The 144,179-nt window shown below is 40.6% G+C and overlaps 2 protein-coding genes across 2 annotated transcripts; both read left to right on the plus strand.

The window, feature by feature from the left end:
• The first annotated feature begins 1,189 nt into the window (after window positions 1-1,189).
• lztfl1 (leucine zipper transcription factor-like 1) lies at window positions 1,190-64,853 on the plus strand. The gene is made up of 10 exons (XM_053488226.1): window positions 1,190-1,395; window positions 4,615-4,739; window positions 4,932-5,126; window positions 21,849-21,906; window positions 24,103-24,174; window positions 29,283-29,348; window positions 33,466-33,543; window positions 33,872-34,048; window positions 41,231-41,334; window positions 64,681-64,853. Exons 1-10 carry the CDS (start codon window positions 1,393-1,395, stop codon window positions 64,697-64,699), a joined length of 897 nt encoding a protein of 298 aa, XP_053344201.1. The 5' UTR covers window positions 1,190-1,392; the 3' UTR covers window positions 64,700-64,853.
• Window positions 64,854-78,220: 13,367 nt separating this feature from the next.
• ccr9b (chemokine (C-C motif) receptor 9b) lies at window positions 78,221-97,680 on the plus strand. The gene is made up of 4 exons (XM_053487922.1): window positions 78,221-78,257; window positions 94,780-94,885; window positions 95,125-95,177; window positions 96,099-97,680. The coding sequence occupies exons 3-4, from the start codon at window positions 95,130-95,132 to the stop codon at window positions 97,149-97,151; spliced, it is 1,101 nt and encodes a 366-aa protein (XP_053343897.1). The 5' UTR covers window positions 78,221-78,257; window positions 94,780-94,885; window positions 95,125-95,129; the 3' UTR covers window positions 97,152-97,680.
• The last annotated feature ends 46,499 nt before the right edge of the window (window positions 97,681-144,179 follow it).

A 144,179-nucleotide genomic window follows, 5' to 3' on the forward strand; every position in this document is an offset into this window, starting at 1 on the left:
ATTTGGTCAGTTGTTGTTGTTGGTTGCATTTATATATGTACATAGTTGTTTATATTTTTGTTCTGAATATAGAGTATGTTGTTTGTATGAAATGTCTGTATATTTGGAGTAACAAAATAATTTCTCCCTAAGATTATTAAAGCATTTCTGATTCTAAATCTATAGCAAGTCTAGCAAGTGTGTTCTGAGTGTGTTTTTAGTATCACTCTAGTATCGCTATCACTCATTTAAATTGAAAGCTTTTTATATCTTATATGTTAATACCATTTGTACCCTACTGTCATTGTATTCATAATTTTTATTGTTAACCAACAAACCACCTTCATCCCCCACACTTTTGAAAAGCTTGCTACGCCCCTGTTCACGCAGTACAACAAATAAAACCCCCAGAGCTAGATAAATGACATGGCTGACTATCGGATTTCTAGGTAGACACACATAGGCCTACACACACGCAGCATGATGATAGCCCACAGAATTAACAATGAAAATGTTAAGTGCAGCCTACATCTTCACTAAATAGTAAGCTATCTGGAGGATGTGTAGGCTAACTGTGCAAATGCTCAAATTATTGCAGTCAGACTTAAAAACATTCAATAGTGGACTATGAGTTTTGTGAAAAATGTCATCCTTGCTAGGTTCGAGGTCACTCACGTGTGTGTGTAAGAGAGAGAGACAGAGGGAGAGAGAGAGAGAGAATTGCTAATAAAAGACTATAATAACAACAATAACAATAATTAAGAATTTTTTTTTTCACGGTTATTCGCTTCCATGCAGTTTACTGTGGTTTAATGTTTGAAACAAAACAGTGAGCTCATATATCCTTTGATGTGTCATATGCCTTAGCATATTGTTTAAATAATCATGGTGGGCCGCTATGGCCAAAAATGCCACGGCCGTTTTTTGGTCCCAGTCCAGCTCTGGTTACCTCGGATACCTGTCACTGCTGATGTGGAAATTTCACACTAAAAAACATAAAATATTGAATATTTATTAAAAAAAAAAAAAAAAACATACTATTGAAATTTGTAGAACTTGTAAATGTATTATTGATATTGGGTTCCCGGCCAGACTTGATTCCTGTCTCTGTGTGCATGGAGTTTGCATGTTCTCCTCGATTCCTATAGGTGGCAATAATACAACATACTGCCAACCGCCGTTAAACAACAAGGAAGAAGAAATTGTTGTACGTGAGGTGGTAGCGCGTGACGCTGTTTGGTTGTCAGGGCAACTTAAACACGCTAAGGGAAAACACAAGATAGTTGATTCGTAGTTAATTCGCTGTGACTTAAAGCGTAGAAGTTACCTTGTTGTCCTCGTCCATGTTTTCACTGTGGCTTACACTCTGACGTCTGTAGTTGTCTACATAAAGCCGCGTTGTATCTAGCTGCCATGGTAAGTAAAAGCTAACTTAGACCTGGTAGGCTAGTGAGCACGCCAATTTCCTTACTGAAGTAATTATCGAGGCTTGATACCTGGCTGGGAATGAACAAATAATGTAATTTCGAGTTATGTAACGTTAGCCTACAGCGGCAGTAAACACATGAATAGTGTTAATAAATGCGTGACAACAACGAGCAAGCTAGGCGAACAATTTTGCATGGTAATTAGACAAAAACACTGGCACGTCATTCTAGCTGCTCCAGCGAAGACTGTTCTCTAATAAATAAACATTACATTATTTGTGATGGCATTCGTTTAGTACTTGTACCTTGGACTGTTTTGGCTTTAAGAGTGTACTGTCTTAGTAAGTAGGCCGCTAATGATGTCTCGTCTACAGAATACTCCGTTAATTAATCACTTTAATCATATTATATACTGTCGTGTCCGTTTTATTTCATATTAATCTGACATTTAGAACATGGGCATAGATATGGGTCCAGGATGTTTCAACTACCTAAAAAAAAAAAAAAGGTTTTAGGCGGGAGGAAATCTTTAGGCTTTTTTATATTTTGCTACCGATTTATGTTTGGTTTGTATATATATATAAACATTAGTCTACACCTAATAACACATAATTAATTCTCACATTTTCTAAATTTTAGACTTTAAAAACTGGAGTAGCAACAAATTGGCAACAATCAATGGTCTATATGACATGGTGGTTAGCATTGGAGAACAGTTAATTAACACTTGATTTTTTTACAAATATACTTATAATTTCAGCATTAAAATTTAAAAAAGAATATTAGCTCTGGGTATGTCAGATATTTCAGCATGTTAGTAAAATAAACAAGAAAAAACACTTCAACAAAATCCTTTTTAAAAATTTCTCCCAGTTTATTTTATACACAACAACTAAATAAGAGAAGAGTGATCATTGTTTCCTGAAACAAGATTGCAACTAACATTTTTGAGTGTTACAACTGTCAGAAATTAGTAGGGAGTGTAGAGGTTCTTTTGTTGAATGACTTCTGCACACCTGCTGCTGCAAATCACTACTGTCTATGCTCTGATGTGATTTTGGTCCACTTTTCTTCCCGTCTCTTCCGAAGGTTTTTAACAGTAGTGGGTTTCTTAGCCATAACTTTGCCACCAAGGGTTTTCCAGAGATTTTCATTCTTCTTTAGATCAGGATGCCGGGTTTTCATTTCATTATTTCAGTGTTTTGAGCTTTACTGAACTGCTTTATCCATTTCCCAGTGTGATGGGAGAATTCTGTTGCATGAAAATTGCTCTCAGGGAAAGAAGAGCATGTTGCTTTATGAGATGGTTCTGATAAACATTTTCATTTACCCTGTCATGTAACTGTATAAAAGGCCCTTCTGCTGCAGAAAACATCCCCAAAAAACATGCCATTTGCTCCACTACTTTTTACTGAGTTTTTATTTACTTTGGGTTCAGTCTTTTCATAGTTTGGTAATGAACATAATGCTTTCTATCGGACCCAAATAACTTAAACTAGCTCTAATCACTAAATGGAGCCTTTAAACAGTTATCTTCTGTTCACACTTGATCTACAGCGAAGTTTTGCCTGGCTTTTTAATTCTTTCTGCTGATGAGAGGCTAAATCACTGCTAAATTGGTTTCCAGTCTGAATTCTCTTGAATGTTGAGACACTGTACACCAAGACAGATTCTTATCATGTTCAGCACTGTACGGGCAAACAATTCCAGCTACAGTTTTCTTACAAAGATTACTAGCCTTTTGGGGGGACTTGAATGAATTAGTGTCATTGTAAAGTGCAATATTCATTTACAGATTTGGAATGACTAGCTGCTCTTGCAATGGCTAAAAGGGTCATTTGGCCTTTATCTGGACTCTACACTCACAGAATTTTAGGCAACTTAGAGCAGCCTGGCATCTTGCAATCAGTGAAAATCTGGAAGTTATTCTAATCGGGATGTCAATTAAATGTCCCAAAAAGTGTCAGTTAAACAAGGTTTGTCAACATCAATAACTGAGATGTACCGTAAAGTGTTTTTTTTTTTTTCAAAATAAAAATACTGTGCTTTCGAATATATATTTAACTTGAACGAATTGTGCTTAAAAACTGCACTCCACTTCTGTTTTTGTGCATTAATTTGTCATATGATGTGATCTGATCTTTATCTAAGTCAAGGGTATTGACAAATCAATCACAATCCATCGCAGGGCACACACTCATACACACTACGGGCAATTTGGGAACGCCAATTAGCCTAACCTTCATATATTTGGACTGTGGGGGGAAACCGGAGTACCCAAAGGAAACTCACCAAGCACGGGGAGAACATGCAAACTCCATGCACACAGAGACGGGAATCGAACCTAGACCCTGGAGGTGCAAGGCAACACCACCGTGCCGCCTTGACAAATATAAAGTGCCTAAAATATTAACACAAAAAAAATTCTGATCTTTCAAGTCTTCATTAATCAAGCTGAAACAGTTTTGGCTAATTTACAGACATTCTACCATTTTTCTGAAGAGTTTTTTGTTCCCCTTGAAATATTATCTTATATATTATAAATTTTATAAATTTTAAATGTAAATGTGTATAAATAAAAATTATTAGATAGTCCCTGATGAGCAAGCCGTGGGCGATGGTGGCAGGGAAAAACTCCCTGAGATGGCAATAGGAAGAAAGCATGCTAGGAACCAGACTCAACAGGGAACTCATCCTAATTTGGAATTAATCTGCAGTCATACTGTGTGTTTGGCAGCTGGAAGTTTAATATAACAGTTAATGTCTGTTAATTTGTAGTCTAGTTTGTTATTGGAGGCTCAGGAAGACTGTAGGAAATTTTAGTCCAGAACTATTGAGTGACTACACTCACAAGTCCTCAGAGAACAGCTGTCTGCATCAACCGAGGCCAGGACCCTCTTCATGGTAAAGTAGAACCATCCCCAGTCACCAGACGCATCCCAAACAGAACACCAGGACGAGTCAGACAGGTCCAGAGGGCAGAGGGGGTCTGGATCACTGTCAGCTTAAGAGCTCATGTAGCTTGACATCTTCCCCTCTATGACTACAAGCTGGACAGGCCCTTTTGCAGTAATGCAGGCCTACACCATACCATACAGTGCCCTTTTTATGTCTGGATTCACATACTTTTTTGGATTCAAATACTTTTTTTAGTAGCACAGTACAATTTTTATGGTTTCTTACCACTGTATGTTGTCAAATATTGCAGGCTGATTTTGGATTCAGTGAACATCACCAGAATGAGGTCATAAACTACATGCGCTTTGCTCGCTCCAAAAGACTCCTAAGACTCAAGACCATTGACTCATGCTTTCAGGAACTGAAAGACAGCAGGTAAAAGTCTACATTGAATTTCAAAGACTACATATGCACCTTTTTCTTACATGGTATTATACTGTATCTTATTTTAATTTTAGTTTTTTACACATTGTAAAAAACATTTTTTGTCTCTTTCAGTGGATTTCAATAGAAAAATTAGCTCAAATAGCAATGATATCAGGAATAAACTGTCACTTCTCCTCCTAGACTGGTTGAAGAGACATTTACAGTGGATGAAGTGTCAGACATGCTGGATGGGCTGCAGGTGGTGGTTCATGGAGAGGTGGAGATGGAGCTCATCAACACTGCCCACACAAATGTGCTGCTTCTGCGCCAGCTTTTTTCCCAGGCTGAAAAGTTTTACCTAAAACTCCAGACTGATATCTCAGAGCTGGAGAACAGGTAAATAACAGTCCCATTTCCCCCAAATAAACATTGAATGTATCCTGAAAATATGTTCAATTATCATAATATTATTTTAATTACCAAAAAATGTATTAGAAGTGAAAGTAATACTGCTACTAATTATTAATACTGCTACTACTACTACTACTACTAATATTTTAGCACTGATAAGTGTGTGTGGACAACAGAATTGTAGCCAGAGTGCAGAAAAATTTTGCCTTGCCCTCATGTGTATACAGTATACAATGGCTAAAGAAAATAATCACTTCTCTTTAAAATCACATTTTGTAATAATTTTAAAGGGGGGTGGGTGATACTTTTCTATATTCACTGTACACTTTCTTGTTCTGAGTTAGACTGGTTAGTAAATGTCACTGCAATTTTTACTTTCATCCCCAGTTTTACAGGTGATGGTGGAATATGATTGTCCCATTCTTTAAAGAAACATCTAATAAAATGGTGCTCCCTATGCTGTATTTTTATTGTAAATGAAGTGGCTCACCACAGCACACGCGAGAAAACAACCCCGTTTTGTCAGTCTGCTCTCACAATGATGAGGCAGCAGTTTATGTACTGTACAGTAGTTACTCAATTGGAATGTTAATTACCGTTGCGCTCACCGCCGTTTAAAAACGTCAGCGGCCAAAAGTCATTCGTAAAATGGCCACCAGGTGGCGCAAAGTGACATTTTCGCTCGTTGCAGTAAATACAATAGTGACTGTAATATAGCGTATCTCTGTATCTGTTTATTGTTATTTAAGTTCTGGATTATTTCAGGTACTTTAAACACATAGTTGGGTTGCTCATGTTGGCTCATATGAGATGTAGTTTACAAATGAACACCTTGTTGGGTTATTTTGACCCAACAACTGGTTTATTCATTATTCTTTCGTTTCTCCAAATATCAGCCTGCAGAATGTTCGAAATATTACTTTTATTGTGTCACAGGTGTAGTTTTAAGAGTTGTTTAGGCAGGAATGCGTGTGTATACAGCTCAAAACCTCGGTGAGGTCGGCTGCCGTCACGACTGCTCCGACCACCTTTTCTTTGTTTTTGTTCTTTAAGTCTTTAAGTTAGTTTACAGCGTTTTAAAACCGGCAAAATTACCACCATGGACTACATTAGTTATGATAGAGACACTCTTGTTTCTATTGGTGTACAATGTACTCACAATTCGACGTTTTTAACTCCGGATCCAAGCTGGCTGAGTGAGATCCTAAGGGACAACAATGGACGCGTCGCGAAGCGGCGGCCCCGAGGGAAACGAGCCGGCGTCAGGAACAGGCTGAGAGCCCGTGCACACCGCACACCTCTGCCTAGCATCCTGCTCGCCAACGTCCTGTCACTGGAAAACAAGCTCGATGACCTCAGGGCCAGGATAAAGTTCCAGAGAGACATTCGGGACTGCAATCTCCTCTGCTTCACCGAGACATGGCTGAACCCAGCGGTGCCGGACCACGCCATCCAGCCGGCCGAGTTCTTCTCGGTTCATCGCATGGACAGGACACGGGACTCGGGGAAGTCAAGGGGAGGCGGCGTGTGTTTAATGGTGAACAGCAGCTGGTGCAACAGCGCGAGCGTTGTTCCTCTCACACGCTCCTGCACACCAAATCTGGAACTACTGTCCATCATGTGTCGTCCTTTTTATCTACCTCGGGAGTTTACATCGGTCATAATCAGCGCCGTTTATATTCCACCACAAGCGGACACGGACACTGCCTTATGCAAGGCACTCACACAGCACCAAACACAACACCGGGACGCTGAACTTTTATCAGCACATCACTTGCCCCACCAGGGGCGAAAGGACACTGGATCATTGTTATACAACTGTCAAGGACGGCTACAAGGCACAATCTTATCCACCGTTTGTTAAATCCGACCACGCCGCCATCTTCCTCATGCCAAAATACAAACAAAGGCTGAAACAGGAAGTTCCGGTTCAGAGGGAGGTCGTGCGCTAAACGGACCAATCGGTGGCCGCGTTACAGGACACACTCGATGACGCAGACTGGGACATGTTCAGAAACAGCTTCGATGATGACGTCAGCGTGTTTACAGAAGCGGTTGTGGGATTCATTGGGAAACTAGCGGATGATACCGTGGAAAAAAAGACTATTAGAACGTTTCCCAACCAGAAGCCGTGGGTGGATTAAACCATCCGCGATGCTCTGAAATCTCGCATTGCTGCCTACTGAACACTTTCTATGCTCGCTTCGAGGCTGCAGCTAAAGACGCTAGCGATGCTAATGCTAGCGGCGCTAATGCTAGCGGCGCTGACGGCTGCAGACAGGAAGTCACTGCCAGCACCGGAAGCGCGTTCATCATCACCGAGCATGACGTGAGGAGAGCCTTCAAGAGAGTAAACACCAGGAAAGCAGCAGGACCAGACGGCATCTCAGGTCGTATTCTCAGTGCCTGCGCAGACCAGCTAGCACCTGTGTTCACTGAGATATTCAACCTCTCTTTATCTCAGTCGGTGATCCCCACATGCTTCAAAGAGTCCATCATTGTTCCGTTCCCAAAGAAACCTCATCCTGTTTCCCTCAATGATTATCGCCCTGTAGCCCTCACCTCAGTAGTGATGAAGTGCTTTGAACGCCTGGTCAGAGACTTCATCATCTCTTCACTACCAGACACACTGGACCCACTACAGTTTGCTTATCGTCCAAACCGTTCCCTGGACGATGCAATCTCTCTTCTCCTCCATACATCTCTCACTCACCTGGACACTCGGAGGGGGAATTATGTGAAAATGCTCTTCATCGACTACAGCTCTGCATTTAATACCATAATTCCCTCCACACTTACCACCAAGCTGGAGCACCTGGGACTCAGCTCATCAATGTGTCAGTGGATCTCCAATTTTCTGACTGGCAGACCACAGGCAGTAAGGATGGGCGGACATGTCTCAGCCTCCCTCACTCTCAGCACTGGAGCCCCCCAGGGTTGTGTTTTAAGCCCCTGCTGTACTCTCTGTACAGCCACGACTGCGTGGCCACTACCAACTCCACCACCATCATCAAGTTTGCTGACGACACTGTTGTGGTGGGCCTGATCACAAACAACGATGAGACGGCCTACCTGGAGGAGGTTGGAAATCTGGAGAACTGGTGCCAGAGAAACAATCTCCCCCTGATGAACGTCAGTAAGACAAAGGAGCTGATAGTGGATTTCAGTACAAAGCAGGTGAGGAACTACCAGACCCCCGTCATCAACAGGAGCCCAGTGGAGAGAGTGGACAGCTTCAGATACCTCGGTGTTCACATCACGCAGGACCTGGCATGGTCCTGTCACATCAACACCGTGGTAAAAAAGGCACGGCAGCGTCTCTACCACCCCAGACGCTTGAGAGACTTTAGACTGCCCTCCAAGGTGCTCAGGAATTTCTACTCCTGCACCATAGAGAGCATCCTGACGGGAAATATCACGACCTGGTTTGGGAACAGCACCATGCAGGACAGACGAGCTCTACAGAGGGTGGTGCGATCAGCTGAGCGCATCATCCGCATCGAGCTCCCTGACCTGCACTCGATCTACAGCAAGCGGTGCTTGACCAAGGCCAGGAAGATCGTGAAGGACCTCAGCCACCCCAACAACGGACTGTTTACTCTGTTGCGGTCTGGGAAGCGATTCCGCTCCCTGAAGGCCAACACAGAGAGACTGAGGAGGAGCTTCTTCCCGCAGGCGATAAGGTCTCTCAACCATAACCACACCACTATGCAGAACTAACACAATCTTTTCAATCAATCTTTTGCATCCATGGACAATTACACGCACACCTTCCTTCATATCTACACTACATGTTGTACGTTTACATCCTGGACCATTGCACAAAGACACTTTAATAACTTTGCACACCTACCTTCACAACTACACTACATGTTTACGTTTACATCCTGGACCAGTGCACAAAGACACTTTAATAACCTTTGCACAAAGACACTTTGTTCTATGCATATTTGCACACCCAGTACAGTATATTTCAATTTGTACAGTATATTTCTCAGTACAGTATATTTCAATTTGTACAGTATATTTCTATTTTTATGTACATCATATTTCTATTTTTATTTTTAGTTCTATTTTTCCTAGCATATTTCTATTTTTATTTTTAGTTCTATTTTTCCTAGTTTAATTTAATTTTTCTATTTAATTTTTCTATCGTATTTCTTTTATTCATATTTATTTCTTATTGTAAACTTTAATTCTCTTTTAGGGTCAATGGCAGTCGTATAAGCATTTCACTACATTTCGTACTGTGTATGACTGTGTATGTGACAAATAAAATTTGAATTTGAATTTGATAAAGATAGCGTCTATTTAGAAAAAATGCCCCGCGAATTTAGAGCTTCAGGAAATCTCCCGGCGCTCTGCGCATAACACCAGAGCGCACCGGCAGAAGTAGACTAATGATTAGGAATACGTCGGGAAAACAGCAAGCAGGAGCGAGAGGTGGGAGGGGCCGGTCCGGCCATCCGCGGAGAGCAGAGTCAGCGCGAGCGAGATTTTACACTGCGTAGTAAAATCCAACTCATGTTGGAAAGAATTTATAAACGGTTTCTAAACGTGGGCTATTGTTTTTTTACTTATAATATTTGTTAATTTAATTTAAATGAGGTTTGGGCTCAGGACTTCAACTCGGCATCGTAATCCTACTCTTTAATTTACTCCGTGGTCCAAATCAGCACTCAGCCGCATGCATAAAGTTTTCCAGAGCGCACCGGCAGAAGTAGACTAATGATTAGGAATACGTCGGGAAAACAGCAAGCAGACTGACTCTGACCATTTAAAAAAACGGTTGCGTTCATTTTCTGACGCGCTCAAGTTCACCAAAAACAATACAGAACAGCGCACCTTATTTGCTTTCAAACATTTACAAAATCATTAAGTTTTTTCGTTATTGTGAGTGCGCTTAAATAAAAGTTGAGTCTTATAAAGGCCATGTAGTCTTATATAGTTTTATTATATAGTTTTTGCACATTAATCTCACAGTTTTTTCAGCCTGTCACAGCGTGTGCCCAAATCAATATCGCTTCTTGCTCACTAGTTAGGCGGGCTCCCCTTCAAATATGCGAAGCAGCGGGACCGCGGAATTACACACTACTGGTGAGCTATCGTTGCTAATGATCCCGGGCTTGTACCCCGCGCTATAAAATACTCGTGGTTTGTTGGGCTACAGTGGATTTTACTACGCGCTGTGTATGCAACGCACGTGCATCAACGCCGAAGTGCGGCATGCAAGCGGGGCAAATGGGACGCGCCCCAGGGACTTCAAAGGAGCGAGAGGTGGGAGGGGCCGGTCCGGCCGTCCACGGAGAGCAGAGTCAGCGCGAGCGAGATTTTACACTGCGTAGTAAAATCCACTGTAACCCAACAAACCCCAAGTATTTTATACTTGCGCGGGGTGCAAGCCTGGGATCATCACCAGCCGTGCCTTATTCCGTCATGTCATGTGGGCATTATAAGATTTGTATTGAAAACTTCTAACTAAAAAAAGATGCAGGTTAATTTTTTTATAGTCTAAATAAAAACCCTCCGCTTTAAATACCTAAAGTCTAATCAACGCACAACCGCACTCATAGTTTTCCCGAGCGCGCGGGAATTTTTTTGTGCTAAATAATATTTATGCAGTATAATCAGGGTCTCTTATTCCTATTAATCCTGGGTTGTTCTTTTAGTGTCACTATAGTGCTTTACAATGCCAGACAACATTCAAATACAAATTATTTACTCTCCCCAGGTGTGAATCAGCTGTTGTCACTCATACGTTCAGAGAAACTGAAATGCACTTCTCCCCACTTTAAAAACCTCTTGAATCTGAGGCTGACTTTTAGTGATTTAAATTTGTGTAATTTTAATCTTGTGGACTCTAGATTCTAAAGTTGACATTGTTACCTTTTTTAATCCTTGGAATGGAAGATTTTCCTTATAATAGCGTAAATTGCATTGTTTTTAATCGGTCTATACACAATAATATTCTTTGGTATTTTTATTTTTTAAAAATCGGGTATGGGGGCTATCTTGTTTTATTAATTCTCGTGCCTGGTTTTGGTTTGGTATTTAGTGCGCATCTGTTATATTACAACTATCATAACATTTAAATACCTTTTTTGGGGGGTTAAGTGACTGATGTGCCTAACATTTTTCAGCTGAGCCTTTTATTTCACTGAATAATCAACGACCGCGACACACACGCACACAGAGCCGACCAAATCATTAGCGAGTCCCTCCCCCAAACAGCACAGCCATTTACTTTCTATCCATTTACTTACATCTGAACTAAATCGTTTGGGTAACATGGGTCGAACCCGTTACAAATCATAACAGCATACTGCATTTCATTCTTATAATAATGCAAAAACACAAGCGGGGCTAAAAGACAGACATCTGCTGACGCAGTAGAACATCCTGACAATGTTTTAATTTTAATTGTCATTTATTTCAGTTAATAAATCTACTATAAATTTAAAGAACACAAAAAATAAGATGACACAAAACCCTACATACGTCTTTTCTAATTACAAGTGATAAAATCAAAAGGCTCACTGTGTTAACATTTATTGTGCTTAAATTTGATTCTAATAAGATTTGCTTTAATTTGAATTCGAGAACAGTGGCAGCTGGAACACCTATAACTGATGCAGGATTATTTTTTATAATCTAAATAAAAATGCTTTTTTAAACATGGGCTATTGTTATTTACTTGCAATATTTGTTAATTTATTTTAAATGGGGTTTGGTCTCCGGAATGTTGAGCTTCATGATCCTCTTCTTTACTTTCCTACGTAGAATCAGTGCTTAATCGCACGCATAAAGTTTAAATTCGTTTAATGTTTAATAGTAAATAATGACCCCTGTTGCACTGTACCACCGCTGGGAAAACCTTATGAATTACAAGTTAAAGACAATTATGATGATTTGTCACGGCGTGCGCCCAAATCTACTATCGCTTTTCGCTCACTATGTAGGCTCCCTGAATAGGCGGCAAAGGGACGGAGCCACCTATTCGTGCCGGCTGGCGATAATTAACGTTGATATGATCTCGGGCTTGCTCCGCATTATAAAAGCAAGTCGCGGAGTTTTGTCCGAGGTCTGGGAAGTACGTGATGTGGTGGAGAATATGAAAGAAGCATGTCAGTTGGGCGATGTGACGCTCCCCAGGGACTTTAAACAAGGACACTAAAATTCCGCCCTTTGATCTCCTGAGGACAGTGCGAGAAAGAGCTGTGTGAGCTCCCGTGGCATCTTCACTCCCGCACCGAGCCCGCCTTCGCAGCCCCGCTGCCGAAAAGGAAAAGGCTGCGAGGACGTTTGTGTTAAGTTTTTGCATCAGCGAGGACTCGCGCCGACCATCAACAGCGGGAGAAGCGCCGTCACGAGGGAGCGTGCAGCAGCACTGTATCCGCGTGCTCAGTTCTGCCACTCCGCGCACCAACACTTATCGTCAGCTGTGAGCCCGCATGCCAGTGTGGCACAGCCCCTGGAACTGCACATGCACAACCTTTATCCCATTCTTTCCATTCTCTCTCCTTCAACACTTTCCTTCCCCATTTTACCTAAATAAATTACCCTTTTCCGTAAGACCTCGCCTCGTGTCCGTGCTTTATGGTGCCGCCCGTGCGACATAGGTCAAACCCGTTACAGATCATAACAGTCTACTGCATTTCATTCTTATAATAACGCAAAAACACAAGCGGGGCTAAATGGCCAACATCAGCTGACGCAGTAGAACGTCCTGACAATGTTATAATTTTATGGTCATTTATTTCAGTTAATTAATCTACCACAAATTTCAAGAACACAAGATATAAGACGACACAAAACCCTACACGCGTCTTTTCTAATTGCACGTGATAAAATCTAAAGGCTCACTGTGTTAACATTTATTTTGTTTAAATTCGATCCTAATAAAATTTAATTTAATTTGAATTCTACATTTGTACTGTAATTTTAGTTCTGTGATTATACATTTGTTTAACTACAATGTTTTACTTGATTTTATCCGCTACTACGTGCAGTTCTAAAACTCCGTGTCTCATTAATCCAGCAGAGAATGAACTAAGGCATGAGGCATCAGTCTGTAGTTATATAGCGCCACTCAGCGGTAAAAGCCAGCAAACACACAAAGCCAAATGCTACCGCCGAGCGCCGCGACGGTAGAACCTACATTCCGATTAAGTAACCACTGTATGCATTAAGAGTAAGTGTAGTCAAGTCTAGTATGCATTAGAGTGAGTGTTGGTGGCTGTCATTGCTTGGGAGTTGATGTGCTCTTATTAGGTGTGTTTCATACAAGAACTCAGTTGATGTTGTAAACAGTTGTTTATGCGTGTAAAGACTTTTAAAACTTAACGTTGTAGAGTTAACATTATATCATTTCAATCATTCATGCAAGAGAAAGCTATGTAATTCAAATTTCCATATATATTTTTTATTCGCTACAATTGTATAAAAGAAAAGCCGTTTTCTAGGTTACTATCAACAAAGGAAGCTACTGTATAGTTTGCTAATTGATTCCACTTAAATGTCTATGATAATCTCTTTTGAGTATCCTATTTTACAGATATTGCCCATGTTGAAAGATTTGTTGCTTTAATAAGCAAGACTAAAACTGCAACACCTAAACACATCTCGAAGAATAACATAAAAGGTTGACTAAATTAAAATTAAATGCAACTGAAAACATAAATATAAGTCACAGGCCTACTTGCACACATAATTAGGCCATGTATTACTACATTGTGCTTAAAATGCAGTTGTCTTGTTCAGATTGTGTAATATATATAGATAGACAGATAGATAGATAGATAGATAGATAGATAGATAACATATAGAAAGTTAGTATCAATGACTAGGTGACTATTGTAGGGTTTTAACGTAATAATGACCATGAATAGCTGCCAGCATTCTTCATCATTAATATGTATGTAGGGTTTACATAATTAAGACAACGAATGACGGTTGCATTGTTCACTAATAAATGTAGACATTTTAATGTGGGCACAATGCCAACGCATCCTTTATCATTAAATAGTAATGTTTAGCTCTGGGTCAGAGTTGTATCGAATCGTTAACGATTCAGTTTAATTTAATTAATTGAATCAAAATTTATAACGTACACTACAGATCTGGCCTTTAAAAACGCACATTTTCGGAAAAGGGATCCCATGACTTGCCGCGGCTGCGCGCGGCAAGCTGTGAAAGTGCTCTTTATTACCTGTAGGGGCAGTCGTGTTTTATTCTAAAGTATTGTGTGTCTACTGAAGCCAAAAAATGTTATGTCTCTTAGGCGCCCATTGACAGCAAGCGACAGAGCTCATAAACGTGTCAAGCTCAAACTGATATGTATTTATTCTTCATTTTAATTCAGAATTATTATTAGTAGTAGTAGTAGTTCTCCGAATTTATTATTATTATTGTTGTAACGCACCCGCACGTGTGTGCAAAAGGACTAGAAAGATGTATAATATGTTAGCCTATAACAGTATTGTTCTATTGTTTTTATTCGCTTTAAACATAGAAGGGCGGTGTTGGCCATGATATTGCTATTACATTATCAAGTTATGCTTCAGTACTAAAAGCATGTTTGCAATTGAGATTTTTTTTCTTAAGCTATGAAACACATTAGCACTCACCTCACAGTTGCTATAATTTAATGATAATCATAAGCAAAAAGTGTAAAACAAAGGATTCACATTTATTACATTTTCTCCCAGAGCGGGATTCGATCCAGGGTCTGGACGATTTTATACTATTATTTAAGCAATGCCACACCACGTTGAAAGCCGAAAAAATGCTTCAATTTCATTGGCTGTCACTGAGTGTCAGCTATTCACGAATGGCCGCCGCCCGCGGAACGCAGAATCCCCGGGCTTTGACTGCGCTTTCTCCATTCGTTATTCAGGGGCGGCCTGGGACCAAAAAGCGGCCCTGGACTTCCTGGCCCACAGCAGCCCACACTATAATACATTGGCTCATTAATGTGGAGATAATTTTTTAACACCAGTTACTAGTATAAAAATATAACAATACAGAAATCAATGCAATTTAAACTTATTATTTGAAGTATCACTGAACATATATTGGGTCATATTAGCGAAACAAAGAAAAGAACATCAAGACAAACAACATATGCATCTATAAAGACAATATTTTAAAAGGAATGGCAATAAAACTGAACAGGTAAGCTGAAATAAAATCAGTAGCAGCAGTAGCTCACGCTAGTAAAGTAGTTACTTATTTTAATTATTATGGTAGTTAATATTAATACGAAATAATGCTGAAAACATTATTTTGAATTAAAAGTAACGACCATAATAATTACTAGCACGAGTTAATGCTGCTACTAATTTTATTCAGTTTGATTGGCATTCTTTTTACTTGGCTCTGGTACAGTAGATCAGGGGAGACGTGTTGGTCATCATCAGCAGGCACTGGTTCATCACCACTGATGAGTGGTATGTCTTACAATGCATCAAGATAATATCCCCGAATTGCAAAATGTTCATGATAACTCACAAAAAAAGGCCAATCTGTCTTTTTCTCATAAAGTGTTTAGGTGAAATTCCACCCATACACGGGTGACAAATATGCAAAGAAAAAAATTAGAAAGGGGCAAATACTTTTTTTTATGGCACTGCACATGTAGTCAGATTGTTCCACTGGGATTAAACTGTGCCAGATGGAGTTATAGCACTTTCAAAACTACACTGATATGAATAACTTTGAATGATATGAACAGCTTTTTACCGCCCTTGTGACTCAATAAGAGACAATGCAAAGAATATTTTCTAATAGCATGTAAATGATACATTTTGGCAGTATTGTCTTGCATCTTTTGAAATACATAAATAAATAAAAAAAATCACAATACTGACAAATTGTCTCATTTTGCTGTCAAACTGTTTATAAGGCTTTTGGGTCTCTGTGAGACTGGTGCTACTGGACACTGAAAATATTGTAGTTTTATATGTTGTTTGTCTTATTATTCTGTCCTTTGTTTTACAAATATGACCCAATATATGTTCAGTGAAACTTTGTTTTACGTTTTTGTATTGTGTTATATTTTTATAGTAAGTAGTTTTCAAAATGAATCTCCACTTTAATGAGTGTATTATGATGTGGGATGTGGTGTGCTGCTGGATCCAGCCTCACTGTCCCTGACCTGTTATAGGCAGAATCTGTGCATTTGAAGCATTTCACAGCATTTACCTCTAAAGCTTTTTCTTATTTTCGCGAAACCTTTTCTTTTTTCTCCTTTTTATTCATGGAAATTATTATTAATTTGCTCAGAAAATTCTCTGCATCAAGCAAGGATCAATATTTAAAAATTTTAAGATGCCCACGTGTGTGAACAAAGAATACAAAAGTGTATAATCTTTAATAAAGTTAGCCTAATACAATATTGTTTCCAATGCTGAAGCAAACATGATTTTGTTTTAGTCTATTCATTGAATACAACGCGACAGCGCGCTCCGAGGTGAAGCGCACCCACAGTTACTGTAATCCCCCATCTCACTTACAACAGGTGTGAAGTCATCAAACCGGTTTCGCTGCTGGGGGATTTCACAGAATTGGGGGTTTTAAAACAAATTAACAAGACATAGTAGACGTCTCTGCCTAAAATGTAATTCGCCAGCAAAACATAAACATAAATAGAAAAATAAACACGTAGATATAAAATGTTTAGTGCTAACAATTAAATCAGACTTCATAGGTGGATTTGATACTTTGAGTGTAATTCATAAATTTAGCATAGTAAAAGTACCCTAGCATGAGTTAATATATACCTATATCAAATAAGATTTCATATTATTCACACACACATTGATTTATACACATCACGCGGGGGGGGGGCGTTAGAAGTGGCGCTGACAGGGGCGGGAGAGGGAGGGCGGGAGGGCTAGTCTCGCCCGGGGAGCAATTCAGTGTAGAACCGCCACTGCCTATTCTCCACCACATCACGTACTTCCCGGACCTCAGACTAAACTTCGTGCCTTGCTTTTATAATGTGGAGCAAGCCCGCGATCATATTAACGTTAATTATCGCCAGCCGGCACGAATAAGCGGCTCCGTCCCTTTGCCGCCTATTCAAGGAGCCTACGGAGTGAGCGAGTAGCGATAGTAGATTTGGGCGCACGCCCATCACAGGCGCACGCCGTGACAGATCATCATAAGTTTCTTTAATAGTAAATAATGACCCCCGTTGCGCTGTACCACCGCTGGAAAAACCCTTCTGAAATAGAAGTTAAACGAATTTACAAAACTTTATGCGTGGTTAAGCGCTGATTCTACATACAGTAGGAAAGTAAAGAGGAGCAGTGGAGTTTTCCCGGTGGGCCGCTGGCCAATGTGGGCCAGCCCAGTCAGTTCGCAAATATATGTATATAAAAAAAATAAATAATGACGGAAACCATACCATGCATCTCTTTTCTACACATATGGATGCGCAAGTGCGCCGTCGACAAAGAGCGCGTGTTTATGTTACCGCGGATCCCAGTGGAACAATCTGACTACATGTGCAGTGCCATGAAAAAGTATTTGCCCCTTTCCTCATTTTTTCCTTTGCATATTTATTACACTTGTATTGTGGAATTTCACCTAAACACTTTATGAGGAAAAGACAAATTGGCCTTTTTGATTAAAAACAATGCAATTTATGCTTTCATAAGGAAAATATCACTTTCTTCCATTCCACGGATTAAAAAACGGTAACAATGTCAACTTTAGAATCCAGAAGATAAAATTTACACAAATTTAAAAAGAGGCCTTAATCACTGAAAGTCTTCAGAAGAGCCTCAGATTCAAGAGGTTTTTAAACTGTGGAGAGGTGAATTACAGTTCCTCTGAATGTATAGGTGAGAACAGCTGATTCACACTTAGGGAGAGTGAATAATTTGCATTTAAATGTTGTCTGGCATTGTAAAGCACACACACACTAAAGAACAACAACCCAGGATTAATAGGAATAGGAGGCACTAAAGAGGAGGATTTTTATTTAGACCATTAAAAAAATTAACCTGCGTCTATTTTTAGGCATGCCAGCTGTCACTTTTTAGTTAGAAGTTTTTCAGTACAAATCTTATAATGCCCACATGACATCATACATTTCCCTTGTTAATATTTTAACTATTACCATCCGTGCCTAATTCCGCGGCCCCGCTGCTTCGCATTTTTGAAGGAGAGGCCGTCTAACTAGTGAGCGAGGAGCGATATTGATTTGACAGGCTGAAAAATCTATTGTCTTCAAAAAAATGTAACAGATGAGGACTCAGATTAATGTGCAAAACTATATAAGACTACATAGCCTTTATAAAACTTTTATTTAAGCGCACTCACAACAACGAAAAAACGTAGTGATTTTGTAAATGTTTGAAATCAAATAAGGTGCACTGTTCTGTATTGTTTTTGGTGAACTTGAGCGCGTCAGAAAATAAACGCAAACGTTTTTTTAAATGGTCAGAGTCAGTCTGCTTGCTGTTTTCCCGAAGCGTTCATAATCATTAGTCCACTTCTGCCGGTGCGCTCTGGAAAACTTTATGTATGCAGCTGAGCGCTGATTTAAACTATGGAGTAAATTAAAGAGAAGAATCACGATGCCGAATCTAAGTCCTGAGCCCAAACCTCATTTAAATTAAATTAACAAATATTATAAGTAAAAAAACAATAGCCCACATTTAGAAAACGTTTATAACTTCTTTCCGACATGAGTTGGCCCGGTGTTATGCGCAGAGCAGCGGGAGATTTCCTGAAGGTCCGAAATCACTGGGGCATTTTTTCTAAATAAATGCTATCTTTAATAACTGATGGAGGTTTTAAGCTGTATACACACGCATTTTTGAGAGGTTTAAAACTAATTTATAAGTCCGAGCAGACCTACATGAAGGGTGAGAAGTGAGTAACTGAGCGCGCTGTCGCGTTGTATGTACTGTACAACACACGTTTATCAACCTTTTGATAAAAACGCTGCCTTTTGTAAAGTAAAAGTACTTTACAAAAGACAAACAGCTTTATTTCAGTCATGAATTCACAATCACATCGCATTCCAGCTATTATTTCCAGCCGTGGTTAAATAGTGGATGAAATAATTATTCAACGCTGGACACAGACAGCAAATATGATGATTATTATAAAAAGCCAGAAGAACTTTGTTTTCATAAAATAATATTTACTTACTATGAAAATATATATTGTTCATTCATGTCTTTTAATGATGTCGACACATTTTTACGTTTTAAATAAAATATGTTGGCATATTCACGAATCAGGACATTCGCATAGTTAACACTATCAGATACTACTATCAGGAAATTAAATTAACTACTATCAGGAAATTAAATTAATTTCAACACCATTTAAACGAAGGCATTGCCATGTCTTTCACTGTTTTGTCCCTGTTAAAATATTACAAAAACTATATAAGAAACTTTTAAAGCACGAATTTGGGCATCTCATTTCATCATTGTGAAAATATGATGCACATATACACACATTCATCATGACAGATCTGTTGTAAAACAAAATAAAATTCATGTTTGCTTCAGCATTGGAAACAATGTTGTTTTAGGCTAAGTAATTATACACAGTTCTTCGTTGTACAGTACTTGGTCTGGCTTTTAGATAAAGTCCTTCCATGCGCCATCTGGTGGATATTCAGTGAAGCACAACACATTTATTTAAATTCCTGAATGTTGCTTACGGCAAGTTGCGGCACGCCGCGCGCTAAATTGCGGCATCTCGCAAGAAAACATGCGCAGTCTTAATGGCCACATCTGTATGCATCATTATTGACTACCCGTCCAGCGTTTAGCACAATTTAGTGCATCTTACCAGTTCTGGTTATCACATGGCCAACGGCTATAACACAAAATCTTGTATTTAGCAATTTTGAGCAAGGTAACAAAATCTGGGCAAATGTTTAGACTTTAAAATACATGACCAAGACAACAGTTCTTTATAAAGAAACGAGAATTTATTGGACTAATCTACGATACCTGAAACTACGCTACTTAAACGCACGCACACACACATACAAATACATACAAACAGTTTGGCAAGTGAAAATGAATTAAGTTATTCTATACTGTTTACTAGATCAACGAAAGTCACAAGAGTAGAGTCTTGGGTTTAATCTTACGGTTTAGTTATGAAACGAGCACTAATTTCAGCAAGGTATGCAGCTTTGTTTGTTTACTTGCGTTATGTTTCGTTCTCATCCGTTGGTTCGCCTTCAATGAAGGGAATCAAGGCGTTGCTGATTGGTTGGTGCGCTGTTGTAGAGATGACGTCAGTCAGAAAAGCCCTTCGGTGAGGCGTTGGTTGTCTGGTTACCGATGGCTGCTCTCTGGAACTTCTCCTGAGGTTTCCTTTGTTGCGAGACTTTGGAGTTCTGGCACGAAGTCTCCTTGAGAGTTCTTGAAGAGTGGATGACGCCAGCAGCGGCGGTGCAGCGCCCGCAAGGGCGAAGCCCGAGCTGCTTGGAAGATGTTGTAGGTTGCAGTTGTGATGATAACTTCTCTTCTTCTCTACTCCTCTACTCCTACTGTAGACTTCCTTAGGGTTTTTGTCCCTTCAGGGTCAGTCCGTCCCACGGGTGATTGGTCCAATCGGATGTGGTTGCGGGGCTTAGCCATGCCTCACGTGGTTCCTCCTTTCGTGCATAAATTAGCCCGGTGTTTCGGCTGTCACGTGTGACCCATCCGGTTGGAGTTTTTAATACTTTAAAAAAAATAATTTTGCATAAGCTCTGTCCATGCGACCAATTTCCCATGTGCATCAATATTCTTGAAATAAAGCCAGCTTGAGATTGACACCAAACATTACATATCTTACCCACTCATTCCTTCCTTTATCTAATAAAAGAGTTTGTAGATGCTGATTACACCTTTAAAGTTATGCAGAATAATCAAACATACACAGGAATAAAAGGAACCGAGTAAATATATGTGAATACGTTTTGAACTACTGGCACACTTTAAAGATGTTTAAAATAATGTCCATGCCGTATGCCTTTGTTCATGGAAAGGCATGTCTTCCGGATGTCGAGAGTGTCCAGGTGTAATGAGTTCTCCCCCCAGCTCGGGGTGAAGCTGTAAAACTGTCTTCTTTGTTTACCGGATCGCCGATTTACACCCTCGGTTTTGGGGTTTACTTCAAAGCATCTGGCCTTGTGGAGTTTCTTAGTTTTACAGACGTCCCCCTTAAGATAGCAAACCAGATAAGGTTATCAGGATGGTGCCATGCATGCTGGGAGAGGGGGTTCAGGAATGTGATCCATTGACTGTTCTCTCTATGGGAGCCCTGTTACTCGCTACACTATCATTTATTTGTTATCGCATTGTTATTGTATATACATTAACTAATTGCATTTTATTTCATTTTGGTGATGCAATATGATGACCTATAGTCAACCCTTATCATTTAAGGCCTTGTTTTTATTCAGAGTGCCTTAATGCAGGCATTAAGTAGGTCTTAGCAACTCATGCATACGACTTCACCAAAACATTGGAATGAATTATAGCATTTTGATTTTGGTACAGCTCTTGATTTAATCAGACCTGGAATCAGTTTGTATTACATTCATACAAACAAATAGATCACTTAAAAGATACCTATGCAAGTAATAATGTATAAACTTAAATTTCCTTTTTTTTTTCTATTTTCTTCCTTTATTGACTCATCTTAACCTGTTATCTTCCCTCCCGTTTTACTTCCCAGAGAATTACTGGAACAAGTAGCAGCATTTGAAAAGACTGATTTTAAATCCAACAGCAAGGTTGGTGCTTATTTACTTAACAATTTCATATAGAGAGATCTAATTGTGCACAGTGAGTAGCAGTGCCATTTCAGGCCTTATACAATGCTTGACCAAAGAGCCTTTTTCAAAAGGGTAAAATTATTATAGGGAATAATAGGGACAAAATCAGCTAAGGAAATCTGAAGAATTTGGTTAAGAACTGTCAAGTGCATTATAAACAACTGTAAGGATAGTGTGTCCCAGAGGTGTGGACTCGAGTCATGTGACTTGGACTCGAGTCAGACTCGAGTCATGAATTTGATGACTTTAGACTCGACTTGACAAAATATAAAAAGACTTGCAACTCGACTTGGACTTTAACATAAATAACTCGGACTTTCACTTGGACTTGCGCCTATTGACTTGTAAAGACTTGCTACTTCCCATAAAAAGCCAAAAGATAAAAAAGTATGTTAACACGGACCGCTCTATCTCTGTTTATGTGTCTGTGCGCGTGTGTGTGACAGAGCGCATGCGCGCATTCGGCACGACATCCAATCAAAGTACCGTAGATTCTTTTGATTCGACAGTGTCCAACACGTGACAACAACGTAAATGCGCCAGTTTCGCGAAATGATAACGAAGGTAGTTTCATTTGGCTATAAAAAATTGGCTATATGCGCGGACCACTGAGCTTCTAGAGTAAAGGCCAAAAAGGAAATTGTTAGCGTTTTTTTTAATCCCCTGACGAACTCTAGCCATCAGGATGTGTTTCCCTTGTTATCTTGGACATATTTAGAATGATGAACCTCGGCTGAGTCACTTGTAGGCTGTAAACATGTCAGTACATGCGTTGTATTGTTTATATTTAATCACTGGTATACACTACCCATGATTTGTTTATGCTATTTTATCAAGGGATTTCTTTTAAATACAGTATATATTTAATACAAAGAAATGGATCACTACGAGTGCTGATTTCTTTCATATGCAGTTTGGGTTTATTCAAATAATGTGACCTAGTGAATTGACATCACGTGGATAAAATGCTAATTATCTCGCATAATAATATAAATAATAATAATAATTATTATTATAATTATATAATATTTAATAATAATAATAATAATTATTATTATTATTGTTAATATTATAATATATAAAAATTTAATTATAATATAATATAATAATAATAATTAATTAATATATAATAATAATTAATATTACTATTATTATTATTAATGTCTTGAGACTGTATCTGACGGGTCTCTATTTTGGCATTATGGTTTTGCTGAAAAGGCATATTTGATATGAAATATCAGACAAAATACTGACATGTTTACAGCCTACAAGTGACTCAGCCGAGGTTCATCATTCTAAATATGTCCAAGATAACAAGGTAAACACATCCTGTTGGCTAGAGTTCGTCAGGGATTAAAAAACACTAACTGTCCTTTTTATTCTTTACCGCGCTCTGTAGAATCTCAGTGGTCCGCGCATAACCCTTCGCAGGCGAGCCTTCTCCTAAGTGCGCGTTCCCTGTGCCCTTTTCATGGGGGTGGGGCAAAAAAAACGCATCCTGATGGGGGAACAAACTTCGACACAGCATGAGGTAGCCTACGTGAGTGTATCACACAAGGTAGGAAGCAAAGTTCTTTAATGTTATGTGAAGAAAACAACGTTATTGTTTGTATGTATGTAATGAAGTAGCCTACTTCATTGAGAATATGTGCTACCATTTTACATTGCTACTAGCATTTACTAACATTTGTATTTTTATGTATCTAAGCAATGTTCTTTCATAAAAAAAGGTTTGTTTAATAAATACAGATCTTACAACCATACATAATCTGTATACATTTTATTTTTCTGCTAAAAAGACTTGAAAAGACTCGAAAGTCAAACCGTAGGACTTTGGACTTGACTTGAGACTTGTTGCCTTTGACTTGGGACTTGACTCGGGACTTGCCTGTCTTGACTCGGGACTTGACTCGGGACTTGACTCGGGACTTGAGGGCAATGAATTGAGACTTACTTGTGACTTGCCAAACAATGACTTTGTCCCACCTCTGGTGTGTCCTGTGAAGTCTAGTCACTTCTGTTTGGAGATAATCTGATCCAATTGTCTATGCACAGTAGTTTGGCCGTTGTCAAAGTTGCTCAGGTCCTTATGTTTATCACCTTTTCCAGCTTCTAAGATATCATCTTAGACTTTCAAACTCTGCTATTTTAAAGGTAATTCAGGAATCCAGCAAACCCAAGTTAGCCCCACTGAATGAGGGAGGAGTGTCAGAACTACTCAACAAGGTAAAGTAATTTTTGTCCTTTTAAGACAAAGATAATCCCATAACTAAATTTAATAAATTGATTCATGTTGTTAATCTACATCTGAATTCCAGAAAACTTTTTAAAAAATGTTATAAAATAAAAAAACTAAAAGACTTTCAAATCACATAAGCCAATATTCTAGTCACACATAATGTTTAAACAGAAATTTTTCAATTTTATGCCCAAAATGAGCTTGTTTAAAATTTGATGCCTGCTACCGGTCTCTAAAAAGTTAGGATGGGGGCATGTTTACTATGGTGTATCATCTCCTCTTCTTCTCAAAACAGTTTGAAGATGTCTGGGCATCGAGGTTATGAGTTTCTGAAATTTTGGTGTTGGAATTTGGTCCCATTCTTGCCTGATATAGATTTCCAGCTGCTGAAGGGTTCATGGTCGTCTTTGTCGTATTTTTCATTTAATGAAGCACCAAGTGTATTGGTCTATAGGTGAAAGTTCTGCACTGCAGGCAGGCCAATTCAGCACCTGGATTCTTCTACCAATTAATCCATGTTGTTGTAATAGCTGCAGTATGTGGATTTGCATTGTCCTGCTAAAATACACAAGGCATTTGTGAAATAGAAATGATTTATAAAACCTTTATATATCGTTCAGCATTCCTAGTGCTTTCCAAAACATGCAAGCTGCTCAGCATCAGAGATGCTGGCTTTTGAACTGAACCCTGATAACACGCTGGAACGTCTCCCTCCTCTTAAGCCTGGAGGACACAGCATCCATGATTTTCAACAAAAATGGCAAATTTGGACTCATCTGACCATCTTTTCCACTTTAAAACAGTCCATTTTAAATGCGCCTTGGCCCCACAGGACATGACTGCGCTTCTGGACCATGTTCACATATGGCTTATTTTTTGTGTGATAGAGCATCTGCAGATGGCACAGTTAAATGTGTTTACAGACTATGGTTTCTGGAAATATTTCTGGGCCCATTTATTAATATCAATGGCACAATCATGCCAATGAGTGATACAGTGTCGTCTAAGGGCGCGAAGACCACGAGCATCCAACGAAGGTCTTCAGCCTTGTCTCTTACACACAGTTTCTCTGAATTTTTTGATGATGGTATGCACTGTAGATGATGCGATTTGCATAGCCTTTGCAATTTGACGTTAAGGAACGTTCTTTCACTGATTGGAGAGGCATCTTTGTTTCTGAGCGACTCTGCCTTTTTAAGAAATCCCTTTTATAGCTAATCATGTTACAGACCTAATGCTAGATGTTTTCCCTTGCTTGCCTTTTCAGCCTTTTGTTGCCCCTGTCCCAACTTTTTTGAGACCTGTAGCAGTCATCAAATTTGAAATGAGCTCATTTACTGAATAAAAGTATAAAATTTCTCAGTTTATACATTTATGTTCTCGGTTTTCTATTGTGAAGTAAATATTGGCTTATGTTCAAGTTTAAGTAGGCTTTATTGTCACTTCAACCATATACAGTTAGTACATAGTGAAACGAAACAACGTTCCTCCAGGACCAAGGTGCTACATGCAACATAAATTTACAACATAAATTAACAGAAGAGCTAAAACTATCTAACTAAGAGGCCTAGTTAGCTGGCTAGCGGAGACAAGACAGATTGACCTGACAACATACATTTTTAACAACATAAATTTAACAACATAAATTAAGAAAGATTAACTAGCTAACCCAGAGAGAAAGACTATACTTTTTTTATTTAAAAAAAACATTTTTTTAGAAACAGACAACATAAAGTGCACGTGCAAATGTGCAAACAAGAGCAACATAGTGACGGTGTGACAAACACAACATGACATAATACTTTGTGGTGTCGAGGTGGTGTGCTGAGGTAGTGCATAACCAGTAAACATTTCTTAAAGTAACAGCAAGAATTAGGAAGTAAGTGCAAAAATTAATCCAGTAATGAATATTGTGCAAAGAAGAGCATTTACAGGTTGGTGTGTACAACAGTTTGGTATTGAATTTAGTGTGTTTGCGCTTGTGTTGATTAGTCAGTCCAGTCTCAATGTTTTGAGGTAGTTGAGTTAAGCTGAGCGATAATGTTTGTGTGTGTATGTTGTGTGAGTGTGTGTTTATCAGTCTAGTCCCTTTTTGTTGAGAAGATGGATGGCTTGTGGAAAAAAGCTGTTGCTCAGTCTGGATGTGTGTGCCCGAATGCTTTGGTACCTTTTTTCAGGTGGCAGGAGTGTGAAGTGTGTGTAAGAGGGGTGTGTCCGATCAGCCACAATGCTGGGGGCTTTGTGAATACAGCGTGTGGTGTAGATGTCTTCAGTAGCGGGGAGAGAGACCCCGATGATCTTCTCTGCTGTCCTCACTAACCGCTGTAGGGTCTTGCGGTCCGATATGGCACAATTCCCAAATCAGACAGTGATGTAGCTGCTTAGGATGCTCTCGATAGTTCCTCTATAGAAGGTGGTCAGGATCGGTGGTGGAAGCTGGGCCTTCCCCAGTCTTCTTAGAAAGAAGAGACGCTGTTGGGCTTTCTTGTGCAGGGAGCTGGTGTTGAGGGATCAGCTGAGGTCCTTCTCCAGGTGGACGCCCAGGAATTTGGTGATTTCGACGATCTTCACAGCGGAGAATAATTGCCTCGTGTCCTCCTAAAACCATCTCCTTTGTCTTGTCAACATTCAGAGACAGGTTGTTGTCTTTACACCAGTTCGTTAGCCTCTGCACCTCCTCTCTGTACGCTGGCTCGTCGTTTTTTCTAAAGAGACCCACCACGGTCGTGTCATCAGCGAACTTGATGATGTGATTCGAACTGTGTGTTGCTACACAGTTGTGAGTCAGCAGTGTGAACAGCAGAGGACTGAGCACACAGCCCTGTGGGGCCCCAGTGCTCAGAGTGGTGGTGCTGGAGGGGCAGTTCCCGATCCGTACTGACTGAGGCCTTCCGGTCAGAAAGTCCAGGATCCAGTTGCAAAGTTGCATCCAGTTGTTCAGGCCCAACAGGTTCAGCTTCCCGATCAGTTGTTGGGGGATGATAGTGTTGAATGCTGAGCTGAAATCTATGTACAGCATTCGAACGTATGTGTCCTTATTGTCCAGGTGTGTGAGGGCAAAATGAAGTGTAGTGGAGATGGCGTTGTCCGTTGAGCGGTTAGTACAGTACGCAAATTGCAGTGGGTCCAGTGAGGGGGCAGCAGAGTCTTGATGTGTCTCATGACGAGTCGCTCGAAGCACTTCATGATGGTGGGTGTGAGTGCAACGGGACGGTAGTCATTCAGACAGGACACAGAAGACTTGTGGGCATGGGAACGATGGTGGTGGCCTTGAAGCACGTGGGAACAACGGCGCTGCTCAGAGAGATGTTGAAGATGTCAGTATTTGCCAGCTGTTCCGCACATTCTCTGAGCACTCTGTCTGGGATGTTGTCTGGACCAGCAGCTTTACGTTGGTTGACTCTGCGTAGAGTTTTCCTCACCTCAGCTGTAGTGAGACACAGCACCTGGTCGTTCGATGGAGGGGTGGTCTTCCTTGCCGCCACGTCGTTCTGCCTGTCGAATCGAGCGTAGAAGTTGTTCAGCGCATCTGGGAGGGAGCCGTCACCGTCAGGCCGACAGGCAGGTGATGTAGTCCTGTAGCGAGTTATGGCTTGTAAGCCCTGCCACATGGCCATGTGTCGGCGCTGTCCCTGAAGTGATTGTGGGTTCTCTGGGCGTGTGCGCGCTTCGCCTCTCTGATGGCACAAGAAAGTTTGGCACGCCACCTTGTCTCCCACTTTGAAGGCAGAGTCTCGGGTCCTCAGAAGATGATGTTCTTGGAGACAGTGATGTCATTGGGGCACTTGTTGATGTAGCTGGTCACTGCTGATATGTAGTCCTTCAAGGCCAGTAAAGTCGTCATAAGTTGCAGCCTCCCTAAACATGTTCCAGTCAGTGTTCTCGAAACAGTCCTGAAGAGCAGAGATGGCTTCTGCTGGCCAGGTTTTCACCTGCTTCAGAACCCGTTTTGAATGCCTGACGAGTGGTCTGTATGCTGGAATTAGCATAACAGAGATGTGGTCTGAGTAGCCGAGGTGGGGGCGGGGTTCTGCCCGATATGCGCCAGGAATGTTTGTGTAAACAAGATCCTGCGTGTTTTCCCCTCTCGTTGCAAAGTCCACATACTGTAGGAATATAGGAAGCACAGACTTGAGATTTGCATGGTTGAAATCTCCAGCAGGTGTGTATTTTGCAGTTTACTGATCTTTGTATACAGTTCCCATAGCGCTTCCTTAACATTAGCGCTAGGTGCAAGGTACACTCCGATAATGAAAACAGTGGTAAATTCCCGTGGTAAATAAAAGGTCTGCATTTAACAGTCACAAACTCCACCAGCGTTGAGCAATAATTAGAAACTAGCACAGAGTTCTTGCACCATTTCGTGTTGATGTAAACACACAAGCTGCCACCGCGAGTCTTACCGCACAAAGCTGCATTTCTGTCAGCGCGAAACGAGGCTAGTCCGTTTAGCTGAATAGCAGCGTCCGGTACTCTGTCGCTGAGCCATGTCTCCGTGAAAACAAAGACACAGCAGTCTCTAACCTCACGCTGTGTAGCCTGCTGGAGTCGGATGTAGTCCAGTTTATTGTCCAGGGAGCAGACGTTAGATAAGATGATGGACGGGAGAGCCAGCCGGCTAGGGTTTGTTTTTAGTACGAACTCCCGCCCGCTTTCTACGCTTCTGCTTCCTCGCGCACCGCTTCCGATATCCCCTTCTCCTGGCCGGCGTCATCAGGCAACACCCAGGCTTTGAGGCCTGGTTCACGCAGCAAGCCAAGGTCGCGTAGCTTTTCCCACAGCTCATCGTGGATGTCGGTAACCAGGTTATTTAGGTACAAAAGTGTCTGGTGGTTGTATGTATGGACACCAGTCGCGATGATATCCATACACAGAGTAAAATAAACGCGCTACACACAAACCGTAAACAACCATTTTGGCTCCGGGGCGGTCGCTGCGTGCTACTGCCGCACCGCCATCTTGGATCCATCCAAGTCTATGTGATTTGAAAGCCTTTTAGTTTTTATTTTATTTAAAAACCGACGATTAAGTATAAAAAAATTGGGTTATATTACATATGTTTTTATTGATTATGGCTTCTGTTTTTGTTTATCAGGAAATTTTTAGACTACAAGAAGAGAATGATAAACTGAGAGCTAGACTCCGAACATTGGAAAGTCAGGTAAATAATTAAAGCTTTCTTGGTGTTGGTAAGCCAGCAAGTTGGTAATTTCCAATGGGATGTTAACCTTACACACACAAAAAAAAGTTTCATGATTTTTTTTATAAACAAGAAGTTTTTTATATTCATATAAAAATAATTAATACAAAATGTTAAATAAAAATAAAGTGAATTAACCTGCACTTTACCTTTGAAAAAAATCATGGTTGAGCATGTAAACATGAACATGTAAATTAAAATAATTTAAAAAATTATAATTGTAAAAGTAAATGCATTTTTTATTTTACATAAAATTTAAATAAATGCAATCCTTTAAGCGAGCCTAAACATTCAGCTCATCAGGCTTAGAAGATAAATAATATATATATATATATATATATATATATATATATATATTTTTTTTTTTTTAAAACAACGAAAACTATTAGGCACTACTATTACTACTACGAATAATATCAAGCAATGTTATAATATTGATTCTGTTATTTAATTCTTTATGCACACATGCACATAAGGAGCAGTACTGGAGCACATACAAGGAGCAAGTGTACAGTATGCACGCTCATGTTACCATGTGACTAGGATCATCTACACTATTTTTCACTGCTTTTGATTTTTTTTTTAAGTTCCAAAAATCATGTTTTGTTTCCTCTTCATTTTATTAGTCAACATCAACTAGGATCACAGCTATATTCTCTGTACTGCTGAAAGGCTATCAACACAGGATTATGCAGATATTAAAGCTAATATAGGATAAGATAAGATATACTTTTATTTGTCCCACACTGGGGAAATTTCTACGTTACAGCAGCAAAGAACAATGTGCAAACAAAAAGTAGTGACGTTCTATGTATAAATACAAAAGAGAAAAATAAACATTATTAAAAACAAATACTTTCTCACAGTACAGTGTATAAATACAAAAGAGGGTAAAAACAATACAGTATTTACACTTTCAATCAAATTAAATTGCACTAGGTAATATAATATTGCACAGTTTAAAAAAAGATGTTATTGCACAAAAGAAATCAATACTGTGCATCTCAATAAATTAGAATGCCATGAAAAGGTAATTTATTTCAAGAATCCCCGCGCTCAATCGCCTCCCATGCTTAGTCACCATGTGCATGCGTCACTCGTATAGTCAACACTCGTGCACGGATATACTATCTACTATAACATTGTGACCATGTGTTTGCGTGTGCATAAAAATCTTGTTTAGTTTTTGTCCAAGTGTAGTAACTGTCCTTTGGTAACAGTGGCCTGCAAAAAAAGGTTAAACAGATTGTAACAGTGTGGGAGATGAATTTGTTTAATGACAATGCAATGTGACATTTTTGCGATATCCTCAAAAGTAGGAAAAAGCGAGTGGCATCAGAGAGTTTCCTTGTTATCGACGTTTTTCAACAGGGCAGTCTGTTAGTGTATGTTCTGTTAGTGTATGTGTTCCATTATTCCTTATGGAGAAATTTGCTTTGACATATACAAGTGCTTTGATAAACAAGCACGCTTCCGGGACGAATTATGTTTGCAATCCAAGGTTTAACTGTATCACCTTTGGCAGGTTTTACTTCCTTCGGCCATAATACAAAGCCGACCGACTGCTTGCACCGGTAGGGGATGGATGGCTTTGTGTTACTCTGTGCTGCATAATTCCTACTGTTTGTCTGTTTAAGAAGCCATAAAAACAGCCCATACCAGCGGGACGGTATAATGGAAATTTGAGTCTTCTGCAAGTGCTTAAAAAAAATGTTTGTCCTTTTTACCTATTTTTGTGGAATTAACTGTTTTTGTTTCAGATTTTTAGACAAAGGTAATGGAAGGTTAAAAGTGGAGTAAAAGCAAAATACAAAATTACATAAATTTGTATCAACTGTAAGAGCCCCCATAATCAGTTAATCATTTAAATAAATTTTATTGATCATTTGGTTTAGTTGGGCTAGACACCTCAAGGCTGTATTGACATCTGTTTTTTTTTTGTTTTTTTTCCACTTTGGAACAAAAAAATGTGCAAGATTGTAAAATGCTTTGCTAAGAAGCACATTACAGTTGAGATCAGAAGCTTACAAATACTTATCATGAACACTATGCGCCCCGAACCCTCCCCCTTTTGTTCTTAGTGAATCAATATTTCTTTTAAATATTTGGGCTTATGTGATTGGATCATTCTCAACGAGTCTTATTAACGGTCAGCAAATTGTTAGTGAATGTATTGAATAGAGATTAACGTGGAAACCAGCTAAATATAAGAGTTCTTTGCTAAATTTCTTTGCTAAAATAACCCTTCGCAAGGCGATCGGACGAAGGGGAAAAAATGTTTAAGAGCTTGGACCAGATCGACCCGATCTTCTAATAAAGCAGCAGTCAAGTAATTGTAGCCGAGCTTACACTCTGTGTTTTTTCCAGCACTTCTTATGGCTATTTACAGGCGATTATTAAAAGTTTCATTTTTATTTTATTTGCGCCACTGGTGTGCACGCAGCCACCCAACCCATGCGCTCACTTTCGGGTTTTGAGACTTTGGAGGAATTAAAAGAGGTAAAATGTTGCAGTTTCTTCATAATCCTCAACTAAACTATTTACATTCTAAGTTAAACTATAGAAGTGTAGAAGTGAATTACTTGCTAAGTTTGTTTAGAAATCACAATTATCGGATGACAGATATACATGCTGCTGCTCAGTGAAATGTTAAACTCTCATATTTGAAGTTTGTTTGTATTGTTTAAATGCTCTGCTTGGTTTTTAGGTGAAAAAATTAATGTTTATAGGGAACGCATGCTACATTTATTTAGTCGTTAAACTTTTTTTGAAGGTTTAAATTTGTAATAAAATTTGGTAAAAATGTAATATCGAATCGGGATAATGATAAAATTGCCATACTCAAAGAATCGCAATTTTAATCAAATCAGCACCTAAGAATCGTTTTAATATTGTATCATTGGGTCAGTGGAAAACTTTGAGCCTACTGGACGTTGAAGCAAATTCAGGCCTTATACAGGTCCTTCTCAAAAAAATTAGCATATTGTGATAAAGTTCATTATTTTCTGTAATGTACTGATAAACATTAGACTTTTATATATTTTAGATTCATTACACACAACTAAAGTAGTTCAAGCCTTTTATTGTTTTAATATTGATGATTTTGGTATTCCTATTTCAAAAAATTAGCATACCATGAAAAGGTTCTCCAAATGAGCTATTAACCTAATCATCTAAATCAACTAATTACACCGTGTACAGGCGTGTGCAGGAAATGGGCTACAGGTGCCTCATTCCCCAGGTCAAGCCACTTTTGAACCAGAAACAGCGGCAGAAGCGCCTGACCTGAGCTACAGAGAAGCAGCACTGGACTGTTGCTCAGTGGTCCAAAGTACTTTTTTCGGATGAAAGCAACTTGTCATTCGGAAATCAAGGTGCCAGAGTCTGGAGGAAGACTGGGGAGAGGGAAATGCCAAAATGCCTGAAGTCCAGTGTCAAGTACCCACAGTCAGTGATGGTCTGGGGTGCCATGTCAGCTGCTGGTGTTGGTCCACTGTGTTTTATCAAGGGCAGGGTCAATGCAGCTAGCTATCAGGAGATTTTGAAGCACTTCATGCTTCCATCTGCTAAAAAGCTTTATGGAGATGAAGATTTAATTTTTCAGCACGACCTGGCACCTGCTCACAGTGCCAAAACCACTGGTAAATGGTTTACTGACCATGGTATTACTGTGCTCAATTGGCCTGCCAACTCTCCTGACCTGAACCCCATAGAGAATCTGTGGGATCTGCAAAAGGATTCCCGACCAAGTATTGAGTGCATAACTGAACATAATTATTTGAAGGTTGACTTTTTTTGTATTAAAAACACTTTTCTTTTATTGGTCGGATGAAATATGCAAATTTTTTGAGATAGGAATTTTGGGTTTTCATGAGTTGTATGCCAAAATCATCAATATTAAAACAATTAAAAGGCTTGAACTACTTCAGTTGTGTGTAATGAATCTGAAATATATAAAAGTCTAATGTTTATCAGTACATTACAGAAAATAATTAACTTTATCACAATATGCTAATTTTTGTTTTAGAAGGACCTGTATACTGTAAGGTTGTATTTAACTTTTGCTGCTGTGTTGTAGGCCATGAGTGCCCTTGATGAGAAGTGTGAGGCCGAGAAGGCCTTGAATGATCTTCAGAAAGTGCAAGGAGATCATCAGGTATGTCTATACCACAATCTGTTTCCCCACCGTCTATTGGCACACTGGCCCAAACAGATTTATTTTGCTGCTTTGATTATATGATCATAATTAGGAGAAGTGATCAAGGTTTTATTCCAGTTGGTGGATTTATTTTTGCAGACAGGGTCAACTTTTCAATTACTGCATACAACTTTTTTTGGTGGCTTTCTTTTATTTATATCTTTTGTTCGTATTTTGTCATGTACTGCAGGAGGTGTATACATATAAAATACAGGACTTAGAGTTAAGCAAACTGTTTAGTTAATTAATAAAATACAAGTTTTTTGACAATTTGATTATACTTTAGCATGCCATACATACTCAGGAGATCTCTAAACTGGAGGACACTGTGGCAGCCATGCAGATCGATTTTGATAAGACACTCAGTGCCAGAACTGCATCACAGATGGAGCTACAGGACAGCCTGGTGTCAGCCAAACATGAATTGCTTCGTGTTCAAGATCAGCTCACCCTTGCTGAGAAGGTATTGATTTTCAGTGTTCTTCAGGTTCAGTGCACATGAAATACCATGTTTAACTTATCAATATTTTAAAACATTCTTAGCATTTCTATACTGCCTGACCTTATAAAAGTTGCACAATGTAATTTTTCCATTGGACCACCATTATTTTTTTTATTACAGTATGCATTTACCATGGCATTGTTTTGACTAGCTTTTACAGTTGAAATCAGAAGTTTATATACTACTTAGCCACTCTACCTCAACTTTATTGTCTTAAGCCATTTTGCCACAAACTTGGAGGTATATTTGGGGTCATTGTCCATTTGGATGAACTATTTGAGACCAAGCTTTAGGTTCCTCGCTGATATCCAAAGATACTAATTCCCCTTGCACTTGGTGCCATGTATTTTGTAAACTGCACCAGTCTGTTCTGGAGCACACCCTCAACATGACGCTGCTTCATGGTTGGGATACTTTTCAGATGAACTTGGCACCTTCAGGCATGACATAATTTGATTTAATTTCTGTAAAACACAGATAAGTGTTTCTGTTAGTGATTGTGCACACGCGCTGTGTGTATGTGTATGCGCACAAGCGCTGTGTGTGTCTGCTTGTGCGCATATGCACTGTGTATGTGTGCACGCTGTGCGTGTGTCTTACACAATAACCCTTCCTCCTCTGTTATTTGAGAGGGGGGAGGAACTATTGTGCGGGATGACTCTCACTTACTCTCACACACACGCGCACACACACACACACACACTAATGGAAACACTGGCTCATCTAGTAAATTAACAGAAAACATGTCTGACACTCAAATGCACACACACTAATGGACTCACTGCTGTAAAGTAAAAATAAAACAAATTAACCTGCACTTTACTCCGTTACTCTGTGTGTGTGTGTGTGTGTGTGTGTGTGTGTGTGTGTGTGTGTAAAGGCGAAAGGAGGAAGGGTGTGTGTGAAGGGGCACGGTGTCCAATGATGCGCATGCACACATACTAGAATCAGTGCAGGCTAAGACTGAGAGAGAAGATGGATCTTTAATGTCTGTCTGTGCTTGCACACATGTGTAACGTGTATACAGTAAACGTGCGCGCACACACACACACACACACACACACACACACACACACACACACACACACACACACACACACACAGTTGGCTCAGTTGTGATCACGTGACGCTCGGCATCAAAACAAGAAGCGCATGCATAATACATGATAATCTGTATTCGTAAACCAAGACTTGATCGTTTTTCAAGTCAAAATTTATTAAAAATGTTTTACCCGTCTTGTAAAACACTCGCAAACCGTGTTACTCGCAACCTGAGGTTTCACTTTGTGTGTGTATGTGTGTATGTTTATGTATAAAGTATAAATGCACAGTACTGTGCAAAAGTCTTAGGCACCATATTATATGCTGTACCAAGTTCGTTATATATGTTAATTATTTCTGCGTAATTATGTACACAATCATTTAGTATTTCCATATACAGGTCCCTCAAAAAATTTGCATATTGTAATAAAGTTCAATATTTTCTGTAATGTACTGATAAACATTAGACTTTCATATTTTTCAGATTCATTACACACAACTGAAGTAGTTCAAGCCTTTTAATTGTTTTAATATTGATGATTTTGGCATACAGCTCATGAAAACCCAAAATTCCTATCTCAAAAAATTAGCATATTTCATCTGACCAATAAAAGAAAAGTGTTTTTAATACAAAAAAAAGTCAACCTTTAAATAATTATGTTCAGTTATGCACTCAATACTTGGTCGGAAATCCTTTTGCAGAAATGACTGCTTCAATGCGGCGTGGCATGGAGGCAATCAGCCTGTGGCACTGTTGAGATGTTATGGAGGCCCAGGATGCTTCGATAGCGGCCTTAAGCTCATCCAGAGTGTTGGGTCTTGCGTCTCTCAACTTTCTCTTCGCAATATCCCACAGATTCTCTATGGGTTCAGGTCAGGAGAGTTGGCAGGCCAATTGAGCACAGTAATACCATGGTCAGTAAACCATTTACCAGTGGTTTTGGCACTGTGAGCAGGTGCCAGGTCGTGCTGAAAAATTAAATCTTCATCTCCATAAAGCTTTTTAGCAGATGGAAGCATGAAGTGCTTCAAAATCTCCTGATAGCTAGCTGCATTGACCCTGCTCTTGATAAAACACAGTGGACCAACACCAGCAGCTGACATGGCACCCCAGACCATCACTGACTGTGGGTACTTGACACTGGACTTCAGGCATTTTGGCATTTCCCTCTCCCCAGTCTTCCTCCAGACTCTGGCACCTTGATTTCCGAATGACATGCAAAATTTGCTTTCATCCGAAAAAGTACTTTGGACCACTGAGCAACAGTCCAGTGCTGCTTCTCTGTAGTCCAGGTCAGGCGCTTCTGCCACTGTTTCTGGTTCAAAAGTGGCTTGACCTGGGGAATGAGGCACCTGTAGCCCATTTCCTGCACACGCCTGTACACGGTGGCTCTGGATGTTTCTACTCCAGACTCAGTCTACTGCTGCCGCAGGTCCCGTAAGGTCTGGAATCGGGCCTTCTCCACAATCTTCCTTAGGGTCTGGTCAACCTCTTCTCGTTGTGCAGCATTTTCTGCCACACCTTTTTCTTCCCACAGACTTCCCACTGAGGTGCCTTGATACAGCACTCTGGGAACAGCCTATTCGTTTAGAAATTTCTTTGTGATTTCTAAACGAAATTTCTTACCCTCTTGCTTGAGGGTGTCAATGATGGCCTTCTGGACAGTAGTCAGGTCGGCAGTCTTACCCATGATTGCGGTTTTGAGTAATGAACCAGGCTGGGAGTTTTTAAAAGCCTCAGGAATCTTTTGCAGGTGTTTAAAGTTAATTAGTTGATTCAGATGATTAGGTTAATAGCTCGTTTAGAGAACCTTTTCATGATATGCTAATTTTTTGAGATAGGAATTTTGGGTTTTCATGAGCTGTATGCCAAAATCATCAATATTAAAATAATTAAAAGGCTTGATCTACTTCAGTTGTGTGTAATAAATCTAAAATATATGAAAGTCTAATGTTTATCAGTACATTACAGAAAATAATGAACTTTATCAAAATATGCTAATTTTTTGAGAAGGACCTGTATAACTTTAAAATTAATAAATAAATTACATTACAGGAGATTATATGCATGGCTGTAAAGAAAGAAATATAGTACAAGACAGACTAGTTTTTAAATGGAAACTAAAAACCTAATGTACGCTCCTGGGATTTGCATAAAAATAGAAAGGAGCAAGTGTGACAAAGTTACCAGAAGAACTCATATTCTTCAGCAAGCTCAGTAAAACCTTTAGCTGTTTTTTTATAAAACTGCACAAATCTGTGTTTAAAAATCATGCTTTTAAGCAATGAGTTTTCACTTTCAAAAGCATCTTTTGCTTATGCCATATTTTTGTATGTCCCCAAGACTTTTGTCTTTATTACACTTTTATCTCTATAAGTAAAATAGTTGTTAGGTTTTACTGAGCTTGCTGGAGAATATGAGTTTTTCTTGTAACGTTGTTACACTCGCTCCTTTTTATTTTTATGTACATCCCAGGAGTGTACATTAGTTTTTTTTCATCTAAAAACTGGTCTGTCTGGTTCTTTGCAGTCATCCATATATTCTCCTGTAATGTTATTTATTTATTAATCTTTAAGTTATATATGGAAAAACTAAATTATTTTGTACATAATTATGCAGACATGATACAGATCTGGCCATTAAGAACACATGTTTCAAGAAAAGGGATCCCGCGACTTGCCGCGGCAATGCGCAGCAGGCTGTAAAAATGCCCTTCATTAGGGGGCAGTCATGTTTCAGTCTGAAGTATTGTGTCTGCTGAAGCCTAAAATGTGTCATCTCTCATAGGCGTCCATTGAAAGCAAACGACAGAGCTCATAAATGTGTGGAGCTCAAACTGTAAATACTGATCTGCTTTTATTCTTCATTTTCTTCTCTCCTTCAACAATGATATTTATTTGACTGCGCTTACTCCATTCAGTATTATTATTATTATTATTATTAGTTGTAGTGCTCCAAATTTATTATAATAATTTTATACTTATTATTATTCAGATTTAAGAATTAAACGCATTTATAGAGGTGGCATTTTTATTCAAATCTATCATTTTAATGGCTAGTGATTGGTGCATGGGCGTCAACTTGCACGTTCTGTAATATTCCATTGTCATTCTTATTGCCGTTGTTTTAGAGCCCTTTACTAAAGCATTAGCTGGTTAGTAAGTAAGTAAGCAAATAAAAGATAAATGAATAAATAGCTTTAAATGGTACTTCAGCGTATATATATATATATATATATATATATATATATATATATATATATATATATATATACACACACACACACACGTACTATAAACACATACGTATATAATATATTCACATACAAACACATATACACATACAAACATAATATATTCAGAAAAGTTTTAATTACGCTCAAAGTAATTATGAAGTCTGATTTGATTGGTACCATTAAACATTTTATTTCTATTTATTCTATGTTTTTCTTGCGAACCAAAGCATTTAAACCGAAGCATTGCCATATCTTTCATTGTTTTGTTCCTGTTAAGACATTTCTAAGCACGAATTTGGGCATTTCATTTTATCATTATGAAAATAATATGAAGCACATATACACACATTCATTATGAAAGATCTATTGTACAACAAAATAAAATTCATGCATTGGAAACAATATTGTTTTAGGCTAACTAATTATACAAAATTCTTCGTTGTACTTGGTCTGGCTTTTAGATAAAGTCCTTCCATGCGCCATCTAGCGGATATTTAGTGAAGCACAACACATTTATTTAAAATTCCCGAATGTTGCTTGTGGCAAGTCGCGGCATGGCGCGCGCCAAATTGCGGCATTTTGCGGGAAAACATTCGCATTCTTAATGGCCACATCTGTAAACATATATAACAAAATTGGTACAGCATTTAATGTCGAACCTGGAAAATTTTGAAAAAAATCACTTTAAAATCACTTTTAATGACTTCAACCTAAGTGCATGAAAAGTGTATGTAAACTTTCAACTTTATTTCTGTGCAGACAAGACCTTATATTGAGGGGAGAATCAGGGGAGAAATCACAAAAATTTTCTCCAGTGCATACTAAAGACTTTCAGTGGAGTTTCCGACTTTCAGTATAGGAGCCAAATCAAGTGTAAAAAATATTGATTCTATATACAATTAATAAATACAATTGATTCTAAATACAATTTTACCCTGACAAATCTTGACATTGATGTGCCAACACTAAAAAAAAAAATCTTGCCTTCAAGCACTAACCATGATGAGTGCTTTGCTTCATGTCCTTTCCATTCTACCTTGACATGCTCATTGACCTGGAATATGGTAAATCTGAGGTCTTCTGTAAAGTCCAATTGATATGCTCCCTAGCCAACTGATTTTTGTTTAGCCTTACTTACAAGTGGCCACACAGCTGTTTAGTCCCAATCCAGTAACTTGCATTGTGCATTTGGAAATGTTTTTACTTCCACTTATAAACATACCTGTGATTTCTACTGTTGATTATTTTTTTTTATAATAGATTACAGATTCAATAAGTGTTTAAATGTTCTTTAAGATATTTTATTACCACAATTCTTACACAGTTCATAGACAACTTCTATTCTTCCAGGTTTTATTAATGCATTGGGTTAGTTCTTATTTTCTTTCTTTGCTTCATACAAGCCAATAATTTCACCCTCCTCAAACAGTCGCTTCTTTTTCTCAACCAACGTTTTTTTAACATGGTTGTTAAAGACAATAAGAAGCAACACACTGCATCACTTAGGGTTGAAAGAATTATTGCCACCTGAAACACATTAATCACTGTAGTCATTTTTAATCAAAGGCTCTTATTTTTTTGTTAGTTTTTTTAATTGAAACTGCAACTTTTAAATTAATGCAATGCCTGCACACTATAATTGTGATGCTATGCTGCGTCTCACATCACATGCTTATATACTATTTTACATTACATTTTTATCCATTGTTAAGCACTGACACTTTTTCTACTAAAGGATGTGTTTAAATGTAAAAACATCTTAAACCTAGCAAAGTGGTTTGAATACTAATGGCCTTAATGTGTTGTTGTTTTTTTGTAGATTTTGAAGATATAGCCTAGTAAAATTAATTACTGTGAAAGTTTTAAAAGATAATGCACATCACTGTATTTATTTTTGCAGTGCAAACATTACAGCTTGAATTGCAAAGCAGATAAATAGCTGACATCTAATCTAGAAAACAAAGTACATTTGTACCCTTATGTGAACTTTACACTCAGGAGTAGAAACAAGATTTATAGGTTTTTTTTGCATTTCCAGTGTAAACACTTGTGTAGATGATTTATGAATAAACTAATTTATACACAGCTTCATAAAGGAGGCCCATTCTGAGTATTTTTGGAACTATTGTTAGCATTATTGGTATTACCATAGGTGAAATATTTACACAATATCTTAGAATTTAAAGTGTAGCACAATTTTGCCCACTGTTTAAAATTTTCCACCAAATGCTTGGGTTCCTCAATATCATGTGCAATATTAGTTAACAATATCATGGGCAATATCAAGTGCAATATTAATTAATAATATCATATGTAATAATTTAGTGTATAATATGTCATGTGCAATATTATTCGACATCATCTGGTTCTGCTATTATTTGCTACCGGGTGCTGCATCCTACTTTTGTTGGTTGTTGCATTCTACTTTTGTCTTGTTATCTTATGTCTAGTTTGTGGATATTTTTTTTTATTTTACTTTATTTATTACTTTAAGTTTAATTCACTCACTCGCTTATTATCTTTACTGCTTTATCCTGTATACACGGTTACAGGGTTACAGAGGGCCTGGAGCCTATGCCAGAAGTCTTGAGGCACAAGCCAGGGTACACCCTGGACGGGGTGCCAATCCATTGCTGGGCACACGCACACATTCACACACTATGGGCAATTTGGGAGCGCCAGTTAGCTTAAACTTCATGTATTTGAACTGTGGGAGAAAACCGGAGTTGCTCTATTTCATTGTGTGTATTTCTTTTTTTTTTTTTTACTCCCTTATCTTATCTTAAAAATATTATAAAATGTACTACTTATGCTTTTGCACATATGGTATGGTTATGTCACAAAATATTTGTTTGTTTTTATTTAGGACCTAGATAAGAAGTTTCAACAGACTGCTGCATATCGGAACATGAAAGAGATTCTGAGTAAGAAGAATGACCAGATTAAGGAGCTCAGGAAAAGATTACAAAGGTCAGGCGTACTTTCATAGTAAATATTTACAATGCCCCTCAGAAAATTTGAATACTGTGGACAGGGCTCGAAATTAACTTTTTTAAAAAGGCAAAAATTTAGGAGCACCCACCAAAAATTAATGAGCACCACAACTATTGTATATTAACAGATTTTTTAAATTTAAAAACAACACCAATCAACACTAACAACAAACAGCTACAACAAATCACTGAAGCTTTACATATCCTGTGACCAGGATTTGAAATTCGGTCTTCTGCCTCCTCTTGGAGTTTGACTGATACACCTCCCTTCTTCCCAAGATTCACAGCTGCTCCATCAGCTCCCATAGCCACTGTCTTCTGCATCCAGTTGTGGCATGACTCCCCAAGACCAGCAAATGCTGACTTAGTGGCTGCATAGATTCCTAAAATATTTCCCACCAGTTTAATACATGTTTAAATGGGTCTAACATCATTAACACTTTAACAAACAAATCCATTTATAATATAAAAACCAACAAACACATTCAGCAAGACACTCAATACAATTTTTAAAAGTTAAATTAATATATTAGTCTACTAATTAAATTAATTAGTAGACTAATATATATGCTCAGACAGGTCAGTGTCTCCATCGATCATGAATGAGATGTACTGGGCTGATGATACTTTAACTGCAGTGTTCTCACGGAGGGTATCTGCTATTACGCCAATGATATTGGCACATGACTTGTCATTTGCAATAACGTTCTTTTCATTACCTGCAACATGGGTTTAAATTTAGTAAAGGCGAGCTCTTCTTTGGCGATAGTGTATGCCGTGTTAAATTTCACGTTCAGTACTGCGCGGAACGGCTGGCAGTATCATGACGATTAAAAGCCTCAACGATCGAACCTGTTGAAACTGAACTTTTTGCTACACACTTGTCCCTACATTTCTTGTGTTTGACACTCTCACCGTGTTTGACCAAGCTCTCGCGCTTAAAGTGCGTAGATTCAGTAGTGAACGCTGTGTTACCTTTAAACTCCGTCCCACAGGTTTTACAGTGAATGCAGTGCATAGAGCCATTTTCATAGCGGAGCCACTCGAAGTCTTTCAGCCATTCCCTCCGAAAACTGTACGCCATTTTTTCAGCTGGTAAATCAACATTCACTACATCACTATCACCAGCGCCATTATTTGTATTGTTATGTGGTTTGCAAAAGAAATCAGTCAGTGTTCTTTTCATTTTCCTTCTTCTTCACCTCTTTAAATTAAAATTTCCCCGCTGTAGTTAGCACCGTTACCTGACTGAGTGATTGACAGCTACTGTATTATTAACCAATCTAAAATCTCAACGGCAGAACGTCATCGTATCAGCATTCAGCGCACAGAACACATACATACTGTTAACGTATTAATCTGTTTAATTTGTAGAGAAATTAAAACAGGTCGCACGGCAAAAATTACATGCACTCGCACCAATGCTCCCAAATATATTTTGAGGTCGCATAGATGAAATTTCGGGAGCATATGGTCGCAATTTCGAGCCCTGGTGAATTTATTTATTTGAAACATTCATTACTCATAATTGGAAATATTTTAAGGCTATTTTTATTCGATGATTATGGCCTACAGCTGATGAAAATTAAATCTTATTTAATATATTATAATATTTAAATATTAAATATTTAAATATAAAATTTTAAGATTGAGAAAACGATACAGTACAAATATGTATCATCTCTCAGTCTAGTTTAGCACATGCAACCACAATTATGGAGAAGAATGCTGACTTGACAGTTGTCTAGAAGATGATCAACACCCTCCACAAGGAGAGTGAGCCACAGAAGTTCTTCAGTGAAAGGGTTGGCTTTTCGCAGAGTGCGGTATCAATGCATATTTATGAAAGGTTGACTAAGGGGAAAAAAGAGTAGTAGGAAAAGGTGCACAATCAACAGGGATTCTACATGCTTTTTTTCTGAATTTTCCCAGATTTTCTCCCTAATTTAGTCGTGTCCAATTCCTCCCTATTAAGGGGCTCCCACATTAAGGCTACTATTACCACTTAGTCGGGAGGGCTGAAGACTATCACATGTTACCTCCAAACCACGTAATGCCAGCCGACCGCATCTTTTCGAAGGCGTAACACACTCGGAGGACAGCGCTAGCCATTCCTTTCGCTTGCATGAGCTCACAGACGCCCCTGATTGGCTGTAGGCCGTAATTAATGTGGGAGCACCAGGTACCTCTTTTCACTGCCCTGTGAGAGAGCTTGGCCAATCAGCTCTCTCTAGACCTCCGCCTGCAAGAGGTTACAGCATCACCCAGGAATCAAACTTGCGATCGCCTGATGATAGGGCGAGCCACTCTAAGGCCTAGGGATGCTATAGCCTTAAGAAGATTGTAAGGCAAAGCCAATTCAAGAACTTGTGAGAGCTTCAAAAGGAGTGAAGTAAAGACGAAAAAAAAAAACAGCTAAAGTAAGACTCGAGATGAAATTCATTCCCCACTTAAATACGAAATGTTGGATCAAAATTTCAGTTTTTATTTTATGATATTTGCATCCAGGCATGTTAAACAGCTTAGAAAATGCCTTATGTTTGAAAATATGCATTTTTAAATCATGAAAAATAATTGAATATGTGTCTGATGGATGTCTTGTTGCATGTTTGTCCAATGAAAAATACACCCCTCCTACCAAAAGTTTTTGTTTTGCTGTTTGTATACACTGTTAAAATGTCCTGAAGTCAAGTGTTGTGCATATTTTTTTCTTCTTCCCCCAAAACCTTAGCTATAAGATATTGTATTGATGCAAGTGAAAAAGGAAAAAGTTAAATTTTTATTGGATACATTTTTCAGTATTTTTTCCTACACAATAAATGCAATATACAGTGGTGTGAAAAACTATTTGCCCCTTCCTGATTTCTTATTCTTTTGCATGTTTGTCACACAAAATGTTTCTGATCATCAAAAACATTTAACTATTAGTCAAGGATAACATAATTGAACACAAAATGCAGTTTTTAAATGATGTTTTTTATTATTTAGGGAGAAAAAAATCCAAACCTACATGGCCCTGTGAGAAAAAGTGATTGCCCACCTTGTTAAAAAAGAACTTAACTGTGGTTTATCACACCTGAGTTCAATTTCTGTAGTCACGCCCAGGCCTGATTACTGCCACACCTGTTTCAATCAAGAAATCACTTAAATAGGAGCTACCTGACACAGAGAAGTGGACCAAAAGCACCTCAAAAGTTAGACATCATGCCAAGATCCAAAGAAATTCAGGAACAAATGAGAACAAAAGTAATTAAGATCTATCAGTATGGTAAAGGTTATAAAGCCATTTCTAAAGCTTTGGGACTCCAGCGAACCACAGTGAGAGCCATTATCCACAAATGGCAAAAACATGGAACAGTGGTGAACCTTCCCAGGAGTGGCCGGCCGACCAAAATTACCCCAAGAGCGCAGAGACAACTCATCCGAGAGGCCACGTGTTCACGACTCCACCATAAGAAAGAAACTGGGCAAAAACGGCCTGCATGGCAGATTTCCAAGGCGCAAACCACTTTTAAGCAAAAAGAACATTAAGGCTCGTCGCAATTTTGCTAAAAAACATCTCAATGATTGCCAAGACTTTTGGGAAAATTCCCTAGCGGACCGACGAGACAAAAGTTGAACTTTTTGGAAGGTGCGTGTCCCGTTACATCTGGCGTAAAAGTAACACAGCATTTCAGAAAAAGAACATCATACCAACAGTAAAATATGGTGGTGGTAGTGTGATGGTCTGCGGTTATTTTGCTGCTTCAGGACCTGGAAGGCTTGCTGTGATAAATGGAACCATGAATTCTACTGTCTACCAAAAAAATCCTGAAGGAGAATGTCCGGCCATCTGTTCATCAACTCAAGCTGAAGCGATCTTGGGTGCTGCAGCAGGACAATGACCCAAAACACACCAGCAAATCCACCTCTGAATGGCTGAAGAAAAACAAAATGAAGACTTTGGAGTGGCCTAGTCAAAGTCCTGACCTGAATCCTATTGAGATGTTGTGGCATGACCTTAAAAAGGCGGTTCATGCTAGAAAACCCTCAAATAAAGCTGAATTACAACAATTCTGCAAAGATGAGTGGGCCAAAATTCCTCCAGAGCGCTGTAAAAGACTTGTTGCAAGTTATCGCAAACGCTTGATTTCAGTTATTGCTGCTAAGGGTGGCCCAACCAGTTCTTAGGTTCAGGGGGCAATTACTTTTTCACAGAGGGCCATGTAGGTTTGGATTTTTTTTCTCCCTAAATAATAAAAACCATCATTTAAAAACTGCATTTTGTGTTTACTTGTGTTATCTTTGACTAATAGTTAAACGTGTTTGATGATCAGAAACGTTTTGTGTGACAAACATGCAAAAGAATAAGAAATCAGGAAGGGGGAAAATAGATTTTCACACCACTGTATAAACTTCAGAACTGAAAAACAGAACTCTATTGAACTAATTACAGATAAATTAGATCAATGTGACCAGCCATTTTTCTTTTCAGTCAGGTCAGGCATCCATGAAACTTTAAAAATAAGAAGCGAGATAACAGAAACTTAAAAAATGAGAAGCAAGAAACTTAGATTAATTACTTAGAAGTAAAATGGACCAGGCATGTTAATCATTTTCAGTCTGGTCTGTCCTCCAATGTTGGTGTCCTTTTGTCTGTGCCATTTTTTCAAAGCAGTTCAAAAGCATGTTAACAGTGATGCCACATCACAGGCCTTGTATCTCTATGGTGACCACATTTTAAACACAGGTTTAAACACTAGCTTTGCCTGTGAAAAATATATACTAACTTTTTAAAATGTAAAATTACAAAAGAATTGCTTGAAGTGTCCCTGTGCCTCGATATGCGTAAAATATCTTGATTTTTTTTTAGCTCGATCACTTGATCAATACCAACTTAACAGTTGCATAAACAAGTTTTGGCACAAGTAATAAAAAAAAAATTAAACGTGAAAAATCTTAATCTAACCCTAGAAGGCTTTACACAGTGCTCTGACCCTTCCATCATCAATATGATCACACAGCACCAAACACAACACCGGGACGCTGCGCTTATTGTGGCGAGGGACTTTAACAGTGCCAACCTCAAACGCGCAGCGCCGAACTTTTATCAGCATATCACTTGCCCCACCAGGGGCGAAAGGACACTGGACCACTGCTATACAACGGTCAAGGACGGCTACAAGGCACAATCTCGCCCTCCGTTTGGTAAATCCGACCAAGCCGCCATCTTCCTCATGCCAAAATACAAACAAAGGCTGAAACAGGAAGTTCCGGTTCAGAGGGAGGTCGCGCGCTGGACGGACCAATCGGTGGCCGCGTTACAGGACGCACTCGATGATGCAGACTGGGACATGTTCAGAAACAGCTCCGATGATGACGTCAGCGTGTTTACGGAAGCGGTTGTGGGATTCATCGGGAAACTAGCGGATGATACCGTAGAAAAAAAGACTATTAAAACGTTTCCCAACCAGAAGCCGTGGGTGGATAAAACCATCCGCGACGCTCTGAAATCTCGCACCGCTGCCTACAACACGGGACTCGCGTAGGGGGACATGGAACCGTACAAGGCAGCGTCCGGAAGGCGGTAAAAGAGGCGAAGCAGCGCTAGAGTGACTCTAGGAGCCTGTGGCAGGGATTAAGGACAATAACGGATTATAAAGCACCAACTGCCAGCACCGGAAGCGCGTTCATCATCACAGAGCATGACGTGAGGAGAGCCTTCAAGAGAGTGAACACCAGGAAAGCAGCAGGACCAGACGGCATCTCAGGCCGTATTCTCAGAGCCTGCGCAGACCAGCTAGCACCTGTGTTCACTGAGATATTCAACATCTCTTTATCTCAGTCGGTGATCCCCACATGCTTCAAAGAGTCCATCATTGTTCCTGTCCCAAAGAAACCTCATCCGGCTTCACTCAATGACTATCGCCCTGTAGCTCTCACCTCAGTAGTGATGAAATGCTTTGAACGCCTGGTCAGAGACTTCATCATTTCTTCACTACCCGACACACTGGACTCACTACAGTTCGCATACCGTCCAAATCGTTCCACAGACGATGCCATCTCTCATCAAACATCACTCACTCACCTGGACACTCGGAGGGGGAATTATGTTAAAATGCTCATCGACTACAGCTCTGCATTCAATACCATAATTTCCTACACACTCACCACCAAGCTGGAGCACCTGGGACTCAGCTCATCTATGTGTCAGTGGATCTCCAACTTCCTTACTGGCAGACCACAGGCAGTAAGGATGGGCGGACATGTCTCAGCCTCCATTACTCTCAGCACTGGAGCCCCCCAGGGGTGTGTTCTGAGCCCCCTGCTGTAATCTTTGTACACATATGACTGTGTGGCCACTACCAGCTCCACCCCCATCATTAAGTTTGCTGACGACACCGTCGTGGTGGGCCTGATCTTTGATAACAACGAGACGGCCTACCTGAAGGAGATTAGGAATCTGGAGAACTGGTGCCAGAGGAACAACCTCCTTCTAAACGTCAGTAAGACAAAGGAGCTAATGGTGGACTTCAGCACTAAGCAGGAGAGGAACTACCAGACCCCCGTCATCAACGAGAGCCCAGTGGAGAGAGTGGACAGCTTCAAATACCTCGGTGTTCACATTACGCAGGACCTGTCATGGTCCTGTCACATCAACACCGTGGTGAAAAAGGCCCGGCAGCGTCTCTACCACCTCAGACGCTTGAGAGACTTCCGACTCCCCTTCAAGGTGCTCAGGAACTTTTACTCCTGCACCATAGAGAGCATCCTGACGGGAAACATCTCAACCTGGTTCGGGAACAGCACCATGCAGGACAGACGAGCTCTACAGAGGGTGTCAGAGAGGCTGAGGAGGAGCTTCTTCCCACAGGCGATACGGTCTCTCAATCACACCACCACACAGTACTGACACACATATGGTCTTTACACACATACACTGGACATTCTGGACATTCGTTTACACTAGTGGCCACTGCACAACTACACCTGGTGGTCACAAGTCACTTTAAATAAATCACTTTTTAAGCATTTTTTGCACGGCACCAGACACTTTAAATATGTGAATTGCACAAACAGTGGACATTACATTACCATTACAACTACCATTCCATACAAAAATTACATAAATATACCTACCCGTTCAGCTGCCCTTATTGTTTTATATTTCGTTATACATTTTTCAAATATTTTCTATATTGGGTATTTTTGTCGTACAGTTATTTGTTTATTTTTTTAACTTTAGTTTTATATTTTATTTTATTTTATTTTTTTCTAGTTTTATTTACCCTGTATTTTAATTCTCATATTAGCCTTCTATTTTAGGTCATGAGCAGTTGCCTAAGCATTTCACTACATATCGTACTGTGTATGACTGTGTATGTGACAAATAGAATTTGAATTTGAATTTGATATGAGATCTTGGAAAGAAATTAATGTGACTCTAGATCCAAATAAATTTTGTGACATTGCATAAGCTTATTAAAATGTTGCTACAGCTATAAACAAGGCCAAAGGTGATCTAATGAAATATTAGTGTGTGAGACTTTTATTGGTTAAGCAGTGTATTTTTCATAAATATAAAACTAATAGCTTATGTTTTTTTTGTTTTTTTAAAAAAAAGGGATTAATCAAAAGATTACCCAAGCTGCCAAATCCTGATTGTACAACCAGCCCTTATAAGGGTATCTGATAGTGTAATGAGACATGTTATCATTAACAGTGAAAATGTATGCGCAGGGATAGTATAAAAAAAAAAACAATAATTTAAAATATTACTTCCAAATATTCTTACATGTTGAGAAATGAAATGTTTTGTTACACTACAATGTTAAGTTTCATGTATTTTATCAAACTAGCAATACAGTTTATAATACTGTTTGGTCACTATGCTTAGGCAGATTATTCTGCATAATGGCAATAGGGGAAAATAAAGGATCTGACATCCTGATGAGGATGGATGCCTCAGTGTGGAGCTCTCCATTTGTCACTGTTTTTTGTTAGTTTGTTTAGTTTCGGACAACGCCCTGCACCTGCCGCTTAGATCACAGACGCTGAGCAACAACACCCACACTCGGTTATAATTATACTTTTATATATATATATATATATATATGGATCACTGCTACACCACAATAAAGGATGCATATCGCTCCATCCCCAGAGCAGCTTTAGGACTTTCTGACCACTGCCTGGTTCATCTTCTCCCGACCTTTGGGCTAAAACTTAAATCTGCTAAGCCTGTAGTAAGGACAGTAAAGAGATGGGCCAGAAGCAGAACAGGAATTACAGGCCTGTTTTGCCTGCACTGATTAGAGTCTTTTTCAAGCTGCTGCCACCAATCTGGATAAACTTTCAGATTCTGTAACATCCTACATCAGTTTCTGTAAGGACATGTGCATCCCTACCAGGAAATTTTTAACATATAACAATAACAACCATGGTTTGCAGCAAAACTCAAGACAGCTTTGTCAGGCCAAAGAGGATGCCTACAGGAGTGGGGACAGGATCTTGTATAACCAGGCCAGGAACACACTAACAAGGACGATCAGAGCGGCTAGGAGAAGCTACTCTGAAAAACTGGAAAATCAGTTTTCTGCAAACGACCCTGCTTCAGTGTGGAAAGGCCTGAAAACCATCACTAACTACAAGACGCCATCCCCCAACTCTGTAGGGAATCAACAACTGGTTGATGACCTGAATGAATTTGTAGATTTGAAACTCCCAGTCTCACACTGCACTCCTGTTCTGACCCTCCTTCTACACCACCATCACCTCTGACAACCACCCCCTCTTCCCCCCCTGCATTTCAGGTATGTGAAAAGGATGTTCGCTAGATCTTTTTGAAACAAAAGAGAAGGAAAGCTTTAGGCCCAGACGGCGTGACACCAGCCTGTCTGAAATTCTGTGCTGACCAGCTGGCTCAAATTTTCACAAAGATCTTCAACAGATCACTGGAACAATGTAAAGTCCCTTCGTGCTTTAAACGTTCCACAATCATCCCCATTCCAAAATAAACCTAAAATTACAGTACTTAATGACTACAGACCAGTCGCCCTAACATCTGTGGTCATGAAGTCATTTGAAAGACTCATGTTGGCCTATCTGAGGAACATCACAGGACCCTTACTGGACCTCCTACAGTTTGCTTATAGAGCAAACAGGTCTGCTGATGATGCAGTCAACATGGGACTGCATTTCATCCTTCAGCATCTGGACAAACCAGGGGCTTATGCAAGGGTCTTGTTTATAGACTTTTTATCAGCTTTTAATACGATCATCCTAGCACTGCTGTAGACCAAACTAAACCAGCTCTTTGTTCCTAGCTCTATCTGTCACTGGATCACCAGCTTTCTGACAGACAGGCAGCAGCTAATGAGACTGGAGAAATTCATGTCCAACAGCCACACCACCAATACTGGAGCCCCTCAGGCATGCATTCTCTTCCCACTGCTCTTTTCCCTCTACACCAACGACTGCACCTCTACAGACCCCACTGTCCAGCTTCTGAAATTTACAGATGACACTATAATCATCAGCCTCATCCAGGACGGTGATAAGTCTGCGTACCAGAAGTAAGGTCGAGCAGCTGGCTGTCTGGTGCAGTCACAACAACCTGGAGCTGAACACGCTCAAAACAGTGGAGTTGGGGGATGGCGTCTTGTAGTTAGTGAAGGTTTTCAGGCCTTTCCACACTGAAGCAGGGTCGTTTGTAGAAAACAGATTTTCCAGTTTTTCAGAGTAGCTTCTCCAAGTCGCTCTGATGGTCCTTGTTAGTGTGTTCCTGGCCTGGTTATACAAGATCCTGTCCCCACTCCTGTAGGCATCCTCTTTGGCCTGACAAAGCTGTCTTGAGTTTTGCTGCAAACCATGGTTGTTATTGTTATATGTTAAAAATGTCCTGGTAGGGATGCACATGTCCTCACAGAAACTGATGTAGGATGTTACAGAATCTGAAAGTTTATCCAGATTGGTGGCAGCAGCTTGAAAAAGACTCTAATCAGTGCAGGCAAAACAGGCCTGTAATTCCTGTTCTGCTTCTGGCCCATCTCTTTACTGTCCTTACTACAGGCTTAGCAGATTTAGGTTTTTGCCTAAAGGTCGGGAGAAGATGAACCAGGCAGTGGTCAGAAAGTCCTAAAGCTGCTCTGGGGATGGAGCGATATGCATCCTTTATTGTGGTGTAGCAGTGATCCATATATACAGTGGTGTGAAAAACTATTTTCCCCCTTCCTGATTTCTTATTCTTTTGCATGTTGGTCACACAAAATGTTTCTGATCACCAAACACATTTAACTATTAGTCAAAGATAACACAAGTAAACACAAAATGCAGTTTTTAAATGATAGTTTTTATTATTTAGGGAGAAAAAAAATCCAAACCCACATGGCCCTGTGTGAAAAAGTAATTGCCCCCTGAACCTAATAACTGGTTGGGCCACCCTTAGCAGCAATAACTGCAATCAAGCGTTTGCGATAACTTGCAACGAGTCTTTTACAGTGCTCTGGAGGAATTTTGGCCCACTCATCTTTGCAGAATTGTTGTAATTCAGCTTTATTTGAGGGTTTTCTCGCATGAACCACCTTTTTAAGGTCATGCCACAACATCTCAATAGGATTCAGGTCAGGACTTTGACTAGGCCACTCCAAAGTCTTCATTTTGTTTTTCTTCAGCCAATCAGAGGTGGATTTGCTGGTGTGTTTTGGGTCATTGTCCTGCTGCAGCACCCAAGATAGCTTCAGCTTGAGTTGACGAACAAATGGCCGGACATTCTCCTTCAGGATTTTTCGGTAGACAGTAGAATTCATGGTTCCATCTATCACAGCAAGCCTTCCAGGTCCTGAAGCAGCAAAACAACCCTAGACCATCACACTACCACCACCATATTTTACTGTTGGTATGATGTTCTTTTTCTGAAATGCTGTGTTACTTTTACCCCAGATGTAACGGGACACGCACCTTCCAAAAAGTTTAACTTTTGTCTCGTCGGTCCACAAGGTATTTCCCCAAAAGTCTTGGCAATCATTGAGATGTTTTTTAGCAAAATTGAGACGAGCCTTAATGTTCTTTTTGCTTAAAAGTGGTTTGCGCCTTGGAAATCTGCCATGCAGGCCGTTTTTGCCCAGTCTCTTTCTTATGGTGGAGTCGTGAACACTGACCTTAATTGAGGCAAGTGAGGCCTGCAGTTCTTTAAATGTTGCCCTGGGGTCTTTTGAGTTGTCTCTGCGCTCTTGGGGTAATTTTGGTCGGCCGGCCACTCCTGGCAAGGGTAACCACTGTTCCATGTTTTTGCCATTTGTGGATAATGGCTCTCACTGTGGTTCGCTGGAGTCCCAAAGCTTTAGAAATGGCTTTATAACCTTTACCAGACTGATAGATCTCAATTACTTTTGTTCTCATTTGTTTCTGAATTTCTTTGGATCTTGGCATGATGTCTAGCTTTTGAGGTGCTTTTGGTCTACTTCTCTGTGTCAGGTAGCTCCTATTTAAGTGATTTCTTGATTGAAACAGGTGTGGCAGTATTTAGGCCCAGGGGTGACTACAGAAATTAAACTCAGGTGTGATAAACCACAGTTAAGTTATTTTTTAACAAGGGGGGGCAATCACTTTTTCACACAGGGCCATGTAGATTTGGAGTTTTTTTTCTCCATTAATAACGTAAACCTTCATTTAAAAACTGCATTTTATGTTCAATTATGTTATCTTTGACTAACAGTTAACGGTTTTTGATGAGCAGAACCATTTAAGTGTGACAAACATGCAAAAGAATAAGAAATCAGGAAGGGGGCAAATAGTTTTTCACACCACTGTATATATAAAAGTATAATTATAACCGAGTGTGGGTGTTGTTGCTCAGTGTCTGTGATCTAAGCGGCAGGTGCAGGGCGTTGTCCGAAACTAAACAAATTAACAAAAAACAGTGACAAATGGAGAGCTCCACACTGAGGCATCCATCCTCATCAGGATGTCAGATCCTTTATTTTCCCCTATTGCCATTATGCAGAATAATCTGCCTAAGCATAGTGACCAAACAGTATTATAAACTGTATTGCTAGTTTGATAAAATACATGAAACCTAACATTGTTATGCAGACGACACCCAACTTGTTCTCTCCTTTCCTCCCTCTGACACTCAGGTTTCCACCCGGATCTCAACATGTCTGGCAGACATCTCATATTGGATGGCTGCTCATCAGCTGAAGCTCAATCTCAGTAAAACTGAACTGTTGTTTATCCCTTGTGACTCATCTCCAGGTCAAGACCTTGTGATATCCATGAACAACAACCAAATCACTCCCTCAACCACTGCCCGCAATCTTGGGGTACAATCATCTGTCATTTTCCCCACACATCGCTAACCTTACTCGCTCTTGTCGATTTCTTCTTTACAATATCAGAAGAATTCGCCCATTTCTTTCTTTACAGGCTATTCAGGTGCTTGTTTAGTCCCTTGTTATTTCAAGACTGGACTACTGCAACTCACTCCTGGCAGGCCTGCCTTTGTCCACGATTCGTCCTCTGCAACTGATCCAGAATGCAGCAGCACGACTCGTTTTTAACCTTTCCAAGTTCTCCCACACCACCCCACTCCTCCGCTCCCTGCACTGGCTTCCTGTAGCTGCCCGCATTAAATTCAAAACACTGATGCTTGCCTACAAAGCTAAAAATGGCCCAGCACCCACTTACCTCTCTGCGCTAATTACACCACGCACTGCACCACGTTCCCTCCGATCCTCCAGCACTGCTCGCCTCATCCCACCATCTCTCAGGGATCGAGGGCGGCATTCATCCAGGCTCTTTTCTGTTCTGGCACCTAGGTGGTGGAATGAACTTCCTCTAGATGTCCGTACATCAGAGACTTTGACTATCTTTAAACGACGACTCAAGACGCATCTGTTTCTCCAGTACTTGGACTAACCTCCCCCCCCCCCCCCCCCCCCAAGAAAAAAATAAAATAAAAAAAATTTAATTCTCAGATGTGTGTTGGACTAATGGTACTTAGTTATTAACCTAGTTAACCCAGTGTAAGTATGTATCCAATGTTGTAAACATTAAAGCACTTTTTGTAAGTCGCTCTGGATAAGAGCGTCTGCCAAATGCCTAAATGTAAATGAGATAATCGTGGACTTCAGGAGAAAGTCTTTCCCCACTCACCATCATGAACAGCACTGTGACAGCAGTGGAGTCATTCCGGTTCCTGGGCACGACCATCTTTCAGGACCTGAAGTGGTACATTCACATTGACTCCATTGATAAATATGCCCACCAGAGGTTGTATTTCCTTTGCCAGCTGAAGAAGTTCAACCTGTCACAGGAGCTGCTCACACAGTTCTACTCAGCCGTCATTACTGTAAATTCGTCCCGTGCACGTAAATAACTGTCTGGTTTGGCTCAGCTACGAAAGCAGAAATCAGAAGACTACAAAGGACAGTTCGGGCTGCTGAAAGTATTATTGGCACTCCCTTGCCCACGCTGCAAGAACTGTATACATCCAGAGTGAAGAAAGGGCTTGGAATATCACTTTGGACCCCTCACAGCCAAGCCATCTTCTATTTGAACTTTTGCCGTCGGGCCGACGCTACAGAGCACTGAACACCAGGGGCCTCATGTACAAAGACTTGCGTTAAATTCATACTAAAACTGTAAATGTTTTAGTGGAGGAATCAGACCTCCTCCTCTCAAAACTGTAAATGTGCGTACGCAGTAAAAAAAATCTGATGTATGAAACACTGCATACGCGGAATCCCCCGTAAATATGGTAATGACTCCACTTTGGCAAAACCAAACGCAAGCAAAAGCAAGCAAAAAGAGAAACTTCACAGAATTAGAATTGGAGGTGCTCCTATCGGAGGTAGACCTGAGAAAAACTGTTATTTGCGAGTTTGTCCTCCGGAATTAATAACAAAATAATAAAAAAAAACTTAGCTTTCTGGTTTGGCTCAGCTACGAAAGCAAAAATAGAAAAATATTGTCAATTAACCCATTTTATTAATTATAAATTAATAGCAATGCTTTTCACATGTGTTGGTGCGATACTTTGTAGTGTGCAATTTAACATAATTGCCTCTAGGAGTCACCAACGGAAATAAAACAAACACACACAAGAAATACACGTACGGCAGACATGAAGTTGGCGTGGAAGAACGCACATTCTCACGTTAATTTCCCTGTTAGTTAATTCGACCGTGAGCGTGAAAACTGGCGTAAGCAAAGTTTTTGTGCATACGCAGCGTTGATACATGAGGCCCCAGGACAGCCAGGCACAAAAACAATTTTTTTTTCCCCCCAGTCAATCTACCTCATGAAGAGTTAAACATTATTCTGTAAATATATGTGCAATATTGTGTACAATACCACTGTGCAATATACTGTACAATACCACAGATATTTATGTAACTTATTTGAATGTATCTCACACTCTACTCCATTTGATGTCAACCTTTTTATTTTTGTGCCGTGCTGTTTTGTCTTGTCATTTGTTTTTGTTTTGGAAGCTCTGTCACTAAAACAAATTCCTTGTACATGCAAGCGTACTTGGCAATAAAACTCTTTCTGATTCTAATTCTGAAATATAATTGGTTGCAGTTAATTACAATTACACAGTTACAATTATTCTTCAAAATATTTAAATTTAGTTTTGATGACAGCTTGGCACACTCATGATTCACAAGGTAGTCACTTAAAATGTTTTTCAGTTTACTGGTGCCAAATCAAGAGGTAATTTGTGACAGTTTGTCGGTACAAAATGTCACAAATTAACTCTTGTACAGTGTACAGTGGAACTTTAGATTTGTTCCAGGAGCGGACTCGTATTTAAAAACACTGGGTAAATCAATTCACCCATAAGAAATAAGAGAAACTTAAATTATTCGTTCCACAGCCCCCAAAAAATAAAAACATAAAAATAATTAATACAAATGATGTGTGTGTGTGTGTGTGTGTATGTGAAGCTAAAGTAAGAGGAGTGGAGGAATCAGACCTCCTCCTCTCATATTTAAGTTTCACACACACACCCTCCTCCTCTCGCCTTCGCACACACACACATATATTAATGGAAAGACTGTTTTATCAGAAAAATTAACAAGGAACGTCTCTAATACGTCTCTGAGTGCATACCAACAGAATCACAGCTGTAAAGTAAAAAATTGGCCTGCACTTTACCTTTGAAAAGATTCGCGACAGAGCAGTGTTTCTGTGTGGAGCAGAGTGTGTGTGTGTGTGTGTGTGTGTGTGTGTGTATGTGTGTGTGTGTAAGAAGGCGAGAGGAGGAGGAGGAGGAGGAGGAGGGTGTGTGTGTGTGTGTGTGTGTGTGTGTGTGTGTGTGTGTGTGTGTGTGTGTGTGTGTGTGTGTGTGTGTGTGTGTGTGTGTGTGTGAAGGGGCACGGTGTCCAATGACGCGCGTGCACACGCATAACGGTAGACTGGCATACACAGAGAGAGAAAATGGAACTTTTATGATGTTTAATGAGACTTTCTTTTACTTTACATGCACACACATGCATGTGTTTTAATAAACAGTACTAGCGTGCTGTACACACGCGTACAAAAAAATTAAATATGTTTTAATTTTTAAAATTAAATATGTACATGCACACCACAGCCACAGTGTTTATAGTAAACAGTAAACGCGTGTAAGGATATTGATTATATCAGTAAGTGATGCGCACTGAAGTGAGATTGAGCAGGGGAGATGTTTACCCACAATCCGCAGCGCAAGAGAGAGAAAAAAAAGATTGGCTCATTGTGATCATGTAACGCTCGGCTTCAAAACAAGAAGTGTATGCGTGATGGATGATACTCGATATTCGTTTTTGCAAGACTCGTTTGTTTTTCAAGTTAAAACGTATTAAAAACCTTTGCTCGTCTTGCAGAACACTCGTAAACAGTGTTTCTCGCAATCCGAGGTTCCACTGTAATGCATTACACCATTAGTTGTCTTGCGGAGAGAAAGGGTGGTTACAGAGACCATAGCCCTATTAGTGTTAGTGCAACTACTGTAAAAATCCATATTATGAAAACATAAATAGGTAAAGAGAAAAGAAATTTCATCATAACTTGAAGAAATAAAGGTCAGTCAATCTGAAAAATCTTTGAAATCTTAAAAAAAAAACTTTTAATGTATCCGTAAGTTCAGTCACCAAAACCATCAGACATTATGATGAAATTGGCTCAGTCCCAGAAAACAAAAAATTAGCGCTACCTTAGCAGCAGTAAATACGCTTATTTTAGCACAAATAATTTTGTGTTTTTATGTAAAAACATAATAAAAATAATCTTATCATAGTAGGTCGGTGTATTCACCTTGACTTCAGGACATTTTGCAGACCTCAGTCATGCTTACATGTTATTTTTAGACATAAGAGGCTTACTCCTGGCAACCCTTTCAAACCAACCGTATTTGTTCAGTCATCTTCTAATCATGCTGCACTGTATTTCAATATCCATTCTTCAGTTGAGAATTTGAGTCAAGCCTTCATGGCCAAATTGTGTCAAGCCATTACTTTTTTAAGAAGAACAAGCAGAAGATATTTGCTTGGGCTAAAAAATTTGAGAAATAGAGATTAGATCAATGGAAAACTTGGTCTAATGCCCTCAAGTTTGAAATGTTGATTCTAATTGCCATGTTTTTTTTTAGACGTAGAAAGGGTATATAAACTATTCCCACTGCGAAACGTAGAGGAGGAGGTAGGGTGAGGGTGCTTTGCTGGTGACTTAATAAAAATCGAGAGTATTATCCATTGAATGGTGCTGTGAATTTAAATAGTGATGCACTGTTTTTTATGATTAAACTCAATGCAGATATAGTAATTTTCTTTGTCCCAAGAGAAAATACAGAACCTGAGCCATACCGTGTATGGTGTTTGTGTGCTGGGGGCATCAGTGCGTGTGCGCACAAAACCATGCCCATATTTTTTTAATCTCACTCCAAGATTTTCTGAAAAGTTGTCAGCTATGCCACAAATATTTTAGTAATAAAAATTATATGGTAAATTTGTCATCAACTTTATTATGAAATTAACAGAAATGATCAAACCATAGGCATTTTAGTTTATTTTAACCCAATACTTACACTTTAACATATATCATATTTTAATCCTGTTTAATCATAACTGTTTTCTTTAAAATATCACTTTTTTAATTTTGTCAATACTTGTATGTACATTTAATATAAGGATTTTTGGCTGCCGAATGCTGATAAATACCAATGAGTAATCCATAAACAACCATAAAATTAATAATGACCCGATAACGGCGCTTATGAGTGGATACCAAGGCATTAATGAGGCATTAATATTGGGAGGGGGCAGCCGAAACTTTTTTCTCCAATTTTTCTCCAGGCCATCTCCAGGGGTCATAATGAATTTACATCTGTCTAATTCGGGAGTACATTTGGCTTAGTGCCAATAATCCATGGCTACTATAGACATGGCAATTGAGCCAAGATCACAGCAAGGCACGATGCAGAATGCTCAGTAAAGTAAAAAAGAACGCTAGGGTAATCATTTTTACATTTTTAAAGAATGCGTTGAAGCTGGTGAGCATCTCTGTTCATGAATCAACCATCTGCAAAACATTTAATAGTCATGGTATCCATGGCAAGACATGACCGAGGAAGCCATTCTCCTTCACAAAAACAATTTGGCAAAGACCACCTTGTAAATGTTTTGGACAGATGAAACAAAGAGGGTTTGTTTGGGGAAAAGTACTTATTAATGGTAAAGGAAACTTCTTAATGGTAAAGGAAAGTACTTATTAATGGTAAAGGAAACACCATTAATTAATTACCAAGATGGCGCCGGTGAGGTCGGCTGCCGTCACGACTGCTCCGACCATCTTTTCTTTGTTTTTGTTCTTTAAGTTAGTTTACAGCGTTTTAAAACCGGCAAAATTACCACCATGGAGTACATTAGTTATGATAGAGACAGCCTTGTTTCTATTGGAATACAATGTACTCACAATTCGACGTTTTTAACTCCGGATCCGAGCTGGCCGAGTGAGATCCTGAGGGAAAACAAAGGACGCGACGCGAAGCGGTGGCCTCAAGGGAAACGAGTCGGCGTCAGGAACAGGCTGAGAGCCCGTGCACACCGCACACCTCTGCCTTGCATCCTGCTCGCCAACGTCCAGTCACTGGAAAACAAGCTCGATGACCTCAGGGCCAGGATAAAGTTCCAGAGAGACATTCGGGACTGCAATCTCCTCTGCTTCACCGAGACATGGCTGAACCCAGCGGTGCCGGACCACGCCATCCAGCCGGCCGAGTTCTTCTCGGTTCACCGCATGGACAGGACACGGGACTCGGGGACGTCAAGGGGAGGCGCCGTGTGTTTAATGGTGAACAGCAGCTGGTGCAACAGCACGAGCGTTGTTCCTCTCACACGCTCCTGCATACCAAACCTGGAACTACTGTCCATCATGTGTTGTCCTTTTTATCTACCTCGGGAGTTTACATCGGTCATAATCAGTGCCTCAATATTCCACCACAAGCGGACACGGACACTGCCTTATGCGAGCTGCATGAGGCACTCACACAGCACCAAACACAACACCAGGATGCTGCGCTTATTGTGGCGGGGGACTTTAACAGTGCCAACCTCAAACGCGCAGCGCCGAACTTTTATCAGCACATCACGTGCCCCACTAGGGGCGAAAGGACACTGGACCACTGCTATACAACGGTCAAGGACGGCTACAAGGCACAATCTTGTCCACCGTTTGGTAAATCCGACCACGCCGCCTTCTTCCTCATGCCAAAATACAAACAAAGGCTGAAACAGGAAGTTCCGGTTCAGAGGGAGGTCGCACGCTGGACGGACCAATCGGTGGCCGTGTTACAGGACGCACTCGATGACGCAGACTGGGACATGTTCAGAAACAGCTCCGATGGGGACGTCAGCGTGTTTACGGAAGCGGTTGTGGGATTCATCGGGAAACTAGAGGATGATACCGTAGAAAAAAAGACTATTAAAATGTTTTCCAACCAGAAGCCGTGGGTGGATAAAACCATCCGCGACGCTCTGAGATCTCGCACCGCTGCCTACAACACGGGACTCGCGTCGAGGGACATGGAACCATATAAGGCTGTGTCATACAGTGTCCGGAAGGCGGTGAAAGAGGCGAAGCAGCACTACGGGAGGAAACTAGAGTCACAACTACAACAGAATGACTCTAGGAGCCTGTGGCAGGGATTAAGGACAATAAAGGATTTTAAAGCACCAACATCCGGTATGATAAATGCAGACGTGTCTCTGGCAGACGAGCTGAACTCTTTCTATGCTCGCTTCGAGGCTGCAGCTAAAGACGCTAGCGATGCTAATGCTAGCGGCGCTAACGGCTGCAGACAGGAAGTCACTGCCAGCACCGGAAGCGCGTTCATCATCACAGAGCATGACGTGAGGAGAGCCTTCAAGAGAGTGAACACCAGGAAAGCAGCAGGACCAGACGGCATCTCAGGCCACATTCTCCGAGCCTGCGCAGACCAGCTAGCACCTGTGTTCACTGAGATATTCAACATCTCTTTATCTCATTTGGTGATCCCCACATGTTTCAAAAAGTCCATCATTGTTCCTGTCCCAAAGAAACCTCATCCTGCTTCCCTCAATGATTATCGCCCTGTAGCCCTCACCTCAGTAGTGATGAAGTGCTTTGAACGCCTGGTCAGAGACTTCATCATCTCTTCACTACCAGACACACTGGACCCACTACAGTTCGCTTATCGTCCAAACCGTTCCACGGACGATGCAATCTCTCATCTCCTCCATACATCTCTCACTCACCTGGACACTCGGAGGGGGAATTATGTGAAAATGCTCTTCATCGACTACAGTTCTGCATTTAATACCGTAATTCCCTCCACACTTACCACCAAGCTGGAGCACCTGGGACTCAGCTCATCAATGTGTCAGTGGATCTCCAATTTTCTGACTGGCAGACCACAGGCAGTGAGGATGGGCGGACATGTCTCAGCCTCCCTCACTCTCAGCACTGGAGCCCCCCAGGGTTGTGTTCTGAGCCCCCTGCTGTACTCTCTGTACACCCACGACTGCGTGGCCACTACCAACTCCACCACCATCATCAAGTTTGCTGACGACACTGTTGTGGTGGGCGTGATCACGAACAACGATGAGACGGCCTACCTGGAGGAGGTTGGAAATCTGGAGAACTGGTGCCAGAGAAACAATCTCCTCCTGAACGTCAGTAAGACAAAGGAGCTGATAGTGGACTTCAGTACAAATCAGGTGAGGAACTACCAGACCCCCGTCATCAACAGGAGCCCAGTGGAGAGAGTGGACAGCTTCAGATACCTCGGTGTTCACATCACGCAGGACCTGGCATGGTCCTGTCACAACAACACCGTGGTAAAAAAGGCCCGGCAGCGTCTCTACCAACTCAGACGCTTGAGAGACTTTAGACTGCCCTCCAAGGTGCTCAGCAATTTCTACTCCTGCCCCATAGAGAGCATCCTGACGGGAAATATCACGACCTGGTTCGGGAACAGCACCATGCAGGACAGACGAGCTCTACAGAGGGTGTTGCGATCAGCTGAGCGCATCATCCGCATCGAGCTCCCTGACCTGCACTCGATCTACAGCAAGCGGTGCTTGACCAAGGCCAGGAAGATCGTGAAGGACCTCAGCCACCCCAATAACGGACTGTTTACTCTGTTGCGGTCTGGGAAGCGATTCCGCTCCCTGAAGGCCAACACGGAGAGACTGAGGAGGAGCTTCTTCCCGCAGGCGATAAGGTCTCTCAACCACAACCACACCACTATGCAGAACTAACATAATCTTTTTCATAATTGACCAAATCAATCAATCTTTTTACATGCATGGACACTATGGACAATTACACGCACACCTTCCTTCATATCTACACTACATGTTGTACGTTTACATTCTGGACCATTGCACAAAGACACTTTAATAACTTTGCACTCCTACCTTCACAACTACACTACATGTTTACGTTTACATCCTGGACCAGTGCACGAAGACACTTTAATAACCTCTGCACAAAGACACTTTGTTCTATGCATATTTGCACACCCAGTACAGTATATTTTAAATTGTACAGTATATTTCTATTTTTTATGTACATCATATTTCTATTTTTATTTTTAGTTCTATTTTTCCTAGCACATTTCTATTTTTATTTTTAGTTCTATTTTTCCTAGCATATTTCTATTTTTCTATTTAATTTTCTATCGTATTTCTTTTATTCATATTTATTTCTTATTTGTAAACTTTAATTCTCTTTTAGGGTCAATGGCAGTCGTATAAGCATTTCACTACATTTCGTACTGTGTATGACTGTGTATGTGACAAATAAAATTTGAATTTGAAACCATAATTTACACTGCTGTAAATCAAGAAACACTGCTGTATTGTGGCACTGAAGCACATGGCACCCTCTACTAGCTCAGAAATATGTTGCTATATTGCGGTCAATATTAACTGGGGAAGACCGGCAACTATTTTCACCAACCAAGCTTTGCTGGACATTGGAAAATAAAGCTCAGGAGAAAGAAATATGGACCGTCACCTCAGAACAGATATGTGATAAAATGCTACTACATGAACCATGTCTTGGCTGCTGTGACCTGATGCCACTAGCTGTGTTGGAAAGCAGTGGAAATAGTCTTTAAGGAAGAGAAAGCATGCATTTTTGTTAGACCAAGGGCCAACTCTTGTTGTATGGCTTTACCGTCCATGCATCTTTCCAGTGTCCACACTGTCTACAATAAGTTAAACTTCTGTAGACAATCAGGTAATTAAAAACTCAGGGACTGTAGTGTTTTTATTCTTATGGAAAGGTGGCTAAATTATTATAATAACATATATTATTATTATATAACATATGTTAATTTGTTTTATTTTTACTTTACAGCAGTGATACCTGTAGTGTGCGCTCACGCAAGCGTTATTTCTTGTTCCTTGTTAATTTTTCCATTTTCTGTCTTTCCGTTAATGTGTGTGTGTGTGTGTGTGTGTGTGTGTGTGTGTGTGAAACTCAAATTAGAGAGGAGGAGGGGTTATCGTGTAAGACAAGAAGAGGGAGAGGGGAGGGGCTGAATACTTTTCTCCTCTTACCTTAGCTTCCCAAACGTACACAGCGCCTGCACGCATAAAAAGGAAACACTTATCTGTCTGGATTTATTTTTACTTTTTTCAAAGGTAAAGTGCAGGTTAATTTGTTTTATTTTTGTTTTATATTTTGTATTAATTATTTTTGTGTATAAATTTTTTGGGCTGTTTCCATTATTTCCTATGGAGGAAATTTGCTTTGATTTACGAGTGTTTTGAAATACGAGCCTGCTTCCGGAACGGATAATGTTTATTTGTAATGTAATTTGTAATGTGTGTGTTAGTATGTGTGTGATGCGTTTGTGACGTGACTTGTAAGTGTACGTGTGTGATGTATGTGTGTGTGTGTGAGAGAGACATGAGTGTGTGTTAACATTTGTGATGCGTATGTGTGTGATACACAGTATGAGTGTGCATGTCCGTGTGTGTGTGTGTGTGTGTATGTGTATGAGTATGTATGTCCGTGTGTGTGTATGAGTATGTATGTCCGTGTGTGTGTCTCTGTGAGTGTTAACATTTGTAATGTGTGTATATGTATGTGTGTGATGTATGAGTGTGTTTGTGCGCGTGTGTGTGTGTATAAGATGTGTGTGTGAAAGTTAACATTTGTGATGTGAATGTGTGTTTGAGTGTTAACATTTGTATGTGTACGTTTGTAGAATAGGCCACAGATGCTGGAAAAAAGCATCACACTATAATGTCACTGTATGTGTCACTAAATATAATGAGACTCGATATAATGCCACACAGAAAGTTATTAATCACTTTTTAGCTTAAGGCATTGTCATGGCTGAACTGTTTAAAATATCAAAAATCCCTCTACAATTTTCATACTCTATTGGGTTGAGCGGGTGACTGACTGCGAGAATATACAATTTAGGTAAAAAAACCTTGGGTAGCTTTCACAGGATGTTTTCGGTCATTATTCATCTCCGATATAAAGCGGTCATTTTCTTTTCTTCAACCTTTTTACCCTTTCTTTAACTTTCAATAATCGTTATTGTACACTATATTACACTTGGCCTTTTACAAATTACATATTTTATATCACAATTTTTTTCCACAAGTTATAGATTTTCAGAAGAAGAAGAAAGACATTAAACCTTGGCAACTATATCAGTCAGTATATAATCTTTGTCGGTTGTTTGTGCATTTGTGAGAGTGTGTGTGTTTGAGGCTTATTAGACCTGGAAATATACTAAGCTGTGAATTGAAATCCTAGTTTTAACCAAAGATACCATATTCCTCCTTCTCTACAGATATGAGTCTGATGAGTGAAGGCCTGAAATCAGTTTTGTCCTGAACACACTGAACATGGTAAAAGACCAAAGAATACTACAAAAGAAGAACAAAAAGGAAGATATGTAATAGTCATTGCTAAATTTTTTCTTTAACAAGATCTACTAATTTAAATAAAACAATTGCTGTACTGTTTTTTGTGTCGCTGTATCTTATATTCCATTAAAAAAAATATATAGAACATGTGCAGTTAATTGTCTAAAATGCACTATGTGTATTACATTTTTGACTTAAAACACCCACTTTGTTGGCCATAATTTTTTTTCTCAGTATATCCTATATAGGTGACCAACAAGGCGCTTATATAATTTTTTTTACTCTTTTTTATATTGCATTAGAAACGTTTTTTTTTTTAATTATAAAAATATTTAGAGGGCATTCCTCCATTCTCAATTTATTTGTAAGTGTTTGAATTGGCATTAAAAATGGCCAATTAAAATCTTATTGAGGACCATTTTTTGGCCAGACATAAAATTTTGGTTAAATTTAATAGGACTTTTTTAACGGTTGCTCAGTTTATATTAAATTGACAGTGTGTCAGAACAGATTGCTTTAAAAATACATATTGCTTTATACTTTTTTTAAAAAGTGCATTTTAAAACCAACAGGCTGCACCTGTTTTTGTTGAGTTGTTTTTTGCTCGTATGCGCCTGTGACACTTGGACGGTTGAGGCATTCTTGGAACAATGTGCACAAGTGCTTTATATTTATGTATGTGTTCAGACAAACACACATATAGGGCCAGAACACATTTACATAAACATTAATATCGACTCTTCCTAGTCTGTATTACAACTCAATTTGGTTTCCATTTTGTTGAAAGGATGATATCAGTTTCCCTCTTAATACCAGGACATATGGTTTCAATTGTTATTTTCCTAAAAATCTGAATTTTTACATTTACAGGTGCATTATAATGAATTAGAATATCTTTAATTAAAGTTACATTTAAAGTTAATTTATTTTAGTAATTTAATTCAAGAAGTGAAACTCAGATTCATTACACATAGACTGGTATATTTCAAGTGTTTATTTCTTTTAATTTAGATGATTATGGCTTACAGCTATTGAAAACTCAAAATTCAGTATCTCAGGAAATTAGAATATCGTGAAAAAAGACTCTAATCAGCTTATTAACTCAAAACACCTGCAAAGGTTTCCTGAGCCTCGAAATAGTCTCCATCTGGTTCTATAGGCTGGCTGTTCACAGAGTGCTGGATTCAAGCACATCAATGGAAAGCTGAATGGAAGTTGGGTTGTTTGAATTTAGTTTTAGGAATTACAGCCTGTTGGAGTGGCATCCATGGGGAGTGGATAATATTAATAATTAAATATTAAATAGAATTTTCCTAAATAAATCATTAAAAGTTGAATTACTTTTACTTATTTTAAGAATTACCAAAATGTTTTATTAAATAATAATTGTTGAAAGTATTGTTTTGTAAAGAATGTTTTTTATTGCTAATGTAATGTCTTATTTAATTATTTGTTTTATTATTTCATTATTGATTTCATGCACTATGTTGTTGTTGGTCTTTTGGCTGCTCCTGGCAAGGGGTCACAGCGGATACTCGGTCCGCACATACAAGGCTTGTCACAGGTTTTATACCGGATGCCCTTCCTGACGCAAAACACTCCCCCCCCCCCCCTTTTTTTTTTTACTTAGGCTTTCTTGGCTCACCATGCACTATGTACCATGAAAAATCAAATCTGTCCATCACCCATTAGGCTCAGTGGCAGGCTATACCAGGAGCAGCTGAAAGACCAACAACAAATGTATTTTTATACAGTATTTTCCCATACTGTCGATGATGGGAAAAGAGTTTGTAGAAATAGTTAAGGTTAAACCTTAGGTGAATAGTGGTAAAGTGGGACACACTTTACACTGAAAATGTATATTATGCATACTTTTTTATTATGATCCAAATGTCTTAGCCGCTCATATGATACTATTCTATACTATAGATATTATAGATATTATACTATATACTATTTATGATACTACACATTTTTCAAGGCGCTACTGTCAAACTGGGACACTTAAAACCCATTCAATTGTTAAAGTGTAGGCCTTATAAATTAAATACACAATAACAATATAAACAACAATAATATAAACATCACTTTTTTAAGAAGGAGTGCAGGTACAACATATTCAACCCACCACCTCCCTCGCCTGCCCACAAAATCTTATACTGGGTTTAATTTATTTCATAAATTAAATTTATTTCTTCTTTTCAAAATTGACAGAATCTGAGAGCTGGGATTTTTTTTTATATCAACCTGCTCTGTCTAGTCTGTCGGTCTCCGTGTCCTCTTTGCTTCGCGATTTTTCTGTGTGTGAGAAAATGGATGTGTGGTGTGAGAGAAAAGTGTCAATCGCGGTGAATGCGTGAGAACTAAGTAGTAGTTTAAGTCAATCTTTGTTGAAATATCTAGCTAACTAACTAAATTTATGAGGGACATATAAAAAGGGAACTCCATTCCTCCATTAAAATGACTTGGCTGTCCCAGTTTGCCAGTAATACCCTGTCCCAGTTTAACAAAACGCTATTGGCGTTTTGATTTCCATTGATGATTCATTCTGTAATTACCAAACAGTGTATTACCAAATACACTGTTTGGTAACTACAGAATGAATCATCAATGGAAATCAAAATAGTAGATCAGATTAAGTCTTTTCTTGAAACAATTCCAGCACCTTCACTTAGACCACTTTACTTAGACCACTTTAATGCTTTTAGTTCAGAAAATCTGAACAAATCCCAGTAAAAATATTTACTTTAGATTTTTCTGATATGTACTGATGTTTTGTTTACAAATATGCATCACCTCGCACAGCTGTGGATAAGTTTGCTCTAATGAAACACACTGGTTTTAAACTTCCTGCAAGAGGAGTAAACATGCAATATATTGATCTGTCCATTAATCTTTGAAGGTTCAGTTTTCATATTCTACTTGCCTTTTTTTTTTGGAGTAGACCATGCTGTGCAGAGCTTTCATCTGTGTTTTAGTGAATTGGTTGGCTTGTAGGTGCATTATGGTAGTTTCTGTGTCTTCTGGTCTGTTAAAACTAAATTAGCGCTATAAACGATCAAGTTTCCTTTGGCTCTGTTGAGTGATGCTTATAGCCCACCTCGAGAGAAAAAGTGCTATATTTGTCCAAAAAAGCACTAGATGCTGCGACATAATCTGGCACATAACTGCTCTTAACTTTACTTTTACTCAACATTTTGTTTGCCAAAGTTTCATTAAATTGGGTCCAGAATACATTTACGCATACATGCATACAGACAGACATTTAGAAAGAAAATTTTGTGAAACTGGTTTTGTTCCTTCTAAGTATAAAAAGAGAGAGTTCTGACCAATGTACAAATAAAACTTCTTATTTATATAGATTTTAATTTGCAATATTAAATTGGATAATACAATAACAAACTAGAATTTGGAATAGATGAAGTATTATTTACATGGCAATATGTTTTATTAGGATTAAGCTATGTACAAAAATTGTTAGCCTGATATTTTGTGCTCTGTAATGTTGAAATTAGGGGTAATCTTATTGTTTATAAAAAGCAATTTCTTTTTAAAATATAACCCAAAGCTTATTGTGTACCCAGTGTTGGACATTACAAGCAAAGCTGAAAAGTAATAATAATAAAAAAGAAAAATCCTTCCATCATGACCAAAAACATCATGGGTCTATGCTATATGCTATATATGGCACACATTATTATTTATAAACATTTTTACTAGATGAGATTAAATAAAAATGTAATACATCTTGAAAAATAAATAATGGAATACATAAAATATTGAGTAAAACATTAAAATAGAAATTACAGGTGCATCTCAATAAATTATACTATCGTCAAAAAGTTGATTTATTTCAGTAATTCAATTTGAAAAGTGAAACTTGTATATATTCATTGATATTATATATATAGATTATTATATAAATAGATTACAGACAGACTGATATATTTAAAGTGTTTGTTTTTATGTTTTAATGATTATGGCTTACAGCTAATGAAAATCCAAAATTCAGTATTTCAGAAAATTAAGACGTATTGTGTTAAACTGTAATCCGCTAATTAACTCAAAACACCTGCAAAGGTTTCCTAAGCATATAGATGGTCTCTCAGTGGGTTTCAGTACGCATTCTGTTTACAGAGTGTTGTATCCAAGCACAAGGAATAATGGAAAGCTGAATAGAAGGACAAAAAGCACAAGTAACAGGGATAACTGAAGCCTTGTGAGGATTCTAAGATAAAGGCCATTTAAGAATTTTAGGGAGATTCACGAGGAGTGGACTGCAGCTGGAGTACACTCTTTTGAGAGCCACCACACACAGACGTATCGAGGACATGGGCTACAACTGTCACATTCCTTGTGTCAAGCCACTCTTGAATCAGGGACAACGTCAGAGGCATCTTACCTGGGCTAATGACAAATAAAACAATGGACTGTTGCTCAGTAGGCAACTGTTCTTTTAAGATAAAAATTAATTCAGCATTTTATTTGGAAATCAAGGTTCCAGAGTCTGGAGGTAGGTCCAGTGTAATGTTTGTACAGCCAGTGGTGTTTTGGGGAGCCCCGTCATCTGCTGGTGTTCGTCCTCTGTGTTTGATCAGATCCAAGGTCAGTGCAGCCGTCTATCAGGATGTTTTAGGGCACTTCAAGCTTCCCTCTGCTGACCAGATTTATGGAGATGCTGATTTCATTTTCCAACAGGACTTGGCACCTGCACACATTGTCAAAAGTACTAATACCTAGTTTAAGGACCATTAAAGCTGTGCTTGATTGGCAAGAAAAAAGGCCTGACCTAAACCCTATAGAGATTTGGGGTATAATATGGGATATTGTGGAGAGGAAGATGCAGGACACCAACAATACAGAAGAGCTTAAGGCAACCTGGGCATCCATAATACCTCAGCAGTGCCACAGACTGATTGTGCCTCCATGCGATGCTGCATTGCTTAAGTAATGCATGTAAAAGTAGCCCTGACGAAGTACTGATTGCTGTACACTTTCATGGTTTGCCAAGATTTTTGTGTTAAAAATCTTTTATCTTTTATTGGTCTTTTATTGGTTTTATATTAAGTAATATTTTAATTTTATGAGATACTAAATGTTTTTTAATTAGTCATAATCATCAAAATTGATAGAAGAAATAAACATGTATATCATTCTGTGTGGCGGCATGGTGGTGTAGTGGTTAGCATTGCCTTGCACCTCCAGGGTGTCTGGGTTTGATTCGCCGCCAGACTTGATTCCCAGCTCTGTGTGCATGGAGTTTGCATGTTCTCCCTGTATGTTGCATGTTGCCGGAGATCATGTTCCAGGTACTCCGGTTTCCTCCCACAGTCCAAAGATATGCAGGTTAGGCTAATTGGCGTTCTCAAATTGTCCGTAGTGTGTGTGTATGCCCTGCGATAGATTGGCACCCTGTCCAGGGTGTACCCTGCCTCGTGCTCCTAAGCCTCCTGGGATAGGCTCATCCTGAATACAGGATAAAGCGCTATAGAAAATGAGTGAGAGTAAAGGACATAAATATAAAATGTCTGAGAAAATATGTATAAATCATAATGATCAGCTTGTCCCTGATAAGCAAGCCGAGGGTGACAATGGCAAGAAAAAACTCCCTGTTGTGGCAATAGGAAGAAACCTTGAAAGGAACCAGACTAAACAGGTAACCCATACTCATTTGATTGATTTTGCAGCCATACTGTTTGTTAGGTGGCTGGAAGTTAAAGGAACCTTTAGGAAAAGGGTTTAAGTTAATATGAAGTCAATTTTCGATATTGGGAGCTCAAGAACAAAAGTGTAGGAAATTCTAGTCCTGAACTATTAATCGACTGCAGCCACAAGTCCTTAGAGAACAGCTGTCTGCTTCACCCAGTCCAAGACCATTTTCAGGGTAAAGTGGAACCATCACCAGTCACCACATGCATCCCAAGTAGACCACACAGGGGCCTCTATGCGTCAAGATCTGAAATCAGAAGTGGGCACCAGGATGAATTTGGTGTGGAAAACTGGTAGTTTAGGAGCACCATGTGCAACCAGAAAAAGAGAGAAAGAGAAGAACATTTAGGTATTGTTACAGGTATGTGTATAATGGAAACATATAGTTAGTGCAAGCAGAGACTCCGGCAGGATTAACTCACTCAATTATAATTTATACCGCATTATCCTGTATACAGGTTCGTGGGGGACCTGGAGCCTATCCCAGGAGATTTCAAATTAAAATTTCATTTATTACATACACAGTCATACACAGTATGATATGCAATGAAATGCTTATACGACCGCCAGTGACCTTAAAAAATAAAGGTTATACATAAGAAATAAATATAAATAAAAAATAGAGAAATACGATAAAAAATAACTTTAACTAGTAAAATATACTGTACTGTACAAATAAGGACATAATAAAAATATAGCAAAATAAAGAACAGTCCATTGTTGAGATGGCTGAGTTCCTTCACGACTTTCCTGGCCTTGGTCCAGCACCCCTTGCTGTGGATTGAGTGCAGGTCTGGGGGTTCGGTGTGGATGATGCGCTCACCTGATCGCACCACCCACTGTAGAGTTCGTCTGTCCTACATGGTGCTGTTTCCCGTCAGGTGCTCTCTATGGTGCAGAAGTAGAAATTCCTGAGCACCTTAGAGGGCAGTCTGAAGTCTCTCAAGCGTCTGAGGTGGTAGAGACGCTGTTGGGCCTTTTTCACCACGGTGTTGATGTGACAGGACCATGACAGGTCCTGCGTGATGTAAACACCGAGGTATCGGAAGCTGTGCACTCTCTCCACTGGGCTCCTGTTGATGACTGGGGTCTTGTAGTTCCTTTCCTGCTTTGTACTAAGTCCACTATTAGCTCCTTTGTCTTGCTGACGTTCTGGAAGTGATTGTTCCTTTGGCACCAATTCTCCAGACCAGGAGAAGGAAAGGATATGATTCCGGTGCTGGCAGTGTCTTCCTGTCTGCAGCCGTTAGCATTAGCATCGCTAGCGTCTTTAGCTGCAGCCTCGAAACGAGCATAGAATGTGTCGGATTTCCCAAATAGAGTGCGAGATTGTGCCTTGTAGCCATCCTTGACCATTGTATAACAATGATCCAGTGTCCTTTCGCCCCTGGTGGGACAGGTATGTTGATAAAAGTTCAGTGTTGTGCGTTTGGAGGTTGAGTGTCCCATGCCACAATAAGCGCAGCGTCCCGGTGTTGTGTCTGGTGCTGTGTAAGTGCCTTATGCATCTTGCATAAGGCAGTGTTCGTGTCCGCTTGTGGTGGAATATAAATGGCACTGATTATGACCAATGTGAACTCCGGGAAAAATTAAAAAGGACGACATATGATGGACAGTAGTTCCAGGTTGAGTAAGCAGGAGCGTGTGAGAGGAACAACGCTTGCGCTGTTGCACCAGCTGTTGTTCACCATTAAACACACGCCGCCTCCCCTTGAGTTCCCAGAGTCCCCTGTCCTGTCCATGCAATGAACTGAGAAGAACTCGGCTGGCTGTATGGCGTGGTCCGCCACTGCTGGGTTTAGCTATGTCTCGGTGAAGCAGAGAAGATTGCAGTCCTGAATGTGTCTCTGGAACTTTACCCTGGCCCTGAGGTCATCAAGTTTGTTCTCCAGTGACTGGACGTTGGCGAGCAAGATGCTAGGCAGAGGTGTGCAATGTGCACGGACTCTCACCCTGTTCCTGACGCCGGTTAGTTTCCCTCGGGGCCGCTGCTTCGCGTCGCGTCCTTTGTTCTCCCTCAGAATCTCACTCGGCCAGCTCGGATCAGGAGTTAAAAACGTCAAATTGTGAGTACATTGTGAACCAATAGAAACAAGAGTGTCCCTATCATATCCAATGTACTCAGTGGGGCTGAGTTTGCCAGTTTAAATTCACTAAAAATCACTTTAAAAGACACAAACAAACACTGCATGAAAGGGGCTGTATCCGGACAAATATGGTATGGAAAATCCCCGCTAAACTTTAAGTTTGCCAGATGTATGAGGCAGAGTGGAAAGGTAGAATGCAAATGGAATTTTGTGAAACGACCAGATACCTTATGTATGTGGATGTATACAGGAATCTGTGAAACTTTCTAGGAATCCTCACAGCTAGCAGTGATGGAGGTAATGGCTGTAAGGTGTAAAGGCCTTTTGTATGTTAATGACTAGCAGAAAGAGGTGCTGTCCTTCTTATTATAGCTGGGTGGGGGGATTAGCCTTGGTGCGCCTTTGTCTCTTCAGCTTGAGGGTTTAAAGGAGAAGCAAGCTGCACACACTTATCTTCTCAAAGAGGTTATCCAGTGTCTTGAGTGCATTTGAGTGCATTTGAGTGGAAGTTTGATGAGAGAAGACCGCAGGAAGAGTCAAGCCATTTGCATAAAAGAGCTAAGAGGGCGCATAACGTGGGCATTACGGTAAGTTGACCTTTATGTTACCTGACAATAAAGTAGTAAATTATGCCTTCCTAAGTTAGCCTAAGCATTTGGGTACACATCTACTTTTTGTTACTTGCATTGTTGTAGGTGTCCAGCATATTTAAAAGTTTGTCACATCCAAATTATACAATGTTGGTTACAAATGTATGTATTAAAGCGGTTTTAATTCAAATTACAGGAAGCTTAAGGAGCTTCTATAATTTAGAAAACAACCCACATAAATACGATCCACAAACTGGGTAAGAATGTTGTTTCCTTACATGCTATGTATGGGGTTTTATATAATCATTTTAATTGTAATTAATGACACTACTCTTTTTCCACACAGAATAAGTTTACTTCATGATCAGACAGCGATGACATATCTGCTGGAGGAATTAAAAATTACTTTTGCAGATGCAGATAATTGTTATTGTTACAATAACAATTTCGAATTACCCTTTATACATTCTGGCTTTATAACGGGTAATTCGAAATTGTTATTGTAATTATTTTCATGTCCCCTTTTTACCAACATGTTAAACATTGTGTGGTGAGAGTGAGTTTTGCACTTCCCTCCAGATTTCCGGTTATGCACCTGACATTAATCACTGGTTGTAGTTTGTGAGAGTATAAAAGGGTGTTTTAAAAACCGCCAGGTGTGGCGCTGATTCATCCCCAGGTTCTGCCTCCGGAAGTTTGTTGCCGTGTGCGAGAGGTATGTTTGGTGTGCTGTACTTTGGTTACTTGTACACATGATTGTCATTATCTAACTAATCGCGATCTTCTTTGGGAAGCCGGCAAGTTTTAGGATCTTTATGGGATCCGAGGGAATGGATGAGCAGCTCATTGCCATCCGTATATAATTACCCTTTTTAAAGAGCTGCGCGCTTCGTGCTTGTGTATCACGGGAGACGAATGCTACCATTTAGTTGGTATGTCGGTATGTTTCTTCATATAGCAGTGTTTAACACTAGAAGCGCCGAGCAGCGGTCATTTGACCGCAAGGGGGTAAAAAAAAAATAATACTTCACACTCGATCAATTTCCAGGACCCTCCTTTCATGACTTTTCCTAGTTCTGTGAGCTTAATCACCCTGTATGCTTAAATTTTTAAAATCGCACCAGTAAAAGCCAGTATAAAGCTATTTTGCTCTTATTTACGTGAAATCGCTGACAGCTGCGCGGCGGCATGACGTTTCCTGTCTTTTCCAACCCGCGATTCTCATTTCTCTCAGCAGATGGCGCAAGGAATCGCGCATACTATCTATGCGTCATTCAGTGCGTATGTGTAACTATCTCAGGTTTCATTCCATATATGCAGTTTATATATATATATATATATATATATATATATATGCTTCCGTAAAATATCGACAATTCGCCATTCGTTCTGGCGTTGATAATCAGCGATATTTTATAAGGACATTTAGGGAATTTCGCTTTACTTAATTTTATAAGGTTTTAAGAAAATTTATTAGTTTGTTCGTTCTGTTAGAAGCTTCCGTGAAATTATCTCTAAAACAATATTGTTTTACATATTACATATGTAATGACCCCTCCTGAGGATATAAAGCCTCATTATTGAATGTAAATAAATCAGATCTACCACAGCAGATAATAAACTATGCTATGTCATAACCGAAGCAAACACCACGATTATGCCTCGTTTCGTTCAATGTTGCTAGGCAACGGACCACGCGCCTAATCGGCGGGAACGTGGTTCACTTGGCCGCAGTGTATTATAAACCTGCGAATTGTTTCACTGTTTATGTTCATGTAATAAAAGCGAGGGAAATGTGGAAGTGATGTGTGGCCACTGAATGAGAACTAAATAAAAGATTTCGGTAACTACACTGAGTGTAACATCTGCATAGTGACACTAAACAGCTGAACAACTTCACTTTCCCGTTTACCTCTGAGAAAAAAAAGCTGTATGTTGTTTGTTTATATGTAGAATGTTTATAAAAGTACAAGAAGTAGGCGCGCGCGCGCACAGACACACACACACACACCTCCCCTGAGCCCTCGGTCAACATCTAATGACCGTCGATATGCAAATGAGTCAAGACGTAGCCTAACGTGGTGTCGTGTCGGATTTCAGCGGTCAAAGAAAGTGGAAAGACTTTGAAACAGTTTCAGCGTTTTTTTCAGTTACAACAAGCACAGCGATGAGTCCACGTTGTTTCACTGGTTATGACATAGTGACACTAAACAGCTGAACAACTTCACTTTTCTGTTTACCTCTGAGAGAAAAAAAGCTGTATTTAGTTTGTTTATATTCAGAGTAACACCTTCCAACCACCTCTCATAGTCTATTGTTAGTTTTAATGATTTGGCTGAAACTAATTATCACTACATAAGTACCCCAACACCCCTGATCATGAGTTTCAGCTGAAACTAATTCTATACATGCAACAGAAAATGTAGATGCAGATTCCAAATGTATAAAGATACATGCTATATATATATATATTCCGCTTCAGCGTGTTTCTTAATCTTTCCCTATATATATATATATATATATATATACTTTTCAAATAAAATCGCTATTACTTGACCCTGAAATTTAGTTTAGCACACAAAAACTGAAAAGTCCTTTCTGGTAAATCAACTGCATATGTAGTTTATTCACAGCAATTCATTAATAAAATGAATATACATTGTACAGTAAAAGGTAAACACGAGAAAGATTACAAAATAAAAAAACAAAGAGTGTCTTCTTTACAAACAGCTTCTACTGTGCGTCGAGATGCTGAAATCCCTTGCATGTTGCCCCTCAATTTTGTGCTTCCATTTCAAGTGGAGAGATATTTGACCAACAGCTTAGAACAAAAGAACTGTAGGTGTGATCACAACCCCCTCCGAACGACTGTGCCATCAATCACTGACCACCTCAGAAGTTCCCTCCAATGTATGCTGATGTTTTGCAAGTATTTTTGCAAAACTATGGCACTCTTTTGAGGGGTGGTTGGAATGTGTTATTCATTCATTTATTCTATTCTGTAGGGCACTAACTACACAGACCAAACTGATACCTTATTTTATTCTTATACTCATCGCTGTGCTTGTTGTAACTGAAAAACGCCGCAACTGCTTCAGGGGAGGTGTGTGTGTGTGTGTGTGTGAGTGAGAGAGAGAGAGCGCGCGCGCGCGCTGCAGCCTGTGAATGAATACGCACAGCAGAGGGACAGAGACATGAGGGACATCTAATACCTTATTGTGTAGTGTCCCTTTTTCAGCGGATTTCTCTGCTACTGCAGATCAGTTTATCAACTTGTAATATATTAATTTTAGGAATATATTAACATGTGCAGACATTTAGTTGAGCGCTGCCCCTCTTGCCCCTGAATAGAGCCAGCCTCGATTACACACACATACACACACACATATATATAGCATGCATCGAATACACACATATATATATATATATATATATATATATATATATATAGCATGTATCTTTATACATTTGGAATCTGGATCTACATTTTCTGTTGCATGTATAGAATTAGTTTCAGCTGAAACTCATGATCAGGGGTGTTGGGGTACTTATGTAGTGATAATTAGTTTCAGCCAAATCATTAAAACTAACAATAGACTATGAGAGGTGGTTGGAAGGTGTTACTCTGAATATAAACAAACTAAATACAGCTTTTTTTTCTCAGAGGTAAACAGAAAAGTGAAGTTGTTCAGCTGTTTAGTGTCACTATGTCATAACCAGTGAAACAACGTGGACTCATCGCTGTGCTTGTTGTAACTGAAAAAAACGCTGCAACTGTTCAAAGTCTTTCCACTTTCTTTGACCGCTGAAATCCGACACGACACCACGTTAGGCTACGTCTTGACTCATTTGCATATCGACGGTCAATAGATGTTGACCGAGGGCTCAGGGGAGGTGTGTGTGTGTGTGTGTGCGCGCGCGCGCCTACTTCGTGTACTTTTATAAACATATAAACAAACAACATACAGCTTTTTTTTCTCAGAGGTAAACGGGAAAGTGAAGTTTAGCTGTTTAGTGTCACTATGCAGATGTTACACTCAGTGTAGTTACCGAAATCTTTGATTTAGTTCTCATTCAGTGGCCACACATCACCTTCACATTTCCCTCGCTTTTATTACATGAACATAAGCAGTGAAACAATTCGCAGGTTTATAATACACCGCGGCCAAGTGAACCGATTGGGCGCGTGGTCCGTTGCCTAGCAACACTGAACGAAACGAGACATATCCGTTGTGTTTGCTTCGGTTATGACATAGCATAGTTTATTATCTGCTGTAGTAAATCTGATTTATTCAAATTTAATATTGTTTTAGCGATAATTTCACGGAAGCGAGTTCTAAACTAAATCGCTGCTCCGAGACGTTCAGAAGCTTCAAATAGAATGAACAAACTAATAAATTTTCTCCATACGATATAAAATTAAGTAGAGCTTTCCTTTTTGTTATAGTACGAAGCCCCTAGATGGACAAAGGAGGAGAAAAAACGGCAGAAAAAAGTCAAAAACTTTGGGTTATAATTCCAAACATGACTTGTTTTTTCCCTCTGACTTGTTTTTCCCCTCTTCCTTTGTCCCCTTAGAGACTCTGTAGTAGGTTTTCTCAGTTGAATATGAAAAATATATACCGCTTATTATCAACGCGGGAATGAATGGCGCATTGTCCAAGTGCAAGTTGATCTTGGAGCTAAACTATTTGCTTTGGGTGAAAGCGCCATCTAGCGATCATTGTGTGTCAGCAGCAGCTTCCCATTCAAAACAATAGGCGGTCAAATGACCGCTGAACCGCGCTTTTAGTAGGTGACACTGGCGCGGCGCTTCTAGTGTTAAGATCATTAGGTGTATAATGTGATCTGTTTATCTCCCCTATTTGATCTGTTGAAGGATTGGCTGCCAGATAGATGTGGTCTGCGGTAGGTAAAATTTATTTTCTTGGCGCCCGCCACACAGGTATGTGCTGTATTTTTTTACTTTAATTTTAAATTTAAATTAATCTGAAATTTTAGGTAAATTGATCGGCTGGCAAGGGTGTTTCTCTCACTTGTCCTTGACTTTGCAGCCTCAGCACTGCTGTTTTGCTCCAGCGGATTGTTTTGTTTCAGTAGACTGTTTTGTTCCAGGTTAGAGTTTTATTGTTTTTCTCTTTGTTTTGTTTTACTTTAGTTTTTTGTCCTTGTGACAGTTATTTTTGTTTTTCTTTTTCTTTTTGTTTCTTTCTTTGCTTTGCCTTTTTCAGCAGCTCTTTTTTGCTTGTTCTGCTGCCTTGGGCTGGCGTGTTTTATATATTTTGTTTCTTTTGTGCTGCTTTGCTTGGTGTTGTCGGCCAGTGCTCTAATACAAACTTTTGCCGACTGATGTAGTTTATCTGTCCTCCAAGTTTGGAGGTTGCTTTGCAGCTACGTTTCCTTTTCCTTTAATTACTATTTTTGTAATTAATAATTGTTTTTGTTTATTTACTTGTTTTCTTTTTAGCAGCTGGTAATGGGGAGAAGGCAGGCTGGCTGCTTGCAGAGTGGCGTGCTTATGTTTACAAAGTGTGGAGTGGTACTACATTTTCACTAGTATGAGTGGTTTGATGCATGTGTGATCATTTATTACCGGGCAGGAGTGTAGTCCCGTACCTAGCCTGCCTCTCTATGGTTAAGATCCCAGCTCCAATTTCTTTTCTTTGTTTGTTTCTTTGCCTGGGATGTTTTAGTGATCTATTTTAAACCGTTATATTGATATTGTTTAATCTGGAAATTTTCTGTACAAATAAAAATATGTATTTACTTTTGCATCCATGCCCCTCTCTTACCAAGAGAATCAAACCTGTGATCGGACCTGTCTGACCCATCAAGGTGCCCGGCTTCTGGTTGGAGATCTCCTCACATGGATGCCCGTGTGTCTCTTTGGGATGCGTCTGGTGTCTGGGGATGATTCTCTCTACCTAGAAGATGGTTCTGGCCTTGACTGGTGTTGGCAACTGTTTCTCTGGGGACTTGACAGTTCGATAGTTCAGGACTGGAACTTCCTACAAGTCTACCTGAGTCTTCCATAACTACCTGGATTCCATATTAACATTAATTAACATCAGCTATTATAGCTGACCTGCCTGCCACCTAACACACTGTATAAATGCAGATCATTTACTGCTTTCTGTTTCACCCAAATAAGAATGGGTTCCCTGTTGAGTCTGGTTCCTCTCAAGGTTTTTTTCTATTACCATCTCAAGGAGTTTTTCCTTGCCACTGTCGCCCTCGGCTTGCTCACCTGGGACAAACTGACCATCTTGATTCATACACATTCACATTTCATACAAACTTAAATAATTCTTTTGATTGTGTAAAGCAATGACAATTGCTAAAAGCTCTATACAAATAAAATTGAATTGGAATTTAATTGAATTGAATTGTGTCTTAATCTTTTTCCGGGTAACCAATCCTGGGTGGCGTAATCGGTATTTCAGTCTTTTAAGGTTGGTTAAAGGGAATTTTATTTCCAGACACACCGCCACAATTGCAGAGAAAATACTTTTTGTCTCAGCCAGGAAAGTCTCAGCTAAGAGACCCTATTAAAACATGGGGCTAAAAACTGACAAAGATAAGTAAGTGTACAAATTCATCTATGTATTAAGTTCGGTACATCTCTGGGTGTTTTTAGGGTTCACGTATGGTGTAATTTGCAGTTGCTGGAGTCCAGGTGTAGAGTTGTTTACACAGATGCAGAGAAAGAACTGTGGCAGACTGCAATACTGGAACTGATGTCCGATGAGGAGGATGCCATGAAGGACATTTAGAGGGAGAAGACATTCAGCTAGAAGGACATTTATTTTGGACATCTAACAAGCACTGGTGCATGTTTGTTTTAGTGTTGCTTTTATTTTAACTGCACCTTCATAAATGCACATTTGTTAATTTTTTTAATATTTTATGTTTATTATTCTTTCCTATTCTTACTTTGATTTGTATATTTTTTTAGTGTTTTGTATGATTTTAATAACAAAGTTTTTTTTATCAATTCTATTGTTATTTTTTTTAAAGATGTGGGGGGTATATAGTATTGTGTGTGTGTGTGGGGGGGGGGGGGCGGTCACTAAGTCACTAAGTTATGAGGGCTTGGGTTGGGCTAAATAAAAAGTAGTGACTGGGTTATGTCCCAATAGATGTCAGGGTTTTGGGAGGGTTGATAAAAAAAAAACACATCAATGTTAAGATAAGAAACCAGTAGGGAAGAGCAGAGTTGGGCAAAGGTGTAAAATGCAAATGGGGCTTGAGGTGTGAATATCTCTTGACAAAATCCTTGAGTGGATTATTTGCCATGGCAACAAATGGCTGTACCATGAAAGGATTCCTCAGCAGGTTACATCCGAATTGGTATCAATCTGGAAGTATCCTAGTTAGGTGGAATTTGATGTATACGCTCAGTGGTACTTGTAAATACTCCCGAAATTCAGTGGTGTATAGAGGAGTTTTTTATGCAGTGAAAGTAAAGTAGGTCAGAGCAGTCTGAGCAGTTTGAACTGAACTGAAAGTAAAGCAATGGAGGAATACATTCAGAAGCCCTCCAACAGGGATACTTTCATCCCTCCAAGTGGACCGATGGATGTAGCCTATGGCGTTATATTCCTTCCACAATTCTGAGTGCGTGATTTGACATTTTGAGAGCAGACAAAGCACTCTATGTGCGTGCAATGTCTCCACTGCGTGCTCAAAAGCTCGATTTTAAGCGTGCAGTTTCTTACCTGCTCGCTTAACGTGTTCTCCGCGCACGCGCGACTTCTTGATTCTGTGCGCGCTCAACTCTGTCTGCACGCTCGCTCAACATTGTCCAGCGTTACAAAACTGTCACAAAACCAGCCAATTACAGACCTCCACACACTACTTCTGATTGGCTGTGTTTCCTCCAATCAAGTGGCACTACTATCGACCGCTTAATGGAAGCATTGTAAATAAAGCGACCGAGTTGTCCAATTTGAATTTTAGTCGATGTAGTCTAACAATAAGGTATATGGATAATTAGATAAGTAAATAAAAACACACAATGGACAAACGAAACTGGTATATACTAATACTTCATTATTTAATAATAAATACTATAATATTTGTTTATAATATAAATGAATACAACATCATTTACATTGCTTCCCTAATATAATTTCTTTTCATTTGTATATAATTATATATAATAATATAATAATAATAGTTTTGTAACACTGGACAATGTTGAGCAAGCGTACAGACAGAGTCGAGCGCGCACAGAAAAGACATGTTGCACGCACGTGCAGACAGAGTCAAGCGCGCACAGACTCGAGAAGTCGTGCGTGCGCGGAGAACATGTTGAGTGAGCAGGAGAGAAACTGCATGCGTAGAATCGAGCTGTTGAACGCGCAGTGGAGACATTGCACGCGCATAGAGTGCTTTGTCTGCTCTCAAAATGTCAAACCACGCACTCAGAATTGTGGCAGGAATATAACGCCATAGTAGCCCTGTTGTCTATTTGTGAACTTGAGAATTAAACAAAGTATTTGTGAATTACCGCTGACAGATACTCTAGTACCTGCAGAATTAAAACAGCTTTTAGAAGCAAAAATATTCACAAAGCTGGACTATAAGCTGTCCTCTGCTATAGCAGTATTTTAATGCCTCATAAATGATGTTCCATGAAAAATATTGGGCTAATTCATCTGTTTGTGACAAGTAAATGTTATGTGTATGGTGTGTGAGTCTGTGGTAATCTATGATGTGTGTGTGAGGGTGTAAGTGTGTATTTGTGTGATTTATGTGTGTGTTTTTTTTCAGCGTGCATGTGTGAGTGAGATGTGATTGTGTGAGTGTTAACATTTGTGATTTGTGTGTTTGTGTGTGATATATGATTGTGTGTATGTATGTGCGTATGTGTGTGATGTATGAGTGTGTGTGTGTATATGTCTGTGTGTGTGTGAGTGTTAACATTTGTGATGTGTATGTGTGAAGAATAGGCCGCAGATGCTGGAACAAAAAGCATTACACTATGTCACTGAAAGAGATGTCACTGAACTCATCACTCAATATAATATGACTTAATATAACGTCATTTAATATAATGCCACACAGAAAGATATTAACTATGTTTCTGCTAAGTTTAAGGCATTGTCACGGATGACCTGTTTGAGATATTTTAAGAATCCCACTACAATTTTGTCATACACACTCGCTCCGCGACCGGCACTAGGACCCGGCCAACACAGGAAGCATAAAAAGAGGCAAAATGGCGCATCACATTGCGCAGTCATTGAGTTGCCCATGTTAGTTCCGACGTGTTCCTGCTACGCTGGAAGGCCTTATCAAGCTGCCACTCCGGATTGACCAACGTCTGCTCTCTCGTTCCAAGCCAGCCCCCCGAACCCTGCCGCATGCCACACCACCACCTTCGTATGCCACATCACGATCCTCCTCCCTTTTCTCTCATGTTCCAGCACCCAAAGTTCGACCTGCTTTCGCCACCGCCGTCACTGGAACTATTGGCTCTTCACCACCCGCCGTGGTTGACACGGGAGCTGGGGAAGCCATGCAATTAGGGCGCGCCTCCACGATTCCTGGAAGGGGCTCTGTGCATATTGTGGGTCGTCCGCACACCATCGAACCGTCTGTCCTCTTCGCCCGGGAAACACGCAGACCCGGTGAGGAATGAGGGCAGCTCACCGGGTCATCTCTAACTCTCTCCAGTCACGACCAACACCTCCCGTCTCGCGGTTCAAGTATATCTCCAGTTTGGCCACAAACGAGTCAGAAGTACTGCGTTCATCGATTCCGGTGCCGCAGGCAACTTCATTGAATCTGCCTATGCCAAAAAATTGGGGATAAAACTCGAGGCGTTATCCCAGCCGGTTCAGATCACTTCTGTTGACGGTCAGCCCTTATCATCCAGCCTTATCACCACTTAGACTCAACCCATCACATTAGTCATCAACGCAAACCAAGAACAGATCCAACTTCATCTCACCACCATTTCATCACCACCCATCATCCTTGGACACCCCTGGTTGCTTCAACACGATAACCCTCATATCCTGGACCCAGAATAGAATTCTCCAGTGGGGGCCTACCTGCCCCGAACTCTGCTTACAAGCACCGGCTCTTCGACATTGACACCAACACAATTCCCACCATCTACCGGGACCTGGCTGAAGTGTTTTGCAAAAGCCATCTTCCGCCTCATCGCCGGGCTCCGTACCTCCTCGCAGCCATCTCTACTCCCTCTCTGCCACTGAGACGCAGACGATGGAGGAGTATGTGTCGAATGCTCTCCGCCAAGGTACTATTAGGCCCTCCCCATCACCCGCTGCTGCAGGGTTCTTCTTTGTGAAAAAGAAAGGAGGTGAACTTTGCCCATGTGTCGACTATCAGGGGCTAAATAACATCATCATTAAGAATCGACACCCGCTGCCTCTTACCAACTCTGCCCTGAACGCCCTCTCTGGTGCCACCATTTGCACAAAGTTGGACCTTCGGAGCACCTACAACTTGGTGCGCATCAGAGAGGACGATGAGTGGAAGACGGCATTCATCACACCCACTGGACACTACGAAAGTCTTATCTCATTTGGACTCTGCAATGCCCCCGCCGCCTTCCAACATTCTTCCTCATTTACTCACGTACAGTTGACAAACACATCCAACATGTCAAAGCGGTCATGCCCATCAACTGTACTGTAAGTTGGAGAAGTGTGCTTTTCACGAGCGCTCCACCACGTTCCTGGGTTTTGTCATCTCGCCCCAGGGTGTGGCCATGGACCCGCAGAAATTTGAAGTTGTGTGTCATTGGCCCCTACCCAAGACCCTTAAGCAACTTTAACGGTTTCTTGGGTTTGCAAACTTCTACCGTCACTTTATCCGGGACTACAGTACGGTTGCAGCACCCCTGACCGATCTGACCTGTCCATCATCTCGCCCTTTCAGCCTTAACTCCACCGCCATCTCTGCCTTCCAGAAACGTTGTCACTGCTTCACCACCGCTCCAATTCTTCTCCATCCAGATGCAAGCAAACCATTCGTTGTGGAGGTGGACGCCTCAGATGTGGGCGCTGGGGCTGTTTTCTTCCAGCAAGGTCCAGATCAGAAACTACATCTCTGTAGTTTCTTCTCCAAAAAATTTGACACCACTCAGCAGGGATACGGAGTAGGGGACCGTAAGCCATAAAGTGGGCTTTGGAGGAATGGCGTCACTGGCTCCAGGGCGTCAGGGAGCCATTCATCATCTGGACCGATCACCAAAACCTCATCACCATCCGCAACTTGAAACAACTCAACCCGAGGCAGGCGCAGTGGGCACTGTTTTTTTTTTAATTCTAATTTCCACCTGTCATACCGCCCGGGGTCTAAAAACACCAAGAACGACACCCTCTCCTGGCAACATGAGGAAGACGTCACCCGGATGGAACCCGCGCCTGTCCTCCCTCCATCAAAAATCATTGCACCTCTCCGTTGGGACTTGGAAACGAGGGTCCACCAGGCACAGACAACGGAGAACGAACCGGCAGGTGCGCCCCTGGACGTCTCTACATGCCTTAAACCATGAGAAGTGAAGTCATGCAGTGAGGCCGACGCTCTCTTCAATTCGTCCAGCGCACTTTCTGGTGGACCTCCATGGCCCGGGACATCAATGAGTTCGTCCAGGCATGCCCAGTGTGCGCCAGGGCAAAGGACACCAACCAGCCGACACCGGGGGAACTCCAGCCACTCCTTGTCCCTCGTCGGCCCTGGTCGCACATTGCCGTTGATTTCGTCACGGGCCTGCCGGACTAATGACCATCATCGATTGGTTCTCCAAAGCTGGGCACCTGGTAACCCTCACCGGACTCCCGTCAGCCAAAAAGACCGCGGAACTGATATTAGAGCACATAGTCCGCCTGCATGGGTTCCCTAAAGACATCGTCTTGGACAGGGGGCCCCAGTTCACTGCCGGGTTCTGGAAGGCCTTCTGCCGTCTGATCAATTCCACCTGTAGTCTATCTTCTGGGTACCACCCCCAGACCAACGGTCAGACGAAGCGGGCCAACCAACAACTGGAGCGCTATCTGAAATGCTTCGTCGCTGATCGCCAGTGCTCCTGGGCTCGCTACCTCCTATGGGCTGAGTTATCACACAATCTCCATGTCACCTCTGCCACCAATCTCAGTCTGCTTGAGGTATGCCACGGTTTTCAGCCTTCGATGTTCGAACACCAAGAACCAGAGGTTGACGTACCGTCGGCCCAACAGTTGGTCCGCAGGTGACAGCGGCTCTGGAACCAAGCCAACCAAGCCATCCTCTAAGCCAACACCCGTTACGCCACTGAACATCGCTGTCGACACCCTCCGGGATGGTTGTACAACGTAGGTGACAAGGTGTGGCTATCAACAAAAAAAATCTTTACCTCCATACCGAATCAAAGAAACTATCATCCAAGTTCATCGGCCCATCTCGCATTCACCTCAAAATCAACCCTGTCACCTACCGGCTCCAGCTGCCTGCAGCGCTTTCACACATCACAACTCAAACCCTTTACTACATTATCCATGGTAAACCCCCCACCCACCCTGCTTCTCCTACCCAGATCATTGACGGTGGCCCTGCTTACACTGTGCGCCGGATCCTGGATTTGCATCCTCGGGCGATCCTGGATTTCGGCCCGGTTTATCCTCGACCCCGAGTTCATCAAGGACTACCGTCGTCGGGTATCAGGTATCCTCCACCCCAGGATACAACATCCTCCACATACAAATTTTGCATCCTCAATGTAGGGTTGAGTGCGTTAATGTGTGTGTGTGTGACATGTGAGGGTTAGTGTGTGTGAAAGAGAGAGACAGAGGTGTGTGTTTGTGTGTGTATGACGAGTAAATGTCACACAAGTTTGTGTGCGTGTATTATGTGTGTCTGTGTGTTAACATTTGTGATGTGTGTTAGTATGTGTGTGATGCATGTGTGAGACGTGACTTGTTAGTATGTGTGTGTGTGTATGTGTATATGTTTGTGATGTATTTGTTGAGAAAGAGATGTGAATGTGTGTTAACATTTGTGATATACAAGTGTTTGTGTGTGTGTGAGTGTGCATGTGTGTGTCTGTGTAAGTGTGAGAGTGTTAACATTTGTAATATGTGTGTGTGTATGTGTGTTAACATTTGTAATGTGTATGTGTGTAGAATAACCCGCAGATGCTGAAAAAAAAGGATCACACTATGATGTTAGTCAATGTGATGTCACTGAACATGTCACTGAATATAATGTCAATCAATATAAGACCACACAGAAAATGATTAATCACTTTTCAGCATAAGTTTAAGGCATCAAAAAGATATAAAAAAAAAACCCTTTACAATTATGCATCCTCAGTGTCTTTAGATCACATCAGCCCGGTTTGGTGGCGATCGTAAAAATTCCCTAGGAGGAGTATATAAAAAATTATCGGATGCATTTTTGTGAACGACCCAAAATAACTGACTTCCTGTCAAGTTGAGCCCATGACATGCGGTGCAAAAGTTGTTCAGCTCAATGAGCTCTAAATGTGTACAAAATTTTGTGTGCATACATGAAAATGTGTATGAGCTATTCAGCAAAATATCTTGTGAGGGCCACTGAGAGTCCCGCGCTACGCCCTTGGCCCAGACTCTCAGGCATCCTAATGGCAGCAGATTCCAACCTAAAACTCCAAATTTTTATGAGTTTTTGAGCATGTTAAGACCCCCAAAAAGCTTAAATGTGTGAGGAAAAAATCCTTAGGAAGACAGGAGGGTCCTGGGCACCCTATAGTGCTTGGGCCCTGATAAACATAATTTTAAAGAAAACTTTATTAGGTTGCTGAACCAAACAAAAAGGGGTTTGGGGCAATGGTTATCATTGTCCATGTCTCTGGTGGGCTACATTAATGCCATTCAAATGAGTATTCTTTACATATATAGTACTCTAAATGTTTTATATCTTTTTCAGTCTGTACCTGTTTTTATTTTCAAATCGTACAAATGCATCAGATTCAATTATATGATCTTACCTTTGGTAAGGTAAGCATGCTCGATTGAAGTCCCTACTTCTAAAGATCTAAAAGAGATAGTGGCGTGGCTTTACCAATTTTCCTTTTTTTACCACTGGGCAGCAAACGTTTGATGTGTCATCTTTCGGGCATATTTTCCTAACCAACCTAATTGACCTGCCTGGGTGGAAATAGAGATAACTCCCAATCCCCTCAATTAACTCAATCAATAATTATGTTATTAGGCATACCCTTATAGTAAACATATACTGAGAGTATGGGCTCAGTTCAGAAAGTACAGCGTTTTTCTGGGCTTTCTTTATACAGTCCTATCGTCTCCAATCATCTCCTCCTTCTTTACATGATTTGGTGTTTCAGGAATGGTACAGTACGGGCATTAAGCTTTGCAAGGATCTGTTTGTTCATAGATTTGCATCATTTGAACAGCTTTCTGGAATGTTTAACCTATCCAAATCTCACTTTTTCAGATATTTGCCGGTAAGACACTTCATTAGCTCTTCAATACCAAATTTCCCTGATGTAAATATTATAGATAATCTCATCTGTTTGTCCCCGGGGCATAAAGTCCTAATATCCACTATTTATGGTGGATTAATGGGTTTGAGTTACACTAAAGTCACTTAAGTCAAATTAAAACTGCTTGGGAAAAAGACCTAAATTTGACACTGTCAAATGATACATGGAATTCAATACACAAGCTTGCCAATTCAACCTCCTCACGCTCGCGCCACTCTTTATTACAGTTTAAGGTTATACACAAGGCTCATTTCTCCAAATTTAAGCTTTCTCATTTTTTATCAGATGCCGATCCTTACTGTGATAAATGTAATAGCGGAGAGGCGTCTCTTATTCATGTGTACTGGACATGCCCTAATTTTGAAAAACTCTGGAAGGATGTCTTTCGACTCTTGTCGTACATATTAAAATGCAACCTTGAACCAGATCTTATATCTTATAATAAATAAGCCTGTAACTCCAGCTAAACAGCATTTATTGTATTTTGCAACAATCCTGGCCAGACGTCCTCTTTTATTCAAGTTGAAGGATACCACGTAACCCATTCACGCCCAGTGGCTCAGAGATATTATGTCCTGTTTGTCCCTGGAGAAGATACATTACTCAATCTGTGATTCAGGCTTGATATTTTAACAGGTTTGAGGGACCTTCCTTCGCTTTTTTCATATACATTTATATTTTAATCCCTTAGATATTTAATTGTTTGTTTTTTTTTCTTTCTCTTTCCCTAATTTTTTGTTCTCTTTTTCCTTTTTTTGTACACAAAACCCAGACTGGTTTTGTTTCTTTTCTTTCCTTGTTTAAATGTGCCAGATGTCTAGCCTTTCTTAGACATGTAAAGCTGGCTTGGAGACTCAACAGTCCTTTGCATGTCATCCAACAAGATCTACGTACACCAGTATTAGAAACAAAGAAAAAAAACCTTCTAATGATGGGGGGGGGGGGTGGGAGGGGTGGAAGGTGAGAGGTTTATAAAGTGTCGTTCGAAACACCACATGTTTACTCTGTCATATCCCTGTTTAATATAAATAAAAATATTGTTGAATGGAAAATCATTAGAAGTTTTTTTTTCTTTGTTTCTAATACTGGTGTACGTAGATCTCGTGGGATGACATGCCTATTGGCATTGAGCGGCGTCAGGAAATTGTTCGCACCCAAGTGATTGAGTCACTCTATGTGGCTTGATAAAAGTGTGTTTCAGTAGCATGCGGTGACGCTCTTTTTGCATGTGCACCTGTTTTTTGGGCAGTAATATTGGTTTCTCTCTCCCTTTGCTTTTTGTTCTGGTGAGTTGCATGATTTCTTCGTATAGCTGCATGCCACTGTCCAAATAATGGTTTGTCATTAATGAAGTGTGTGCGTGGATGGCGAGTGCCGGTACCATATAGCTCATTATAGCAAACTATACTGAGGACTCGACATGGAATGCCACCTGGTCTTGCTGCTTTTCTGGTGTTCACCCTCCTGAGGACTCTCCTGACATCATGCTCTGAGATGCATGTGTTTCTGGTGTTGGCATTGTCTTCCTGTCTGCAGCCGTTAGCACTGCTTGCATTAGCTTTGTTAGCGCTATTAGCATTGTTAGCTGCAGCCTCGAAGTGAGTGTAGAATATAGACAGAATCTGCTTCCGTACCTGCTGAAGAAAAAGAGAGAAAACAACAGAAGACACAACAGCAGAGAAATTGCAGCCACAACCAACATCTGTATGATTCGCAGTAAATCATAAATCCTAAAACCTGTTGAGCAGCACACATAATAAAATATTTTTAAATAAACATTTTGTTTTGAAGCAACAGCAAAGACAGTGTGTGTGTGAGCACCTGTTTGTACACCAGTGTGATTAAACAGCCTGCCCTCTGGACGCCATTCAGTGTGCCCACCCCCAAGGCCCTATATGTATGTGTAACATGACAGTAAGTGATGAGAGTGTCTAAGATGTGATATAAAATTGAGATGCAGGTGTTCACAAGGAGACAGGGGAGGAAAACCTTCCCTGCATCCCAGCAACACCCCCGCACCCCAAAGCACTACCTGTATGGTGTTGTGATGGAGCGGGAGGAGGGAAGCATTGGGGATGGGGAGGAAATAATCAGAGGGGGCAAGTACCCCCCCTTTGGAACCAGCTCCCCTACTGACCCCCATAGGCACCCCCGTTGGCCAAAAATCTGCCCAGGGCCGAGGGCCCAGGCCCATCTAAACCAGGGCCCATGGTAGCGGCCCCACCGGCCAGCGCAGAGCCCGGGGCAGCCCACCAGGCCCCACAACAGAGAAAAAAAAAAAAAAAAAAAACTACTCCCACCCCCACATTCAGTCGACTCCCAGACTACATGGAACAATAGACACCCAAGTTAGGCCTGTCCTCCTCCTGTAATGGACCCCCCCTGCAAAGTGGATACTCGCAGATGGTAGAAATATACCCACCAGCTGAAGAGGCCCCCAGCTCCACCGAAGGTCCCCGCCCAGGGCCGGGCACCAGGGCAAGCACCATCCCACATCCCGGCAGCACACCAGCCAGGACCCACGCCCCCCAGGCCCAGCCGGAACCCCAGCCCAGAGGCAGAGCTCCCCCAGGACCCCAAACCACCCCCCCGGACCTATCTCGGAGCGGTACGGCCGCCAGGCCGGCAACCTACGTCCGCCGACATGGGCCTCCCCAGCAGCGCCGCGTGCGGCCGCCAAAAAAAAAAAAACACCGCCCAGGAGCCATCCGCGCCCCATCCAGGCCAGGACCGCAGCCCCAGAGCTGGACCCCCCAAGAAACCCACCCGCCGAGAACACCTAGACGCCCCAGGCCAGCATGCCCCCCGCTGCATCAGCAACCAGGACCAAAACCAGACAGAACTGCAGCCCCCACCCGCACTAGGTAATGGAGCCGATCAAAGGAGCCCAGAGAGATTGATCTAATGTGGCAGCAGACGCCGTGTCAAGATTAATATAGTCTAATAAACGATCTCTAATAATTATAATTATCCCTTTGTGAAGTTTTTTACTGTATATTTGTAAATGTTAAACAAAAGAAAAAATATAGATCCCATGTGTGAAACATTGCCAAAAATGTCATGAAATAAGGATTGCTGTGTATGTAACATAGCCCGTTGTTGTCACGGTTAGCCACCAGAGGGCGCCATACTTCCGGACTCCATTATGTGTTCTTTTGTGTTTTCTTTGTTTTCCTGGAACTTCATTTCCCAGAGTGCACCTCGATCAGGTGATGGGAGCACACCTGACCGAGGTTAGCTAAATCAGTTTGGTTATAAATAGTCTTTAGTTCCGTGGCTCATTGTCGGGCATACTGTTGACTTTCTGTTTATGTTAAAGGGGTGTGAAGATTTCCATGTTCTTGGTGTCATGCCATTTCCCTAGCTCCTGGTTGGTTCTGTTCCTAGTTTAATTCTGTGTAGGTTCTGTTATGTTTAGTTTAGCCTGTTGTGTGTTAGTCCACGTCTAGCCTGTCGTGTGTTAGTCTCCCTCTGTTGAGTTGGTTTCCTTATTAAAAGACTTTATGTTCATCCCTCTGCATACATCTCTCATTACCCAAAGCCCACACTAGCACCCCGTTACAGTTGTTAATGCTGTCAAAGACTTGTCAACAATTTTTACACAATGAGAAAGATTGATCTTATTAATTATTTTTAAAAAAATGTATTTAATCATGTAATACATAAATATTATACGACATTAAATGCAAATAGCAATTCAATAAATTCCTTTAAATATTTAGGGAACAATTTAAACATCCAATTGTTTAATGACATTATTATTATTATTATTATTATTATTATTATTATGTTATTATTACTTTTAATTATTAACTAATGACATTTCTTTATTCATTACTAGCCTAGGTGCCCATCCTTGACAGTTTAAAAGTAGGAAGAAATAGTTAAAAGGCTAAAGATAAAAATAAGTTGATCAGCTTTAATGTAATCAGTAATATAATAATTTATGGTTGAAGTCCATGTACATGTCTGACTGTCTTTCTGTATGGCACAACTCTCTCCCTACAGAAATTTATTCATACAAATTAAAATAATTTTGTAAGGTTGAGTATCTTACTCCATGTTTACGCTATGGTATACGTCTTTTAGCGTCAGCGAAGTACACTGTCAAACGGAGAGTGAATCATGGATGAGATAAAAAAGTAGATTAAATAAAAAATATTATTTTAATATTAAGAAAGTTTGTTCATAACAAACAAACCAGTTCATTTTCACACCATTTATGCCCAGCGGTCACAATTTGAAGCATGCACAAGTACATTGTAAAAACTTGCAGTTTATAATCTAACTTGCTCATAATATCACTTCTGCTCAACATTTTGATTTCATCCATGGCCCATGTAAACTTTAGGCAAATCCTAAAAGACTGGCAAAGTTTCATTAAATTCTGTTCAGCCAGCTTTGTGTGATGCTGTAACAAAAATCTGGGTGGGAAAAACAGTACATACATACAGTACTTACAGACAGAAAAGTCTGAGACAGGTTTTGGGTCCTCCAATGTACTGTAGAAAACATAAAGATATCATTGAAAGAGTGAGTTCTGATCAATGTATAGACAAACCCTTTCCTTCATTTATATAGATTATCATATTTACTTTCCCACTCACCGTTAGCGAAATAGGCTACAGCAACCCTGATCAGGATTAAATGAGGGAATCACAGTCTCTTATGTTATACATATGTTGTACATCTGTTAGTGTACTGTGTATGTTCCTGTCAGATATATGCTCTTGAACACATTTAAGAATTGCAGATGTTTTATTAGTGTCCTTAAAAGATTTGAACACCCCTGGTTTAGAGGGAACGTTGTCCTGAATACTCAACATTGCAGTTTTACAATTATTTAGAAAGCATACTCATTAAGGCTGTATTACATGATTCCTACATTTAGAGGTTTTAAATAGAATATCTTTCCCATTTGATAAAAGTTACAGTTTGCCGTCTGACACGCCTGACAGTTAAGTCGATTGATAGAGACAAACAAATGTTTTCTAACCATAGTGAATTTCTTAATGACTCAGCATTTATCAATGCTATGCGTTAGCTCTAAGTCTGACTAGACCAAGTATGCAGCAGCAGAATGCTGTGCTGTAGCAATGAAAAAATATCAGATTTCAATCTTCACAGATATGCATGCACCCAGAGTACTGTCAGTTACTGTCACTGTTTTTTTTTTTGTTGTTTTTTTTGTGTCGTGCTGTTTTGTCTTGTCATTTGTGTTTTGTTCTGGAAGCTCTGTCACTAAAACAAATTCCTTGTACGTGCAAGCGTACTTGGCAATAAAACTCTTTCTGATTCAGATTTTTACAAAAGTAATAAGACATCTAAAATTTACCCAAACTAAATACCTATGAAGTTACCTTATACATTAAATTTTTTTTTAATCTACTTTACACCCATCCCATACAACTGGAACTGGAACAGGAGTAAACACAACAGATGCAAGAAAAAAGGTGTTGCCAATTTGGGGACCACATCCTCTTAAAGGATGCTGTCTACGTGATCTTCATAGGCTTGTGGCCTTTGCTAACTGTGTAGACCATGAAGGCTGAATTTAAATGATCGATTTAAGATGCATACAGAATATTTTTTTAAGTGCATCACTAGCTGTTTTACTGTTACTGAACGTCAATGTGGCCTAAAATAAAGACATAGTTTTAATTTTTAAGACAAAAAAACACAAAAAACATAATCACTGCTTTTTTTGTATTTTTTTTTTCTTAAAAATGAAGACTATGTTTGCATAAAAAAACATAATCACTGCTTTAATGCAACCACGGGGGCAATCCAGTGTCTTCTTGTGCCTGTCCCAAGTCTGGATAAATGCAGAGGGTTGTGTCAGGAAGGGCATCCGACATAAAAACATTTGCCAAATCAATGATGCGAATAACAAATATACCATATATATAAATATACCATATACCTTAACATTTCCATACCGTATCGGTCGCAGCCTGGGAAATTGGGCTACTGTTGGTCGAAAAAGGAGAGGAGGAAGGCGTGTTCGAAAGCAGAGAGAGAAAAGGAAAGGCAAGAGTTTAGGAGTGATAGTAGGGACTTTAAATGTTGGGACTATGACAGGGAAGGCAAGAGAGTTGGTTGATATGATGCAGAGAAGAAAGGTGGAAAAACTGTGCATCCAGGAGACCAGGTGGAAAGAAACCAGGTGAAGAGGTGACTATTGTGGAGCAGGAAGTAGCAAATATTGGTAAAAGTGAGGTGAGAAGGGCGTTGATGAGAATGAAGAGTGGAAAGGCTGTTGGTCCTGATGACATACCTGTGGAGGTATGGAAGTGCTTAGGAGAGGTGGCAGTAGAGTTTCTAACCAGTTTGTTTAACAAGATCTTGGAGAGTGAAAGGATTCCAGAAGAATGGAGGAGAAGTGTAAGAGAGATGTGCAGAGCTGTGGCAATGACAAAGGCATAAAGCTAATGAGCCATACAATGAAGCTGTGGGAAAGAGTAGTGGAAGCTAGGTTAAGGTCAGAGGTGAGCATTTGTAGGCACGAATATGGTTTTATGCCCAGAAAGAGTACATCAGATGCAGTATTTGCTTTGAGGACGCTGGTGGAGAAGTACAGAGAAGGTAATAAAGGGTTGCATTGTGTCTTTGTAGATTTAAAGGCGTACGACAGGGTGCCGAGAGAGGAGCTGTGGTGTTGTATGAGGAAGTCTGGAGTGGAGCATCGTCATGTTCTAAATCATATGCACTAACACACCTGACAGAAAAATGTCAAGCTCACAGCATGTTAAAAATGCGAGCATGTTACATCTGCACTGCAAGAGATTCACACTAGTGCTTTGCATAAGTATTTTCCTTCCTTAATATTTGCCAATATTTTGTTGTGTTTAAAGCTGTAACTGAATTTAATTTGACTATAAAGGAGTGTATTAGTCAGTAAAGAAATCACTGTATGAATACAAAAAAAGTCTATTAATCAGTTATTTTATAAGATAAATGTAATTGAGGTATAAAAAAAGTAGTCAAATTGTTTTTTATGGTATGAATGTAAACTTTTAAACTGCTTTTACTTTGGACCTGTATGCAAATATCAAGAAAGCAAGTTAGTGCAGTGCATGTAGTAATAACGACGTTGTCAAAGCAAGATGTTGAAGCAAGATCATGTGACTCTGTTCACAGTGAGATGCTTTATAATGAGGTCTTACTTGCAGATGTAATACTCCATAGCTGCCTCTTAGTGCCTGACAATTCATCCAAATTGAGAGTGGCAAGGGTTTATAAAACTGTAAGTATATAAATTTAATGCTTCATATTTTACTTTAAACAATGTTCTTAGGCATATTGCTGTATTGCTTAAACTAAGTATGGGTAAGTAGACAATAAATATATTTATCAGTAGTTTTAAGTAGTATAAAATCTGAAATCAATTTTTTTATTATTATTTTATACTATTAATATGCATAGATTTTAATGAAACTACATTTTAATGTATCAATAACTAATTTGTATGTACATCCTTATTAGTAATTATGGATTATGGAGATTTAACAACATTGGATCCCTTGTTTTCAGTCTATGTAAGTATTTCTTTTAATCACAGTTATAGTTTTTTACTGTTTTGAATTTTATGCCATAATACGGATTTATGCCATAATACGGATATCAGCATATGTATTGTGAAGGTTAACAAACAAATATTACTGAATAACGAGTTTGTTTAGTATTAAGATATGGTGGTTAAGGCAAAGGACTTTTCCTATTGCTGGTTTTGTTTTCTTTTGTTTGTGTTCTTGTGTCTTTGTAAATACATATAGGCTTGTGTAATTATGTTTTGTTTTTTATAAATACATTTCTGACTGGGAGATCAAGTTACAACATTGTAACTATCATGAAAACATAGTTCTTTTTTCTGTTAAACAGATCTTTATCTTAAGTTAGTATCTGTGTCAGTGCATGGAGTCACAATTCTTTAAGTGTATAAGCTGCTGGTTATGTCACTCTCCGGGGTCGTCTCAGAAAGAGGATGTGGTGCTCTAGTGTGGTTTTGCCGCTTATGACATACAGCACCTGCAGCTGTGTTGAGCTCTTAAGAATGTTTTGGAAAGTTAGAGTTCAGAGCTGCCTGGGTTTAATGCAAAACAACTCTTAGGGAGAGGTGTCTCTTATTCTAATGCAGTGTGAGACAGTTGTTAGATACAAAACCCCAAAAGACAGAAAACAGAATGTTTGGAACATGAAAGGTAGCATGTGAAACTTTAAATGTGTGAGACAGCAGAAAGAAAAATAAGGTGGTGCAGAAGTGCTTCCAACTCCAAATTATTATGAAAATTATTTATTAGGCATCATCTACATTAGTTCACCAAACATTACTTACAGTAGTGCCATTACTTCAAAATACAAAAGATGATTAATAGTCTTTCTTATGCTGTTTTTTATTTAGCTCTGCCTGATTATAAAGAGTTTTGTTTTGCAGTAATATGTCATCTATTTATTTTCAGGAAAATAATGTTACAACAGACAGTGAGGAAGACTATTTACCACCAGACAGTGGTATTTGTGAAAAAAGTTGGGTTCGAGAGTTCCGTGGCTCATATGAACCCCCTCTTTACTGGATCATCTTTGCAGTGGGAGCTGTAGGCAACTTACTTGTTGTGTGGATCTACACTACTGTACGAAACCGACTTAAAACCATGACTGATGTCTATTTGCTTAACCTGTCAATAGCTGATCTGCTCTTCCTGGGTACACTCCCATTCTGGGCCACTGATGCCACCCAGGGCTGGGTGTTTAGTAACAGTGTCTGCAAGGGAGTCCGTGCTGTCTACAAGATCAATTTCTTTGCTAGCATGCTGTTGCTTACTTGCATTGGCATAGACCGTTATATAGCAATTGTCCACGTAACTCAGGCACACAACTTTAAAAACAGAAGGATGTTCTACAGCAAACTGGCCTGCCTGTTTGTGTGGCTGTTCTCCTGTCTTTTGTCTCTCCCCGAGTTTATTTTCGCTAAGGTGACAACAAAACAGGAAAAGGAATCCTTCTGCAGTCTGGTTTATCCCTCTGAGGACAGAAACCTTACCAAAGTCTTAGTGTTGTCTCTGCAGATCTCAGTAGGATTTTGCCTACCTCTATTGGTCATAGTGGCATGCTATTCTGTGATCATCCGAACCTTGATACAAGCTCGCACCTTTGAAAAACACAAAGCACTAAAGGTCATCTTTGTTGTGGTGGCAGCATTTGTCCTCTCTCAGTTGCCGTACAATGGGCATTTGGTTGTAGAGGCAACACAAGCTTATAATGTCACAATGACAGAGTGTGATGTTGTAAAGACCTTCGATGTGGCTGGGCAGGTTGTGAAGAGTCTGGCTTACACACATTGTTGCCTGAATCCCATTGTGTATGCTTTCATCGGGGTGCGCTTTCGGAAGGATCTGCTTCATCTGTGCCAGTGCTTGACCTCAGGGCATGTAGGCATCAACAAAGTGCAGTCAGTTCCCAAGAGGCCATCTGTCATGTCTGACACAGACACCACTCCAGCACTGTCTTTGTAGTCTTTTATTAACGAGTTACCTTTTTCCATTTAATTTCAATTAAAAGCTTATCAATTGTACACAATGTAAAAATGTATTCTGTAGCATTTTCCTTTCAGTCTCACTACTCAGATGTCACTGTTCTTTAAATAACATGTTAGCATCCTTAAATAAAAATAAAAAAAGTCCCGCAAGAAATGGCCTTTTCATTTACAACCTTGGCTATTGTCACTGCTTGTTTAATACTACACATTACACTACTACTTCATGTGTACTGTCCACTGATATGGAGCTTCTGAAATCAATTAGTGGCTCTTGGCATGATGAGCAATGTAACCAATACACTTAATTATTTGCTCAATTTGCTTTGGTACAGGAAGAATTTAAGCTTTATGAAAATATAAAAATCCAGTTCCTTTTCTTAGTAATTGTAGTTATGCTGCACATAACTTTCTTTTGTTTTGATTATTGCATTTAAAGTTGTCCTATACATAATAATGTATATTTTGTAAATACACTTTTATAAATGCTTATAATGTTTTGTATTTATACCATCGAATAAAGCATATTTCAAAAAGTCAGTTAATTCTGACCAAGGGAATCGTACTCTTTTATGGTGTTTTTTTGTATAGCTTGTTATCAGTTGTTTCACTGTTAATGTTTGGCGAAAGGTATATTCTGCTGCTTAAAATAAATGCAACATACCCTGTCTATCATGTGTAGTCTAGTCATAAGTAAGCATGTCAACAGATATCTGTCTTACCATGCCATACATTTTATCAATAGGCCAACAAATAGACTGAATTAAAAAAAATTGGTAGCGCTATAATATATAAATAGCTTTATACACTATGTAGATACTAAAGCCTTTAAATGTCCAAAAAAGGGACAGGTTGGACAGAGAGTAAACTGTCTCAAAATTAACAAACCACCAAAGCTATAGTATATGCTCATCTTAATGTTGAGAATCATTTTATAGCTTAGTTAGCATTATTTGAACTAAATTTAAACATTTAGTTCCAATAATGCTACCATACAAAGGATATATTAAAGCATATTAATATTATATTTCATGTCTATGCTGCCTTTTTTTACATGCCCAGTTAGTCACAGAAAAAGAATTCAGATTGATTTCACCTCTAACATACAAAAGCCACATGCTGTTTTTAACCCTGTTAACGTATTTTTTGTGGTTAGAGAGAAGCTTGTGAATGTGGTTTCTCTTCCACGCTGACATTGAGTTGACTGCCTGTCAGCTGAGTAAAACATTTACTTTCAAATGTAAGATTTGTGGTGGCACATTGGTGCAGCAAGCATTTGTGGCCATAACTTACAGTAATGTAAACCAACTGTGCCGTTAATTTGTTCAGTATGCTGTGGTTGATACTGTAGGAATTTGGCAACAAATTAATATTTAAGAAAGATTTGGTGAGCAGCTTTATATGAGGCCTGTTATAAGGTTAAAATAAATAGGTAATTAAAATAATTACCAAATTAACAAGGAAAAGTTTAAGTAAAAAGATTTCTTTAATATCTAAAAATACATATCTTATATTATTAGCTGAGGACATTGCGTAATTATAAGTGTAAATATAATTACCTTCACTTTTTAACTATTGTAATATTGTTCATCAGATCTGTAATATTGTTCATCAGAGTCCATGCTACAAACACACATGTGGCGACATCTGCATACACTGATACACACAGCTAAACACAAATGACTGCAATTTATAATACACAAGAGTGCTAACCTTAAAAGTGTGTAAATAAACAAACAAAATGGTTTTAGTTTGGTCATTATTTGAGTAAATAGAGTAAATAGTGTTATTATGTAGCAGAAATCTAAAACTGCACAGTAAGGTAGATGGAAAGTCACTGGCTTTAGATATTAGATAATTTATATTAGCAGAGACTGCAGAAGCTCACCACAAACCTGCAAACTGAATTACTGGCTGACTACTGGTGTCAGGCAGCTAAATGTTTAGAGTACGTATTGAGTTATGTTCAAGATAATATAGGTTTAATTAAAAGGAAAATAATTAAAGAGAAAAAATACTAACCTGTATAATGCACTTTAAAACAAATCACCTTAAATAGTAAAAGAGTAATGCGGTCAAACTAAATTGGTAGTATTTTAAACAATATGGAATGAGAGCATCCTGAACTAAAGCTCTTTGTGCTGCTAGAGCAACATATATATTCATAAATAAAAAAAAATAATCCTAAATTCTTATTTAAACTGTAGCAAACATGCCGACCAATATAATGGAGAAGAAAATGACAATTTTATAATTCTTGTGAGTAAGAAACTTGCATCGAGCTAAAAAAAAAAAAAATCAGACTGTTGATTATATTTTATTCTCCTTCATGAGACTGAAATAATTTCATGTATCTCTTCAGCTAACCTGTGTAGTAGATTGTATATCTTTAAGTTTATTCAAACAGGTGTTACCAAAAAATAACTGAAACTATTTGAAAAATACTTAATTCTTTACTCAGCAAAGGCTTATGTATATATCCTATCTTTTATATTGTCTTTTAATCTAGCAGTTACTAATCCTGTTAATAAGAAACCAGACCTCGACCCCTCTCAGCTGTAGGCCAGTATTATATCTCAAGGATCTTAGTAAAGGTTGTGCTCATATCTACTGTACATAGGAATTATATTCATGAAATAAATGTGCCTTATCACAGCACATCGACAGTGCTGGTTAAAGCAGGAAATTACCTACTATTAGCCTCTGACCAGGGTTGTGTCTCTGTGCTTGTGTTGCTTGACCTAGTGTAGCTTTCTCCCCTCTTCCCCTTGATAGAATAGAAAATGTTGTAGGACTGAGTTAAAGTAATGGTTCTTCTTATTAACATTTTATTTGACAGTTATCAGTTTTTATATATAAATAGTAACTTTTCTAAGTTTAATAAAGTTTGGCATTCCACAGGATTCTTTTTTGGGGTCACTGCTATTTTTTCACTAGATACTTCCTCCGGGCAACATAATTTTTTAGCGTAGTACTTGTTTTCACTGTTAATAAATGTTATAGCTATGTACTTTAATATTTACAGTGGTGTGAAAAAGTGTTTTGCCCCTTACCAATTTCCTATTTTTTTTTTTGCATGTTTGTCACACTTTAATGTTTTAGATTATCAAACAAATTTAAATAGTAGTCAAAGATAACACAAGTAAACACACCATGCAAGATTTTTATTATTAAGAGAAAACAAAGTCCAAAACTACATAGCCCTGTGTAAGAAAGTGTTTGCCCCTTAAACCTTTTTGTTTTTCTTCAGTCTTTCAGACCTGCTGGTGTGCTTTGGATCATTGTCCTGCTGCACAACCCAAGTTCGCTTCAGCTTGAGGTCACAAAGATGGCTGGACATTTTCCTTAAGGATATTTTGGTACACAGCATTTATCACAGCTAGTCTTCCAGGTCCTGAAGCAGAAGACAGCCCCAGACCATCACACTACAGTATGGTAGTGGTATGATGGTATGATGTTCTTTTTTACTTTTAAGCAACACATAATGGGACACACACCTTCCAAAGAGTTCAACATTTGTCTCGTCAGTCCAGAGTATTTTTTCAAAAGTCTTGGGAATCATTAAGATTTTTTCTAGCAAAACTGAGATAAGCCTTTATGTTCTTTTTCCTCAGCAGTGGTTTTTGTCTTGGAACTTTGCCTCTTTTTTGATGGTGGGGTCTTTTATGACCTTTTGGATGAGTTGTCGCTGCGCTCAGCGGGTAAATTTGGTCGGCCAGCCACATCTGGGAAGGTTCTTCACTGTTCCATGTTTTTTCTCATTTCTAGATAATGGCTCTCACTGTGGTGCGCTGCAGTCCTAAAGCTTTAGAAATGGCTTCATAACCTTTTTCAGACTGATAGATTTTAATAATTTTCTTTCTAACTTGTTTATGAATTTCTTTGGATGTCAGCATGATGTCCTTTTGGGGATCTTTTGGTTTGCTTCACCTTGTCATTTACTGAAACAACTGCATGATGTGTTTACTTGTCCTATCTTTGACTAATATTTAAATTTGTTGATAATCATTATAAACATTATTGTGTGACAAACATGCAAAAAAATAAGGAATTACTAAGGGGGCAAACACTTTTTCACACCATTGTATATGTACATAAATATTTAAAGTTAGCAGGTATTAAAAAGCTGATTAAAAACTTACCTAAATATGTGTCCGCTGTCCAACTATATGCCAATATCAAACCCCCATTTTATGTAAAATATTTTTAACATATAGGAATAATTTCATGAAATCAGGATTTTGGCCTAAACAAAACATACACACAGCACTGGTTAAACTGGTAAATGACTACCGGCCTCTGATCAGGGTTATGCTTCGTGCTTGCCCCCTCAGCTCTTATACGTCTGATCATTAGCAGTTTGTAGATCGAAATAGTGACTTTGCAAAACATACCAAAATAAATGCCGTTGTTCCGCAAGGTGTCATTTTAGACAGATTACAGATCTGGCCATTAAGAACGCATTTCGAGAAAAGGGTTTCCTGCAACGTGAAAATGCCATTCATTAGGGTCCTGTAGGGGACAGTCGTGTTTCAGTAATTTGTGTCTGCTAAATCCGAAAATGTGTTAGCTCTCTTAAGAGTCCATTGACAGCAAGCGACAGAGCTCATAAACGTGACGAGCTCAAACTGTTAATACTGATCTGCTTTTATTCTTCATTTTCTTCTCTCCTTCAACAATGATACTTCTTTGACTGCGCTTTCTCCATTCAGTATTATCATTATTATTATTAGTAGTAGTGCTCCAAATTTATTATTATTGTGAACACGATGATTTAAGAATTTAATTAAACACATATATAGAAGTGGCATTTTAATTCAAATCCAACATTTTAATGGTTAGTGATTGGTGCATGGGCGTCAACTCACACGTTCTGTAATATTCCATTGTAATTCATATTGCCATTGTTTTAGAGCCCTTTACTAAAGCATTTGCTAGTTAGTAAGTAAGCAAATAAAAGATAAATGAATAAATAGCTTTAAATGATACTTCAGCCTTTAAATGTAATTAAATTCTTAACATTTTAATGGTTAGTGATTGGTGCAGACATTCACAATATTTTGGGAAAAGGAGGGTCCTAAGCTATAAAAGAAATTGAACGAAACAACTGTAGGCATTTGCAGTTCCTACCTATATTACAGTAGTAGCAACAGAAATGGAGGTAAAGACGTTTTATTCCACGAAGAATGTTGACGTTTGTGCAGGCAAAAAACAACGGGTAAGAAAGCCTTTTAATCCTTATCCTAACTCTTTACTGTCTGTACAGGGTTCTGGAAAAGAGAACAAGTCGCCTCAAATCACAAAAAAAAAAAAAAAGTGAACATCCGGCTCGTAAAAAAGAAAACAGTATGTATTTTTTATGAAACAACATTAAACAATCTGAACATGTCAGTGGTGTGGTAAAGGTATTAAATTAACTAAAGTGTAAAGTAGCTTTTACAGGCTACTTTACACTGATCAACAGTTGGCGCCCCGCTGTAAGCAGCAGATCAAAGGAGCAGTTATCGACTATGACACGTAGTCTTTTGAGTTTGGAGGCCAGGGTTGGTTGGTTGGAGGCATGTTTGAAGGAGAAGATAACGTGACAAACACACAAAAACTCTCCATGCATACACACCTACAGTTTAAGACATGCGTGCGGACACACACAAACTATCAGTGCGCACACACACACACAATCTCTCCGTGCAGATACACAGTGCAGGGAACACTTCATAATACATCTGGCCATAAATCTTCTTTGTCTTTCGGCTGTTCCCTTTCAGGGGTCGCCACAGCGAATCATCTGCCTCCATCTAACCCTATCCTCTGCCTCCTCTTCTCTCACACCAACTAACTTCATGTCCTCTCTCACTGCATCCATAAATCTCTTCTTTGGTCTTCCTCTAGACCTCCTGCCTGGCAGTTCAAACTTCAGCATCCTTCTACCGATATATTTACCATCTCTCCTCTGAACTTGTCCAAACCACCTCAATCTGGCCTCTTTGACTTTATCTCCAAAACATCTAACATGGGTTGTCCCTCTGATGACCTCATTCTTGATCCTATCCATCCTTGTCACTCCCAAGGAGAACCTCAACATCTTCAGCTCTGCTATCTCCAACTCTGCCTCCTGTCTTTTCTTCAGTGCCACTGTCTCTAAGCCATAGAGCATCGCTGGTCTCACCACTGTCTTGTACATCTTTCTTTTATTCTCGCTGATACTCTTTTATTGCACAACACACCTGACACTTTTCTCCACCCATTCCAACCTGCCTGTACCCGCCTCTTCACCTCCTTTCCACACTTTCTGTTGCTCTGGACCGTTGACCCTAAGTACAGTACTTAAAGTCCTGCACCCTCTTTACCACCTGCTTCTTGTATCCTCACCGTTCCTCTTGGGTTCCTCTCATTCACACACATGTATTCCTTCTTACTGTGGCTAACCTTCATGCCTCTGCTTTCCAGAGCATACCTCCACCTCTCCAAATTTTCTTCCACCTGTTTCCTGCTTTCGCTACCATGCACAATGTCATCTGAAAACATCATAGTCCATGGAGACTCCTGTCTAACCTCATCTGTCATCCTGTTCCTCACCAGAGCAAACAAAAAGGGGGATAGAGCCGATCCTGATGCAGACCCACCTCCACCTTGAAGTCTTCTGTCACACTTACAGCACATCTCACCACTGTCTTACAGCTCTCATACATGTCCTGCACCACTGTAACATACTTCTCTGCCACTCCAGACTTTCTCATACAACACCACAGATCCTCTCTCGGCATCCTGTCGTACGCCTCTAAATCTACAAAGACACGATGCAACTCTTCATTACCTTCTCTGTACTTCTCCACCAGCATCCTTAAAGCAAATACTGCATCTGATATACTCTTTCTAGGCATGAAACCATATTGCTGCTCACAAATGTTAACCTCTGACCTTAACCTAGCTTCCACTACTCTTTCCCACAGCTTCATTGTATGGCTCATTAGCTTTCTGCCTCTGTAATTGCCACAGCTCTGCACATCTCCCTTGTTCTTAAAAATCGGCACCAATACACTTCTCCATTCCTCTGGAATCCTCTCACTCTCCAAGATCTTGTTAAAGAAACTAGTCAGAAACTCTACTGCCACCTCTCCTAAGCACTTCCATACCTCCACAGGTATGTCATCAGGACCAACAGCCTTTCCACTCTTCATCCTCTTCAATGTCCTTCTCACCTCACTTTTACTTATATTTGCTACTTCCTGCTCCACAACAGTCACCTCTTCTACTCTTTGTTCTCTTTCATTTTCCTCATTCATCAACTCTTTAAAGTTCTCCTTCCTTCTTCCCATTACCCTCCTGGCATCTGTCAGTACATTTCCATCTCTATCTTTAATCACTCTAACCTGCTGCACATCCTTCCCATCTCTATTTTTCTGCCTTTCTGCCAACCTGTACAGATCCACCTCACTCCCTACTATCCAATCTAGCTTGGCTTTTGCCACCTCTACATTCACCTTACGCTGCATCTCCCTGTACTCCTGTCTACTCTCTTCAGTCCTTTCAGAGTCCCACTTCTTCTTAGCTAGCCTCTTTATCTGTATACACTCCTGGACTTCCTCGTTCCACCACCAAGTCTCCTTGTCCACTTTTGCCTTACCTGATGATACACCAAGTACCCTCCTACCTGTCTCCCTGATCACATTGGCTGTAGTTGTCCAGTCAACTAAAAGCACCTCCAGACCACCCATAGCCTGTCTCAACTCCTCCCTGAAGACTACACAATATTCTTCCTGTCAGCTTCCACCACTTTGTCCTCTGCTCTGCCTTTGTCCTCTTCACCTTCCTCAACACCAGGGTTATTTTACACACCACCATTCTGTGTTGTCTGGCTACACTTTCCCCTACCAACACTTTGCAGTCACAAATCTCTTTCAGATTACAACGTCTACACAAGATCTAGTCTACCTGAGTGCTTCTGCCTCCACTCTTATATGTCATCCTATGTTCCTGTCTCTTCTGGAAGAAAGTATTTACTACTGCTATTTCCATCCTCTTTGCAAAGTCCACCACCATCTGTCCTTCTACATTCCTGTCCTGAAGACCAAACCTGCCCATCACATTTTCATCACCTCTGTTCCCTTCTCCAACATGTCCATTGAAGTCTGCACCAATCACCACTCTCTCACCTCTGGGAATGTTCTCCATCACTTCATCTAACTCACTTCAGAATGTCTCCTTCTCTTCTAACTCACATCCTACCTGTGGGGCATAGCCACTAACAACATTTACCATCACCCCTTCAATATCCAGCTTCATACTCATCAACCTGTCTGATACTCTTTTCACATCTAAAACATGCAATCTCTCACCTCCTCCACACATCACTGCAATCTCTCATCTCCTCCACACATCACTTACTCACCTGGACACTAGGAAAGGGAATTATGTTAAAATGCTCTACATCGACTACAGCTCTGCATTTAATACCATAATTCCCTCCACACTCACCACCAAGCTGGAGCACCTGGGACTCAGCTCATCCATGTGTCAGTGGATCTCCAATTTTCTGACTGGCAGACCACAGGCAGTAAGGATGGGCGGACATGTCTCAGCTTCACTCACTCTCAGCACTGGAGCCCCTCAGGGTTGTGTTCTAAGCCGCCTGCAGTACTCTTTGTACACCCACGACGGCGTGGCACTACCAACTCCACCGACATCATCAAGTTTGCTGACGACACTGTTGTGGTGGGCCTGATCACCAACAATGATGAGTCGGCCTACCAAGAGGAGATTGTAAATCTGGAGAACTGGTGCCAGAGGAACAATCTCCTCCTGAACGTCAGCAAGACAAAGGAGCTGATAGTGGACTTTAGTACAAAGCAGGAGAGGAACTACCAGACCCCCATCATCAATGAGAACCCAGTGGAGAGAGTGGACAGCTTCCGATACCTTGGTGTTCACATCACGCAGGACCTGTCATGGTCCTGTCACATCAACACCGTGGTAAAAAAGGCCCAGCAGCGTCTCTACCGCCTCAGACGCTTGAGAGACTTTAGACTGCCCTCTAAGGTGCTCAGGAATTTCTACTCCTGTATCATAGAGAGCATCCAGACGGGAAACATTACGACCTGGTTTGGAAACAGCACCATGCAGGACAGACGAGCTCTACAGAGGGTGGTGCGATCAGCTGAGTGCATCATTCGCACCGAGCTCCCTGACCTGCACTTGATCTACAGCAAGCAGTGCTGGACCAAGGCCAGGAAGATTGTAAAGGACCTCAGCCATCCAAACAATGGACTGTTTTCTCTGTTGCTGTCTGGGAAGCGATTCAGCTCCTTGAAGGCCAACACAGAGAGACTGAGGAGGAGCTTCTTCCCACAAGCGATAAGGTCTCTCAATCACATCACACCACACAGGAGTAATGTCTTTTAAACATTGACACTGACTGGACAATCATGGACACATTCATGCAATACATATTTACATATCTGAAGCCATTGCACATGTCACTTTATACAATACATGTTTACCTGCCATTGCACATGACACTTTGCCACTCTGACACTTTAAGACATTTTAATGCCACTTTAAAACTTTTTAAAACATTTTATATATATATCCCCCCCCCCATATTCCTATATTCTATTTTTGTGATATTTTTACATGCCCTTATTTGTACAGTTGTTAATTTTACTAGTTACATTTATTTTTCTTTGTACTTTATTTCTTTTATTAATATTTATTCCTTAAATATAGTTTTTTATTTTATTTTTAAGGTCACCGGCAGTCGTATAAGCATTTCACTGCATATCGTACTGTGTATGACTGTGTATGTGACAAATTAAATTTGAATTTGACATCCTAACAAACTCCTCTTTTAGGATAACTCCTACTCCATTTCTTTTCCTATCCACACCATGGTAAAACAATTTGAACCCTGATCCTAAGCTTTTAGCCTTGCTACCTTTCCACCTGGTCTTATCCACCTTCCTTCTCTGCATCATATCAACCAACTCTCTTGGCTCTCCTGTCATAGTCCCAACATTCAAAGTCCCTACTATCCCTCCTAAACTCTTGATTTTCCTTTCCTCTCTCTGCTTTTGAACACGCCTTTCTCCTCTTCTTTTTCGACCAACAGTAGCCCAATTTCCACCGGCACCCTGTAGGTCAACAGCACCAGTGGCGGTCATTGTTAACCCGGGCCTCGACCGATCCGATATGGAAATTATATTCGTGATTCGCACCATTGATTTGGCAAATGTTTTACGTCAGATGCCCTTCCTGACACAACCCTCTGCATCTATCCAGACTTGGGACTGGCACAAGAAGACACTGGATTGTGCCCCCCGTGGTTGCATTACACCTGGCCATAAATAAAAATGAATATTTAGGCCTAAAAAAGGTACTTTAAAATTCATCTAAAATTCATTTATCGGCATGTATAAAAGCCGCAGCCTTAACAAAAGGCAAGGTTTTGATCAAAAGGATGATAGACACATGCCACTTATTGATAAAATGCAGACATACACACACCCCTCCCTCCCACTGCTCAAGACAATTTACCAGGTTTGTTTATTGTCCAAAGAAAGCATAATACGACTGTCCATAAAGTACATAAAAAGAGAAGTAACAAATCCAACTATTAAGTCTGATTTAATTGTTATCTTTAATCTTTTTTTATTTATTTTTTTACTATTTTATGTTTTCCTAGGGTAATAAAATTTAGGCAGATATGTCCGCTCTGTCTTGTTAATTAATCTAAAACCCCCCTACAGTATTTGCCAACAGCACACAGTTTGATAAATTCATCATGAATGAAAGATGAGAAGAGATTCCGCAGAATCTTCTGACACAATGCTTGCCCCAGTGAAAAAAAAAAAATACACTTTAGTGTATTACAAATATATTGAAATCCTCGATAGTACATTGCAAATATACTAACAAAAAATTGTACCATCAGTTAATATATAAAAAGTATACTAACATCATGCTTTTACCAAATTTTGGAATTAAATTTTTAATATACTTAAAAATAATTGTATTATAGTACACTTTTCAAAAATATATTTTTGGAAAATATACTTTAAGTGAAAGGTTGGTCTAATTTCCAAAGTATACTTATTTAAACTTGTTTTTCAATGTATTTTTGGTATTTTTTAAAAATATATGCTCGAAATAATCATTGTACAAACGTACAGAAAGTATACATTAGAGAACAATTTTTAATATTCGGTAGTCTCTGTATATTATCAGTTAAATTTAAATGTACGTATATTTAGTGCACTACTCTCTCGTGCTTTTAGACTCGTTTCTGCACGCTGAATCTCTCTCTCGTGTGCGCGCGATGTTAAACTCGTTTTTGTGTGCTGAAAATAATTTTTTCCTGTTCAAGATAATTTATGTTTGCACTCTCTCACTCTTCTGTGCGCTTACAGAATAAAGTGACACTGCAGCAATGTGATATCTTTGTATCTATTCCAGCAACCCATAGACTAGTATTCGGCGCCCCACCAGTCAATCAGAGATTGTAGGCGGGGAGATTCGGAAAGTCCGCTCTCTGATTGGCTCCCCATTCCTCCACTTCTAGTTTGAATTAACGGCTGGAAGCTGGAAGTTTTCAGTCTCTGTGTAACAGCTAGAATCAACATACCAGGTTTAAACTAATACTGTACCTGTATACTCTAATACTAATGTCTGTCTGTGCTCACACACCAGGTTTAAACTAATACTGTACCTGTATACTCTAATACTAATGTCTGTCTGTGTTCAGACAACAGTTTAAATTTTAGTTTGTGTGTTAGTTAAATACAAATAAACTATAGGACAGTTTTTTGTAACCTTGTGCAAATTAAATCTGTTGAACTCATGAATGAAATCTTCCTTATAATTACTGTACTAATGTAATGTGTTTCAAAAACATGTTATAGTGTAGAAAATACCTTCAGCATTTGTAAATTATCCTAAACACCTTTAGTGTACTGATAATACATCTGCAATACTGTAATATAGAAGGTTTTATGTACTGTATGATACAATAAAGTATATTTGTATTAACCACAAAGTGTACTTTTTTAGTATTTGTAATTGACCAGAAGTATAACTGCTGTAATAAAAATATATACTCATAGTATATTAATTATGTATTTGTAACACAGTAAAAATAGCTGTGATGTACTTATAATATTTTAAATATATACTTAAATTGTATTAATTACTGTCAGGTATGTGCGTTAGTACACACACAGGCATATACTTTAAGTGTACTAAGTATACTTAAAGTTGTTTCACTTTAGCACACAAAAGTATACTTAATACACTTCAAATTTTACTTTTGTACAATTTAATTACAACTTAAATACACTTAGTACAAAATTAGTTGTTCCAAAATAGCAAACTTCAAGTATACTAGTCATTAGTCTGGCTGCAAGTACATTTAAGTATGCTTTGGCATGCTAGGATTTAATATCATAATTATTTATTATTAATTTTAAATTTATTGTGTATATTTAACTTCATTCAGCCATTTAAGTTATATGAAAAATAACGTGCCTACCAGCCTACTATTATTTTCTGTTCAAAAGATGTCTGCGCGTATGTACAAACAGACGAAGTACAACAAAGAATGCAAAAGTAAATAATCTTTAAGTTAGCCTAATTGTTTTTAATGCTGAAGCAAACATGATTTTGCTTTATTCTATTTGCTGAATACAACGCGACAGTGCGCTCCGAGGTGAACACCCACAGAACCCCAGTTACTGTAATCCCTCTTCTCACCTTTCATTCACGATAGGTGTGAAGTTATCAAACCAGTTTCGCTGATGGGGAAATTCGCAGAATTGAGGGATTTAAAACTATTTAACAAGACCGAGCAGGCATCTTTGCCTAAAATGTATTTCGCCACCAAAACATAAACATAAATATAAATATAAATAAAACTAAGAGTACCAATTAAACCAGACTTCATAGTTGGATTTGATACTTTGAGTGTAATTCATAAATTTACTGAATATATTCAGATTTTGTAAAATAACGGAACCTGTTTCCTTCCTAGACCTTTTGTCCACATCACAATGAACTAAAGCTCAGCACGTCTACTGTAATATCTTTGTTTTAATCTGTAATGTTTAAGTGGAATACATTTTGCGTATATGCTTAAATGTTCCTTTTTATTTATGTTCGGGTGTATTATGCTTGATCTGCATTATTGCGAGAGGCGATGACTTTCTGGTGGAATATGTCTGCATTTTATTGATAAATAGCAGCCTATCATCATATATATGAGCCTTTTGATAAAAACGCTGCCTTTTGTAAAGTGAAAAATACGAGCCGTGGGTTCATGCACGCCGATAAACAGCTATATTTCAGTCATAAATTTTCAATCACATTCCAGCTATTCCAGTGACCATTTGCCATATACTGTCTGCTATATCCTATATTTAATAAAACTGTATTGAAACAAAATTGTGTATTTTCCTTTTTTAAAATCGCTTCTGGAACATTGTTGTCCATACTTTTATGTATATGGAAAACAGTGAAACCTAAACACAAATAGAAAGGACGAATAAAGGAATGTATGAAACATTAACACCTTTACCGTGTTCAAATGAATAAACAGTTACTGCATTATGTTTCAAGATATCCTTAATTTACATTTTTGTCCTAATATAATTGTTACGGGGCGCAGTGTGAAGATCCGCACCACAAGATGTTTTACTTATTACAAGATCCATGATGTGGGGCTAAATAGGAGTGAATATAACACTTGTATACAGTATGACCATTAGTTCATCTCTAAAGCCAAATTATAACTTACCGAGTAATGAAGCGCAAAGGCAAGGAAGAGAGATAGAGATGGAAAGGATATGAAGCAGGTTAGAGTGATTAAAGTGGAATGGTGAGGCTACAGGGAGCAGAGGTAAAGAAGTTGCAGGACTTTAAGTACTTAGAGTAAATGGTCCAGAGCAACAGAGAGTGAGGAAAGGAGGTAAAGAAGCATGTTGAAACTAGTGGATAAAAGTGTCTGGTGTGTTGTGTAATATAGTATTGGCGAGAAAAAAGGAAAGGTGTTCAAGACAGTGGTAAGACCAGCGATGTTCTATGGCTTAGGGAGTGGGACTGAAGAAAAGACAGGAAGCAGAGCTGGAGGTAGCAGAGATGAATATGTTGAGGTTCTCTTTGGGAGTGACAAGGATTTATAGGATCAAGATGTTTTGGAGATAAAGTCAAAGAGGCCAGATTGAGGTGGTTTGAACACGTGTATTCACAATCTCTCTTCTGAACATGTCCAAACCATCTCAATCTGGCCTCTCTGACTATATCAGTAGAAAGATGCTGAGGTTGAAACTGCCAGGCAGGAGGCCTAGAGAAAAAAATAGTACCTAACAACCTTTCGTCAAACTCAATCTTGACAGTTATATTGCCCCTTTTATGACCTTTTATGACCTTTGGATGACCTTTAGGATTTTTTATGACCTGGAGTTTCCGATAAAAAAAAGGGGGGGGGGGGGGGTAACGATGCTTATGCGCTAGACATCGTTTTATTCACTTATTTAATTTATTTATTTCATAGATTTAATTTATTTATATACGTATTTATTTATATATGCATTTATTTATATACATATTTATTATAAGAATTTGTTCAGTGTGTTTTTATTTGAAAATATGCTTGGTGAGGGGACTCGATTTCAAGGTGCTTGTGTTTAACAATTAAGACAGGGTGAATTTATTTATTACCAAGGGGTGAACAATAAAACATTTTATTAACTTTGGTAAAAACTTGGATGAGTTTTGAATGACAAAGGACTGTTGAAGATGTTAGTTTTTAAGTTAGTTAAAGAGTAGAAGAATAAACGTTACCAGAGGGCGAGAGCCCCGAGTCGCTGAAGAAGGAAAAAGTTGGTTTCGTTGAGGTGAATAAAGCGGCGTTGCGATCACGCGAGCGAGTCTAAGAAAAAGATTGAAGGAGACAGAAGCGAGGTCTGCGCGGGCTTGTCCGATGTCAAGAGAGTGTTGCGTCTGAGCAGCGAAGTCGCGACTGGTACGGGAGGCACGCTGAGTTTGTCAAACGAGTGAATGAATCAAAGGGGTTTCCCCCTCGGAAGTTGTGATTGGGTGAATATGGTAGTGACGAGTTAGTCACGCCTCCTCATCAGTTTACGACATTTAGAAACGTTCGTCTAAAAGCGAATGTTTTATACGTATAAATAAAAATATATAGGTTTAGAAATGTAGCTACGTAAAAAGAAAAATACATTTTAAATAATAATAAATAAAATAAAAAACTAGTAATGGTGGAAAAAAAAAAATGAGTTATCAACGTATGATGTCCCACGCTCGCCTAGGACGGAAATGTTCAGGTTAGCCGTACTTTACTCTAAGGCTATGGGTTGTAGGCCTAACTGTTTTTACCTATACTTATAAAGTCAAATGTAGAGTAAAAAACAAACAAACAAAAAAACAGGCTATTTCCTATATCTTTGGGTGATTTTTTAAAATACCTTTTTTCAGTTAGAGTTAACAAACCCTGTGTTAGGAGAGCTGTTTGGGGGTGTTTATGACCGTCATGTAGGTTAAAGAGTTACCTGAGGGGTCTGAAACTTCTTGACGCTTTTTACGACCGTCTGTGTGTATATTAGTGTGTGTGTGTGTGTGTGTGTTTATTTGTTCTTTGGGGTGCGATAAGGAGGGATGTATAAAAAATACGTAGAAGAGAAGGTAAACCGTAAAACTCTGTCATTTCGTCGCGGGTCCGGAGAACACCTGATCGTCGCACATCATCGCTATGGCTCCAGGTAGAAACTAGATTCACTTGTTTTTATATACACGAATTTTAAGTTGTTTTTTTTTTTAAAAAAAAAAGAAAAATCGTTCTGACCTTCGCAGTAAACAATCTGACTGTCGATCCTCGCTACACCGTAACCGAAGCCGGTTGGCAAGACGGTGAGTTTTATCTCTTTTGTAAATGTATATATGTATCCAGTTTTATTTCTATCTTCTTAAGAAAGTGCTGTAGCTAAACAAAGTTTCATTATTTTTAGATTTAGAAACGCTGATTTTTAAAACAGCTGAACCGACACGGTCTACGCCTATCGGGCCGCAACAGCTACAGGCTGATCCTAGTTACGGTGGGTTATTATTACTTTTATTTATTATCATTATTTTTCGTGATGGTGCCTTGCAATTTTAAAATAATAACGAACACTGTTTCTTTGGTAGTAGACGACGCTGAACTGTTGAGCGTCCTCGAGGCCGAACCCCAAGTCCTCGGCGGAACAAGCCGAGCGACAGGCTGAGCCTCTTGAAACACGCCGTGAACGGGAGAAGTCAGGCGAGAGATCTCGATCCACTCGTCGCCGACGGAGAACGTCTTCGTCGTCCTCTTCGTCCTCTTCATCGGCTCGCGGTGAGTTTTTTTTCTATGGGTCATGGCTAAGCCCTGGTTCTTTAGCGCATATGGTGCAAAAACTTTTCATGACCTAATTTCTTTTCTTCGTCTGTTATTCCTACACAGAAAGTCGTAGACGCCGAAGGAGCTACAGGAGCTACAAGCGTAGTTCAGGACCGTATCATCCCTACCATCCGACCACTCAGCGGGAAGAGCTTCTTCTCTCCTCAGTCGGTATTGCTTATAGGGCTACTTTTCAAGTGAACCGTCGTTGATTTTTTCTTTTTTATTCTGCTTGTGTGTTTTTTTTTTTTTTTTTTACTGTGTTTACGGGTTTGTTGATAAACTATGGCCTCATTTGTAAATGTTGATGATGGTATGGATGTTGCTACCATTGACTTTGTGGAAATGTTAGAGATGGAGAATGAGATAGTAAATAATATTGATGATATTCAAGACTCTTTGCCGTTGTTTTTACATGCGTCTGATTCACGGGGTTCACAACCAGTGTTACATATTCAACCATTAAACGATCTCACGGTTCCTAACAACAACAACAATAATAATAATAATAATAACAATATTGCTGATCAGCAACAATATCAACTTCTAATAAATCAAATAAGGGCCCTTCACCGCCCAGACTCTGTAATTACTCATACCATAAACTCTATAAACAATGAAACACACCATGAACCCGCGACAGATAATGAGTCGCTGGCGTTGCAGCTTTCCGAAATAGAAGCTGCGGTACTACAACTAACAAACGCTTTACGTAGCTCTGAAGAGGTACTGGTAGATGATGAAGTAACCTCTACAGCGAATCAGCTGCAATTAGAATATCTGACAATAATAAATCAAATAAAGGCCCTCCGACAGCCCGAGTCTGTAAACGACGAGGGTGACATACGTCAACACCATTCGGCACCTGATCATTCAGGTCACCAAATATTATCAGATAACGCTTCTAGCCCCGAGTCTTTAGCTTCTCGAGTCGCTCAAATAGAAAATACCTTACTACAGCTATCAAACATAAATAATCATGTAGAAGGAGCCTCCGCGGATCCTCCCCGCTCTGTCTCGGCCCCTTATCTCCCCTTAAACTTACCGGTAGACGATAACCAAGAGGTCGAAACAGAGCAAGTAGGAAGAGGAGGTGTTGATCTTGACACCATATTAGTAGAACCCCCCTCTGATCATCCCTGTTCTAATGATCAAAGTAGCGTTAATCCCCCTGGGGAAAACACCTCTAACGAGCCCCGGGTGGTGACTAGGTCCCGATTTAATAATGTAGAAATAAGACAATTATTAAATATACCGCAGGGCGATGTAGCAGATTACGGCGCTTTCTATGGGAACGTGATGGGTGGCGTGTATGACATAGTCGATAAGGCGCTTTCTTACGCTCAAGAGGGTGACGTGCTACAGTTGGAGTTAAAAGGCGAGAGCCTGAGAAGCGGTCTCTCTTCTATGTTACGGGTCTCTGAAGGAGCCGATCTTTCGGTTTTCCAGGATTTACTAGACCGTCTGGTACAGTCTAACATGTCTGTGTTTTGCGATAAAACCCTAGAGCTTGTTGTACAGATTGTTAGAAATCAACGAGGCGGCGGGAAGAGGTTGTTGCAAAAAACGTTGGACTGCGAAATCCTTAAAAAAAAACAGAGATTTCTTTACATAGTCGAGAATCCAGCGAATCAGTTATGCTTTGCTATCAACATTGCTCATTTGCTTCATCCTGAAATCACCGATGCTGCAGCTGAAACGCTCGCTCGGGAGATTCATACACAGGCGGGGTTGTCTGAACATACCCCTGTAACTTTTTCGGACATACATAAATTCGAGCGTGTGTTGGAATGTAAAATTATAGTATTTTACAGAACCGAGGGGAGAGAGACCCTGGCTAATTTCCTTTAACTTCTTCTCCTCGGAAATCCACCACGTTGTTTTTATTCCTGTTTCAGAACCACTACTACGGATTAAAAAATGTCGCAGCCTTTCTAGGTGTCCGTAAGGTATGCGAATTCTGTTACAAGGGTTACGAAAACGCCCTTTCACATATATGCAAAGGCCACTGCAACGTGTGTTTGGATTCGGGCTGCAGCCAGCACGAATCGAGATATATAACGTGTAGACAGTGTAATAGATCATGTCGCTCTCCTTACTGTTTAACTAAGCATAAGGTGAAAAATTGGCATCCGCAAGCTGGTGTCTATGCGAGTCAATGCGATACGGTGAAGAAATGTTTAACGTGCAAAAGACTGTATTCCGTGAGTTTGACAAAGCCTTCAAACCCTAACGAATGCCCCGGTTTTAAGTGTCTGATCTGCGGCCAAAAAACAGAGTTTACTTCAGAAACAAACACCTGTGTTACATACTCCCTATGGCCGCAGATGTACGTTACACTAGAAAAATCGTCTTTTACGATTTTGAAACTTTTCCAAATCAGGACGGCGCGCACACACCATTTTTTGTGAGCACTAAAACACTGTCGGGTAAAGAGTGGTGTGCCGAGGGAGTTGACTGTGCTAGAGATTTCGTTCTGCGCTTCAGGAGACCTCGCTACAACCGAGCCATCTTTATCGCTCATAATTCAAAAGGATTCGACGGCTACATTGTAATCAATGCTATGATCGAACTAGGCATAAAACCCGAGATCGTCATGCAAGGGAGTAAAGTGATTTTATTCACAGAGCCTGATTATAAACATAAATTCATTGATTCGGCGTCTTTTCTCCCCTTCCCCCTGTCTCAGCTTCCAAAAGCCCTGGGTTTTACCGATAAGGTAAAAGGTTATTTTCCTCATCGGTTCAGCTCTGAGGCGAATCTGAACTATGTAGGCGCTTATCCAGACCCTGAATATTACGGTGTCGATCAGATGAGCGAGAAACATAGACGTGAGTTTCTGACGTGTTACAGCACTGTGTGCGAGGGCACTTTTAATTTTCAGGAGGAAGCCCGGCGTTATTGTAAAAACGACACAGAGATACTCATGACGGCGTGCGCCATGTTTAGAAAGGAGTATATCGAAGAGGCGGGGGTCGACCCCTTTAAGTCAGCAACCATAGCGTCTGCGTGTATGTCTGTTTTTCACACGCAATTCCTGGAAGAGCGCACCATCGCTATACCATTGCCCGACGATTATAGGAGGCAGTGTAAAAGATATTCATACGCGGGTATTCAATGGCTAGAATGGATCATGTTCAGCGAGAACATCTTTATCCAGCACGCGTTGAACAGAGGTGAGAAGCAGCTGGGGCGGTATTTTGTAGACGGCTATGCCGTGGTAAACGGGGTGCAGACAGTTTTTGAATTTCAAGGATGTTTCTATCACGGTTGTACACAGTGTTTTTCTCCTCAGGACGTTAATCCTTTAACGGATAAAACGTATGAGTGCATGAACGAGGAGAGTGAGGGTAAACTGAGGCGTTTACAACATGAACACGGGGTGAAAGTCGTAGCAATAAGGGAGCATACGTGGGAAGAGATGAAACAGACCCATCAGGGTCTGCAGAGTTTTCTTAAGAGCTTTAACCCCCCTCAACCGCTCTCCCCCCGCGATGCGTTGTACGGCGGCCGGACCTGCCCTGTAAGATTGCGGTACACAGCGGGCCCCACTGAAAGCGTGAGATACGTAGACGTGACCTCGCTGTACCCTTATGTGAATTATACATTCCCTTACCCCGTAGGTCATCCTGAAATAATTTTTAAGGATTTTGGAAACTCTCGAGATTATTTCGGTTTAATAAGAGCCCGTGTTTTACCTCCCAGAGGTTTATTTTTCCCGGTTCTACCTTATAGATCGGAGAAAGGACGTCTGGTTTTCACTCTTTGTCGCACATGCGCAGACCTGAATTTCCAGCGAGGTTCTTGCCCCCACACAGACGAAGAACGAGCGTTGACAGGGGTCTGGATAAGCGCCTACATAGTTCAGATTCGCCTCAGAGCTGAACCGATGAGGAAAATAACCTTTTACCTTATCGGTAAAACCCAGGGCTTTTGGAAGCTGAGACAGGGGGAAGGGGAGAAAAGACGCCGAATCAATGAATTTATGTTTATAATCAGGCTCTGTGAATAAAATCACTTTACTCCCTTGCATGACGATCTCGGGTTTTATGCCTAGTTTGATCATAGCATTGATTACAATGTAGCCGTCGAATCCTTTTGAATTATGAGCGATAAAGATGGCTCGGTTGTAGCGAGGTCTCCTGAAGCACAGAACGAAATCTCTAGCACAGTCAACTCCCTCGGCACACCACTCTTTACCCGACAGTGTTTTAGTGCTCACAAAAAATGGTGTTTGCGCGCCGTCCTGATTTGGAAAAGTTTCAAAATCGTAAAAGACGATTTTTCTAGTGTAACGTACATCTGCGGCCATAGGGAGTATGTAACACAGGTGTTTGTCTGTTTCTGAAGTAAACTCTGTTTTTTGACCGCAGATCAGACACTTAAAACCGGGGCATTCGTGAGGGTTTGAAGGCTTTGTCAAACTCACGGAATACAGTCTTTTGCACGTTAAACATTTCTTCACCGTATCGCATTGACTCGCATAGACACCAGCTTGCGGATGCCAATTTTTCACCTTATGCTTAGTTAAACAGTAAGGAGAGCGACATGATCTATTACACTGGCTGCAGCCCGAATCCAAACACACGTTGCAGTGGCCTTTGCATATATGTGAAAGGGTGTTTTCATAACCCTTGTAACAGAATTCGCATACCTTACGGACACCTAGAAAGGCTGCGACATTTTTTAATCCGTAGTAGTGGTTCTGAAACAGGAATAAAAACAACGTGGTGGATTTCCGAGGAGAAGAAGTTAAAGGAAATTAGCCAGGGTCTCTCTCCCCTCGGTTCTGTAAAATACTATAATTTTACATTCCAACACACGCTCGAATTTATGTATGTCCGAAAAAGTTACAGGGGTATGTTCAGACAACCCCGCCTGTGTATGAATCTCCCGAGCGAGCGTTTCAGCTGCAGCATCGGTGATTTCAGGATGAAGCAAATGAGCAATGTTGATAGCAAAGCATAACTGATTCGCTGGATTCTCGACTATGTAAAGAAATCTCTGTTTTTTTTTAAGGATTTCGCAGTCCAACGTTTTTTGCAACAACCTCTTCCCGCCGCCTCGTTGATTTCTAACAATCTGTACAACAAGCTCTAGGGTTTTATCGCAAAACACAGACATGTTAGACTGTACCAGACGGTCTAGTAAATCCTGGAAAACCGAAAGATCGGCTCCTTCAGAGACCCGTAACATAGAAGAGAGACCGCTTCTCAGGCTCTTGCCTTTTAACTCCAACTGTAGCACGTCACCCTCTTGAGCGTAAGAAAGCGCCTTATCGACTATGTCATACACGCCACCCATCACGTTCCCATAGAAAGCGCCGTAATCTGCTACATCGCCCTGCGGTATATTTAATAATTGTCTTATTTCTACATTATTAAATCGGGACCTAGTCACCACCCGGGGCTCGTTAGAGGTGTTTTCCCCAGGGGGATTAACGCTACTTTGATCATTAGAACAGGGATGATCAGAGGGGGGTTCTACTAATGAGGTGTCAAGATCAACACCTCCTCTTCCTACTTGCTCTGTTTCGACCTCTTGGTTATCGTCTACCGGTAAGTTTAAGGGGAGATAAGGGGCCGAGACAGAGCGGGGAGGATCCGCGGAGGCTCCTTCTACATGATTATTTATGTTTGATAGCTGTAGTAAGGTATTTTCTATTTGAGCGACTCAAGAAGCTAAAGACTCGGGGCTAGAAGCGTTATCTGATAATATTTGGTGACCTGAATGATCAGGTGCCGAATGGTGTTGACGTATGTCACCCTCGTCGTTTACAGACTCGGGCTGTCGGAGGGCCTTTATTTGATTTATTATTGTCAGATATTCTAATTGCAGCTGATTCGCTGTAGAGGTTACTTCATCATCTACCAGTACCTCTTCAGAGCTACGTAAAGCGTTTGTTAGTTGTAGTACCGCAGCTTCTATTTCGGAAAGCTGCAACGCCAGCGACTCATTATCTGTCGCGGGTTCATGGTGTGTTTCATTGTTTATAAAGTTTATGGTATGAGTAATTACAGAGTCTGGGCGGTGAAGGGCCCTTATTTGATTTATTAGAAGTTGATATTGTTGCTGATCAGCAATATTGTTATTATTATTATTATTGTTGTTGTTGTTAGGAACCGTGAGATCGTTTAATGGTTGAATATGTAACACTGGTTGTGAACCCCGTGAATCAGACGCATGTAAAAACAACGGCAAAGAGTCTTGAATATCATCAATATTATTTACTATCTCATTCTCCATCTCTAACATTTCCACAAAGTCAATGGTAGCAACATCCATACCATCATCAACATTTACAAATGAGGCCATAGTTTATCAACAAACCCGTAAACACAGTAAAAAAAAAAACAAAAAACACACAAGCAGAATAAAAAAGAAAAAATCAACGACGGTTCACTTGAAAAGTAGCCCTATAAGCAATACCGACTGAGGAGAGAAGAAGCTCTTCCCGCTGAGTGGTCGGATGGTAGGGATGATACGGTCCTGAACTACGCTTGTAGCTCCTGTAGCTCCTTCGGCGTCTACGACTTTCTGTGTAGGAATAACAGACGAAGAAAAGAAATTAGGTCATGAAAAGTTTTTGCACCATATGCGCTAAAGAACCAGGGCTTAGCCATGACCCATAGAAAAAAAACTCACCGCGAGCCGATGAAGAGGATGAAGAGGACGACGAAGAAGTTCTCCGTCGGCGACGAGTGGATCGAGATCTCTCGCCTGACTTCTCCCGTTCACGGCGTGTTTCAAGAGGCTCAGCCTGTCGCTCGGCTTGTTCCGCCGAGGACTTGGGGTTCGGCCTCGAGGACGCTCAACAGTTCAGCGTCGTCTACTACCAAAGAAACAGTGTTCGTTATTATTTTAAAATTGCAAGGCACCATCACGAAAAATAATGATAATAAATAAAAGTAATAATAACCCACCGTAACTAGGATCAGCCTGTAGCTGCTGCGGCCCGATAGGCGTAGACCATGTCGGTTCAGCTGTTTTAAAAATCAGCGTTTCTAAATCTAAAAATAATGAAACTTTGTTTAGCTACAGCACTTTCTTAAGAAGATAGAAATAAAACTGGATACATATATACATTTACAAAAGAGATAAAACTCACCGTCTTGCCAACCGGCTTCGGTTACGGTGTAGCGAGGATCGACAGTCAGATTGTTTACTGCGAAGGTCAGAACGATTTTTCTTTTTTTTTAAAAAAAAAACAACTTAAAATTCGTGTATATAAAAACAAGTGAATCTAGTTTCTACCTGGAGCCATAGCGATGATGTGCGACGATCAGGTGTTCTCCGGACCCGCGACGAAATGACAGAGTTTTACGGTTTACCTTCTCTTCTACGTATTTTTTATACATCCCTCCTTATCGCACCCCAAAGAACAAATAAACACACACACACACACACACACACTAATATACACACAGACGGTCGTAAAAAGCGTCAAGAAGTTTCAGACCCCTCAGGTAACTCTTTAACCTACATGACGGTCATAAACACCCCCAAACAGCTCTCCTAACACAGGGTTTGTTAACTCTAACTGAAAAAAGGTATTTTAAAAAATCACCCAAAGATATAGGAAATAGCCTGTTTTTTTTTGTTTGTTTGTTTTTTACTCTACATTTGACTTTATAAGTATAGGTAAAAACAGTTAGGCCTACAACCCATAGCCTTAGAGTAAAGTACGGCTAACCTGAACATTTCCGTCCTAGGCGAGCGTGGGACATCATACGTTGATAACTCATTTTTTTTTTCCACCATTACTAGTTTTTTATTTTATTTATTATTATTTAAAATGTATTTTTCTTTTTACGTAGCTACATTTCTAAACCTATATATTTTTATTTATACGTATAAAACATTCGCTTTTAGACGAACGTTTCTAAATGTCGTAAACTGATGAGGAGGCGTGACTAACTCGTCACTACCATATCCACCCAATCACAACTTCCGAGGGGGAAACCCCTTTGATTCATTCACTCGTTTGACAAACTCAGCGCGCCTCCCGTACCAGTCGCGACTTCGCTGCTCAGACGCAACACTCTCTTGACATCGGACAAGCCCGCGCAGACCTCGCTTCTGTCTCCTTCAATCTTTTTCTTAGACTCGCTCGCGTGATCGCAACGCCGCTTTATTCACCTCAACGAAACCAACTTTTTCCTTCTTCAGCGACTCGGGGCTCTCGCCCTCTGGTAACGTTTATTCTTCTACTCTTTAACTAACTTAAAAACTAACATCTTCAACAGTCCTTTGTCATTCAAAACTCATCCAAGTTTTTACCAAAGTTAATAAAATGTTTTATTGTTCACCCTTTGATAATAAATAAATTCACCCTGTCTTAATAGTTAAACACAAGCACCTTGAAATCGAGTCCCCTCACCAAGCATATTTTTCAAATAAAAACACCCTGAACAAATTCTTATAATAAATAAATAAATACGTATATAAATAAATACGTATATAAATAAATACGTATATAAATAAATTAAATCTATGAAATAAATAAATTAAATAAGTGAATAAAACGATGTCTAGCGCATAAGCATCGTTACCCCCCCCCCCCTTTTTTTTATCGGAAACTCCAGGTCATAAAAAATCCTAAAGGTCATCCAAAGGTCATAAAAAGGTCATAAAAGGGGCAATAAAACTGTCAAGATTGAGTTTGACGAAAGGTTGTTAGGTACTATTTTTAGAGAAACACCAAAGAGAAGATTTAAGGATGCAGCGAGAGGAGGACTCCAAGGAGAGGGTTAAATGGAGGCAGATAATTCGCTGTGGCGACCCCTAAAAAAAAACAGCCAAAAGACAAAGAAGGGGATTTTCCAGTTCGTACACTTTAAAAAACGCTGGGTTGTTTTTTCTACCCAAGCGCTGGGTTGCCTCTGTTGGGTCATTTTTCTGGGTTATTTACAGAGAGTTGGGTAGTTTTTGTGTAACCCAGCTGCTGGGTTAAAGTTTGCTTGGCTCCTCCCCCAAAGTTCACCGGTGGATTCAGCGGCTGTCAGTCAGAGCTTCGTGTCTCTCTTGAGCTCCCACACCGCTGATGACGGTTCATTTAAGGGAAAATGACGTTAAATACAAGGTCTGTATGTGGCAATGTGGGCAGTGGGGTCTTTCCCTTTGGTTCACAGGTAGGTGATTAGTTATTAATGGTAGCCAATCAGAATGGTCCCCAATGGTATTTAAGGCTGGTTTTTGTCCCACCTGGCGTACGTCACAAACGATACCGCTTTCATGGTGTGTGTATGGATCGAAGGTGTGGGTGAGTGTCATTTGTAGCTAGGTGGCTAATGAACAGATGGGCCTGTACCTTTTAATGTGAGGGTTTATTCTTCCATTAGTGCGTCTGTGGGATAAGTGTCATCTGGTCGAGCTTCTCCATTAGCGTGTCCATTGGATTATTGCCACTCGGCAGAGTCAGACTGTTCACTTGTTGCTAGGTAGGTACATGCTCCTTACCCGCTGTATGTTCGGCCGTTGGGTGGTGCTAATCGGTATTTGTTTACCATTTAGCCACAGAGTTTCTTTTGTGCTGGCGTTACCCTGCATGGCTTACTGCGAACTGTGGGCGGCGTTACAACTCGCGCGGCACAACGGGTCATCTGGGTAAGTGAGTTTCGCTTTCTCTGGCTCATAATAAGAAATGTGGGATGATTATGTCTCTTTTCTTTTAGTAAGCTACGAACACTTGAGTGTTGATGCGCCTTGTGAGAGCGGAGGTATTGACTTTCCGCCTTGACTGAGGACGGCGCTGCTGTCTCTTCTCCGTTGGTTCTTCTTCGTCGTCTCTTCTTTGTTGTTTTGTCTCCGGTGTTTCTTCGTCGGTGGTTTTGTGAACTGTCTTTTTGTTATTTTATTCGCCGTGACAGCAGTAATGGTTCAGGGCTGCCCTCTGGTGATCTGAAGTTACGGTGGAAGATGCCATAATATAGCGTTGGGAGAACTCTGACCTTTGTGTGGTATTTTGGTGAGCTGTCCGAACTGTGTTAATTTATATCTGCTCTGTTTTTCTTTATTTCCTTTATTGGTTAAATTGTAATAGTTGTTGTTGTTTTTTTGTCTGTTTGTCTTTGTGTTTAAGGCAACAAGAATATTCTTTATCTGTTGCATTTGTTTTTGTTTATATATATTATTTTTTTGTGTCTGTTTATTTTGGGTACGGTTGGGTTGGGAGGCTAGCTTTTAAATACTGGTGGGTAGTGTAACTATTTGAAGTGCAGCGCAGCTGGTGTTCACCGTTTTTCCTTTGCGTGAAGGTGTGGATATGTATGAAGTGCACCTGTAAGGTTTATGCCTCCTTTAGTCGGCTTTGGCCGCCCCGAAGCCTGTGCCCGAACTTATTGGTCTTGTTTGTGTTTTCTTTCATTTTCATTGTGTGTGTGTGTGTGTACACAGAGTGCCGTGTTCTTGTTTTATGGTATGTGACGATTCTCCGGATATTCGGCATTGCATGCTATGGAGTGATGATATTTGGCATTGCATGCTATGGAGTGCTGGTTTTCTTAAACTGTTTTTAAATAGTAAATTATAATAAAGTTTGTACATTTGTACCCTTGTCTCTCGTTTATTAGCCTAGCGAACCTCTGTTCCTTATGGGTGTTATTTCCCCGGTTAACTTCGGGGTGGCGTAATTGGGTCTATCAAATTTTACATTCATTTGCCCTACCACGGCGTTGCCACATTCTTGGCGTAATCGGCAGGACAGGCTGTTTTTCTTTGTGAGAGACCTGGGTACAGATGTACATACATCTTTTTGGTTGATCTGTGTACTTTATTTTGGTTGGTTGGTTTGTTTTTCTTTTTGTGTTTTTGTTTTAGGGAGACGTTGAGTCAGAGAGGAGACAGCGGCGGCGTCCGGTGTGCCCCCATTGTGTTTTAGATATGGAGGAGGAATTGTGTGAGTTGAGGGAGATGGTAGCTCAGTTACGAGCAGATAACGAGCGGTTGCGGCAAGAGCAATCGTCCGTCCAGCCGGGTCCCAGTGGGCCATCTGTTGCCAATAAACCTCCTCTCCCCACGTTGCAGTCGGTGCGGAGCGTGCTGTTTTGCCAGAAAGGTATGTCTTGGTACCTCGAGATCGCAGGTGTGCAAAATTTAGTGGCAGGTCCGGTGTAGCTATTGAGGAATGGATTGAGGAAGCCCAGGCTTGTATGCAGTCTCGTCATATGTCAGCCGTTGATAAGGCTTTCTTCCTCTTTGATCATTTGGAGGGAGAGGCCAGGGAGGAGATTCGCTACCGTTCCACAGACGAACGTAATGATCCGCCAAAAATCATTTCTGTGCTAAGAGAGTTGTATGGTTGCTCACAGTCGTATGTTTCTCTGCAGGAGGCTTTCTTCTGCAGGAAACAGCGGGAGGGAGAGTCTTTGTTGGAGTTTTCCCTTGCTTTAATCGGTCTCCTGGAGCAGGTAAAGCAAAAGTCACCTTACGCCATGCCAAATTTTTTAAGTGTTGTTGCGTGACCAGTTTATTGAGCACATTATTGATAATGCCCTTCGGCGAGAGCTTAAACAGCTGGTACGAAGTCGGCCCGCTCTGACCATGTTAGAGGTACGGGGTGAAGCACTCCGATGGGAACGAGAGGGTATGCCTGGGAGTTCGAGGGGACGCAGTCACTCACTTCCTTCTGCTTATGGTATCCAGTACGGGGTACGAGGGGAGCCTCGTGGGAACTCCGCGCAGTTTTTGCAAGAGTCTGAGTTGGGTGAGGTTAAGGAAATGTTGCGGCTGCAGCAGGAACAAATAAGTAAGTTAACTCAAAGTATCGCCCGTTTGCAGACTCTTCAGTATAATAGTCAGTTCTCTCGTCGTAGCCAGATGGTGTGCCGAAGATGTCAGAAATCGGGTCACTTCGCTCGAGAGTGCGATGGGGAGCGTGTGCCTACTCGGTCTCCGTCAATTACTACGACGCAAACTAATAGTGCACAGTCTGACTCATCCGTGCCGTCGGGAAACTAGACCCCACCGCGTTGCAGAGTCAAAGCGCGGTTGGGGAGGGGAATGGCTCAGGTACTGCTTTTTCTCATTTAATGTCATCTTGCCCTCATCTTCTTGTCCACATTGGTAAGGTCCAAGTGCCCTGTTTGGTTGACACTGGGTCTATGGTGTCCACCATTACCGAAAGCTGCTTTCAAACGCATTTTCAGTCCTGGGGTGTAGATCGTTTAAAGTCATGCCATTGGCTCCAGCTCCGTGCGGCCAATGGGTTGTCGATTCCTTACATTGACTACATGGAGTTGGATATTGAAATGTGTAATCGATTGCTTCCTACAGTAGTTGATCAATTGGAATGGTTATTACCGTCGCGCTCACCGCCGCGTAAAAACATCAGCGGCCAAAATAAATCAGTTGCATTTCAAAGTCATTCGTAAAATGGCCGCCAGGTGGCGCAAAGTGACATTTTCGCTCGTTGCCGTAAATACAACAGTGACCGTTATACAGCGTACTGTATCTCTGTATCGGTTTATTGTTTTTTAAGTTCTGGATTATTTCAGGTACTTTAAACACATTGTTGGGTTGCTCATGTTGGCTCATATGAGATGTAGTTTACAAATGAACACCTGGTTGGGTTATTTTGACCCAACAACTGGTTTATTCATTATTCTTTCCTTTCTCCAAATATCAGCCTGCAAAATGTTTAAAATATTACTGTTATTGTGTCACAGGTGTAGTTTTAAGAGTTGTTTAGGCAGGAATGCGTGTGTATACAGCTCAAAACCTCCATCAGTTATTAAAGATAGCGGCTATTTAGAAAACATGCCCAGTGATTTCTAAGCTTCAGGAAATCTCCCGGCGCTCTGCGCATAACACCGGGCCGACTCATGTCGGAAAGAATTTATAAACCCCCGGAACTTCTTCTCTTCCCCCCCTCTTTCTTTTTCCTCTCTCCTCCTGTCCCCCCTTTCACTCTTTCTCTCTCTCTCTCTGTCGAGCTACACATGTCGTTCCTGAGCTGCCAGTGATCCAGACTCCCTCTGCCCTCCGGACCTGTCTGACCCATCCTGGTGCCCCGCTTCTGGCTGAAGATCTCGTCACATGGATGCCCCGTGTGTCTCTCTGGGATGCGTCTGGTGTCTGGGAATGATTCTCTCTATCTAGAAAATGGTTCTGGCCTTGACTGGTGTTGGCAACTGTTTCTCTGGGGACTTGACAGTTCGATAGTTCATGACTGGAACTTCTTACAAGTCTACCTGGGTCTTCAATAACTACCTGGACTCCATATTAACATCAATTAACATCAGCTATTATAGCTGAACTGCCTCCCACCCTACACACTGTAATAATGCAGATCATTTACTGCTTTCTGTTTCACCCAAATGAGGATGGGTTCCCTGTTGAGTCTGGTTCCTCTCAAGGTTTCTTCCTATTACCATCTCAGGGAGTTTTTCCTTGCCACTGTCGCCCTCGGCTTGCTCACCAGGGACAAACTGACCATTTTGATTCATACAAATTCACATTTCATACAAACCTAAATAATTCTTTTGACTGTGTAAAGCTGCTTTGCGGCAATGAAAATTGCTAAAAGCGCTATACAAATAAAATTGAATTGAATTGAATTGAATAAACGGTTTCTAAACATGGGCTATTGTTTTTTTACTTATAATATTTATTAATTTAAATGAGGTTTGGGCTCAGGACGTCGACTCGGCATCGTGATTCTCCTCTTTAATTTACTCCATAGTTTTAATCAGCGCTCAGCCGCATGCATGGAGTTTTCCAGAGCGCACCGGCAGAAGTAGACTAATGATTATGAACACGTCAGGAAAACAGCAAGCAGACTGACTCTGACCATTTAAAAAAAACGTTTGCGTTCATTTTCTGACGCGCTCAAGTTCACAAAAAACAATACAGAACAGCGCAGCTTACAACACTTACAAAATCACAACACTTACAAAATCCCAACGTTTTTTCCTTATTGTGAATGCGCTTAAATAAAAGTTGAGTCTTATAAAGGCATGTAGTCTTATATAGTTTTATTATATAGTTTTTGAACATTAATCTGACACAGTTTTTTCAGCCTGTCACGGCGTGCGCCCAAATCAATATCGCTCCTCGCGCACTAGTTAGGCGGCCTCCCCTTCAGACATGCGAAGCAGCGGGACCGCAGAATTACACATGACTGGTGAGCTATCGTTGCTATCGTTGCCCGGGCTTGCACCCTGCGCTATAAAATACTCAGGGTTTGTTGGGCTACAGTGGATTTTACTACGCGCTGTGTATGCAGCGCACGTGCAACAACGCGGAAGTGCGGCATGCAAGCAGGGCAAATGGAACGCGCCCCACGGACTTCAAAGGAGCGAGAGGTGGGAGGGGCCGGTCCGGCCATCCGCGGAGAGCAGAGTCAGCGCGAGCAGACGGATGGCCATTGCACTCACACCGCGTAGTAAAATCCACTGTAACCCAACAAACCCCAATCATCACCAGCCGTGCCTTATTCCGTCATGTCATGTGGGCATTATAAGCTTTGTATTGAAAACTTCTAACTAAAAAGTGGCAGCTGGCACGCCCAAAAATAGACGCAGGTTATTTTTTTAATAGTCTAAATAAAAACCCTCCGATTTAATTTCCTATAGTCTAACCAGCGCTCAACCGCACGCATAGTTTTCCCGAGCGCGAGGAATTTTTTTGTGCTAAATAATGTTTATGCAGTATAAGAATTCCTATTAATCCTGGGTTGTTCTTTTAGTGTCACTATAGTGCTTTACAATGCCAGACAACATTCAAATACAAATTATTCACCCTCCCCAAGTATGAATTGGCTGTTCTCACCTATACATTCAGGGGAACTGAAATGCACTTCTCCCCACTTTAAAAACCTCTTGAATCTGAGGCTCTTCTGGAGACTTTCAGTGATTTCAATTTGTGTAATTTTAATCTCCTGGATTCTAGATTCTAAAGTTGACATTGTTACCTTTTTTAATCATTGGAATGGAAGAACTTGTTATTTTCCTTATGATAGCATAAATTGCATTGTTTTTAATCAGTCTATACACAATAATATTCTTTGGTATTTTTTTTTTTTTTAACGGGTATGGGGGCTATCTTGGTTCATTAATCTCCGTGCCTGGTTTAGGTTTAGTATTCAGTGCGCATCTGTTATATTACATCTATCATAACACTCAAATACCTTTTATTGGGGGTTAAGTGACTGATGTGCCTAACATGTTTCAGCTGAGCCTTTGTTTCACTGAAAACGACCGCGACACCCCTCTCTCTCTCTCACACACACACACACACACACACACAGAGCCGACCAAATCATTAGCACCTCCCTCCCCCAGCACCTGAACTGAGTTGTTCGAGTAACATGGGTCGAACCCGTTACAAATCATAACAGTCTACTGCATTTCATTCTTATAATAACGCAAAAACACAAGCGGGGCTAAAAGACCGACATCTGCTGCCGCAGTAGAACGTCCTAACACTGTTTTAATTTTATGGTTAAAGAACACAAGAAATAAGATGACACAAATCCATACACGCTTTTTTTCTAATTACAAGTGATAAAATCAAAAGGCTCACTGTGTTAACATTTATTGTGCTTAAATTTGATCCTAATAAGATTTGATTTAATTAGAATTTTCGAACAGTGGCAGCTGGAACACCTAAAACAGATGCAGGATTATATTTTTATAATCTAAATAAAAATGCTTTTTTAAACGTGGGCTATTGTTATTTACATGCAATATTTGTTAATTTAATTTAAATGGGGTTTGGTCTCCGGAATGTTGAGCATCAGGATCCTCTTCTTTACTTTCCTACGTAGAATCAGCGCTTAATTGCACGCATTAAGTTTTGTAAATTCGTTTAATGTTTAATAGTAAATAATGACCCCCGTTGCGCTGTACCACCGCTCGGAAAACCTTATGAAATACAAGTTTAGGACAATTATGATGATCTGCCACGGCGTGCGCGTGTGATGGGTGTACGCCCAAATCTACTATACCTACTCCCTCACTCCGTAGGCTCCCTGAATAGGCGGCAAAAGGAACGGGGCCGCCTATTTGTGCCGGCTGGCGATAATTAACGTTAATATGATCTCGGGCTTGCTCCGCATTATAAAAGCAAGGCGCGGAGGTTTGTCTGAGGTCTGGGAAGTACGTGATGTAATGGAGAATATAAAAAAAAAAAAGCATGTCAGTGGGGAGATGTGACGCGCCCCGGGGACTTTAAACAAGGGCACTAGAATTCCGCCCTTTGATCTCCGCGCTGAGGACAGCGTGAGAAAGAGCTGCGCGAGCTCCCGCGGCATCTTCACTCCCACACTGTGCCCGCCCTCGCAGCCCTGCTGCCGAAGAGGAAAAGTGTGGTTAGGTTTTTGCGTCAGCGAAAACTCGCGCCGGCCATCGACAGCGGGAGAAGCGCCGTCACGAGGGAGCGTGCAGGAGCGCTGCCTCCGCGTGCTCAGTTCTGCCACTCGCACCAACACTTAGCATCAGCTGTGTGCCCGCATGCCAGTGTGGCACAGCCCCCGGAACTGCACATGCACAACCTTTATCCCATTCTTTCCTTTCTCCCTCCTTCAACACTTTCCTTCCCCATTTTACCTAAATAAATTACCCTTTTCCCGTAAGACCTCGCCTCGTGTCCGTGCTTTATGGTGCCGCCCGTGCAACATGGGTCGAACCCGTTTACAGATCATAACAGTCTACTGCATTTCATTCTTATAATAACGCACAAACACAAGCGGGGCTGAACGACCAACATCAGCTGATGCAGTAGAACGTCCTGACAATGTTATAATTTTTATGGTCATTTATTTTAGTTAATAAATCTACTATAAATTTAAAGAACACAAGATATAAGACGACACAAAACCCTACACGCGTCTTTTCTAATTACACGTGATAAAATTTAAAGGCTCACTGTGTTAACATTTATTTTGTTTAAATTTGATCCTAATAAGATTTAATTTAAATTCTACATTTGTATCGTCATTTTAGTTCTGTGATTATAAATTTGTTTAACTACAATGTTTTACTTGATTTTATCCGCTACTACGTGCAGTTCTGAAACTCTGTGTCTCATTAATCCAGCAGAGAATAAACTAAGGCATGAGGCGTCAGTCTGTAGTTATATAGCGCCACTCAACGGTAAAAGCCAGCAAACGCACAAAGCCAAACGGTACCGCCGAGCGCGGCGACGGTAGGACCTACATTCCGATTGATTAACCACTGTAAGTGTGGGATTTTGGTGGTTCGGGATCCCCCTGGGGGTATCAGTACTGGAGTTCCTGGGGTGTTGGGGATGAATGTCCTTAGCCGATGCTACCAGGAACTTTTCAGTCAGTATGGCCCTGGCTTGTTTGAGTGTCCTTCCTTAGTGCAGGCCCCAAAGTTTGTTTTACAGGCATTACAACATTGTCACTTAATGGAGGATCAGTCTTCAGTACTACGCCCGGGGAAGGCCAGATTGCGGGGTCGTAAGTCGTGTCGTGTTCCAGGTGGGATGTTAAAACTTGTACCAGCCACATGCTCCGAACAGTATGCCGAGGGGACTGTTTTGTTTGAGCCTCCGGTATCTGGGTTGCCCGCGGGATTGCTGGCGTCGCCTGCGCTTATTAGAGTCGTCCGTGGTACAGTTTATTTGCCTATGGTGAATGTGGGGACCGTAGATGTAATGCTGTATGCCGGAACGATGCTAGGCACACTTAATAGCGTTCAGGTGGTAAGTCTGCCAGCAGGAATAACTGAGGATGAGTCAGTGATGGTGTCGATGCATTCGCAGGTCGTGGAAACAGTTGCTCCAATACAAGACCAAATTGAAGCTGTTGACTTATCTGTTTTGTCGCAGGAGGAGCAAGGTGAGGTTAGATCCTTGTTGAGGCGATATCAGTCGGTGTTTTCAGCCCATGAGGGTAATCTGGGTTGCACCGATGTGATTTCGCATGAGATTCCGTTGTTGGATGTAGTGCCTGTTCGTCAGCGCTATAGGCGAATTCCGCCATCGGAATATGAGGCTGTTAAGTCGCATATTAATCAGCTCCTGGAGGCTAATGTTATTAGGGAGAGTTGCAGTCCCTATGTGTCGCCTATAGTGCTCGTCCGGAAAAAGGATGGGAGCCTGCGTATGTGTGTCGACTACCGGCAATTAAATGCAAAGGAGAGGAAGGATGCTTTTCCTCTTCCGCGCATTGAGGAGTCGCTCGATTTCTTGACGGGGGCCGGGTGGTTCTCCACTATGGACTTGGCTAGTGGTTATAACCAAGTCCCTGTCCTCGAAAAGGATAGAGCTAAGACCGCATTTTGTACTCCCTTCGGCCTCTTTGAGTTCAATCGTATGCCTTTCGGGCTGTGTAATGCTCCAAGCACGTTTCAGCGCCTGATGGAGCGATTGTTTGGGGATCAACAGGGTAGTTCACTATTGTTGTATTTAGATGACATTGTGGTGTTCTCCTCTTCCGTTTCGCAGCATTTGGAGCGGCTGGAGGTCGTGTTGGGTCGCTTGGAGCATGAGGGCTTGAAGGCTAAATTGGCGAAGTGCGCGTTCTTTTGGAGAGAGGTAAAGTATCTAGGACATGTTATTTCTGCTCAGGGTGTTTCCACTGACCCAGGTAAGATCGAGGCAGTTTCACAGTGGCGGTGTCCCACCAGTGTGTCTGAGCTACGCTCGTTTTTGGGGTTCGTCAGCTACTATCGGCGTTTTGTGCAAGGCTTCGCAAAGTTGGCGGCTCCCTTGCATCGGGCGGTGGCGGAGTGTGATGCTGTCAAACCCCCGAGTACGAGTTGGCAGGAGTTTTTCTAAGGTTTGTCGGAGCAGTGTCAGCAGAACTTCGAGGAGTTGAAGGTCAGGCTCACCACAGCCCCCGTGCTGGCCTATGCTGATTTCTCCCTTCCATTCATTCTAGAGGTGGATGCAAGTCATGGTGGTTTGGGGGCAGTCCTTTCCCAGGAGAAGGGTGGGAAAGTGCGGCCTATTGCGTATGCTAGCCGGAGTCTTAGGCCTACTGAGCGCAATATGGTTAACTATAGCTCCATGAAGTTGGAATTTTTGGCGCTCAAGTGGGCCATGACTGAATAGTTTCGTGAGTATTTGTTGGGGCATAAATGTATTGTTTATACCGACAACAATCCTCTTAGCCATTTGACTACAGCTAAACTTGCTGCTACCGAACAACGTTGGGCGGCCCAGCTTGCAGCATTTGATTTTTCCATCAAGTACCGATCAGTTAGGAGTAATAAAAATGCAGATGCCCTTTCGAGGCAGGACCCTTCCGGTCAGGGCGAAGTACGTGCACTGCTGCCGGGAGTTGAGGTACCGGTTAGTGTTCAGCAGGTGTTTGCGGCAGGGTTGCGTCAATCGGCAACTCAAGCAGTGGTCTCTGTGCTGCCCGGTTTTGGGGGTGACCTGGGTTTGTGTCAGCAGGACGACCCGGTTATTGGACAGGTGTTAAAGCTCTGGCGACAAGGGGCTCTCCCGTCTTCAGTTGAGCGTAGACAGATGTCTAAAGCTGCCCTGGTGTTGCTTCGCCAATGGGGTCGATTGGTGGACAAGGAGGGTGTGTTGTATCGCCGTGTCTGTCGACCAGATGGAGGTGAGGAAAGTTTGCAGTTGGTCCTGCCGTCTGCTTTGCAGGGGGAGGTTTTGGCTAGGAATCATGAAGGGCATGGGCACCAGGGTATCGACCGCACCACTGAACTGGTTCGTCAACGCTGTTATTGGCCAGGCCTGACAGCTGATGTGGCTCAGTGGTGCCGTAAGTGTGAGCGATGCCAGGCGGCCAAGGATACACAGCTGGCGCCTCAGAGTTTTATGGGCCATTTGTTGGCAGAAAGACCAAATGAGATCTTGGCCATTGACTTTACGTTGCTGGAGCCCTCGCGCTCGGGAGTCGAGAACGTATTGGTAATGACTGATGTGTTTACTAAATTCACGCGGGCGATCCCTACTCGGAACCAGCGGGCCAGAACTGTGGCTCAGGTGTTGGTGTCCGAGTGGTTTTGCAAGTTTGGTGTCCCTGCTCGCATCCACTCAGACCAGGGCCACAGTTTTGAGTCGTCCCTCATACAGCAGCTGTGTAATTTGTACCAGGTGGAAAAGTCTCGCACCACCCCGTGGCACCCTGCAGGTAATGGGCAGTGTGAGCGGTTTAATCGGACGCTGCATAATTTGTTGCGCACTCTGCCCAGTTTGCGGAAGGATGATTGGGTTTCTGCACTCCCCCAGTTACTTTATTGTTATAATACAACTCCCCATCAAGTGACTGGGGAGTCTCCGTATTTTCTGATGTTTGGGCAAGAACCACGACTGCCTGTCGATTTTTTGTTGGGTCGTGGCCAGGAGGAGGGTCCTGGTAGTGTTAATAACTGGGTGCTAGAGCATCAGACGAGGTTACGGGTGGCTTTTGAAGGGGTCCGGGAACAGTTACAATTAGCCGCTGAACGCCGTAAGGAAAGGTATGACTCTCGCGTCCGGAATGTACCCTTGGATGTAGGTCAGTTAGTTTATCTTCGTAACTATGGTTTCAAGGGTCGTCATAAGATTCAGGACTGCTGGAGTTCAGTGGTGTACCAGGTGGTAAAGGCCCCTGGGACAGGAGGTTCCGTTTACGCCATTGCACCAGTAAATGATGTGAATCGGGTAAAGCATGTTCATCGCTCGTTGTTAAAGGCAAGAATAGGGGGAGAAGTTTTAGCGTCTTCTCCAGAAGGTACGTCACTAGTTATAGACGAGCCGTTGCCAGAGGAGCTTTCCTCCCTTGAGGACGTTGACCTGGTTCGAGTGGTACCGGAGACCCGCTGCTATCGAGCTACAGAGTCAGGGCCGGGATCTGGCCGGCCCCAGTTCATCGGCATTGGGAGGAGGTGCTGACGTTGAGGACCCGGTGAGTTCCGAACTATTAGGGCAGGGCGCTGTAAGTCAATCACCTGTGATCAATCCTGGTTCTACAGGTCCCTCTTGTGGTGGGACCGTGAGGCGCACGGGGCGATCTACGGCCGGACATCATTCTAATCCCTACCATTTTCCTCGGGCCGTAGCGGGGGTGGTAAGTGTTGAGGCTGTTGGTGCCTCGGTTAACCCTGCGTCTGCATTGTTCAGGCCTGGGGTTTAGGTCCATTGGGCAATCGTCGGGCCGACGATTCAAGAGCTATGGATAGATTGTGGCAATGTGGGCAGTGGGGTCTTCCCCTTTGGTTCACAGGTAGGTGATTAGTTATTAATGGTAGCCAATCAGAATGGTCCCCAATGGTATTTAAGGCTGTTTTTTGTCCCACCTGGTGTACGTCACAAACGATACCGCTTTCATGGTGTGTGTATGGACCGAAGGTGTGGGTGAGTGTCATTTGTAGCTAGGTGGCTAATGAACAGATGGGCCTGTACCTTTTAATGTGAGGGTTTATTCTTCCATTAGTGCGTCTGTGGGATAAGTGTCATCTGGTCGAGCTTCTCCATTAGCGTGTCCATTGGATTATTGCCACTCGGCAGAGTCAGACTGTTCACTTGTTGCTAGGTAGGTACATGCTCCTTACCCGCTGTATGTTCGGCCGTTGGGTGGTGCTAATCGGTATTTGTTTACCATTTAGCCACAGAGTTTCTTTTGTGCTGGCGTTACCCTGCATGGCTTACTGCGAACTGTGGGCGGCATTACAACTCGCGCGGCACAACGGGTCATCTGGGTAAGTAAGTTTCGCTTTCTCTGGCTCATAATAAGAAATGTGGGATGGTTATTTCTCTTTTCTTTTAGTAAGCTACGAACACTTGAGTGTTGATGCGCCTTGTAAGAGCGGAGGTATTGACTTTCCGCCTTGACTGAGGACGGCGCTGCTGTCTCTTCTCCGTTGGTTCTGCTTCGTCGTCTCTTCTTTGTTGTTTTGTCTCCGGTGTTTCTTCGTCGGTGGTTTTGTGAACTGTCTTTTTATTTTATTCGCCGTGACAGCAGTAATGGTTCAGGGCTGCCCTCTGGTGGTCTGAAGTTACGGTGAAAGATGCCATAATATAGCGTTGGGAGAACTCTGACCTTTGTGTGGTATTTTGGTGAGCTGTCCGAACTGTGTTAATTTATATCTGCTCTGTTTTTCTTTATTTCCTTTATTGGTTAAATTGTAATAGTTGTTGTTTTTTTGTCTGTTTGTCTTTGTGTTTAGGGCAACAAGAATATTCTTTATCTGTTGCATTTGTTTTTGTTTATATATATTATTTTTTTATGTCTGTTTATTTTGGGTACGGTTGGGTTGGGAGGCTAGCTTTTAAATACTGGTGGGTAGTGTAACTATTTGAAGTGCAGCGCAGCTGGTGTTCACGGTTTTTCTCTTGCGTGAAGGTGTGGATATGTATGAAATGCACCTGTAAGGTTGATGCCTCCTTTAGTCGGCTTTGGCCGCCCCGAAGCCTGTGCCTGAACTTATTGGTCGTTTTTGTGTTTTCTTTCATTTTCATTGTGTGTGTGTGTGTACACAGAGTGCCGTGTTCTTGTTTTATGGTATGTGACGATTCTCCGGATATTCGGCATTGCATGTTATGGAGTGATGATATTTGGCATTGCATGCTATGGAGTGCTGGTTTTCTTAAACTGTTTTTAAATAGTAAATTATAATAAAGTTTGTACATTTGTACCCTTGTCTCTCGTTTATTAGCCTAGCGAACCTCTGTTCCTTATGGGTGTTATTTCCCCGGTTAACTTCGGGGTGGCGTAATCGGGTCTATCAAATTTTACATTCATTTGCCCTACCACGGCGTTGCCACATGTATACACAATGTTCACTCACCTAAGTCACATATGACTAAAAAATTTTTACTATATATAACATTACTGTTACCGTGTTAAGGTTACACATAAACTTTCAGGCTGGTCTGAGGTAAGATAATTTAGCTGACAGTAGCTGCTATAGTTAGCCAAAGAACCCCACCTGTGTGTGAAAGAAACGGATAAGATGTCTGAGCTTTTTATCTTTCTCTGTAGAATGTTTGCAGGGTGACGAAACTGTAACTGTAGTATTAGCATGACGCTAGCATTTAGATAACATTAGAACTTTATTCATCTCACTGTTTGAGACAATAAAATGCTGGGGTGTTACAAAACACTGACCCTCTCACAAATATACACACCTGCTAATCCTCCCGTTTTTCACTAGCTAGTCATTTACTCCGCGGTCAAAAGTCGCCCGCGTTTCTCCCGAGTTATAACAATATTTTACACCTTTCCCCCTTTGGCAAGTAGTATGCAAATATGACTGCTGCATGTAAGCTAACCAGGTAGCTCTCTTTAACCAAAGTTGCTTGTGACTCAGACTAAATTAACTATCAGTCAGCTGTACAGTGTCATGTCCGGGGTGTTGTGGCAGGTGTTGAACGCCATGGGCGGAAGGAGCAGGCATAGAGGCAGAGGGGTGGTGTAACCCAAAAGAGTCTTTTTAATGATAGTTAAACACAAAGTATAAATAAAGATACAAACAAACAAACTCAAACCATACTTAACTTTGTGCTAACAGGGGGTTACACAAAACACGTCCTGTGGCGAGACACAGGCAGGGGGACAAACATAACAGGACACAAACGAGGCGTGGAGCTGAAACTGGACACTAGGGAAGAACCGGGGACACTAGGGAAGAACCGGGGACACTAGGGAAGAACCGGGGACACTAGGGAAGAACCGGGGACACTAGGGAAGAACCGGGGACACTAGGGAAGAACCGGGGACACTAGGGAAGAACCGGGGACACTAGGGAAGAACCGGGGACACTAGGGAAGAACCGGGGACACTAGGGAAGAACCGGGGACACTAGGGAAGAACCGGGGACACTAGGGAAGAACCGGGGACACTAGGGAAGAACCGGGGACACTAGGGAAGAACCGGGGACACTAGGGAAGAACCGGGGACACTAGGGAAGAACCGGGGACACTAGGGAAGAACCGGAGACACTAGGGAAGAACCGGAGACACTAGGGAAGAACCGGAGACACTAGGGAAGAACCGGAGACACTAGGGAAGAACCGGAGACACTAGGGAAGAACCGGAGACACTAGGGAAGAACCGGAGACAAGAGACCAAGAGAGGGACGGGACGAGGGCTAAAGACATGGCAATCAGCTAGGCATGGCTTTTAGCTAAACATGGTTAAGCTAAGCTTAACCATGGCAGTCAGCTACACATACACCTATCTAAGCATGTCTTTAGCCCCAACATGCACTAAGCTATACTTACCTAATAGCTTAAACACACTAGGGAATAGGGGCACAGAAACACAGACAAAGGATACCCAGTGGCTAGGCGAGGCAGCCCTCCAAGACTAAGCGAGGCGGCACTCACAAGCTAGTCAATACTCCAAAGCCAGGAGGGACAGCACTCTAAACCTAGGCACACTGGGACACTAGGGGAAGAGGAAACACAGGACAGCTAGAGACACAGAGGGGCTATGGCTAGAAGCATGCTAGTACTGTAACTGTACTATAACTCAACATAGAATTTAGCTAATCATGCTCCTAGCCACACACACACCTAACTACTTACCTGCTCTAGCTAACCACAAGAACACAGGAGGACAGGACTGAATCAGCTCCACAAACACAGACACACAAAACATACACAGAGACATTGCCAATAAAAGAGCCCAAGTCAACACAACTAAAATCAAAGTACAAACTAAACATATAACAAAACAGAACAAAAAGCCCACACAAATGACAGTGGTGTTACCAAAAATGCTCGACCCAGTTTCCCAGTCTAAGCAGCTATTTATAGATTGATTGATGGCTACCTCGGTTCAGGTGTGCACCCGCATCACCTGACCGAGGTGCCTGCTGGGAAACTGAGTCGGCCAACAAAACTACAAAATAAAAACAGTGGCCTCTAGTGGCGGACCCTTACATATAGATAACTACTAGATGGAAGTATTAATATTTGGGTGATTGTAATGTGCCAGTATGACCCCAGATATGACAATGCATCTCCTCGGTAATTAGCTTAAAATCAACACAGACCACAAGATCAACTAGTCTGACTAAAAATATAAAATTATATATATATATATATATATATATATATATATATATATATATGAGCTTTATCCCAAAAGCCATGCTTATTTTGCTTATTTTATTTTTGGTAGTAGCTGTCTCCATGTTTTTGTTTCAGGTTACCTATACCCTAGCTTTGTCATTTTTTTATTTAGTATAAATCCTATTACACATTAAATTGATAGTCTTATTCAGTTTAATCTTTGTTATTCAACAAATTTTTAACTTTCTTTCATTTCTTTCTAAGGTTGGCACCAACATGGTGGAATACCTCAAGCAGGCTGAAGGGTCAAGGCCGTCCCCCCACTGTACATCCTGACGCGGGAGATGATGACCAGCGCTGCTCTCAGGCATTCGTCATTCTGGTGGGACAGGCTCTGGAGCAATGCACACTACTTGGGGCGGTTGATGTGTGCTTCAAGGCATTTTATATTTTTGACATTAACTATTTAAAGTAGTGTGCACCTGTGTAGGACTTTTTGAAATGTTGCTATGAAATAGCGAGGCCTATTCGAAAAGTCATAGACAGTGTTTGTATGTTAAAACGGAACCAGGGCTGGATAGTTTTGTTCTGCAGAAAAGATATCTAATGTCACAAAGAGATCCTGCTCTGTAGAAGCTGCCTCAGCCTATTTGTGTTATTACTCCATTCTGCCCTTGTGAGTAATAGTATAGTAATGATGTCGCTGTTGATTATCTGTTCTTGTGCTTTTGAAAAATAAACGTTTTTTCTATGAACATTTAATAGGATGTTGTTTATTGCATATATGTATGGTTTGCAAAACTTTTAAGTTTTTTTTTTTATAATAAACCAGTATATTAAAGTAATTTAACTGTTTAATAGACGTGGGTAGTTTTTTTTTTTTTTTTTTTTTTTTTACAGATTCACTGTAAAACATGAAAATAATAATAACCTATTTGTGAGGTAGAATTAACTCAACATTTCAGTTAAAATGAACCAACATCTGGGTAGAACATTTAACCAATTTATGTGGTAGAATTAACCCAGCATTATAGTTAAATATGACCCAGCATTTGGGTTGAATATTTAACCCATTTTGCTGGGTTAAAAAAATAACCCATTTTGCTGGGTTAAATTAACCCAGCATTTAGTTAGTCCAATAGTTACCCAGCAGCTGGGTTAAAAAAAAACCAGATTGGGTTGTTTTTAACCCAGCATTTTTTAGGGTGTATGTATTTCTACACTTACTTACTCATGGTCAACACCACTTTATCCTGTATAGTGGGGATATCCCTGGGGACAGGGGTAGCTCAGTGGTTAAGGCATTGGACTACGGTTCGGAAGATCCCAGATTCAAACCCCACAACCACCAAGTTGCCACTGGTGGGCCCTTGAGCAAGGCCCTTAACCCCTTATCTGCTCAGATGTGTAATGAGATAAAATGTAAGTCGCTCTGGATAAGAGCGTCTGCTAAATGCCTAAATGTAAATGTATTCAGGGTGGCCTGCAGCCTATCCCAGAAGACTTAGGGCATGAGGCATTTTTTCTTTCAAGAACTCACACACTCATTCACACACTATGGCCAATTTGTAAATGTCAGTTAGCCTAACCTGCATGTCTTTGGACTGTGGGAGGAAACCCACTGAGGCGGGAATCGACCCTTAACATGAATCAAATCTGGACCCTGGAGGTGGAAGGTGACAATGCTAACCACTACATCACTGTGTGGCCCTGTATATTTCTAAGTACAGTGAAACCTCTAGGGGCACTGGGTTACTGATCGGAAGATCGGTGGTTCGATCCCCAGCTCCACCAGGTTGGTACTTTTGGGCCCTTGAGCAAGGCCCTTAACCCTAACTGCTCCAGGGGCGCTGTATCATGGCTGACCCTGCGTCCTGACCCCAGTTACGCTGGGAAATGCGAAGAAGAAATTTCACTGTGCTGTGATGTATATGTGACAAATAAAGGCTTAACTTAACCAAAGATTTTTAATAAATTTTGACTGGGAAAACTTGAAAAAGTTTTGAATTACGAGTACCGGGTATCTTGTATCAAGCATGCGCTTCTTGTTTTGACGCAGAGCATCACATTATCACAACTGAGCCAAGGTTTTTTCTCTCTCTTGCACTGCAGAATTGTGGGTAATCGTCTCCCCTGCTGTGTCTTAGTGCGGGTCTCTTACTGGTATAATTAACATCTGTGCACGCGTGGTCTGTTTACTTTAACACTGTGACCACGTGTGTGCGTGTAAAACCTATTCTATTTTGTGTCTGTATGTGTGTGTGTACAGCGCACGTGTAAAGCAAAAAATAAATAAATCCATCCAAGGTTAAAAATCCATTTTCTATCACTGCTTAAGGCTCAGTCCGCTTTTTGTGTCTGTGTGCGTGCGTCATTATACACCTTGCCACATACTGTACACACACACACAAATAACACAAGAAATCGTGTAAAAACAAATGACACTATGGGAAAAATATATAAGCAGTGAAAAATACAGTAGTATCCTGTAGGTAATTTCTGTCCTGCGATAACAGACACAGACACACACACACACACAGACCCCTTTTACTTTCGCCTTCACCGACACACACACACACACTCTTTCTTTCTGCTCTACACAGAAACACTGCTCTGTCGTGATTCTTATTAAAGGTAAAGTGCAGGTTAATTAGTTTTATTTTCACTTTACAGAAGTGATTCTGTTAGTGTCTCACTCAATCGAGTGTCATTAGAAAGATATCTGGTTTATTTTTCCAATTAAACAGCATTTTCATTAGTGGGTGGAGAAAGGGTACCTGTAAGACAAGAAGAGGGAGAGGGGAGCTTACTTTAGATTCACACACACACACACACACACACACACACACACAGCGCTAGGCAGACAAATGAAAACACTTGTCTGTCAGGATTTATTTTTTACTTTATTTAAAGCTAAAGTGCAGGTTAATTTTTACTTAATATTTTGTGTTAATTATTGTTATGTATTTATTTTTTGGGGGCTGTGGAAGAAATAATTTGAGTTTCCATTATTTCTTATGGGAATTCTTTAATTTGGTTTACGAGTGTTTTGGAATAGGAGCCCGCTTCCGGAGTGAATTATGCTCGTAATCCAGGGTTCCACTGTATCTAAGTAATCGAGCTAGTGCTCACTCTCTTTTTAAAAATGTAGTAGAGTGTAGAGTTCTCATAAGAGTCCAGTATATTATTTCACTTAATTTACACATGGACATTGTTTCAAATCAATTTTACATGAATAAAAATTATAGACATAAATTTTTTTACATGTTTATTCTTATTTAAAAAGTCAAAGAAATGGGATATGGAAAAAACCCTGAGACAAACATGGGGAAGAAACCATAACTGAATAGGGGTAAGGCATAACTAAAAGGATGTGCCAGAAGGAAACACAGACAAAGTAAGTAAGACAACCAGTCACTTTACCAGAGTGAACTAATGATAATTATCATGGATTGAAGGGAGCTGTATCTTCAAGTTTCCAAGCAACGGGCAGGAAAAGGATTTGTATAGAATAGTGAACCAAAGTTCCTCCTGAGATACAGTGCTCAGCATAAATGAGTACACCCCACTAAATTTGTCGGGAAACCTTTAGTTTCCTTTTAGAATCAACATTTTCTATGAGATACTATATACTACAAAATACTCCCACAAATTTACAAGATTTGTAAATTTGAACACACAAAAAAGTGATTTTTCTAACAAATTCATTCAAGCCCATGTTGCAAAAATGAGTACACCCCAATTATAGTCTTAGGAGACAAGCCACACTTAAGACTACAAAAAGAATTCATTTAAAAAGTGTCCAGCAGACAGGTGACTATTTAAGGGTATTACTTAACAAAAAAAAAGCCTATTTTATTCTATTCCTATTTTATGCTGTCAGCAATGGCTCCACATGAAAGAAATGTCACAAAATCTGAGAAAGTAAATTATTTCTTTGCACAAAAAAGGTGAGGGCTCCAAGAAGATCAGCAAAGCTTTACATATCAGTCAAAATACTGTAAAAAAAGTTATCCAAAAATTTAAGAAAGATGGAAGTGCAACCATCTTACAGAGACATTAAGGCCATCCATGGAAGTTAACATCTCAACAGGAGCGTCTTCTGATGAAAAGGGTTGAAGAAAATCGCCATGCAAGTTTACTGCAGTTAGCTAAAGCAGTAGAAAGCCAAACTGGAGTGACCGTTTCCCGTGACACCATACAGGACACACTGCAGAGGAATGGCATGCATGGGTATCGTCTACAAAGGAAGCCTCTCCTAAAGCCCATGCACAAAAAAGCATGCCTAGAATTTGCTAGGGCCCATGCTGAAAAAGATGAAGACTACTGGGACTAATGGTTTTAAAACTGTATGGCGTTGTAAAGGTGAGGATTTAAAAAAAAAGCATGGTGCCTACAGTGAAACATGGTGGTGGCAGTGTCCTTATGTGGGGCTGCATGAGTGCTGCTGGTGTTGGGGAGCTGCATTTCATTGATAGTATCATGAACTCAACAATGTACTGCTCTATACTGAAGGAGAAGATGCTGCCATCACGCCGTGCACTTGGTCGTCATGCACTTTTCCAACACAACAATAATCCAAAACACACATCTAAAGCTACTGTTGCATTTCTAAAGAAGAACAGGGTGAAGGTGAGTGAATGGCCAAGTATGTCTCCTGATCTGAACCCAATCGAACACCTGTAGGGAATTCTAAAGCGACAAGTTAAGCATTACTGTTTATCCAGCGTCCAGGCTCTAAAAGTGGTTGTTCTTGAAGAATGGAAAAAATTAAATGTTGCAATATGTCGCCAACTTGTTCATTCCATGCCTAGAAGACTTGGTGCTGTCCTTAAAAATTACGGTGGTCATAAAAAATACTAGATGTAGTAGTTTTTGTTGCGGGGTGTATTCATTTTTGCTTCAACCAATTTGAGTAAAACTGAAGATTTTGTAATCTAAGTTATATTATTAACCTTAATTTTATGTTATGGAGTTAAAAAAGTGTTCAATTTAACTCAGCCTTGTGAAAATTTTGGAAATTGTTAATTTGTTCATTTAACTACTGATTAAATTCATACTTTTAAAGGGGGTGTACTCATTTATGCTGAGCACTGTATGTGAGATAGTATCCAGCTCATAGTCTCAGAAGAGGCCTAGTTAATCGGTGACAATCCAGAGCCCAGGCCAGGGAGCAGACAGACAGGCTAAACCAACCGTCTGCTAGCTGCTTAGAGTCGTCACTTAAGGTTCACTGTATTGAGACTGTGTCTGTTCCCTGAGCTAAACAAAAATTTAGAAAGACTCAGAAAGTCTGTTTTAGTAATTTAATTAACATAGATACCACAAACTCGGATCATACTAAATGCACAGTCAGCACCTCTGATCTGAAGCTAAGACTGTTAAATATTAGATCTCTCGCATCTAAAGCAATTATTGTTAACGAAACTCTCACAGACCATAAGTTTATCATGTGTAATTAGAAAAGCTACGCATGTATGTTTTTTGTCATCTTATATTTTGTGTTTCTTTAAATTTGTATTAGATTTATTAACTGAAATGAACGAAAAAAAATTACCATAAAAATTCGAACATTGTCAGCGTTAGCAGATGTCGATGTGTTTTTGCGTTATTATAAGAATTAAATGCAGTAGGCTGTTATGATCATCATAATGTT

This window comes from Clarias gariepinus, chromosome 26 (genome assembly GCF_024256425.1).
Source record: "Clarias gariepinus isolate MV-2021 ecotype Netherlands chromosome 26, CGAR_prim_01v2, whole genome shotgun sequence".
Taxonomy (NCBI): domain Eukaryota; kingdom Metazoa; phylum Chordata; class Actinopteri; order Siluriformes; family Clariidae; genus Clarias; species Clarias gariepinus.

Coding starts and splice junctions, on each gene's coding strand:
- lztfl1 (XM_053488226.1), top strand. Junction 29,349..33,465: donor TCCGAACATTGGAAAGTCAG/GTAAATAATTAA, acceptor GCTGTGTTGTAG/GCCATGAGTGCCCTTGATGA. Junction 33,544..33,871: donor AAGTGCAAGGAGATCATCAG/GTATGTCTATAC, acceptor ATTATACTTTAG/CATGCCATACATACTCAGGA.
- ccr9b (XM_053487922.1), top strand. CDS start 95,130: ATGGATTATGGAGATTTAACAACATTGGATCCCTTGTTTTCAGTCTAT. Junction 95,178..96,098: donor ATCCCTTGTTTTCAGTCTAT/GTAAGTATTTCT, acceptor ATTTATTTTCAG/GAAAATAATGTTACAACAGA.